The sequence below is a fragment of the Amblyraja radiata genome, chromosome 6 (genome assembly GCF_010909765.2).
Source record: "Amblyraja radiata isolate CabotCenter1 chromosome 6, sAmbRad1.1.pri, whole genome shotgun sequence".
NCBI lineage: Eukaryota > Metazoa > Chordata > Chondrichthyes > Rajiformes > Rajidae > Amblyraja > Amblyraja radiata.
In genome coordinates this window covers 97,183,098-97,327,276 of record NC_045961.1, presented here as the reverse complement: position 1 = coordinate 97,327,276, position 144,179 = coordinate 97,183,098, and the positions used below count along the sequence as shown (strand labels likewise).

Below are 144,179 nucleotides of genomic sequence, written 5' to 3'. Positions count from 1 at the left end.
TTTGCACTACCAGTTTATTTATTCATGTGTGTATATATTTATATTATGGTATATGGACACATTTATCTGTTTTGTAGTAAATGCCAACTATTTTCTGTGTGCTTAAGCAAAGCAAGAATTTCATTGTCCTATACAGGGACACATGACAATAAACTCACTTGAACTTGAACTATCTTGGTATCATCTGCATACTTACTAATCCAATTTACCACACCTTCATCCGGATCATTGACGTACATCACAAACAACAGTGGACCCAACACAGATCCCCGAGGCACCCCACTAGCTGGTCACCTGCCTCCAACCCGACAAACAGCCGTCCACCATTACCCTCTGGCTTCTCCCATTCAGCCACTGTTGAATCCATCTTGCTACTCCTGCATTTATACCCAACAGTTGAACCTTCTTAACCAACCTTCCACGAGGAACCTTGTCAAAGGCCTTACTAAAGTCCATATAGACAACATCCACTGCTTTACCCTCGTCAATTTCCCTAGTAACCTCTTCAAAAAATTCAAGAAGATTAGTCAAACATGACCTTCCAGGCTCAAATCCATGTTGACTGTTCCTAATCAGACCCTGTTTATCCAGATGCTTATATATACATATACATATATATATATATATATATATATATTATCTCTAAGTATCTTTTCCATCCATTAATTTGCCCACCACTGAAGTCAAACTAACAGGTCTGTAATCGCTAGGTTTACTCTTAGAACCCTTTTTAAACAATGGAACAACGTGCGCAGTACGCCAATCCACGGGGACTATTCCCGTTTCTAATGGCATTTGAAATATTTCTGTCATAGCCCCGGCTATTTCTACACTAACTTCCCTCAATGTCCTAGGGAATATCCTGTCAGGATATCCTGGAGACTTATCCACTTTTATATTTTATCAAAAGTGTCAGTACTTCTTTTACTTTGAAACTCACAGTATCCATTAGCTACTCTACTCGTTTCCCTGACCTCACATAATTCAATATCCTTCTCCTTGGTGAATACCGAAGAAAAGAAACGGTTCAATATCTCCCCCATCTCTTTTGGCTCCGCAGACAGCCGTCCGCTCCGTCTCTCCAATGGACCAATTTTATCCCTCGTTATCCTTTCGCTATTAATATAGCTGTGGGAACCCTTTGGATTTACTTTCACCTTACTTGCCAAAGCAACCTCGTATCTTCTTTTAGCTTTCCTAATGTCTTTCTTAAGATTCTTTTTACATTCCTTACACTCCTTGAGCACCTCGTTTGCTTCATGCCGCCTATAATTATTGGAGATCTCCCTCTTTTTCCCAACAAGATGTCCAATTTCCCTCGAAAACCAGGGCTCTTTCCAATTTTTACTGTTTCCCTTCAACTGAACAGGAACATAAAGATTCTGTACTCTTAAAATTTCCCCTTTAAATGTCCTCCATTTCTCTTCTACATCCTTCCCATAAAACACAACGTCCCAGTTCACTCCTTTTAAATCATCTCGCATCTCATCAAAGTTAGCCTTTCTCCAATCAAAAATCTCAACCCTAGGTCCAGTTCTGACCCTCTCCATAATTATATTGAAACTAATGGTATTGCGATCACTGGACACGAAGTGCTCCCCAACGCACACCTCCGCCACCTGTCCCGTCTCGTTTCCTAACAGGAGGTCCAGCACTGCCCCTCCTCTAGTAGGTACCTCTATGTATTGCTGCAAAAAACTATCCTGCACACATTTTACAAACTCCAAGCCATCCAGCCCATTTACAGAATGTGTTTCCCAGTCTATGTGTGGAAAGTTGAAATCTCCCGCAATCACTACCTTGTGCTTACCTACTAATATCTGCTATCTCCTTGCATATTTGCTCTTCCAATTCTCGATCCCCATTTGGCGGTCTATAATACACCCCTATAAGTGTTGCTACACCTTTCCCACTTCTCAGTTCCACCCAAATAGCCTCCCTAGACGAGCCCTCCAATCTATCCTGCCAAAGCACTGCTGGAATATCTTCCCTGACTAGCAATGCAACACCTCCACCTCTTGCCCCTCCAATTCTATCACACCTGAAGCGACGAAATCCTGGAATATTTAGTTTCCAATCAAAGCCCTCCCGCAACCACGTTTCACTGATCGCCACAACATCATACTTCCAGGTGTCAATCCAGACTCTAAGCTCATCCACCTTTCTTACGGTGCTCCTAGCATTAAAATATGCGCATTTAAGAAACCCCCCCCCCCCCCCGCCTCTTATTCTCTGTTTATTTCCTTTTTTTTCTTTCTCCTCTTGTGTCCCAGTGCTTCCCTTTTCTGCTTCCTGCCTCCCATTCCGTCTACTAGCTTTCTCTATTTGAGTCCCTCGCCCCAACCGTTCTAGTTTAAAGTCTCCCCAGTACAATGTGGATAAACGTGAGGTTATCCACTTTGGTGGCAAAAACAGGAAAGTAGATTATTATCTGAATGGTGGCCGATTAGGAAAGGGGGAGATGCAACGAGACCTGGGGGTCATGGTAAACCAGTCACTAAAAGTAGGCATGCAGGTGCAGCAGGCAGTGAAGAAGGCGAATGGTATGTTAGCATTCATAGCAAAAGGATTTGAGTATAGGAGCAGGGAGGTTCTACTGCAGTTGCACAGGGTCTTGGTGAGGCCACACCTGGAGTATTGCGTACAGTTTTGGTCTCCTAATCTGAGGAAAAGACATTCTTGCCATAGAGGGAGTACGGAGAAGGTTCACCAGACTGATTCCTGGGATGTCAGGACTTTCATACGAAGAACGACTGGATAGACTCGGTTTGTACTCGCTAGAATTTAGAAGATTGAAGGGGGATCTTATAGAAACCTACAAAATTCTTAAGGGGTTGGACAGGCTAGATGCAGGAAGATTGTTCCCGATGTTGGGGAAGTCCAGAACAAGGGGTCACAGTTTAAGGATAAGGGGGAAATCTTTTAGGACCGAGATGAGGAAAACATTTTTCACACAGAGAGTGGTGAATCCGTGGAATTCTCTGCCACAGAAGGTAGTTGGGGCCACAGTTCATTGGCTATATTTAAGAGGGAGTTAGATGTGGCCCTTGTGGCTAAAGGGATCAGGGGGTATGGAGAAAGCAGGTGGGACGTTGGATTCCGAGTGGATGATCTACCATGATCACCCCCCTTCCCCTCCCTACCCCCCCGTCTCTCTCGCCCCCCCTCTCTCTCTCTCTCGCGCCCCCCTTCGCTCTCTCTCCCCCCCTCTCTCTCTCTCTCTCTCTCTCACCCTCTATCTCTCTCCTCTCTCTCTTCTCCTCTCTCTCCCCCATCCCCCCCCCTCATCTCCCTTCCCTCTCCTCCTCATCCCCCTCCTCAAGATCACTCTAGAACTCACTCTCCCCCCCCCCCCCCCTCACTCTGTCCCTCCCCCCCTCTCTACTCTCGCTCTCTCGTCGCCCCCCCCTCTCTCCTCTCTCCCCCCCTCTATCTCTCTCCCCCCTCCCTCTCCCCCTCTCTCTCTCCCCCCTCTCGTCTCTCCTCCGCCCCTCTCTCTCCTCCCCTCTCTCGCTCCCCCCCCTCTCTCTCTCTCCCCCCCTCTCTCTCTCCCCCCCTCTCTCTCTCCCCACCTCTCTCTCAGCACCACCTCTCTCTCCCCCTCACTCACCCTCTCTCTCTCTCTCTGGCAGCATCTCTGGATGGAAGGAATGGGTGACGTTTCGGGCTGAGACCCTTCTGTTTTCAAGATAGATTAAATCGACACCCTTCTTCAGACTGAGAGTCGGGGGGGGAGGGGGAGGGGTGGAGATAAGGAAGTTCGGGGTGTGAGAAGGAGACATCAAAGGTGACGGAGATCAAGGACAATGTAGAATAGATTTATAGTCAGCGAGGAGACGGCAACAACAAAGCCGACAGGAATAAAATGTCATCAGGAGCAGTCAGAATGGTCGGAGAACTGGGAAGGGGAGAGAGGGATGGAGAGAGAGAGAGAGAAAGCGAGGGTTACTTAAAGTTAGAGAAGTCAATGTTTATACAGCTGGGGTGTGAGCTACCCAAGCGAAATATGAGGTGCCCGGTTCCTCCAATTTGCACTGGGCTTCACTCTGACAATGGAGGAGGCCCAGGACAGAAAGATCAGCGTGAGAATGGGAGGGGGAGTTAAAGTGTTTAGCAACCGGGAGATCGGGTGGGTTCAGGCGGTCTGAGCGGAGGAGGTGTTCGACGAAACGATCGCCGAGCCTGCGCTCGGTCTCGCTGATATAAAGGAGTCCACATCTGGAACAGGGGATACAGTAGATGAGGTTGGAGGAGGTGGAAGTGACAGACACTGCCTGCCGTTGCCTGCCAAGTCAAGTCAAGTCAAGTCAAGTCACATTTATTTATATAGCACATTTAAAAAACAACTCTCGTTGGCCAAAGTGCCTTACATTTGTTATAAGAACAGTATAAACAAACAAACTACATACATATATACATGTAGCCCTCGCTCAGTGGACACCAGGAAAGGCTTGGGAGTATAGATAAGATTTTAGTCTTGACTTAAAGGAGTGGATGGAGGGGGCAGTTCTGATGGGAAGGGGGATGCTGTTCCACAGTCTAGGAGCTGCAACCGCAATATTCAGCAGCCCCAAGTCGGCCGATCTGAGGGACCTGGAGGTCATTGAGGGCTTTGTAGACATAGAGGAGGGTCTTGAAATGTAGACGGAACCGCACAGGGAGCCAGTGGAGAGAGGCCAGGGTCGGGGTGATGCGGTCCCTTTTTCGGGTGCCCGTCAGGAGTCTCGCTGCGGCGTTTTGGACCAGTTGCAGGCGGGACAGGGAAGATTGGCTGTTGCCAGTGTAAAGAGAGTTGCAGTAATCTAGGCGGGAGGAGCCTGGGGACTGACCTGGATCGGGAGCGCTCCAGCACTTCCAACACGTGGACTTTGGACTTTGTACTTTTTCTTTGCAAACGGCGCCACAATACGGCGACCGTGCGTTTGTGGATTGTGCCAAAGAATTTCATTGTTCTGTGCGTAGGTGACAATAAAGAGTAGGCCCCTCCCGGTCGTGACTGACCACGGGTGATGCGTCCTGGTCGGATGGATGCGAGCCTGGGCGATGTCATATGGAGGACAGGCTGCGGCCCGTGCAGCACGTCCCCCCCCCCCCCCCCCTCTCCACGTCGCCGATCGATCCAAAGGAACAGCGGGGCCGTTACAGTTTGGCACCAGCGCCGTCGCAGGAGCTGCCGGAGCGAGGTTGTAGACAACGACCAACTGCCTTAGGGGGCTCCGGATTGTCTTGAGGTTCGCTCCTGGAGCCTTTTCCACGACTGGATACGGCCACGAGGCAGCGGAGGTTTTAAATCAGAGTCTTCCCCCTCCTAGACGGACTGCCTTCCCAGGCTGACGAGCCCCATCTGCCCGAGACTCGTGGGGAGGCGGGAACGTCTACCTTCCCGCGCGGGTCTGTAGCGCCCCAGCCCACTGAACTATTGAACAAAGCTGAATTGTTCTATAAAATAATGAATCGGGTCGCCTTTAAGACGAAACCAAAAGCTGCAGACAGTGGAAATCTAAAACCAAAACAGAAGGTGCTGGGGAAAGACTCAGGTGATCGGGCAGCAACCGTGACTGGGGAAACAGATGATATTTACCCACTGGGGCCTAGCAGGAAACTTAGGGAGTCTTTACCCTAGTCAGCTGCGTAACGCTGCATCAGTAGTGAAACTGAATCATCATTTTCACATATTACACAATTACACAATCGAGAGTCAGAGCACTTGGGTTTAAGGAGGTGGGGGAGGAACGATTTAATAGGAACCCGAGGAGTAACGTTTTAACACAAAGGGTGGAATGCTCTGCCACAGAGGAGGCGGCGGTTGAGGCAGGTAATGTCAACAATGATCAAGACGCATTTGGACAGCTGCATGGATAGGAAAGGTTCGGAGGGCCATGTCAAGGAAGGTGGGACGAGTGTAGGTCAGGGTGGGCGAGTTGGGCCGAAGGGCCAGTTTCCGTGCTGTACGACCGTGTTCATTGAGACGGTGGCTTTATCGCGTCCTCGATCAAAATGATGCATAAAATTCCCCAGAAGATGAAAACTAGGCTTTAGAGAGAGTTTGTGTTTCATTTGTTTCCACTAGTGAGAGCGCCCGGGACTAAAGACCCGAGAATTAAAGAACATTCATTTAGGAAGGAGATGAGGACAAATATAGATTTGATACGTTAAAAGAAGAATATTTAATTTTAAGGCACAAAGAGTCCGCACGACCAGAAAAACGTTTTGTATTTCGGTCTGTGGAGTAGGATTGTGGAACAGTTTGAATGTGGAGTTAAAGCAACGTCCAAACACGAACCAGTTCAAAATGACATACAAACAACTTTTTTTCACAAGGTACAGGAATGAAGGGGATGGTTGACAAACAGGGGTTAATGTTTATTTATTTATTTATTATTTTATTTATTATTTATTGATGTTTTTTGGTTACTTCATACATATTACTTGTATGTGTATATCAGTTGTATGTATATATATATATATATATGTGTGTGTGTCTGTATGCATCTCTAAACATTGTCTGGGGTATTATTATGATTAATTAATTAATTATTAAATATGGAAGAAGGGTTTAGGGAGAAGGGGTGAGATTAAATAAGTTATTCTTCTTCTCACTCCTTTTCGAGCTTGTAAAGAAAAAGTGTTGGACATTTAAATGTTGCTTTATGCAGGAACATAACAGGAAAAGTTAGCTCAAATCTTTTCTCTTCTGAAGTTGTCTGAACACAGACACCCCCCTCCTCCCTACCCCCATTCCCGACATCGATCCTCCCAAAGTCCAATGGAGAAGACCTCTCGTGCGTTAGGAGTAACACACCCAGGCAGACAGAGGGTCTCCGGGTGGGAGAGTTATATCTTAAGGTACAAAAGCAGCGAATGTTGAGTTTCATCTTCTGGGAGGTTTCATTGTTTTTCTTCCAGCCGGCAGAGTTGCACATTTCTGCCGACACAGGGAAATGAGAGATCGACCAAGATAGCAAAAGGTCAACACAGGGACACACACACACCGGCCCCTCCACAACACTGTCTGTCACCTCTGCTGGGCTTGGAAGAGTATATATAACATCCAACTAAACATATTCAACGTTAAAAGATATTTTAACATGTCAATTCTATATGTCACCGCATCCACATCCCTCCTAAGATGACTCGCAGGGTGGCGAGTCTATGGAACAAGCTGCCGAAGGAGGTAATGGGCAGGAAAGAACCGAAACGTCACCCATTCCTTAAACGTCACCCATTCCTTCTCTCCAGAGATGCTGCCCGTCCCGCTGAGTTACTCCAGCATTCTGTGTCTACCTGCCCATGGAGGTAGTTTGGGCAAGTGCTATAACAGTACGTTAGAGACACTCGAACAGGGACGCGGACAGGTTTAGGGGGACGTGGGCCGAATGCAGGTACACGGGACAAGCTTAGACAGGACATCTTGGCAGGCAAAGTCGCCGGTTCTGTGTTGTTTGTACATGTAGACGGTTGGGTAAAAGCCAGAGATGGAAGGACAAAAGTGTGATCCCACAAAAGATGTTGTTAAGCCGGAGAGAGCGCTGAGAAGATTTACAAGACGTTGCCAGGACCTGCGGGCCTGAGCTTCAGGGAGAGGCTGTGCAGACTGAAAATGTATTATTTGGAGCATAGGAGGATGAGAGGTGATCTTGTAGAGGTGGATAAGATCATGAGGGAAAGATAGGGTCGAAGCACAGATTCTTTTTCTCAGAGTAGGGGACTCAAGGACCAGAGGACACGGGTTTAAGGTGAGAGGGGAAAGATTTAATGGGAATCTGAGAGGTAACTTTTTTACACATACGGTGGTGGTCATATGGAATGAGCTGCCAGGTGGGGGTAGTTGAGGCAGAAACTACAACAACATTTAAAAGACACTTGGACAGGTACATGGATAGAAAAGGCTTCGAGGGATACGGGCCAAACATGGGCAGATGCGACCAGTGTAGATGGGGCCACCTTGGTCGGCATGAGCAAGCTGGGCCGAAGGGCCTGTTTCTGTGCGATATCACTCCATGATTGTATGACTCTCAGGAACAGTATCTGCCTTTGGAAGTGGCTCGAGGGAGAAAATATATATATATATATATATTTTTTTTTTTTTTTCTTTCTTTTTTATAGAATAGAGAAGAGAAAAATAAGAAAAGTTAAAAGGGATATACTGTACCTGCTTCGTATCTTTACACACCCCTCACCCGGCTCTGAAATAGTTAATTTCTAAGGTTGTGTTGGTCCACATGCTTGTAATAAGTCGATAAAGGGAGGCCAAATCTTTAAGAATTGGTCTGATTTGCCTGATAGGACGAATCTCATATCTTCGAGATGTGACATTTCAGACATGAGAGAAAATAATTGTACGTACATATATTCTAAGAGCAGAATTAGGGCGTTTGGCCCATCAAGTCTGTACAATTATGGCCGATCTACATTTCCCCCTCACAACCACATTCTCCTGCCTTCTCCCCATATCCCCAGACACCCTTACTAATCAAGAATTAGTAGTTGCGCAGGGTCTCGGTGAGACCACACCTGGAGTATTGCGTACAGTTTTGGTCTCCTAATCAGAGGAAAGACATTCTTGCCATAGAGGGAGTACAGAGAAGGTTCACCAGACTGATTCCTGGGATGGCAGGACTTTCATACGAGGAAAGACTGGATAGACTCGGCTTGTACTCGCTAGAATTTAGAAGATTGAGGGGGGATCTTATAGAAACGTACACAATTCTTAAGGGGTTGGACAGGTTAGATGCAGGAAGATTGTTCCCGATGTTGGGGAAGTCCAGAACAAGGGGTCACAGTTTAAGAATAAGGGGAAAATCTTTTAGGACCGAGATGAGGAAAACATTTTTCACACAGAGAGTGGTGAATCTCTGGAATTCTCTGCCGCAGAAGGTAGTTGAGGCCAGTTCATTGGCTATATTTAAGAGGGAGTTAGATGTGGCCCTTGTGGCTAAAGTGATCGGGGGGTATGGAGAGAAGGCAGGTACGGGATACCGAGTTGGATGATCAGCCACGATCATATCGAATGGCGGTGCAGGCTCGAAGGGCCGAATGGCCTACTCCTGCACCTATTTTCTATGTTTCTATGTCCATGTTTCTATGAATGAAAGCTCACATGGACTCTCCTTAGGCAGAAATAACTTTGTTGGGAGCATTTTCACACAGTGAACCGGCACGACTGTTACAGTTTACATTCGCACACATTGCAGAGAAAATGGTTAGATGTGTCTCCAGGCAGGTGGGTCTGATTGTGGTTCTGTTTATTCATACAGCTATGTTATTGAGTCTCTTCTCCATTGGCAGCGAAGCGGTTAGAAAAGATTCTATCCCATGAATGAATGTGGCGGCAGCCCCTTCACACCCCAGTCCTGTAACCTAGGAGACAAAAATAAAATGGTGCTCATTCACTTTGTAACTTCCTGTTTACATCCACAAAATATCTGCCAGTAAAACCGTTAACCTTCTGCTCGCAAATCTTCCAAATCCACGCGGACTTTAGTCAGCTCGAGCTCACGTCACAATGGTGGAAATAGAACATAGAAACATAGAAACATAGAAAATAGGTGCAGGAGTAGGCCATTCGGCCCTTCGAGCCTGCACCGCCATTCAATATGATCGTGGCCGATCCTATTACCACCCCTGCCAGCGCATTCCGGGCACCCGCCGGTCTCTTCACCCGATAGAGATGCGTTTCCAGTGGTAACGAGAGGGCATGGGTTTAAGGTGAAGGAGTTTTAAAGGAGATCTGAAAGGAAAGGGTTTTTTTTTTTAAATCTTGGAGGTTAGATCGTCAGATGATTTAAAGAGGAACGATACCTTTTTTGAAAGATGGAGGACACTCCGCAGAGAAAACAAGGAGGTGCCCGGCGTCTGGGGGGGGGGGGGGGGGGGGGGGGGGTAGCGCCAAGAGAACAAAGAGGGACTATTGGGGCCCACTCTGTAACTTAGTTGGCGCCCTCTACGTGGCGACTCTTTGCATACTTTGTGTATAGTGTGCGGTGGGCGGCGCGGCTCACCGACTTCTCCCGCCCGAGTTGCGGGGTTGAAGAGCTCCTGGAGCGGGGCCTTACAGCACCGCCCCGCGCGGCTTGGAATGGCCGCGGGACTCTGCGAGCGCACGCCGGGGGCTCTAACATCAAGAACCCGGTGTGCGACCTTGCATCACCCGGCGTGGCTTTAATGGCCGCGGGACAATCGCCATCGCCCGCCGGGGGCTTTGACTTTGACTCTGACATCGGGGGGGAGAGGGCAGTGGAGAGATAAGTTTTTTTGGCCTTCCATCACAGCAATGTGATGGATGTTTATGTAAATTATGTTGTGTCTTGGGTCTATTTGTTTGTAATGTATGGCTGCAGAAACGACATTTCGTTTGGACCTCAAGGGGTCCAAATGACAATAAATTGAATTGTAATTGAATTGTAATTGTAATTGTAGTGTGCAAAACAAAGAGTGTCCCTGTGGCATGTCACATGTGATAACGAAGCATCAATTCATCAATCAGTTGAATCGAGGGCCCCTGCCTGGGGAACGGGCACAGGGGGGGGGGAGGGGTTGACCGGTCATGACCACACTGAAAGACGGTGCAGGATTCAGGGGGGCACGCAGCTTAGTCCTGCCCCTGTTCCCTTGTGTTCTTGAGCTATTGACTGTGCCATTTGTGCAGCCAAATGGACTGTTGAATGTTCTGCCCCAGCCCAGGTTTGTGGTTACAATCCGGTTATTGCTGCTGTAAGTAAGAATTTCATTGTTCCCATTTCCTTGCATATGATATGTCACTCACTCTCTTTTGACTCCATATGTAACAGGCACCCTCTGCATTTATCCCAGGATACGTTAGAGATTAGTAGAAGGAGCGAGAACGTGGGGAGACACCTGATTAAAACACAACCCCATTGCTAACGGGAGACAGAAAGACAATTCAACGCACCTTAAAAATCCCACCCGCCAGTGGCTCCCTCTGAAGCGACTCTCGGTCCATTCGTTTGCTGGCCGAGGTCACATAAAGGTCAGAGTAATCCTTTCCTCCGAAACAGCAAGATGTTGTTTTACTGACGGGCAGCTTCACCGTCTGGAGTCTTTTTCCTGAAATAAACACCTTCCTCGGTTACAGGTACGAGTCGTGCAGTGGACGAAACTGGAAATTGATTAATAATGTGGTCCGAACAGAATGAAAGACTGGCAGAAGCAGTGAAAAATAAACCTCGACAATGAAAGGGAGAAATGACCAACGGTGAAAGGAAAATAAATATCTGGCAGTGTAAGTTAGCGATACAAATCTCAGTGGTGAAGTGAAGGGGAAAAGCAACGGGAAGGGAAGAGTTTAGTTTAGTGATACACCGTGGGCACAGGCTCTTTGTCCCACTGAGTCCACACACCGACCAGCAATGACCCCAGTGACCGGTTCTACCTTACACACTGGGGATAATTTCCAGAACCCAATTGACCTACAAACCTGTTTAGCATCTTCAGTCATAGCCCTGCCCCACGGTACGAGTTCATTCCAAGAGCTCTCACGAGTTTAAAAAAACTCAAACTCGTGGTAAGCACGGAGAATGAACGTAGCGGGTACGTCGGAGCTCGGGGACGTCTCTTAGCGGCTCGTAACGCTAACGGCAGGTGCTCGGGAAGACTCGCTAACGGCAGGTAAGCACGGGAAGACTCGTGAAGATTTTTCAACACGTTGAAAAATGTCCACGAGAGCCCCGAGTACCGACGAGTGGCCATCACCGAGTTCGAATCGGGGCAAACTCGGGAGAACTCTTGGAATGAACTCGTACCGTGGGACAGGGGTTTTAGAATGTGGGAGGAAACCGGAGCACCCGGAGGAAACCCACGTGGTCACAGGGAGAAGGTACAAACTCTGCACCGACAGCACCCTTCGTCAGGTTGGAAGGTCCGGGTCCCTGGCGCTGGAAGGTGGCAACTCTACCGCTGCGCCACTGTGCCGCGGTCGAGGATGAACGGGTCATTGTGGGAATGGGAAGGGGAATTGAAATGACACGCAATTGGCAACTTGCTGATAGAGTGGCCATTGGTGATCTGCAAATCAGTCGGCAGGTCTGTGTTTGGTGTCACCAACATAGGGAGCACGCACGACATTGCTCAAAAGAGAACTGATGCCCGCAACAAGGAAGTTAGGTTTAATTCATCATCTGTATGATATTAGCAGATTAGTGTTGGATATACCTGGTAAAAGGATGAAGGATACATTGGACAGGTTCTTCCAGTGCGATAGGCACTTGGCAATCTCTGTTGAAAACCCATCCTGGTGAATCATGAATGTCTGGTGGAGTTGACTGGAGAGGCAGAGTGTCGGGATGAGCCGGGATGTGGGAGAAATAACGGGATTGAATGGGCTGAGCGGTGGCAGGAAGAACTGAAGGAACAAGGGAAGTAGACTCAAAATGCTGGAATAACTCAGCAGGTCTCCTTCTCCTTCTCCTCCTTCTCCTTCTCCTTCTGCTTCTTCTTCTTTTTCTTTTTCTTCTTCTTCTTCTTCTGCTTCTGCTTTGGAGTTTTACGGCAGCCGGCATCCACAATGTTGCATTGCTGCCACCTTCTGGCTTCACTCCACAGTCCTCATGTCTTTACATTATATCCTTTTTATAAGGCCAGAGGCCCTCAAGAAATTAAACAACACCTTTACTCCTTTTCCTTCCCCTCCATACTCTAGAATGTTCTTTTCTGATATATCTGTCATTCCAATTTTCTTCATTTCACTGATCAAAACTCTTCTTTCTGTTTCATATCTTCTACATGCAACTAGAGCATGCTGAACTGTTTCCGGCTGATGGCATTCCTCACACAGCCCAGTAGGGTGTTTTCCCAACATTTGTAATGTGCTGTTCAGGTGAGTGTGTCCTATCCTCAATCTTGCTAATACTACCTGTTCTCTCCTGTTCCCCCCCCCCCCCCCCCCCCCCCTTCTTGCTGTAATGCCCACTCTATTTTGTAGCGAATAGAGGTGTCTCCCCTTTGTCTCCTGTTCCCAGTATTGTTGCCATTCCTGATTTATTTTCTTCCACACCATGTGTTTTCCTTCAGATTTGGATAATTGTAGGTTTACCTCTCTGTTCTCTTTTTTAACGGCCTCTTTTGCTAATTTATCCACTTTTTCATTTCCTAGCACACCAATGTGTGCTGGGACCCACAACAAAGTCACGTCACTGCCCTTCCTTGTTACTTGGCTTAATAGTAGTAGAATGTCATACACTAGGTCAGGCCGCCTATGGGATGCACCAGACCCAATACTCTGGATTGCAGACAATGAGTCGCTACATATTAATACTTTGCATGGTTGCACCTGTTCTATCCACCGAACTGCCATCAAAATAGCGTACAGTTCCACTGTATACACTGCCAAATAGTTATTTGTTCTTTTGCAAATCTCAACATTCATCCCTTGCGCTACCGCAGCTGCCCCTGTTGTTTCAGCTTCTGGGGCCTTTGATCCATCTGTGAAAATTAAGAGGTGTTCCCTGTATCTATTATATATATGGTTATGGTGTTCTGTTTTTAGGTCCGAATTTTTTTCCCCTCCTTTTTGCCTCCCATATCTCCAGATCAACTTTTGGGATGTTCAGTAACCATATTGGGACAGATGGCCACAATACTGCAGGGCAGAACTCTTTGTCCTCTACTTCCATGTCCCTTGCCACACCTCCTCCAACCCAGCCGAAGCTTCCAGACTGAGCCACCCCTCTCTCCCAGCACTCCTGTACTACCTGTTTTGTTGGGTGGTTCTCTCCATGACCCTTAAAGATTAGCCAGTAATTAGCCATTAGTTGTCTGCGGCGCAGTCTCAACGGCATCTCCCCAGTTTCCACCTGTAGTGCACATACAGGTGACGTCCGCACACCTCCTATACAGATTCTTAGAGCTTCCGCTTGGACTTTGTCCAACTCGGACAACACTGACTTAGATGCTGATCCATAAGCTATACTGCCATACTCTAGTCTGGCTCCGATCAGTGATACATAGATATGTTTAAGAGATAATATATCTGCTCCCCACTCTAAACCTGCTAAGCATCTCATTACATTGATGGCCTTTTTGCATTTTCCAATTATTTTTGTAATGTGGACCCTCCATGTTAATCTGGAGTCAAAATGGACTCCCAGGAAACGGAAATATTTTACTCTTTCCAAATTGTTGCCGTATAGTTTTAACTGGACATCCTCTTTAATTTCCTTCCTTGTGAAAACCATTGTCGTTGTCTTCTCTATAGAGAATTTAAAACCCCATTTCACTCCCCACTCTTCCACCTGGGCTATCCCTTGCTGCATTTTACCCACGATAAAATCTATATTCTTCCCCTTTCTCCATAGGCTGCCATCATCCATCTGCAAAGAGCGATCGCCCCATCTCTGGTTGAATGTTTGCAAATATATCATTGATCATGATTGAGAATAGGATCGGGCTTATCGCACTTCCTTGGGGAGTTCCATTTTCGACTACACATTTACTAGAGATGTCTGACCCTATTTTAACTTGGATACTTCTACCGTTAAGAAAATCCATTACCCAGTTAAAAATATTTCCTCCTACTCCCATTAAATGCAGCTTTATTAGAAGACCTTCTCTCTCCACAACATATCGTAAGCCTTCTCTACATCAAAAAATACGGTAACTACAGATTCTTTTTTAACTTGTGCTTTCCTTATATCATCTTCCAAGCACAGAACTGGATCATTAGTACCTCTCCCTTTTCTAAAGCCACTCTGATAATTAGCCACTATACCGTTTTTCTTCCATTAGATGCATTAATCTTTCATTTACCATTCTTTCCATCAGTTTACACATGTGTGCTGTTAAAGCTATAGGTCTACAATTTACTGGATGACTTGCATCTTTCCCTGGTTTCCTAATAGGCACAATGATTGCTTCCTTCCACCTCTCCGGTATTCGCCCTTCTTCCCACACCTTGTTATATAGTGCAAGTATCTTTTGGAGTCCCTCCTCACTTAGATGCTTTATCATTATGTAGCAAATATCATCCTTCCCTGGGGCTGAGTTCTTACACTTGGCCAGAGCTCTCTTTAGCTCCCCCAAATTAAATGGAATATTGTACTTGTCCTCTGTGATACCTACCTTTCCTTTGTAAGGCCTCAACATTTTCCTCTCTTGTTCTTTCCCTACCTCTTCTTCCTTCATCTGATAAGTTGCGAGAGCTGTGAACCCTACTAAAAGTGTTAACCATTAGTTCTGCTTTGTCTTTATTTGAGACTACAGTTTGATCTCCATTTGTTAGGATAGGATAACTCCACTCCCTTTTATCACCTTCCATTTTTTTAAATCATCCCCCATATCTCCCCTACCTGTGTCGTGTTTCCAATTGAATCACAATACTTCCTCCAATATGCTCTTTTTGTTTGTCTTATAGTCCTCCTTACAATTGCCTGAGCCTGTTTGTAATTAATCATGTGTTGGTAGTTATGAGTTCTTTTTAATAATCTGAATGCTCTGTTTCTATTCACCACCGCCGCCTCTTTACATTTATTGTCCCACCATGGCACAGCTTTCCTTTTTGACCTTCCTTTACTTTTAGGTATGGAAACTAATGCTGCTCTTTTGATACCTTCTGACAATTTATTCTCAAAGTTTTCTATATCTGTCTCTTCTTGTATCGGTTTTACATATCTATCACTTTCCTCCTTAAATTTCTCCCAATTAGCCTTTCCAAACACCCATCGTCCACTTCTGTTTTCTTTACTCATAGTTAAAGTAATATTTATTTTGCATAGCACAGGATGATGATCACTTCCTATGGTACCCTTTTCGTATACTTCCCAGTTACATTTAGCAGCAATCCTATTAGAAACAAGTGTAAGGTCCAACACAGACTCCTTCCCTGTCCTAACATCTACCCTGGTCTTCTTTCCATCATTTCGACATACTAGATTACCATCATTTAATAATTCCTCAATTACCTGTCCATTATTATCTGACTTTCCACTGCCCCATAATGTATTATGTGCGTTAAAGTCCCCACACCAAATAACATTAGATTTGCTCTGGCCTTCTACTTCCTGTAACTTATTGACCTCTAATCACTTACATGGATTATAGTAATTTATCACCACTATTTTCCTCCTCTCAGACCACACTTCTATTACCACATATTCCTGTTCCTGCCCAATTCCTAATACCTTGTATGGTATCCCCTTTTTAACGAAAGTGGCGCAACCCCCTCCTCCCCCATTTCCCCCCCATCACATCTCACTGCAACCTAATCATATAGAACAAAATCTAAACTTGGTTTCGACCAGGTTTCCTGGATACATACGACATCTGGTTTTTCCTTCCTACTGTCTATGAATTGCTTAAAGTCTTGCCCATTGGCTAACAAGCTTCGTGCATTCCATTGTAGGATTCACATGAATATTATTAACCCACACATGTTGACTCTTGGCTCGCCTGGATACCGAGACCATCATGTATTTCCTCCCACTTCAATCCTGCCATGCCCAAGTGGCGGACTGCAGCCTTTACAATGATTTGGATCCTTTCTGTTTTGGATTTTACTTCTGCTGTCGCATTTATTACTCCTGCTATAAATATAACCAGGTTTTTCTTTTCTTTCCGTATACTCTTTTCTTTTTCTTTTATTGTTTCCATTATGCCCATATCTTGCTCCCTCCTGATCCTTCTTTCATTCATCTGTTTTGTAGGGTCAGCCTTTTTTGCTGCCTCTCTCTGCATCGGAGACCTTTTCCTTCACTCTTATGTTTTGTACTTCAGCTTCGCGTTTCATCACCTCACAGCCCCAGTAAGCCACACTATGCTCTCCTCCACAATTACACTTTGCACTTTGGTCTGACCCCCTCTCCACACTGACCATATTCATGGTCCCCACTACACCTTGCGCATGCATTCCCTCGCCCCCTTGCACATTTTAGCTATATGCCCAAATTTCTGACATTTGAAGCACCTCATTGGTTTGGGTAGGTACTCTCTTACACTATATCGCATGAATCCAAAATGGACCACTTTTGGAAGGGATTCTGTCTTGAATTCAAGCAGGACTGACTCCGTTTCCTCTTTCTTTGCTCCTTTGGTCATTCTTTTGGCATTCATAATTAATTCACATTTCTTTCTGAGTTCCTGAACCAGTTCACTCATATTGACTTTGAGAGGGATTCCATAGATAACCCCTTTACACCCTGCCCTCCTCCGTTCTCCCACTCTCACTACTTTGATTCTTTTGATTTTGTCAATCTTGTTCATTTTCATTGCCTTTTCAACTTGAGCCTCACTGTTGCACCCTATTAGCATGTTTCCATCTTCCAGCACTCTTGCATACTTTACTTCCCCAACCTGGGCTCTGATTATTTTTGTCAGCTTCATTGGCTCTATCTTCTTTACTCCTCCTTCTCCTTCAAACCTCACCACTACATTTAACGAAATTTCATTTTCTGGTTCCTTGTCTTCACTCTCCGATCCACCAATATTGCTTTTCCTTCTTTTACGGCTGCTTTTTCTTCCTGGGACTACCCCGTGTTCCCACGGTTTCCCATTCCTTCTCAACATTTCCTTCATTATCCTCTCCTCCACTGGCCTCCATACCACTAGACCCACTCTCTCCTGTCATTTTGTAACAGCAGGGAATATTGCAGAGCACCGTTTACCGGACCTATACAAGCCGTCGGCCGATCAACTCAGCAGGTCAGGCAGCATCTCTGAAAGAGACTAGGAAAAGGTCTGTCGGTTAATTAGCATCTGTAAATTGCACCGAATGTGCAGGGAGTGGATACGAAGTGAAAAGAGTTGGAAAAGTAGAGGCCAAGCACAGGCAGACTTTACTCAGAACTGCTGTAGGTTTGGGAGCAACAGCAGCAGGAGATAAGCAAGAGATAAGACTGATTGGCTCTAACCCTAGTGGGAGGAGAGAAGTGAGTCAGTGCTGGGAAAACAGTTGAAAACTGAGGAATTTGGTTTGTAAATTGGTGAATCAGGCAATTTATCAGTCAATTTAAGCAAGACGGGACTTAGCGAGCGGCAGTGAGGGAGCGGCCTTGTGAGGGAAGTGCCCTGTGAGTAAAGTGTGAGTCTTTGGCTCGAGAGTCAAGTGCCCTGTGAGTAAAGTGTGAGTCTTTGGCTCGAGAGTCTTCGGCGAGGAGGCTGAGGGGAGGAGACTACGCAATACGCCGCCGGAGAGGGAGAGACGAAAGAAGGAGATGTCAGGCAAGCTGATTCAGTGCCATGCTTGCAGGTATGTGGGAGGTCAAGGACACCGCTGGTGCCTCTGGCTGCTACAAATGCGAAAAGTGCATCCAGGTAGAGCTCCTGAAGGGCCGTGTTGGGGAACTGGAGAAGCAAGTGGACGACCTCCGGTACTGGAAGAGAGAAGGTGGGAGACAGTGAGAAAGGGAGGGAAGCATGGAATGCCAACGTCCCCGGGTGTTGTGCCTCTTGTGAGCAGGTTCACCCACTTAGAAGCTGTCGGGACAGAAGAGGTGTTTACACTGGGCGGCGGACTGGCTTGCGATGCCAATAGGGCTGTTGAGCCAAAACCAAAAAGGCCTGGCAGGCAGGCAACGCCATTGTAGTGGGAGACTCCATTGTGAGAGGTACGGACAGGGGTTTCTGCGGCAACAGACGGGATGCGAGGATGGTGTGCTGCCTTCCTGGTGCCAGGATCCAGGATGTCACGGACAGAGTGCAGAAAATCCTCAAGGGCGAAGGTGAACATCCGGAAGTGGTAGTGCATGTCGGAGAGCGTAGAGACAGAGGGGTGTAAAATGAGGGTAGAAGCAATAGGTAGTAAAGTGAAAAGTAAAAGTGGCAGGCCGGCAAATCCAGGGCAAAAATCAAAAAGGGCCACTTTTCAGCGTAATAGCATAAGGGGTAAGTAAGAGTGTTGCTTGTACAAACAAGCCTGAAGGCTTTGTGTCTCAATGCAAGGAGCATTCGTAATAAGGTGGATGAGTTGAATGTGCAGATAGCTATTAACGACTATGATCTAGTTGGGATCGCGGAGACATGGCTCCAGGGTGACCAAGGCTGGGAGCTGCTGAACATCCAGGGATATTCAATCTTCAGGAGGGATAGACAGAAAGGGAAAGGAGGCGGGGTAGCGTTGCTGGTTAGAGAGCAGATTAACGCAATAGAAAGGAAGGACATTAGCTTGGAGGATGCGGAATCGATATGGGTAGAGCTGCGAAACACTAAGGGGCAGGAAACGCTAGTGGGAGTTGTGTACAGGCCACCTAACAGTAGTAGTGGAGTTGGGGATGGCATCAAACGGGAAATTAGAAATGCGTGCGACAAAGGTAAAACTGTTATAATGGGTGACTTCAATCTACCTATAGATTGGGTGAATTGTAAATTGGCAAGGGTGCTGAGGAAGAGGATTTCTTGGAATGTATGCGGGATAGTTTTCTAAACCAACGAGAGAGCAGGCTATTCTAGACTGGGTATTGAGTAATGAGGAAGGAGTCTTGTAGTAGTTAGCAGTCTTGTTGTGCGTGGCCCCTTGGGCAAGAGTGACCATAATACGGTTGAGTTCTTCATTAGGATGGAGAGTGACATCGTTAATTCAGAAACAAGGGGAAAGGTAACTTTGAGGGTATGAGACGTGAATTGGCCAAGATAGACTGGCGATTGATTCTTAATGGGTTGACGGTGGATATGCGATGGAAGGCATTTAAAGACTGCATGGATGAACTACAACAATTGTTCATCCCAGTTTGGCAAAAAAATAAATCAGGGAAGGTAGTGCATCCGTGGATAACAAGGGAAATCAGGGATAGTATCAAAACAAAAGGTGAAGCGTACAAATTAGCCAGAAAAAGCAGCCTACCAGAGGACAGCAGAGGAGGACAAAGGGCTTAATTAGGAAAGGGAAAATAGATTATGAAAGAAAACTGGCAGGGAACATAAAAACTGACTGCAAAAGCTTTTGTAGATATGTGAAGAGAAAAAGATTAGTTCAAACAAATGTAGGTCCCTTGCAGTCAGAAACGGGCGAATTGATCATGGGGAACAAGGACATGGCAGACCAATTGAATAGCTACGTTGGTTCTGTCTTCACTAAGGAAGACATAAATAATCTGCCGGAAATAGCAGGGGTCCGGGGGTCAAATGAGACGGAGGAACTGAGTGAAATCCAGGTTAGCCGGGAAGTGGTGTTAGGTGAGTTGAACGGATTAAAGGCCGATAAATCCCCAGGGCCAGATAGGCTGCATCCCAGAGTACTTGAGGAAGTAGCCCCAGAAATAGTGGATGCATTAGTGATCATTTTTCAAAACTCTTTAGACTCTGGAGTAGTTCCTGAGGATTGGAGGGTAGCTAATGTAACCCCACTTTTTAAAAAGTCAGGGGGAGAGAGAAAACGGGGAATTACAGACCAGTTAGTCTAACGTCGGTAGTGGGGAAACTGCTAGAATCAGTTGTTAAAGATGGGATAGCAGCACATTTGGAAAGTGGTGAAATCATTGGACAAAGTCAGCATGGATTTACGAAAGGTAAATCATGTCTGACGAATCTTATAGAATTTTTCGAGGATGTAACTAGTAGAGTGGATAAGGGAGAACCAGTTATATCTGGACCTTCAGAAGGCTTTTGACAAGGTCCCACATAAGAGATTAGTATACAAACTTAAAGCACACGGTATTGGGGGTTCAGTATTGATGTGGATAGAGAACTGGCTGGCAGACAGGAAGCAAAGAGTAGGAGTAAACGGGTCCTTTTCACAATGGCAGGCAGTGACTAGTGGGGTACCGCAAGGCTCAGCGCTGGGACCCCAGCTATTTACGATTTGGACGAGGGAATCGAATGCAACATCTCCAAGTTTGCGGATGACACGAAGCTGGGGGGCAGTGATAGCTGTGAGGAGGATGCTAGGAGGCTGCAAGGTGACTTGGATAGGCTGGGTGAGTGGGCAAACGCATGGCAGATGCAGTATAACCATATAACCATATAACAATTACGGCACGGAAACAGGCCATCTCGGCCCTACAAGTCCGTGCCGAACATCTTTTTTCCCTTTGTCCCACCTGCCTGCACTCAGGCCGTAACCCTCCATTCCCTTCTCACCCATATGCCTATCCAATTTATTTTTAAATGATACCAACGAACCTGCCTCCACCACTTCCACTGGAAGCTCATTCCACACCGCTACCACTCTCTGAGTAAAGAAGTTCCCCCTCGTGTTACCCCTAAACTTCTGTCCCTTCATTCTGAAGTTGTGTCCTCTTGTGTGAATCTTCCCTATTCTCAAAGGGAAAAGCTTGTCCACATCAACTCTGTCTATCCCTCTCATCATTTTAAAGGCCTCTATCAAGTCCCCCCTTAACCTTCTGCGCTCCAGAGAATAAAGACCTAACTTATTCAACCTTTCTCTGTAACTTAGTTGTTGAAACCCAGGCAACATTCTAGTAAATCTCCTCTGTACTCTCTCTATTTTGTTCACATCCTCCCTATAATTGGGCGACCAAAATTGTACACCATGCTCCAGATTTGGTCTCACCAATGCCTTGTACAATTTTAACATTACATCCCAGCTTCTATACTCAATGCTCTGGTTTATAAAGGCTAGCGTGCCAAAAGCTTTCTTTGCCACCCTATCTATACGAGATTCCACCTTCAAGGAACTTTGCACGGTTATTCCCAGATCCCTCTGTTCAACTGTATTCTTCAATTCCCTACCATTTGCCGTGTACGTCCTATTTTGATTTGTCCTGCCAAGGTGTAGCACCTCCCATTTATCACCATTAAACTCCATCTGCCATCTTTCAGCCCATTCTTCCAAATGGCCTAAATCACTCTGTAGACTTTGGAAATCCTCGTCGTTATCCACAACACCCCCAGGTAGAAGGTACAGGATCCTGAAGACTGCAACTACCAGGTTCAGGAATAGCTACTTCCCCTCAGCCATCAGGCTATTAAACCTGGCTCGGACAAAACTCTGATTATTAGCAACCACTTTCTGTTATTTGCACTACCAGTTTATTTATTCATGTGTGTGTATATATTTATATCATGGTATATGGACACATTTATCTGTTTTGTAGTAAATGCCTACTATTTTCTGTGTGCTTAAGCAAAGCAAGAATTTCATTGTCCTATACAGGGACACATGACAATAAACTCACTTGAACTTGAACTATCTTGGTATCATCTGCATACTTACTAATCCAATTTACCACCCCTTCATCCAGATCATTGATGTACATGACAAACAACAAAGGACCCAACACAGATCCCCGAGGCACCCCACGAGCTGGTCACCTGCCTCCAACCCGACAAACAGCCGTCCACCATTACCCTCTGGCTTCTCCCATTCAGCCACTGTTGAATCCATCTTGCTACTCCTGCATTTATACCCAACAGTTGAACCTTCTTAACCAACCTTCCACGAGGAACCTTGTCAAAGGCCTTACTAAAGTCCATATAGACAACATCCACTGCTTTACCCTCGTCAATTTCCCTAGTAACCTCTTCAAAAAATTCAAGCAGATTAGTCAAACATGACCTTCCAGGCACAAATCCATGTTGACTGTTCCTAATCAGACCCTGTTTATCCAGATGCTTATATATATATATATATATATATTATCTCTAAGTATCTTTTCCATCCATTAATTTGCCCACCACTGAAGTCAAACTAACAGGTCTATAATCGCTAGGTTTACTCTTAGAACCCTTTTTAAACAATGGAACAACGTGCGCAGTACGCCAATCCACGGGGACTATTCCCGTTTCTAATGACATTTGAAATATTTCTGTCATAGCCCCGGCTATTTCTACACTAACTTCCCTCAATGTCCTAGGGAATATCCTGTCAGGACCTGGAGACTTATCCACTTTTATATTTTTCAAAGTGTCAGTACTTCTTTTACTTTGAAACTCACAGTATCCATTAGCTACTCTACTCGTTTCCCTGACCTCACATAATTCAATATCCTTCTCCTTGGTGAATACCGAAGAAAATAAACGGTTCAATATCTCCCCCCCCCATCTCTTTTGGCCCCGCAGGCAGCCGTCCGCTCCGTCTCTCCAATGGACCAATTTTATCCCTCGTTATCCTTTTGCTATTAATATAGCTGTGGGAACCCTTTGGATTTACTTTCACCTTGCTTGCCAAAGCAACCTCGTGTCTTCTTTTAGCTTTCCTAATGTCTTTCTTAAGATTCTTTTTACATTCCTTACACTCCTCGAGCACCTCGTTTGCTTCATGCCGCCTATAATTATTGTAGATCTCCCTCTTTTTCCCAACAAGATGTCCAATTTCCCTCGAAAACCAGGGCTCTTTCCAATTTTTACTGTTTCCCTTCAACCGAACAGGAACATAAAGATTCTGTACTCTTAAAATTTCCCCTTTAAATGTCCTCCATTTCTCTTCTACATCCTTCCCATAAAACACAACGTCCCAGTTCACTCCTTTTAAATCATTTCGCATCTCATCAAAGTTAGCCTTTCTCCAATCAAAAATCTCAACCCTAGGTCCAGTTCTGACCCTCTCCATAATTATATTGAAACTAATGGTATTGCGATCACTGGACACGAAGTGCTCCCCAACGCACACCTCCGCCACCTGTCCCGTCTCCTTTCCTAACAGGAGGTCCAGCACTGCCCCTCCTCTAGTAGGTACCTCTATGTATTGCTGCAAAAAACTATCCTGCACACATTTTACAAACTCCAAACCATCCAGCCCATTTACAGAATGTGTTTCCCAGTCTATGTGTGGAAAGTTGAAATCTCCCGCAATCACTACCTTGTGCTTACTACTAATATCTGCTATCTCCTTGCATATTTGCTCTTCCAATTCCCGATCCCCATTTGGCGGTCTATAATACACCCCTATAAGTGTTGCTACACCTTTCCCACTTCTCAGTTCCACCCAAATAGCCTCCCTAGGCGAGCCCTCCAATCTATCCTGCCAAAGCACTGCTGGAATATCTTCCCTGACTAGCAATGCAACACCTCCACCTCTTGCCCCTCCAATTCTATCACACCTGAAGCGACGAAATCCTGGAATATTTAGTTTCCAATCAAAGCCCTCCCGCAACCACGTTTCACTGATCGCCACAACATCATACTTCCAGGTGTCAATCCAGGCTCTAAGCTCATCCACCTTTCTTACGGTGCTCCTAGCATTAAAATATGCGCATTTAAGAAACCCCCCCCCCGCCTCTTATTCTCTGTTTATTTCCTTTTTTTTCTTTCTCCTCTTGTGTCCCAGTGCTTCCCTTTTCTGCTTCCTGCCTCCCATTCCGTCTACTAGCTTTCTCTATTTGAGTCCCTCGCCCCAACCGTTCTAGTTTAAAGTCTCCCCAGTACAATGTGGATAAACGTGAGGTTATCCACTTTGGTGGCAAAAACAGGAAAGTAGACTATTATCTGAATGGTGGCCGATTAGGAAAGGGGGAGATGCAACGAGACCTGGGGGTCATGGTAAACCAGTCACTAAAAGTAGGCATGCTGGTGCGGCAGGCAGTGAAGAAGGCGAATGGTACGTTAGCATTCATAGCAAAAGGATTTGAGTGTAGGAGCAGGGAGGTTCTACTGCAGTTGCACAGGGTCTCGGTGAGACCACACCTGGAGTATTGCGTACAGTTTTGGTCTCCTGATCTGAGGAAAAGACATTCTTGCCATAGAGGGAGTACAGAGAAGGTTCACCAGACTGATTCCTGGGATGTCAGGACTTTCATACGAAGAAAGACTGGATAGACTCGGCTTGTACTCGCTAGAATTTAGAAGATTGAGGGGGGATCTTATAGAAACGCACAAAATTCTTAAGGGGTTGGACAGGCTAGATGCAGGAAGATTGTTCCCGATGTTGGGGAAGTCCAGAACAAGGGGTCACAGTTTAAGGGTAAAGGGGAAATCTTTTAGGACCGAGATGAGGAAAACCTTTGTCACCCAGAGAGTGGTGAATCTGTGGAATTCTCTGCCGCAGAAGGTAGTTGAGGCCAGTTCATTTTCTATATTTAAGAGGGAGTTAGATGCGGCCCTTGTGGCTAAAGGGATCGGGGGGTATGGAGAGAAGGCAGGTACGGGATACCGAGTTGGATGATCAGCCATGATCACCCCCCCCCCCCCCCCCCCGTCTCTCTCTCCCCCCGTCTCTCTCTCCCCCCACTCTCTCTCCCCCCCACTCTCTCTCTCTCTCTCTCTCTCCCTCTATCTCTCTCCTCTCTCTCTCTCTCCCCCTCTCCCCCCACCCTCTCTCCCCCCCCTCTCACTCTCAGCTCCCCCCCCCCCCTCACTCTGCTCTTCCTCTTTCCCCCCCCCCCCTCTATCCCCTCTCTCTCTCTCCCCCCCCCTCTCTCTTCCCCGTCTCCCTCTCCTCTCTCTCTCTCCCCTCTCTCCCCCCTCTGTCTCTCCTCCCTCTCTCTCTCTCTCCGCTCTCTCTCTCCCCCTCTCTCTATCCCCTCTCTATCCCCTCTCTCTCTCCCCCCTCTCTCTCTCTCCCCTCTATCCCCTCTCTCTCTCTCTCCCCTCTATCCCCTCTCTCTCTCTCTCCCCCCTCTCTCTCCCCTCTCTCTCTTCCCCAGCCTCTCTCCTCTTCCCCACCTCTCTCTCCCCCTCACTCACCCTCTCTCTCTCTCTCTGGCAGCATCTCTGGATGGAAGGAATGGGTGACGTTTCGGGCTGAGACCCTTCTGTTTTCAAGATAGATTAAATCGACACCCTTCTTCAGACTGAGAGTCGGGGGGGGAGGGGGAGGGGTGGAGATAAGGAAGTTCGGGGTGTGAGAAGGAGACATCAAAGGTGACGGAGATCAAGGACAATGTAGAATAGATTTATAGTCAGCGAGGAGACGGCAACAACAAAGCCGACAGGAATAAAATGTCATCAGGAGCAGTCAGAATGGTCGGAGAACTGGGAAGGGGAGAGAGGGATGGAGAGAGAGAGAGAGAAAGCGAGGGTTACTTAAAGTTAGAGAAGTCAATGTTTATACAGCTGGGGTGTGAGCTACCCAAGCGAAATATGAGGTGCCCGGTTCCTCCAATTTGCACTGGGCTTCACTCTGACAATGGAGGAGGCCCAGGACAGAAAGATCAGCGTGAGAATGGGAGGGGGAGTTAAAGTGTTTAGCAACCGGGAGATCGGGTGGGTTCAGGCGGTCTGAGCGGAGGAGGTGTTCGACGAAACGATCGCCGAGCCTGCGCTCGGTCTCGCTGATATAAAGGAGTCCACATCTGGAACAGGGGATACAGTAGATGAGGTTGGAGGAGGTGGAAGTGACAGACACTGCCTGCCGTTGCCTGCCAAGTCAAGTCAAGTCAAGTCAAGTCACATTTATTTATATAGCACATTTAAAAAACAACTCTCGTTGGCCAAAGTGCCTTACATTTGTTATAAGAACAGTATAAACAAACAAACTACATACATATATACATGTAGCCCTCGCTCAGTGGACGTCAGGAAAGGCTTGGGAGTATAGATAAGATTTTAGTCTTGACTTAAAGGAGTGGATGGAGGGGGCAGTTCTGATGGGAAGGGGGATGCTGTTCCACAGTCTAGGAGCTGCAACCGCAATATTCAGCAGCCCCAAGTCGGCCGATCTGAGGGACCTGGAGGTCATTGAGGGCTTTGTAGACATAGAGGAGGGTCTTGAAATGTAGACGGAACCGCACAGGGAGCCAGTGGAGAGAGGCCAGGGTCGGGGTGATGCGGTCCCTTTTCCGGGTGCCCGTCAGGAGTCTCGCTGCGGCGTTTTGGACCAGTTGCAGGCGGGACAGGGAAGATTGGCTGTTGCCAGTGTAAAGAGAGTTGCAGTAATCTAGGCGGGAGCAGCCTGGGGACTGACCTGGATCGGGAGCGCTCCAGCACTTCCAACACGTGGACTTTGGGCTTTGTACTTTTTCTTTGCAAACGGCGCCACAATACGGCGACCGTGCGTTTGTGGGTTGTGCCAAAGAATTTAATTGTTCTGTGCGTGGGTGACAATAAAGAGAAGGCCCCTCCCGGTCGTGACTGACCACGGGTGATGCGTCCTGGTCGGATGGATGCGAGCCTGGGCGATGTCATATGGAGGACAGGCTGCGGCCCGTGCAGCACGTCCCCCCCCCTCTCCACGTCGCCGATCGATCCAAAGGAACAGCGGGGCCGTTACAGTTTGGCACCAGCGCCGTCGCAGGAGCTGCCGGAGCGAGGTTGTAGACAACGACCAACTGCCTTAGGGGCTCCGGATTTTCTTGAGGTTCGCTCCTGGAGCCTTTTCCACGACTGGATACGGCCACGAGGCAGCGGAGGTTTTAAATCAGAGTCTTCCCCCTCCTAGACGGACTGCCTTCCCAGGCTGACGAGCCCCATCTGCCCGAGACTCGTGGGGAGGCGGGAACGTCTACCTTCCCGCGCGGGTCTGTAGCGCCCCAGCCCACTGAACTATTGAACAAAGCTGAATTGTTCTATAAAATAATGAATCGGGTCGCCTTTAAGACGAAACCAAAAGCTGCAGACAGTGGAAATCTAAAACCAAAACAGAAGGTGCTGGGGAAAGACTCAGGTGATCGGGCAGCAACCGTGACTGGGGAAACAGATGATATTTACCCACTGGGGCCTAGCAGGAAACTTAGGGAGACTTTACCCTAGTCAGCTGCGTAACGCTGCATCAGTGGTGAAACTGAATCATCATTTTCACATACTACACAATTACACAATCAAGAGTCAGAGCACTTGGGTTTAAGGAGGTGGGGGAGGAACGATTTAATAGGAACCCGAGGAGTAACGTTTTAACACAAAGGGTGGAATGCTCTGCCACAGAGGAGGCGGTTGAGGCAGGTAATGTCACAATGATCAAGACGCATTTGGACAGCTGCATGGATAGGAAAGGTTCGGAGGGCCATGTCAAGGAAGGTGGGACGAGTGTAGGTCAGGGTGGGCAAGTTGGGCCGAAGGGCCAGTTTCCGTGCTGTACGACCGTGTTCATTGAGACGGTGGCTTTATCGCGTCCTCGATCAAAATGATGCATAAAATTCCCCAGAAGATGAAAACTAGGCTTTAGAGAGAGTTTGTGTTTCATTTGTTTCCACTAGTGAGAGCGCCCGGGACTAAAGACCCGAGAATTAAAGAACGTTCATTTAGGAAGGAGATGAGGACAAATATAGATTTGATACGTTAAAAGAAGAATATTTAATTTTAAGGCACAAAGAGTCCGCACGACCAGAAAAACGTTTTGTATTTCGGTCTGTGGAGTAGGATTGTGGAACAGTTTGAATGTGGAGTTAAAGCAACGTCCAAACACGAACCAGTTCAAAATGACATACAAACAACTTTTTTTCACAAGGTACAGGAATGAAGGGGATGGTTGACAAACGGGGGTTAATGTTTATTTATTTATTTATTATTTTATTTATTATTTATTGATGTTTTTTGGTTACTTCATACATATTACTTGTATGTGTATATCAGTTGTATGTATATATATATATGTCTGTATGCTTCTCTAAACATTGTCTGGGGTATTATTATGATTAATTAATTAATTATTAAATATGGAAGAAGGGTTTAGGGAGAAGGGGTGAGATTAAATAAGTTATTCTTCTTCTCACTCCTTTTCGAGCTTGTAAAGAAAAAGTGTTGGACATTTAAATGTTGCTTTATGCAGGAACATAACAGGAAAAGTTAGCTCAAATCTTTTCTCTTCTGAAGTTGTCTGAACACAGACACCCCCCTCCTCCCTACCCCCATTCCCGACATCGATCCTCCCAAAGTCCAATGGAGAAGACCTCTCGTGCGTTAGGAGTAACACACCCAGGCAGACAGAGGGTCTCCGGGTGGGAGAGTTATATCTTAAGGTACAAAAGCAGCGAATGTTGAGTTTCATCTTCTGGGAGGTTTCATTGTTTTTCTTCCAGCCGGCAGAGTGCACATTTCTGCCGACACAGGGAAATGAGAGATCGACCAAGATAGCAAAAGGTCAACACAGGGACACACACACACCGGCCCCTCCACAACACTGTCTGTCACCTCTGCTGGGCTTGGAAGAGTATATATAACATCCAACTAAACATATTCAACGTTAAAAGATATTTTAACATATCAATTCTATATGTCACCGCATCCACATCCCTCCTAAGATGACTCGCAGGGTGGCGAGTCTATGGAACAAGCTGCCGAAGGAGGTAATGGGCAGGAAAGAACCGAAACGTCACCCATTCCTTAAACGTCACCCATTCCTTCTCTCCAGAGATGCTGCCCGTCCCGCTGAGTTACTCCAGCATTCTGTGTCTACCTGCCCATGGAGGTAGTTTGGGCAAGTGCTATAACAGTACGTTAGAGACACTCGAACAGGGACGCGGACAGGTTTAGGGGGACGTGGGCCGAATGCAGGTACACGGGACAAGCTTAGACAGGACATCTTGGCAGGCAAAGTCGCCGGTTCTGTGTTGTTTGTACATGTAGACGGTTGGGTAAAAGCCAGAGATGGAAGGACAAAAGTGTGATCCCACAAAAGATGTTGTTAAGCCGGAGAGAGCGCTGAGAAGATTTACAAGACGTTGCCAGGACCTGCGGGCCTGAGCTTCAGGGAGAGGCTGTGCAGACTGAAAATGTATTATTTGGAGCATAGGAGGATGAGAGGTGATCTTGTAGAGGTGGATAAGATCATGAGGGAAAGATAGGGTCGAAGCACAGATTCTTTTTCTCAGAGTAGGGGACTCAAGGACCAGAGGACACGGGTTTAAGGTGAGAGGGGAAAGATTTAATGGGAATCTGAGAGGTAACTTTTTTACACATACGGTGGTGGTCATATGGAATGAGCTGCCAGGTGGGGGTAGTTGAGGCAGAAACTACAACAACATTTAAAAGACACTTGGACAGGTACATGGATAGAAAAGGCTTCGAGGGATACGGGCCAAACATGGGCAGATGCGACCAGTGTAGATGGGGCCACCTTGGTCGGCATGAGCAAGCTGGGCCGAAGGGCCTGTTTCTGTGCGATATCACTCCATGATTGTATGACTCTCAGGAACAGTATCTGCCTTTGGAAGTGGCTCGAGGGAGAAAATATATATATATATATATATATATATATATGGTTTTTTTTTTCTTTCTTTTTTAAAGAATAGAGAAGAGAAAAATAAGAAAAGTTAAAAGGGATATACTGTACCTGCTTCGTATCTTTACACACCCCTCACCCGGCTCTGAAATAGTTAATTTCTAAGGTTGTGTTGGTCCACATGCTTGTAATAAGTCGATAAAGGGAGGCCAAATCTTTAAGAATTGGTCTGATTTGCCTGATAGGACGAATCTCATATCTTCGAGATGTGACATTTCAGACATGAGAGAAAATAATTGTACGTACATATATTCTAAGAGCAGAATTAGGGCGTTTGGCCCATCAAGTCTGTACAATTATGGCCGATCTACATTTCCCCCTCACAACCACATTCTCCTGCCTTCTCCCCATATCCCCAGACACCCTTACTAATCAAGAATTAGTAGTTGCGCAGGGTCTCGGTGAGACCACACCTGGAGTATTGCGTACAGTTTTGGTCTCCTAATCAGAGGAAAGACATTCTTGCCATAGAGGGAGTACAGAGAAGGTTCACCAGACTGATTCCTGGGATGGCAGGACTTTCATATGAGGAAAGACTGGATAGACTCGGCTTGTACTCGCTAGAATTTAGAAGATTGAGGGGGGATCTTATAGAAACGTACACAATTCTTAAGGGGTTGGACAGGTTAGATGCAGGAAGATTGTTCCCGATGTTGGGGAAGTCCAGAACAAGGGGTCACAGTTTAAGAATAAGGGGAAAATCTTTTAGGACCGAGATGAGGAAAACATTTTTCACACAGAGAGTGGTGAATCTCTGGAATTCTCTGCCGCAGAAGGTAGTTGAGGCCAATTCATTGGCTATATTTAAGAGGGAGTTAGATGTGGCCCTTGTGGCTAAAGGGTTCAGGGGGTATGGAGAGAAGGCAGGTACAGGATACTGAGTTGGATGATCAGCCATGATCATATTGAATGGCGGTGCAGGCTCGAAGGGCCGAACGGCCTACTCCTGCACCTATTTTCTATGTTTCTATGTAACATCAGTTGGTGCGCAAATCAGAAGATGCTCAAAATCCACATTTCTAGTTTGAGCTTACTTGCCCCTGATTATTTCTCCCATCAATGTACAATAGACAATAGGTGCAGGAGTAGGCCATTTGACCCATCGAGCCAGCACCGCCACTCACTGTGATCATGGCTGATCATCCACATTCAGTACCCCGTTCCTGCCTTCTCACCTTATCACCTGACTCTGCTATCTTTAAGAGCTCTATCCAACTCTCTCTTGAAAGCATCCAGAGAATTCCAGAGAATTGGCCTCCTGAGGCAATGAATTCCACAGATTCACAACTCTCTGGGTATAAAAGCCCTTCCTCATCTCTGTTCTAAATGCCCCCCCCCCCCCCCCCCTTATTCTTAAACTGTGGCCCCCGGTTCTGGACTCCCCAACGTCGGGAACATGTTTCCTGACTCTAGCGTGTCCAATCCCTTAATAATCCCATACGCTTCAATAAGATTCCCCCTCATCCTTCCAAATTCCAGAGTATACAGACCCAGCCGCTCCACTCTATCGACATATGACAGTCCCGCCATCCCGGGAATTAACCTGGTGAACCCACGCTGTAATCCATCCCAGGCACTTGTTCAGGATGAACTAAATGCAAATACACCATCGTGACTTCCTCTGACCTGTCTCCGGGTCAATACGAAGGACTCTGCCACCGTTGTAACAGGCAACCCAGAGCTTCCCTTCACTGTCGATGCACTGCCCATCCGGTATAGACTCATCTTGTTCGAGCCGGTAGACGACCCTTCGATTTGCTGTTCAAAATACACCGATACTTTACAAATGATTCCGTCGCCTGCCACATGGAAGAGCGAGCTTAGATAGAGTGCAAGCTCCGTTGCGGGAACGTTCGTGCTGTTTCATTACCAATTGATTTACGGATGATGAAGGAATGAAATGATCAACAAGCCAACCCGCTCTGTTCTCACGGTGGGGGGACGATCATTGAAGCTCTTGAAGCTGATTGGGCTCCAGATGTAATCCTGGTGAACTCCTGAAACCTCCGACTTCAGACAAAACTTAATTCAACCACTTTGTGTAGGAAGGAACTGCAGATGCCGGTTTACACCAAGGATAGACACAAAATGCTGGAGTAACTCAGTGGGACAGGCTGCATCTCTGGATAGAAGGAATGGGTGACATTTCGGGTTGAGACCCTTCTGTTTTCAAGAAAGAATTAGATTTCGCTCTTAGGGCTAAAGGAATCGAGGATATGGGGGGAAAAAACAGGAATGGGGTACTGATTTGGGATGATCAGCCATGTCATATTGAATATGATCATGGCTAATCGAAGGACAGAATGGCCTACTCCTGCACCTATTTTCTATGTTTCTGTTTCGGTCTGAGAATCGGGGGAGAGGGAAACGAGACATAATGAAGGGTGTGAAAACGAGAGATCAAATCCGCTAGTTTGAGCGTCCTGCTTATTCAATTTTATTTTGTATGCTCGATGTCACCTTCCCCTAGCTAACAATGATCTATTCTCCATTGGTCTTCATCCCCTTTGATCTCTCTCATTTTCACACACTAACCCTTCCATATCTCTCGTTTCCCTCACCCCTGACTCTCATTCCGAAGAAGGGTCTCGACCCGAAACGTCACCCATTCCTTCTCTCCAGAGATGCTGCCTGCCCGCTGAGTTTACAATAGACAATAATGGTAGGAATAGGCCATTCTGCCCTTCGAGCTAGCACCGCCATTCATGTGATCATGGCTGACCACTCCACAATCAGTAACCCGTTCCTGCCTTCTCTCCGCTATCCCTAGGCGCTCTATCCAACTCCTCTCTTGAAAGCATCCAGAGAACCAGCCTCCACCGCTCTCTGAGGCAGAGAATTCCACAGATTCACACTCTCTATGCTATTGGATGCACTACCGAATGCATCTGCATTACTCAGCATTTTGTGTCTATCTACTGGAAAATGTTTATTTTGCTCCCAACCATCCTCAGTTTTTGTGTGGACACAAGGAACTGCAGACGCTTGGTTTACAAAAAGAGACACAGAGTGTTGGAGTAATAGGGCGTCAGGCAGCATCTCTGGGATCGTGGAGGTGGACATTTCCAGAGAGAGCTAGATCAGGGGATATGGGGAGAAGGCAAGAACGGGGGTACCGATTGGGGTGATCAGCCAATGATCACATTGAATGGTGTGCTGGGCTCGAAGGGCCAATGGCCTACTCCTGCGTCTATTGTCTATTGTCTATTGAATTTCGGGTGGGAACCCGTCCAAGAGCTACCGCCGGCCCGTTGAGTTACTCCAACACTTTGTGTCTTTCTCAGTTTTCTGGATCCTCTTGGTGATAAATTGGTTGACTTCAAGCCATCGCCCAATGCTTTCTGTAACTCTTCAAAGCCACTAAGGCTTGGTGAAAATCTATCTTTGCCTGCTCACCTCCTGTTCTATGTTTGTTGCTATCCGTCCTGCAAGATGGAATTTAAAAAAATGAGATAGATTTTGCACTTGTCACACCAGTTCATAACCTAATTCCAAACCAGGGGAATCCCAGCTCCACCCGGATCTCAGGGCAACTAATGGCAGCCAACATTTGTGACTCTGATGCATCCTAAACAAATTAAATTGATTAAGCACGGGAATGAAGTAAACTTGCGATACTTACAGATCTCTCCTGACTGCAGATTGTAGTCCAATGCATCAACAGTAAACGACAAGCTGTCTATATAATAGAAGATGCTGTGATCCAACGACCATGGCTAAACCATTGGAAACATCCACCTGGTCAAAGTGTTTTCACCACAGATGATCCGCCCGTAGGGCATAAAGTGATCCCTGGTGCCTTTCAAATGTCCCGGAGAACCTCCATTGCATTGTCCCTGAAATAAGAGGGTCGTGTTAAACTAGTTTCAACAACCTAATGTCAGCGCAGAGGCGCCACGAGAGTTGTCAAAGGCCTTACTAAGTCCATATAGACAACATCCACTGCTTTACCCTCGTCAATTTCCCTAGTAACCTCTTCAAAAAATTCAAGCGATTAGTCAAACATGACCTTCCAGGCACAAATCCATGTTGACTGTTCCTAATCAGACCCGTTTTATCCAGATGCTTATGATATTATATATATATATATATTATCTCCTAAGTAGTCTTTCCATCCTTAATTTGCCCACCACTGAAGTCAACACTAACAGGTCTATAATCGCTAGGTTTACTCGTAGAACCCTTTTTAAACAATGGAACAACGTGCGCAGCTACGCCATCCACGGGGACTATTCCCGTTTCTAATGACATTTGAAATATTTCTGTCATAGCCCCGGCTATTTCTACACTAACTTCCCTCAATGTCCTAGGGAATATCCTGTCAGGACCTGGAGACTTATCCACTTTTATATTTTTCAAAGTGTCGTACTTTCTTTTAACTTTGAAACTCACAGTATCCATTAGCTACTCTACCCTGTTTCCCTACCTCACATAATTCAATATCCTCTCCTTGGGTGAAGTACCGAGAAAATAAACGGTTCATATCTCCCCCCCCCATCTCGTTTGGCCCCGCAGGCAGCCGTCCGCTCCGTCTCTCCAATGACCAAGTTTATCCCTCGTTATCCTTTTGCTATTAATATAGCTGTGGGAACCCTTTGGATTACTTTCACACCTTGCTTGCCAAGCAACCTCGTGTCTTCTTTTAGCTTTCCTAATGTCCTTAAATTCTTTTTACATTCCTTACACTCCTCGAGCACCTCGTTTGCTTCATGCCGCCTAGAATTATTGTAGATCTCCCTCTTTTTTTCCCAACAAGATGTCCAATTTCCCTCGAAAACCAGGGCTCTTTCCAATTTTACTGTTTCCCTTCAACCGAACAGGAACATAACGATTCTGTACTCTTAAATTTCCCCTTTAAATGTCCTCCATTTCTCTTCTACATCCTTCCCATAAAACACAACGTCCCAGTTCAACTCCGTTTAAATCATTTCGCATCTCATCAAGTTAGCCTTTCTCCATCAAAAATCTCAACCCTAGGTCCAGTTCTGACCCTCTCCATAATTATATTGAAACTAATGTATTGCGATCACTGGACACAAGTGCTCCCAACGCACACCTCCGCCACCTGTCCCGTCTCCTTTCCTAACAGGAGGTCCAGCACTGGCCCCTCCTCTAGTAGGTACCTCTATGTATTGCTGCAAAAAACTATCCTGCACACATTTAACAAACTCCAAACCATCCAGCCCATTTACAGAATGTGTTTCCCAGTCGATGTGTGGAAAGTTGAAATCTCCCGCAATCACTACCTTGTGCTTACTACTAATATCTGCTATCATCCTTGCATATTTGCTCTTCCAATTCCCGATCCCCATTTGGCGGTCTATAATACACCCCTATAAGTGTTGCTACACCTTTCCCACTTCTCAGTTCCACCCAATAGCCTCCCTAGGCGAGCCCTCCAATCTATCCTGCCAAAGCACTGCTGGAATATCTTCCCTGACTAGCAATGCAAACACCTCCACCTCTTGCCCCTCCAATTCTATCACACCTGAAAGCGACTAAATCCTGGAAATATTTAGTTCCAATCAAAGCCCTCCCGCAACCCCACGTTTCACTGATCGCCACAACATCATACTTCCAGGTGTCAATCCAGGCTCTAAGCTCATCCACCTTTCTTACGGTGCTCCTAGCATTAAAATAGCGCATTTAAGACCACCCCCCCCCCCCTCTTATTCTCTGTTATTTCCTTTTTTTTCTTTCTCCTCTTGTGTCCCAGTGCTTCCCTTTTCTGCTTCCTGCCTCCCATTCCGTCTACTAGCTTTCTCTATTTGAGTCCCTCGCCCCAACCGTTCTAGTTTAAAGTCTCCCCAGTACAATGTGGATAAACGTGAGGTTATCCACTTTGGTGGCAAAAACAGGAAAGTAGACTATTATCTGAATGGTGGCCGATTAGGAAAGGGGGAGATGCAAACGAGACCTGGGGGTCATGGTAAACCAGTCACTAAAAGTAGGCATGCAGGGTGCGGCAGGCAGTGAAGAAGGCGAATGGTACGTTAGCATTCATAGCAAAAAGGATTTGAGTGTAGGAGCAGGGAGGTTCTACTGCAGTTGCACAGGGTCTCGGTGAGACCACACCTGGAGTATTGCGTACAGTTTTGGTCTCCTGATCTGAGGAAAAGACATTCTTGCCATAGAGGGAGTACAGAGAAGGTTCACCAGACTGATTACTGGGATGTCAGGACTTTCATACGAAGAAAGACTGGATAGACTCGGCTTGTACTCGCTAGAATTTAGAAGATTGAGGGGGGATCTTATAGAAACGCACAAAATTCTTAAGGGGTTGGACAGGCTAGATGCAGGAAGATTGTTCCCGATGTTGGGGAAGTCCAGAACAAGGGGTCAGTTTAAGGGTAAAGGGGAAATCTTTTAGGACCGAGATGAGGAAAACCTTTGTCACCCAGAGAGTGGTGAATCTGTGGAATTCTCTGCCGCAGAAGGTAGTTGAGGCCAGTTCATTTTCTATATTTAAGAGGGAGTTAGATGCGGCCCTTGTGGCTAAAGGGATCGGGGGGTATGGAGAGAAGGCAGGTACGGGATACCGAGTTGGATGATCAGCCATGATCACCCCCCCCCCCCCCCCCCCTCTCTCTCTCCCCCCCCTCTCTCTCCCTCTCTCTCTCCCCCCCTCTCTCTCTCTGTCACCCTCCCTCTCCCCGTCCCTCTCTCTCTCTCTCTCTCCCTCTCTCTCTCTCCTCTCTCTCTCTCTCCCCTCTCTCTCCCCTCTCTCTCTCTCCCCCCCCCCCTCTCCCCCCCCTCTCTCTCCCCCCCATCCCTCCCCCCTCTCGTCCCCCCCTCTTCTCCCCCCCCGCGCTCTCGTCTCTCTCTCTCCCCTCCTCTCTCTCTCTCTCTCTCCCTCTCCCCTCCTCTCTCTCTCCCTCTCTCCCTCTCCCCTCCCTCTCTCTCTCTCCCCTCGTCTCTCTCTCTCCCTCCTCGTCTCTCTCTCTCCTCTCTCTCCTCTCTCCCTCTCTCTCTCTCCTCCCCCTCTCTCGCTCCCCCCTCTCTCTCTCTCTACCCCCTCTCTCTCTCTCCCCTCTCTCTCTCGCCGCTCTCTCTCTCTCTCTCTTCCTCCCCCCCTCTCTCTCTCCCCCTCTCTCTCTCTCCCAGCCCCTCCCCTCTCTCTCTCCCCCCCCCCCCCTCTCTCCCCCTCACCCCCCTCTCTCTCAGCACCACCTCTCTCTCCCCCTCACTCGCCCTCTCTCTCTCTCTCTCTGGCAGCATCTCTGGATGGAAGGAATGGGTGACGTTTCGGGCTGAGACCCTTCTGTTTTCAAGATAGATTAAATCGACACCCTTCTTCAGACTGAGAGTCGGGGGGGGGGAGGGGGAGGGGTGGAGATAAGGAAGTTCGGGGTGTGAGAAGGAGACATCAAAGGTGACGGAGATCAAGGACAATGTAGAATAGATTTATAGTCAGCGAGGAGACGGCAACAACAAAGCCGACAGGAATAAAATGTCATCAGGAGCAGTCAGAATGGTCGGAGAACTGGGAAGGGGAGAGAGGGATGGAGAGAGAGAGAGAGAAAGCGAGGGTTACTTAAAGTTAGAGAAGTCAATGTTTATACAGCTGGGGTGTGAGCCACCCAAGCGAAATATGAGGTGCCCGGTTCCTCCAATTTGCACTGGGCTTCACTCTGACAATGGAGGAGGCCCAGGACAGAAAGATCAGCGTGAGAATGGGAGGGGGAGTTAAAGTGTTTAGCAACCGGGAGATCGGGTGGGTTCAGGCGGTCTGAGCGGAGGAGGTGTTCGACGAAACGATCGCCGAGCCTGCGCTCGGTCTCGCTGATATAAAGGAGTCCACATCTGGAACAGGGGATACAGTAGATGAGGTTGGAGGAGGTGGAAGTGACAGACACTGCCTGCCGTTGCCTGCCAAGTCAAGTCAAGTCAAGTCAAGTCACATTTATTTATATAGCACATTTAAAAAACAACTCTCGTTGGCCAAAGTGCCTTACATTTGTTATAAGAACAGTATAAACAAACAAACTACATACATATATACATGTAGCCCTCGCTCAGTGGACACCAGGAAAGGCTTGGGAGTATAGATAAGATTTTAGTCTTGACTTAAAGGAGTGGATGGAGGGGGCAGTTCTGATGGGAAGAGGGATGCTGTTCCACAGTCTAGGAGCTGCAACCGCAATATTCAGCAGCCCCAAGTCGGCCGATCTGAGGGACCTGGAGGTCATTGAGGGCTTTGTAGACATAGAGGAGGGTCTTGAAATGTAGACGGAACCGCACAGGGAGCCAGTGGAGAGAGGCCAGGGTCGGGGTGATGCGGTCCCTTTTCCGGGTGCCCGTCAGGAGTCTCGCTGTGGCGTTTTGGACCAGTTGCAGGCGGGACAGGGAAGATTGGCTGTTGCCAGTGTAAAGAGAGTTGCAGTAATCTAGGCGGGAGGAGCCTGGGGACTGACCTGGATCGGGAGCGCTCCAGCACTTCCAACACGTGGACTTTGGACTTTGTACTTTTTCTTTGCAAACGGCGCCACAATACGGCGACCGTGCGTTTGTGGATTGTGCCAAAGAATTTCATTGTTCTGTGCGTGGGTGACAATAAAGAGTAGGCCCCTCCCGGTCGTGACTGACCACGGGTGATGCGTCCTGGTCGGATGGATGCGAGCCTGGGCGATGTCATATGGAGGACAGGCTGCGGCCCGTGCAGCACGTCCCCCCCCCCCCCCCTCTCCACGTCGCCGATCGATCCAAAGGAACAGCGGGGCCGTTACAGTTTGGCACCAGCGCCGTCGCAGGAGCTGCCGGAGCGAGGTTGTAGACAACGACCAACTGCCTTAGGGGGCTCCGGATTGTCTTGAGGTTCGCTCCTGGAGCCTTTTCCATGACTGGATACGGCCACGAGGCAGCGGAGGTTTTAAATCAGAATCTTCCCCCTCCTAGACGGACTGCCTTCCCAGGCTGACGAGCCCCATCTGCCCGAGACTCGTGGGAGGCGGGAACGTCCACCTTCCCGTGCAGGTCTATAGCGCCCCAGCCCACTGAACTGTTGAACAGAGCTGAATTATTCTATAAAATAATGAATCGGGTCGCCTTTAAGACGAAACCAAAAGCTGCAGACAGTGGAAATCTAAAACCAAAACAGAAGGTGCTGGGGAAAGACTCCGGTGATCGGGCAGCAACCGTGACTGGGGAAACAGATGATATTTACCCACGGGCCTAGCAGGAAACTTAGGGAGTCTTTACCCTAGTCAGCTGCGTAACGCTGCATCAGTAGTGAAACTGAATCATCATTTTCACATACTACCTAATTACACAATCAAGAGTCAGAGCACTTGGGTTTAAGGAGGTGGGGGAGGAACGATTTAATAGGAACCTGAGGAGTAACGTTTTAACACAAAGGGTGGAATGCTCTGCCACAGAGGAGGCGGCGGTTGAGGCAGGTAATGTCAACAATGATCAAGACGCATTTGGACAGCTGCATGGATAGGAAAGGTTTGGAGGGCCATGTCAAGGAAGGTGGGACGAGTGTAGGTCAGGGTGGGCGAGTTGGGCCGAAGGGCCAGTTTCCGTGCTGTACGACCGTGTTCATTGAGACGGTGGCTTTATCGCGTCCTCGATCAAAATGATGCATAAAATTCCCCAGAAGATGAAAACTAGGCTTTAGAGAGAGTTTGTGTTTCATTTGTTTCCACTAGTGAGAGCGCCCGGGCCTAAAGACCCGAGAATTAAAGAACGTTCATTTAGGAAGGAGATGAGGACAAATATAGATTTGATACGTTAAAAGAAGAATATTTAATTTTAAGGCACAAAGAGTCCGCACGACCAGAAAAACGTTTTGTATTTCGGTCTGTGGAGTAGGATTGTGGAACAGTTTGAATGTGGAGTTAAAGCAACGTCCAAACACGAACCAGTTCAAAATGACATACAAACAACTTTTTTTCACAAGGTACAGGAATGAAGGGGATGGTTGACAAACAGGGGTTAATGTTTATTTATTTATTTATTATTTTATTTATTATTTATTGATGTTTTTTGGTTACTTCATACATATTACTTGTATGTGTATATCAGTTGTATGTATATATATATGTGTGTCTGTATGCTTCTCTAAACATTGTCTGGGGTATTATTATGATTAATTAATTAATTATTAAATATGGAAGAAGGGTTTAGGGAGAAGGGGTGAGATTAAATAAGTTATTCTTCTTCTCACTCCTTTTCGAGCTTGTAAAGAAAAAGTGTTGGACATTTAAATGTTGCTTTATGCAGGAACATAACAGGAAAAGTTAGCTCAAATCTTTTCTCTTCTGAAGTTGTCTGAACACAGACACCCCCCTCCTCCCTACCCCCATTCCCGACATCGATCCTCCCAAAGTCCAATGGAGAAGACCTCTCGTGCGTTAGGAGTAACACACCCAGGCAGACAGAGGGTCTCCGGGTGGGAGAGTTATATCTTAAGGTACAAAAGCAGCGAATGTTGAGTTTCATCTTCTGGGAGGTTTCATTGTTTTTCTTCCAGCCGGCAGAGTGCACATTTCTGCCGACACAGGGAAATGAGAGATCGACCAAGATAGCAAAAGGTCAACACAGGGACACACACACACCGGCCCCTCCACAACACTGTCTGTCACCTCTGCTGGGCTTGGAAGAGTATATATAACATCCAACTAAACATATTCAACGTTAAAAGATATTTTAACATGTCAAATCTATATGTCACCGCATCCACATCCCTCCTAAGATGACTCGCAGGGTGGCGAGTCTATGGAACAAGCTGCCGAAGGAGGTAATGGGCAGGAAAGAACCGAAACGTCACCCATTCCTTAAACGTCACCCATTCCTTCTCTCCAGAGATGCTGCCCGTCCCGCTGAGTTACTCCAGCATTCTGTGTCTACCTGCCCATGGAGGTAGTTTGGGCAAGTGCTATAACAGTACGTTAGAGACACTCGAACAGGGACGCGGACAGGTTTAGGGGGACGTGGGCCGAATGCAGGTACACGGGACAAGCTTAGACAGGACATCTTGGCAGGCAAAGTCGCCGGTTCTGTGTTGTTTGTACATGTAGACGGTTGGGTAAAAGCCAGAGATGGAAGGACAAAAGTGTGATCCCACAAAAGATGTTGTTAAGCCGGAGAGAGCGCTGAGAAGATTTACAAGACGTTGCCAGGACCTGCGGGCCTGAGCTTCAGGGAGAGGCTGTGCAGACTGAAAATGTATTATTTGGAGCATAGGAGGATGGGAGGTGATCTTGTAGAGGTGGATAAGATCATGAGGGAAAGATAGGGTCGAAGCACAGATTCTTTTTCTCAGAGTAGGGGAATCAAGGACCAGAGGACACGGGTTTAAGGTGAGAGGGGAAAGATTTAATGGGAATCTGAGAGGTAACTTTTTTACACATACGGTGGTGGTCATATGGAATGAGCTGCCAGGTGGGGGTAGTTGAGGCAGAAACTACAACAACATTTAAAAGACACTTGGACAGGTACATGGATAGAAAAGGCTTCGAGGGATACGGGCCAAACATGGGCAGATGCGACCAGTGTAGATGGGGCCACCTTGGTCGGCATGAGCAAGCTGGGCCGAAGGGCCTGTTTCTGTGCGATATCACTCCATGATTGTATGACTCTCAGGAACAGTATCTGCCTTTGGAAGTGGCTCGAGGGAGAAAATATATATATATATATATATATTTATTTTTTTCTTTCTTTTTTATAGAATAGAGAAGAGAAAAATAAGAAAAGTTAAAAGGGATATACTGTACCTGCTTCGTATCTTTACACACCCCTCACCCGGCTCTGAAATAGTTAATTTCTAAGGTTGTGTTGGTCCACATGCTTGTAATAAGTCGATAAAGGGAGGCCAAATCTTTAAGAATTGGTCTGATTTGCCTGATAGGACGAATCTCATATCTTCGAGATGTGACATTTCAGACATGAGAGAAAATAATTGTACGTACATATATTCTAAGAGCAGAATTAGGGCGTTTGGCCCATCAAGTCTGTACAATTATGGCCGATCTACATTTCCCCCTCACAACCACATTCTCCTGCCTTCTCCCCATATCCCCAGACACCCTTACTAATCAAGAATTAGTAGTTGCGCAGGGTCTCGGTGAGACCACACCTGGAGTATTGCGTACAGTTTTGGTCTCCTAATCTGAGGAAAGACATTCTTGCCATAGAGGGAGTACAGAGAAGGTTCACCAGACTGATTCCTGGGATGTCAGGACTTTCATACGAAGAAAGACTGGATAGACTCGGCTTGTACTCGCTAGAATTTAGAAGATTGAGGGGGGTTCTTATAGAAACTTACAAAATTCTTAAGGGGTTGGACAGGCTAGATGCAGGAAGATTGTTCCCGATGTTGGGGAAGTCCAGAACAAGGGGTCACAGTTTAACGATAAGGGGGAAATCTTTTAGGACCGAGATGAGGAAAACATTTTTCACACAGAGAGTGGTGAATCTCTGGAATTCTCTGCCACAGAAGGTAGTTGAGGCCAATTCATTGGCTATATTTAAGAGGGAGTTAGATGTGGCCCTTGTGGCTAAAGGGTTCAGGGGGTATGGAGAGAAGGCAGGTACAGGATACTGAGTTGGATGATCAGCCATGATCATATTGAATGGCGGTGCAGGCTCGAAGGGCCGAACGGCCTACTCCTGCACCTATTTTCTATGTTTCTATGTAACATCAGTTGGTGCGCAAATCAGAAGATGCTCAAAATCCAAATTTCTAGTTTGAGCTTACTTGCCCCTGATTATTTCTCCCATCAATGTACAATAGACAATAGGTGCAGGAGTAGGCCATTTGACCCATCGAGCCAGCACCGCCATTCACTGTGATCATGGCTGATCATCCACATTCAGTACCCCGTTCCTGCCTTCTCACCTTATCACCTGACTCTGCTATCTTTAAGAGCTCTATCCAACTCTCTCTTGAAAGCATCCAGAGAATTCCAGAGAATTGGCCTCCTGAGGCAATGAATTCCACAGATTCACAACTCTCTGGGTATAAAAGCCCTTCCTCATCTCTGTTCTAAATGCCCCCCCCCCCCCCTTATTCTTAAACTGTGGCCCCCGGTTCTGGACTCCCCAACGTCGGGAACATGTTTCCTGCCTCTAGCGTGTCCAATCCCTTAATAATCCCATACGCTTCAATAAGATTCCCCCTCATCCTTCCAAATTCCAGAGTATACAGACCCAGCCGCTCCACTCTATCGACATATGACAGTCCCGCCATCCCGGGAATTAACCTGGTGAACCCACGCTGTAATCCATCCCAGGCACTTGTTCAGGATGAACTAAATGCAAATACACCATCGTGACTTCCTCACCTGTCTCCGGGTCAATACGAAGGACTCTGCCACCGTTGTAACAGGCAACCCAGAGCTTCCCTTCACTGTCGATGCACTGCCCATCCGGTATAGACTCATCTTGTTCGAGCCGGTAGACGACCCTTCGATTTGCTGTTCAAAATACACCGATACTTTACAAATGATTCCGTCGCCTGCCTGCCACATGGAAGAGCCAGCTTAGATTGTGTGCAAGCTCCGTTGCGGGAACGTTCGTGCTGTTTCATTACCAATTGATTTACGGATGATGAAGGAATGAAATGATCAACAAGCCAACCCGCTCTGTTCTCACGGTGGGGGGACGATCATTGAAGCTCTTGAAGCTGATTGGGCTCCAGATGTAATCCTGTTGAACTCCTGAAACCTCCGACTTCAGACAAAACTTAATTCAACCACTTTGTGTAGGAAGGAACTGCAGATGCCGGTTTACACCAAGGATAGACACAAAATGCTGGAGTAACTCAGTGGGACAGGCTGCATCTCTGGATAGAAGGAATGGGTGACATTTCGGGTTGAGACCCTTCTGTTTTCAAGAAAGAATTAGATTTCGCTCTTAGGGCTAAAGGAATCGAGGGGTATGGGGGAAAAAAACAGGAATGGGGTACTGATTTTGGATGATCAGCCATGTCATATTGAATATGATCATGGCTAATCGAAGGACAGAATGGCCTACTCCTGCACCTATTTTCTATGTTTCTGTTTCGGTCTGGGAATCGGGGGAGAGGGAAACGAGACATAATGAAGGGTGTGAAAACGAGAGATCAAATCCGACTAGTTTGAGTGTCCTGCTTATTCAATTTTATTTTGTATGCCTCGATGTCACCTTCCCCTAGCTAACAATGATCTATTCTCCATTGGTCTTCATCCCCTTTGATCTCTCATTTTCACACCTAACCCTTCCATATCTCTCGTTTCCCTCACCGCTGACTCTCAGTCCGAAGAAGGGTCTCGACCCGAAACGTCACCCATTCCTTCTCTCCAGAGATGCTGCCTGGCCCGCTGAGTTACAATAGACAATAAGTGTAGGAATAGGCCATTCGGCCCTTCGAGCTAGCACCGCCATTCAATGTGATCATGGCTGATCATCCACAATCAGTAACCCGTTCCTGCCTTCTCTCCGCTATCCCTAAGAGCTCTATCCAACTCTCTCTTGAAAGCATCCAGAGAACCAGCCTCCACCGCTCTCTGAGGCAGAGAATTCCACAGATTCACAACTCTCTATGCATATTGGATGCACTACCGAATGCATCTGCATTACTCCAGCATTTTGTGTCTATCTACTGGAAAATGTTTATTTTGCTCCCAACCATCCTCAGTTTTTTGTGTGGACACAAGGAACTGCAGACGCTGGTTTACAAAAAGAGACACAGAGTGTTGGAGTAATAGTGCGTCAGGCAGCATCTCTGGAGATCGTGGATGTGACATTTCCAGAGAGAGCTAGATAGGGCTCTTAAAAATAGCGGAGTCAGGGGATATGGGGAGAAGGCAGGAACGGGGTACCGATTGGGGATGATCAGCCATGATCACATTGAATGGCGGTGCTGGCTCGAAGGGCCAAATGGCCTACTCCTGCGTCTATTGTCTATTGAATTTCGGGTGGGAACCCGTCCAAGAGCTACCGCCGGACCCGTTGAGTTACTCCAACACTTTGTGTCTTTCTCAGTTTTTCTGGATCCTCTTGGTGATAAATTGGTTGACTTTAAGCCATCGCCCAATGCTTTCTGTAACTCTTCAAAGCCACTAAGCGTGGTGAAAATCTATCTTAGCCTGCTCACCTCCTGTTCTATGTGTTTGCTATCCGTCTGCAAGATGGAATTTAAAAAAAAATTGATAGATTTTTGCACTTGTCACACCAGTTCATAACCTAATTCCAAACCAGGGGAATCCCAGCTCCACCCTGATCTCAGGGCAACTAATGGCAGCCAACATTTGTGACTCTGATGCATCCTAAACAAATTAAATTGATTAAGCACGGGAATGAATAAACTTGCGATACTTACAGATCTCTCCTGACTGCAGATTGTAGTCAAACGCATCAACAGTAAACGACAAGCTGTCTATATAATAGAAGATGCTGTGATCCAACGACCATGCTAAACCATTGGAAACATCCACCTGGTCAAAGTGTTTCACCACAGAATGATCCGTCCGTAGGGCATAAAGTGATCCCTGGTGCCTTTCAAATTGTCCCGGGAGAACCTCCATTGCCATTGTCCCTGAAATAAGAGGGTCGTGTTAAACTAGTTTCAACAACCTAATGTCAGCGCAGAGGCGCCACGGTAGAGTTGCTGCCTTACAGCACCAGGAACCCAGATTCAATCCTGATTATGTTCTGTCTGTACGGAGTTTGCACGTTCTCCCTGCGACGGCGTGGGTTGGCTCCGGGTGCACCAGTTTCCTCCCACATTCTAAAGATGTGCCGGTTTGTAGATTACAAAATTCTTAAGGGGTTGGACAGGCTAGATGCAGGAAGATTGTTCCCGATGTTGGGGAAGTCCAGAACAAGGGGTCACGGTTTAAGGATAAGGGGGCGATCTTTTAGGACCGAGATGAGGAAAACATTTTTCACACAGAGAGTGGTGAATCTCTGGAATTCTCTGCCACAGAAGGTTGTTGAGGCCAGTTCATTGGCTATATTTAAGAGGGAGTTGGATGTGGCTAAAGGGATCAGGGGGTATGGAGAGAAGGCAGGTACGGGATACCGAGTTGGATGATCAGCCATGATCATATCGAATGGCGGTGCAGGCTCGAAGGGCCGAATGGCCTACTCCTGTACCTATTTTCTATGTTTCTATTAATTAGCTTCTGTAAACATGGAAAATAGGTGCAGGAGTAGGCCATTTGGCCCTTCGAGCCAGCACCACAATTCAACATGATCATCCAAAATCAGTACCCCGTTCCTACTTTTTCCACATATCCCTTGATTTTGTTAGCCCTAAGAGCAGCTAAATCTAATTGTCTCTTGAAAACATCCAGTGAATTGGCCTCCACTGTCTTCTGTGGCAGAGAATTCCACAGATTCACAACTCTCAGGGTGAAAAGGGTTTTCCTCATCTCAGTCCAAAATGGTCTACCCCTTATTCTTAAACTGTGACCCCTGGTTCTGGACTCCCCAAACATCGGGAACATTTTTCCTGCATCTAGCCTGTCCAATCCCTTAAGAATTTGACATGTAAATTGCCTCAGGTGTGCAGGTACGAAAGTGGGATAACATAGAACTAGTATACGGGTGATCGATGGTCGGCATGGACTCGGTCGGCTAAAGAACCTGTTTCCATGTTGTATCTCTAAACTAAACTAAATTTTAAGACGGTCGCAAGTGAGAACCCACTTATGAGAGAATTGGAATAATCTAGTCCAGAGGTAACAGAGACATAGATGAAAGTTACAGGAGCTGATCAGCTGAGCATAGCAGAGTAAGTCGGAGTTACCGTGATATTTCTGAGACTCAAACCTGCAAAGAACCGCCCGGCTGGGTCAACCTTGCCATCATTGAATCTGTTGTTGGATTTTTCGCAGTCGATCTTGGAGATGTCAGTAACCACCTCATCTTCCCAGTCCAAAAAGGCAAACCTTTTTCCAAGGGCAAGGACGTAGCCCCCGGAACTTCGAGGGACCACCGAACCAACAGGTGCATCTGGAGTAATCCACCGTGAACAAGGAACAAACAGATTTCAGGCAAACAAGGTTTGAGGTTCACAGGCTACAGTTTTCACTCGAGTCCAGTGGGAGGGAAAGCAACACCAATCATCACAAGCCAACATGGGTTAGATAAGCAAGGAGGAGTAATATATGTGAAACGTATGGTCATTTGGTGTGACTGTAGAAGTTGGGAGATCGTGTTGCAGTTGTACAAGACGATGGTGAGGCTGCATTTAGAGTATTGTGTTCCATTCTGAGCACCATGTTATAGGACAGATGTTGTCAAGCTGGAAAGAGTACAGAGAAGATTTCCGAGGATGTTGCCAGGACTAGAGGGTCTGAGCTGTAGGGAGAGGTTGAGTAGGTTGGGACTCTATTCCTTGGAGCGCAGGAGGATGAGGGATGATCTAATAGAGGTGTATAAAATCATGAGAGGAAAAGATCGGGTAGATGCACAGAGTCTCTTGCCCAGAGTAGGTGAATCGAGGACCAGAGGACATAGGTTTAAGATGGAGGGGAAAAGATTTAATAGAATCTGAGATAAACAAAAATGCTGGAGAAACTCAGCGGGTGAGGCAGCATATATGGAACGAAGGAATAGGTGACGTTTCGGGTCGAGACCCTTCTTCAGACTGATGTGGGATAAAGAAAGGAAGAGGCGCAGTCTGATGAAGGGTCTCGGCCCGAAACGTTGCCTATTCCTTATCTCCATAGATGCTGCCTGACCAGCTGAGTTTCTCCAGCTTTTTTGTCTAACTTTTGATTTTTCCAGAATCTGCAGTTCTTTCTTAAACATGAATAGGATCTGAGGGGTAACTTTTACACACTAAAGGTGGTGGGTGTATGGAACAAGCAGCCACAGGAGGTAATTGAGGCAGGGACTATCCCAACGTTTAAGAGACAGTTAGACAGGTACATGGATAGGACAGGTTTGGAGGGATATGGGCCAAACGCAGATGGGTGGGACTAGTGCAGCCAGGACATGTTGGCCGCTGTGGGTCCTGTTTCCATGATGTATCACTCTATGACTCGATGAAAAGTATGGCCTTTGGTGTGGGGGTCAAGATAAGGTCCTTTCTTAGGTCAGGTAGCACAGGCAGTGTGATAGCTGGCAACTCTTCAATTCAGAAGTAGACTGAGATATAGTTTTCTTACCAAGATGGGCCTTTTTCACTTGGTTAGTATCAGGATTCCACCTGTACACATTCTGTTCACTGACATCGGCGTAGAGAAGCGTGCCTTCTTTCTCTTCCCAAACAGGGCTTTCCGAAACCGAATATTTCTCTTTCACCACACATTCAATTTTGACAGATGCCATGATCTGAAAAATAAAGTTTGCCATGTGACAGAACATGCATTGGCTTGATCTTTGTGCCACACTAAAACTAACTGCGAGGGGCAAATGAACTTGGCATCATGTTCGGCACAGACATCGTGGGCCAAAGGGCAGGTTCCTGTCCTGCCATGTTCCAAGTTTCATACAGTTTAGAATCTTTATTATCTTTGCCCCTTTCAGCAAAAATCTTTTTTTTTAAATGTAAATGCTTTAATCAATGTTTTTCTTGTTTTCAGACCTGAATGTTCACACCCGGAGGAAACCCACGTGGTCACAGGGAGAAGGTACAAACTCTGCACCGACAGCACCCTTCGTCAGGTTGGAAGGTCCGGGTCCCTGGCGCTGGAAGGTGGCAACTCTACCGCTGCGCCACTGTGCCGCGGTCGAGGGTGAACGGGTCATTGTGGGAATGGGAAGGGGAATTGAAATGACACGCAATTGGCAACTTGCTGATAGAGTGGCCATTGGTGATCTGCAAATCAGTCGGCAGGTCTGTGTTTGGTGTCACCAACATAGGGAGCACGCACGACATTGCTCAAAAGAGAACTGATGCCCGCAACAAGGAAGTTAGGTTTAATTCATCATCTGTATGATATTAGCAGATTAGTGTTGGATATACCTGGTAAAAGGATGAAGGATACATTGGACAGGTTCTTCCAGTGCGATAGGCACTTGGCAATCTCTGTTGAAAACCCATCCTGGTGAATCATGAATGTCTGGTGGAGTTGACTGGAGAGGCAGAGTGTCGGGATGAGCCGGGATGTGGGAGAAATAACGGGATTGAATGGGCTGAGCGGTGGCAGGAAGAACTGAAGGAACAAGGGAAGTAGACTCAAAATGCTGGAATAACTCAGCAGGTCAGGCAGCATCTCTGAAAGAGACTAGGAAAAGGTCTGTCGGTTAATTAGCATCTGTAAATTGCACCGAATGTGCAGGGAGTGGATACGAAGTGAAAAGAGTTGGAAAAGTAGAGGCCAAGCACAGGCAGACTTTACTCAGAACTGCTGTAGGTTTGGGAGCAACAGCAGCAGGAGATAAGCAAGAGATAAGACTGATTGGCTCTAGCCCTAGTGGGAGGAGAGAAGTGAGTCGGTGCTGGGAAAACAGTTGAAAACTGAGGAATTTGGTTTGTAAATTGGTGAATCAGGCAATTTATCAGTCAATTTAAGCAAGACGGGACTTAGCGAGCGGCAGTGAGGGAGCGGCCTTGTGAGGGAAGTGCCATGTGAGTAAAGTGTGAGTCTTTGGCTCGAGAGTCTTCGGCGAGGAGGCTGAGGGGAGGAGACTACGCAATACGCCGCCGGAGAGGGAGAGACGAAAGAAGGAGATGTCAGGCAAGCTGATTCAGTGCCATGCTTGCAGGTATGTGGGAGGTCAAGGACACCGCTGGTGCCTCTGGCTGCTACAAATGCGAAAAGTGCATCCAGGTAGAGCTCCTGAAGGGCCGTGTTGGGGAACCGGAGAAGCAAGTGGACGACCTCCGGTACTGGAAGAGAGAAGGTGGGAGACAGTGAGAAAGGGAGGGAAGCATGGAATGCCAACGTCCCCGGGTGTTGTGCCTCTTGTGAGCAGGTTCACCCACTTAGAAGCTGTCGGGACAGAAGAGGCGTTTACACTGGGTGGCGGACTGGCTTGCGATGCCAATAGGGCTGTTGAGCCAAAACCAAAAAGGCCTGGCAGGCAGGCAGGCAACGCCATTGTAGTGGGAGATTCCATTGTGAGAGGTACGGACAGGGGTTTCTGCGGCAACAGACGGGATTCGAGGATGGTGTGCTGCCTTCCTGGTGCCAGGATCCAGGATGTCACGGACAGAGTGCAGAAAATCCTCAAGGGCGAAGGTGAACATCCGGAAGTGGTAGTGCATGTCGGAGAGCGTAGAGACAGAGGGGTGTAAAATGAGGGTAGAAGCAATAGGTAGTAAAGTGAAAAGTAAAAGTGGCAGGCCGGCAAATCCAGGGCAAAAATCAAAAAGGGCCACTTTTCAGCATAATAGCATAAGGGGTAAGTAAGAGTGTTGCTTGTACAAACAAGCCTGAAGGCTTTGTGTCTCAATGCAAGGAGCATTCGTAATAAGGTGGATGAGTTGAATGTGCAGATAGCTATTAACGACTATGATCTAGTTGGGATCGCGGAGACATGGCTCCAGGGTGACCAAGGCTGGGAGCTGCTGAACATCCAGGGATATTCAATCTTCAGCAGGGATAGACAGAAAGGGAAAGGAGGTGGGGTAGCGTTGCTGGTTAGAGAGCAGATTAACGCAATAGAAAGGAAGGACATTAGCTTGGAGGATGCGGAATCGATATGGGTAGAGCTGCGAAACACTAAGGGGCAGAAAACGCTAGTGGGAGTTGTGTACAGGCCACCTAACAGTAGTAGTGGAGTTGGGGATGGCATCAAACGGGAAATTAGAAATGCGTGCGACAAAGGTAAAACTGTTATAATGGGTGACTTCAGTCTACCTATAGATTGGGTGAATTGTAAATTGGCAAGGGTGCTGAGGAAGAGGATTTCTTGGAATGTATGCGGGATAGTTTTCTAAACCAACGAGAGAGCAGGCTATTCTAGACTGGGTGTTGAGTAATGAGGAAGGAGTCTTGTAGTAGTTAGCAGTCTTGTTGTGCGTGGCCCCTTGGGCAAGAGTGACCACAATACGGTTGAGTTCTTCATTAGGATGGAGAGTGACATCGTTAATTCAGAAACAAGGGTGCTGAACTTAAAGAAAGGTAACGTGAATTGGCCAAGATAGACTGGCGATTGATTCTTAATGGGTTGACGGTGGATATATGCCATGGAAGGCATTTAAAGACTGCATGGATGAACTACAACAATTGTTCATCCCAGCTTGGCAAAAAAATAAATCAGGGAAGGTAGTGCATCCGTGGATAACAAGGGAAATCAGGGATAGTATCAAAACAAAAGGTGAAGCGTACAAATTAGCCAGAGGACAGCAGAGGAGGACAAAGGGCTTAATTAGGAAAGGGAAAATAGATTATGAAAGAAAACTGGCAGGGAACATAAAAACTGACTGCAAAAGCTTTTGTAGATATGCGAAGAGAAAAAGATTAGTTCAAACAAATGTAGGTCCCTTGCAGTCAGAAACGGGCGAATTGATCATGGGGAACAAGGACATGGCAGACCACTTGAATAACCCCCAATACCATGTACACATGTACCCACTTGAATAACTACTTTGGTTCTGTCTTCACTAAGGAAGACATCAATAATCTGCCGGAAATAGCAGGGGTCCGGGGGTCAAATGAGACGGAGGAACTGAGTGAAATCCAGGTTAGCCGGGAAGTGGTGTTAGGTGAGTTGAACGGATTAAAGGCCGATAAATCCCCAGGGCCAGATAGGCTGCATCCCTTGAGGGAGTACTTGAGGAAGTAGCCCCAGAAATAGTGGATGCATTAGTGATCATTTTTCAAAACTCTTTACACTCTGGAGTAGTTCCTGAGGATTGGAGGGTAGCTAATGTAACCCCACTTTTTAAAAAGGGAGGGAGAGAGAAAACGGCGAATTACAGACCAGTTAGTCTAACGTCGGTAGTGGGGAAACTGCTGGAATCAGTTATTAAAGATGGGATAGCAGCACATTTGGAAAGTGGTGAAATCATTGGACAAAGTCAGCATGGATTTATGAAAGGTAAATCATGTCTGACGAATCTTATAGCATTTTTCGAGGATGTAACTAGTAGAGTGGATAAGGGAGAACCAGTGGATGTGTTATATCTGGACTTTCAGAAGGCTTTCGACAAGGTCCCACATAAGAGATTAGTATACAAACTTAAAGCACACGGTATTGGGGGTTCAGTATTGATGTGGATAGAGAACTGGCTGGCAGACAGGAAGCAAAGAGTAGGAGTAAACGGGTCCTTTTCACAATGGCAGGCAGTGACTAGTGGGGTACCGCAAGGCTCAGCGCTGGGACCCCAGCTATTTACGATATATATTAATGATTTGGACGAGGGAATCGAATGCAACATCTCCAAGTTTGCGGATGACACGAAGCTGGGGGGCAGTGTTAGCTGTGAGGAGGATGCTAGGAGGCTGCAAGGTGACTTGGATAGGCTGGGTGAGTGGGCAAACGCATGGCAGATGCAGTATAACCATATAACCATATAACAATTACGGCACGGAAACAGGCCATCTCGGCCCTACAAGTCCGTGCCGAACATCTTTTTTCCCTTTGTCCCACCTGCCTGCACTCAGGCCGTAACCCTCCATTCCCTTCTCACCCGTATGCCTATCCAATTTATTTTTAAATGATACCAACGAACCTGCCTCCACCACTTCCACTGGAAGCTCATTCCACACCGCTACCACTCTCTGAGTAAAGAAGTTCCCCCTCGTGTTACCCCTAAACTTCTGTCCCTTAATTCTGAAGTCGTGTCCTCTTGTGTGAATCTTCCCTATTCTCAAAGGGAAAAGCTTGTCCACATCAACTCTGTCTATCCCTCTCATCATTTTAAAGACTCTATCAAGTCCCGTCCCCCCCCCTTTAACCTTCTGCGCTCCAGAGAATAAAGACCTAACTTATTCAACCTTTCTCTGTAACTTAGTTGTTGAAACCCAGGCAGCATTCTAGTAAATCTCCTCTGTACTCTCTCTATTTTGTTGACATCCTTCCTATAATCGGGCGACCAAAATTGTACACCATGCTCCAGATTTGGTCTCACCAATGCCTTGTACAATTTTAACATTACATCCCAGCTTCTATACTCAATGCTCTGGTTTATAAAGGCTAGCGTGCCAAAAGCTTTCTTTGCCACCCTATCTATACGAGATTCCACCTTCAAGGAACTTTGCACGGTTATTCCCAGATCCCTCTGTTCAACTGTATTCTTCAATTCCCTACCATTTGCCGTGTACGTCCTATTTTGATTTGTCCTGCCAAGGTGTAGCACCTCCCATTTATCACCATTAAACTCCATCTGCCATCTTTCAGCCCATTCTTCCAAATGGCCTAAATCACTCTGTAGACTTTGGAAATCCTCGTCGTTATCCACAACACCCCCAGGTAGAAGGTACAGGATCCTGAAGACTGCAACAACCAGGTTCAGGAATAGCTACTTCCCCTCAGCCATCAGGCTATTAAACCTGGCTCGGACAAAACTCTGATTATTAGCAACCGCTTTCTGTTATTTGCACTACCAGTTTATTTATTCATGTGTGTATATATTTATATCATGGTATATGGACACATTTATCTGTTTTGTAGTAAATGCCTACTATTTTCTGTGTGCTTAAGCAAAGCAAGAATTTCATTGTCCTATACAGGGACACATGACAATAAACTCACTTGAACTTGAACTATCTTGGTATCATCTGCATACTTACTAATCCAATTTACCACACCTTCATCCGGATCATTGACGTACATGACAAACAACAGTGGACCCAACACAGATCCCCGAGGCACCCCACTAGCTGGTCACCTGCCTCCAACCCGACAAACAGCCATCCACCATTACCCTCTGGCTTCTCCCATTCAGCCACTGTTGAATCCATCTCGCTACTCCTGCATTTATACCCAACAGTTGAACCTTCTTAACCAACCTTCCACGAGGAACCTTGTCAAAGGCCTTACTAAAGTCCATATAGACAACATCCACTGCTTTACCCTCGTCAATTTCCCTAGTAACCTCTTCAAAAAATTCAAGAAGATTAGTCAAACATGACCTTCCAGGCACAAATCCATGTTGACTGTTCCTAATCAGACCCTGTTTATCCAGATGCTTATATATATATATATATATTATCTCTAAGTATCTTTTCCATCCATTAATTTGCCCACCACTGAAGTCAAACTAACAGGTCTATAATCGCTAGGTTTACTCTTAGAACCCTTTTTAAACAATGGAACAACGTGCGCAGTACGCCAATCCACGGGGACTATTCCCGTTTCTAATGGCATTTGAAATATTTCTGTCATAGCCCCGGCTATTTCTACACTAACTTCCCTCAATGTCCTAGGGAATATCCTGTCAGGATATCCTGGAGACTTATCCACTTTTATATTTTTCAAAAGTGTCAGTACTTCTTTTACTTTGAAACTCACAGTATCCATTAGCTACTCTACTCGTTTCCCTGACCTCACATAATTCAATATCCTTCTCCTTGGTGAATACCGAAGAAAAGAAACGGTTCAATATCTCCCCCATCTCTTTTGGCTCCGCAGACAGCCGTCCGCTCCGTCTCTCCAATGGACCAATTTTATCCCTCGTTATCCTTTCGCTATTAATATAGCTGTGGGAACCCTTTGGATTTACTTTCACCTTACTTGCCAAAGCAACCTCGTGTCTTCTTTTAGCTTTCCTAATGTCTTTCTTAAGATTCTTTTTACATTCCTTACACTCCTCGAGCACCTCGTTTGCTTCATGCCGCCTATAATTATTGTAGATCTCCCTCTTTTTCCCAACAAGATGTCCAATTTCCCTCGAAAACCAGGGCTCTTTCCAATTTTTACTGTTTCCCTTCAACCGAACAGGAACATAAAGATTCTGTACTCTTAAAATTTCCCCTTTAAATGTCCTCCATTTCTCTTCTACATCCTTCCCATAAAACACAACGTCCCAGTTCACTCCTTTTAAATCATTTCGCATCTCATCAAAGTTAGCCTTTCTCCAATCAAAAATCTCAACCCTAGGTCCAGTTCTGACCCTCTCCATAATTATATTGAAACTAATGGTATTGCGATCACTGGACCCGAAGTGCTCCCCAACGCACACCTCCGCCACCTGTCCCGTCTCGTTTCCTAACAGGAGGTCCAGCACTGCCCCTCCTCTAGTAGGTACCTCTATGTATTGCTGCAAAAAACTATCCTGCACACATTTTACAAACTCCAAACCATCCGGCCCATTTACAGAATGTGTTTCCCAGTCTATGTGTGGAAAGTTGAAATCTCCCGCAATCACTACCTTGTGCTTACTACTAATATCTGCTATCTCCTTGCATATTTGCTCTTCCAATTCTCGATCCCCATTTGGCGGTCTATAATACACCCCTATAAGTGTTGCTACACCTTTCCCACTTCTCAGTTCCACCCAAATAGCCTCCCTAGACGAGCCCTCCAATCTATCCTGCCAAAGCACTGCTGGAATATCTTCCCTGACTAGCAATGCAACACCTCCACCTCTTGCCCCTCCAATTCTATCACACCTGAAGCAACGAAATCCTGGAATATTTAGTTTCCAATCAAAGCCCTCCCGCAACCACGTTTCACTGATCGCCACAACATCATACTTCCAGGTGTCAATCCAGACTCTAAGCTCATCCACCTTTCTTACGGTGCTCCTAGCATTAAAATATGCGCATTTAAGAAACCCCCCCCCCCCCCCCCCCGCCTCTTATTCTCTGTTTATTTCCTTTTTTTTCTTTCTCCTCTTGTGTCCCAGTGCTTCCCTTTTCTGCTTCCTGCCTCCCATTCCGTCTACTAGCTTTCTCTATTTGAGTCCCTCGCCCCAACCGTTCTAGTTTAAAGTCTCCCCAGTACAATGTGGATAAACGTGAGGTTATCCACTTTGGTGGCAAAAACAGGAAAGTAGATTATTATCTGAATGGTGGCCGATTAGGAAAGGGGGAGATGCAACGAGACCTGGGGGTCATGGTAAACCAGTCACTAAAAGTAGGCATGCAGGTGCGGCAGGCAGTGAAGAAGGCGAATGGTACGTTAGCATTCATAGCAAAAGGATTTGAGTATAGGAGCAGGGAGGTTCTACTGCAGTTGCACAGGGTCTCGGTGAGGCCACACCTGGAGTATTGCGTACAGTTTTGGTCTCCTAATCTGAGGAAAAGACATTCTTGCCATAGAGGGAGTACGGAGAAGGTTCACCAGACTGATTCCTGGGATGTCAGGGCTTTCATACGAAGAAAGACTGGATAGACTCGGTTTGTACTCGCTAGAATTTAGAAGATTGAAGGGGGATCTTATAGAAACCTACAAAATTCTTAAGGGGTTGGACAGGCTAGATGCAGGAAGATTGTTCCCGATGTTGGGGAAGTCCAGAACAAGGGGTCACAGTTTAAGGATAAGGGGGAAATCTTTTAGGACCGAGATGAGGAAAACATTTTTCACACAGAGAGTGGTGAATCTGTGGAATTCTCTGCCACAGAAGGTAGTTGGGGCCACAGTTCATTGGCTATATTTAAGAGGGAGTTAGATGTGGCCCTTGTGGCTAAAGGGATCAGGGGGTATGGAGAGAAGGCAGGTACGGGACACTGAGTTGGATGATCAGCCACGATCATATTGAATGGCGGTGCAGGCTCGAAGGGCCGAATGGCCTACTCCTGCACCTATCTATATTACTAAAACTCTGTTCTTGACCGGTTTCGGCCTTCTGTGCTGCGGTTTCCGAGGGTGCCTACTGCCGTCATTTTTGGCCACCTCGCTCAGAGCCCCCCCCCCCCCCCCCCCCCTCCGCCGCATGTGTGCTGAGGATTCCTCTCCCCCCCCCGCTCTCTCTCTCTCCCCCCTCTCTCTCTCTCCCCCCCCTCTCTCCCCCCCCTCTCTCTCTCCCCCCCCTCTCTCTCCCCCCCTCTCTCCCCCCCTCCCCTCTCCCCCCCCCTCCCCCCCCCCCCCTCTCTCCCTCTCTCTCTCTCCCCCCCTCCCCCTCTCTCCCCCTCTCTCCCTCGCTCTCTCTCTCTCTCTCTCTCTCTCTCTCTCCCTCTCTCCCCCCCCCCCCCCCCCCCCCCCCTCCCCCCCTCCTCTCTCTCTCTCTCTCCCCTCCGCCTCTTCTCTCCCCTCTCTCCTCTCCCCCCTCTCCTTCTCCTCCCCCTCCTCTCCCCCTCTCTCTCCCCCCCTCTCTCCTCTCCCCCCCCCTCTCTCTCTCCCCCCCTTTCTTCTCTCTCTCCTCCTCTTCTCTCTCCCTCCCTCTCTTTCCCCCTCCTCTCTCTCTCCCCCCCCCTCTCCCCCCCCTCCTCTCCCCCCCCCTCTCTCTCTCTCCCCTCTCTCCCCTCTCCCTCTCTCCTCCTCCCCCTCTCTCTCTCTCACTCTCTCTCTCTCTCCTCTCTCTCTCTCCCCCCCCCCCTCTCTCCCCTCTCTCTCTCTCCCCCCCCCCTCTCTCCCCCTCACCCCCCTCTCTCTCAGCACCACCTCTCTCTCCCCCTCACTCGCCCTCTCTCTCTCTCTCTCTGGCAGCATCTCTGGATGGAAGGAATGGGTGACGTTTCGGGCTGAGACCCTTCTGTTTTCAAGATAGATTAAATCGACACCCTTCTTCAGACTGAGAGTCGGGGGGGGAGGGGGAGGGGTGGAGATAAGGAAGTTCGGGGTGTGAGAAGGAGACATCAAAGGTGACGGAGATCAAGGACAATGTAGAATAGATTTATAGTCAGCGAGGAGACGGCAACAACAAAGCCGACAGGAATAAAATGTCATCAGGAGCAGTCAGAATGGTCGGAGAACTGGGAAGGGGAGAGAGGGATGGAGAGAGAGAGAGAGAGAGAGAAAGCGAGGGTTACTTAAAGTTAGAGAAGTCAATGTTTATACAGCTGGGGTGTGAGCTACCCAAGCGAAATATGAGGTGCCCGGTTCCTCCAATTTGCACTGGGCTTCACTCTGACAATGGAGGAGGCCCAGGACAGAAAGATCAGCGTGAGAATGGGAGGGGGAGTTAAAGTGTTTAGCAACCGGGAGATCGGGTGGGTTCAGGCGGTCTGAGCGGAGGAGGTGTTCGACGAAACGATCGCCGAGCCTGCGCTCGGTCTCGCTGATATAAAGGAGTCCACATCTGGAACAGGGGATACAGTAGATGAGGTTGGAGGAGGTGGAAGTGACAGACACTGCCTGCCGTTGCCTGCCAAGTCAAGTCAAGTCAAGTCAAGTCACATTTATTTATATAGCACATTTAAAAAACAACTCTCGTTGGCCAAAGTGCCTTACATTTGTTATAAGAACAGTATAAACAAACAAACTACATACATATATACATGTAGCCCTCGCTCAGTGGACACCAGGAAAGGCTTGGGAGTATAGATAAGATTTTAGTCTTGACTTAAAGGAGTGGATGGAGGGGGCAGTTCTGATGGGAAGGGGGATGCTGTTCCACAGTCTAGGAGCTGCAACCGCAATATTCAGCAGCCCCAAGTCGGCCGATCTGAGGGACCTGGAGGTCATTGAGGGCTTTGTAGACATAGAGGAGGGTCTTGAAATGTAGACGGAACCGCACAGGGAGCCAGTGGAGAGAGGCCAGGGTCGGGGTGATGCGGTCCCTTTTTCGGGTGCCCGTCAGGAGTCTCGCTGCGGCGTTTTGGACCAGTTGCAGGCGGGACAGGGAAGATTGGCTGTTGCCAGTGTAAAGAGAGTTGCAGTAATCTAGGCGGGAGCAGCCTGGGGACTGACCTGGATCGGGAGCGCTCCAGCACTTCCAACACGTGGACTTTGGGCTTTGTACTTTTTCTTTGCAAACGGCGCCACAATACGGCGACCGTGCGTTTGTGGGTTGTGCCAAAGAATTTAATTGTTCTGTGCGTGGGTGACAATAAAGAGAAGGCCCCTCCCGGTCGTGACTGACCACGGGTGATGCGTCCTGGTCGGATGGATGCGAGCCTGGGCGATGTCATATGGAGGACAGGCTGCGGCCCGTGCAGCACGTCCCCCCCCCCCCCCCCCCCCCTCTCCACGTCGCCGATCGATCCAAAGGAACAGCGGGGCCGTTACAGTTTGGCACCAGCACCGTCGCAGGAGCTGCCGGAGCGAGGTTGTAGACAACGACCAACTGCCTTAGGGGGCTCCGGATTGTCTTGAGGTTCGCTCCTGGAGCCTTTTCCACGACTGGATACGGCCACGAGGCAGCGGAGGTTTTAAATCAGAGTCTTCCCCCTCCTAGACGGACTGCCTTCCCAGGCTGACGAGCCCCATCTGCCCGAGACTCGTGGGGAGGCGGGAACGTCCACCTTCCCGTGCAGGTCTATAGCGCCCCAGCCCACTGAACTATTGAACAAAGCTGAATTATTCTATAAAATAATGAATCGGGTCGCCTTTAAGACGAAACCAAAAGCTGCAGACAGTGGAAATCTAAAACCAAAACAGAAGGTGCTGGGGAAAGACTCAGGTGATCGGGCAGCAACCGTGACTGGGGAAACAGATGATATTTACCCACGGGCCTAGCAGGAAACTTAGGGAGTCTTTACCCTAGTCAGCTGCGTAACGCTGCATCAGTAGTGAAACTGAATCGTCATTTTCACATACTACACAATTACACAATCAAGAGTCAGAGCACTTGGGTTTAAGGAGGTGGGGGAGGAACGATTTAATAGGAACCCGAGGAGTAACGTTTTAACACAAAGGGTGGAATGCTCTGCCACAGAGGAGGCGGTTGAGGCAGGTAATGTCACAATGATCAAGACGCATTTGGACAGGTGCATGGATAGGAAAGGTTCGGAGGGCCATGTCAAGGAAGGTGGGACGAGTGTAGGTCAGGGTGGGCAAGTTGGGCCGAAGGGCCAGTTTCCGTGCTGTACGACCGTGTTCATTGAGACGGAGGCTTTATCGCGTCCTCGATCAAAATGATGCATAAAATTCCCCAGAAGATGAAAACTAGGCTTTAGAGAGGAGTTTGTGTTTCATTTGTTTCCACTAGTGAGAGCGCCCGGGCCTAAAGACCCGAGAATTAAAGAACGTTCATTTAGGAAGGAGACGAGAGGACAAATGTCTTTAGTCAGAGGGTTGGTGAATCTGTAGAATTCTCTGCCACAGAAGGCTGTGGAGGCAGAGTCAGTGGATATATTTAAGGCAGAGATAGGTAGATTCTTGATTAGTACGGGTGTCAGGGGTTATGGGGAGAAGGCAGGAGAATGGGGTTAGGAGGGAGAGATAGATCAGCCATGATTGAATGGCGGAGTAGACTGGATGGGCCGAATGGCCTAATTCTACTCCTATCACTTATGACCTTATGATATGATATCAACAGGAAATGTTGGCACAAATCTTTTCTCTTCCGAAGTTGTCTGAACACAGACCCCCCGTATGACATTCTTGCCATAGAGGGAGTACAGAGAAGGTTCACCAGACTGATTCCTGGGATGGCAGGACTTTCATACGAGGAAAGACTGGATAGACTCGGCTTGTACTCGCTAGAATTTAGAAGATTGAGGGGGGATCTTATAGAAACGTACACAATTCTTAAGGGGTTGGACAGGTTAGATGCAGGAAGATTGTTCCCGATGTTGGGGAAGTCCAGAACAAGGGGTCACAGTTTAAGAATAAGGGGAAAATCTTTTAGGACCGAGATGAGGAAAACATTTTTCACACAGAGAGTGGTGAATCTCTGGAATTCTCTGCCGCAGAAGGTAGTTGAGGCCAGTTCATTGGCTATATTTAAGAGGGAGTTAGATGTGGCCCTTGTGGCTAAAGTGATCGGGGGGTATGGAGAGAAGGCAGGTACGGGATACTGAGTTGGATGATCAGCCATGATCATATTGAATGGCGGTGCAGGCTCGAAGGGCCGAATGGCCTACTCCTGCACCTATTTTCTATGTTTCTATGTCCATGTTTCTATGAATGAAAGCTCACATGGACTCTCCTTAGGCAGAAATAACTTTGTTAGGAGCATTTTCACACAGTGAACCGGCACGACTGTTACAGTTTACATTCGCACACATTGCAGAGAAAATGGTTAGATGTGTCTCCAGGCAGGTGGGTCTGATTGTGGTTCTGTTTATTCATACAGCTATGTTATTGAGTCTCTTCTCCATTGGCAGCGAAGCGGTTAGAAAATATTCTATCCCATGAATGAATGTGGCGGCAGCCCCTTCACACCCAGTCCTGTAACCTAGGAGACAAAAATAAAATGGTGCTCATTCACTTTGTAACTTCCTGTTTACATCCACAAAATATCTGCCAGTAAAACCGTTAACCTTCTGCTCGTAAATCTTCCAAATCCACGCGGACTTTAGTCAGCTCGAACTCACGTCACAATGGTGGAAATAGAACATAGAAACATAGAAACATAGAAAATAGGTGCAGGAGTAGGCCATTCGGCCCTTCGAGCCTGCACCGCCATTCAATATGATCGTGGCCGATCCTATTACCACCCCTGCCAGCGCATTCCGGGCACCCGCCGGTCTCTTCACCCGATAGAGATGTGTTTCCAGTGGTAACGAGAGGGCATGGGTTTAAGGTGAAGGAGTTTTAAAGGAGATCTGAAAGGAAAGGGTTTTTTTTTTTTAAATCTTGGAGGTTAGATCGTCAGATGATTTAAAGAGGAACGATACCTTTTTTGAAAGATGGAGGACACTCCGCAGAGAAAACAAGGAGGTGCCCGGTGTCGGGGGGAGGGGGAGGGGGAGCGCCAAGAGAACAAAGAGGGACTATTGGGGCCCACTCTGTAACTTAGTTGGCGCCCTCTACGTGGCGACTCTTTGCATACTTTGTGTATAGTGTGCGGTGGGCGGCGCGGCTCACCGACTTCTCCCGCCCGAGTTGCGGGGTTGAAGAGCTCCTGGAGCGGGGCCTTACAGCACCGCCCCGCGCGGCTTGGAATGGCCGCGGGACTCTGCGAGCGCACGCCGGGGGCTCTAACATCAAGAACCCGGTGTGCGACCTTGCATCACCCGGCGTGGCTTTAATGGCCGCGGGACAATCGCCATCGCCCGCCGGGGGCTTTGACTTTGACCCTGACATCGGGGGGGGAGAGGGCAGTGGAGAGATAAGTTTTTTTGGCCTTCCATCACAGCAATGTGATGGATGTTTATGTAAATTATGTTGTGTCTTGGGTCTATTTGTTTGTAATGTATGGCTGCAGAAACGACATTTCGTTTGGACCTCAAGGGGTCCAAATGACAATAAATTGAATTGTAATTGAATTGTAATTGTAATTGTAGTGTGCAAAACAAAGAGTGTCCCTGTGGCATGTCACATGTGATAACGAAGCATCAATTCATCAATCAGTTGAATCGAGGGCCCCTGCCTGGGGAACGGGCACAGGGGGGGGAGGGGTTGACCGGTCATGACCACACTGAAAGACGATGCAGGATTCAGGGGGGCACGCAGCTTAGTCCTGCCCCTATTCCCTTGTGTTCTTGAGCTATTGACTGTGCCATTTGTGCAGCCAAATGGACTGTTGAATGTTCTGCCCCAGCCCAGGTTTGTGGTTACAAACCGGTTATTGCTGCTGTAAGTAAGAATTTCATTGTTCCCATTTCCTTGCATATGATATGTCACTCACTCTCTTTTGACTCCATATGTAACAGGCACCCTCTGCATTTATCCCAGGATACGTTAGAGATTAGTAGAAGGAGCGAGAACGTGGGGAGACACCTGATTAAAACACAACCCCATTGCTAACGGGAGACAGAAAGACAATTCAACGCACCTTAAAAATCCCACCCGCCAGTGGCTCCCTCTGAAGCGACTCTCGGTCCATTCGTTTGCTGGCCGAGGTCACATAAAGGTCAGAGTAATCCTTTCCTCCGAAACAGCAAGAAGTTGTTTTACTGACGGGCAGCTTCACCGTCTGGAGTCTTTTTCCTGAAATAAACACCTTCCTCGGTTACAGGTACGAGTTATGCAGTGGACGAAACTGGAAATTGATTAATAATGTGGTCCGAACAGAATGAAAGACTGGCAGAAGCGGTGAAAAATAAACCTTGACAATGAAAGGGAGAAATGATCAACGGTGAAAGGAAAATAAATATCTGGCAGTGTAAGTTAGCGATACAAATCTCAGTGGTGAAGTGAAGGGGAAAAGCAACGGGAAGGGAAGAGTTTAGTTTAGTGATACATCATGGGCAGAGGCTCTTTGTCCCACTGAGTCCACACACCGACCAGCAATGACCCAGTGACCGGTTCTACCTTACACACTAGGGATAATTTCCAGAACCCAATTGACCTACAAACCTGTCTAGCATCTTCAGTCATAGCCCTGCCCCACGGTACGAGTTCATTCCAAGAGCTCTCACGAGTTTAAAAAAAATCAAACTCATGGTAAGCATGGAGAATGAACGTAGCGGGTACGTCGGAGCTCGGGGACGTCTCTTAGCGGCTCGTATAACGCTAACGGCAGGTACTCGGGAAGACTCGCTAACGGCAGGTAAGCACGGGAAGACTCGTGAAGATTTTTCAACACGTTGAAAAATGTCCACGAGAGCCCCGAGTACCGACGAGTGGCCATCACCGAGTTCGAATCGGGGCAAACTCGGGAGAACTCTTGGAATGAACTCGTACCGTGGGACAGGGGTTTTAGAATGTGGGAGGAAACCGGAGCACCCGGAGGAAACCCACGTGGTCACAGGGAGAAGGTACAAACTCTGCACCGACAGCACCCTTCGTCAGGTTGGAACCGGGTCCCTGGCGCTGGAAGGTGGCAACTCTACCGCTGCGCCACTGTGCCACAGTCGAGGATGAACGGGTCATTGTGGGAATGGGAGGGGGAATTGAAATGACACGCAATTGGGAACTTGCTGATAGAGTGGCCATTGCTGATCTGCAAATCAGTCGGCAGGTCTGTGTTTGGTGTCACCAACATAGAGAAGGCCGCATCGGGAGCACGAAATTGATCAGGAGGGAACTGATGCCCGCAACAAGGAAGCTCGGTTTAATTAATCATCTGTATTATATTAGCAGATTAGTGTTGCATATACCTGGTAAAAGGAACTAGATTCAAATGAAGGATAAATTGGACAGGTTCTTCCATTGCGTTAGGTACTTAGCAATCTCTGTTGAAAACCCATCCTGGTGAATCATGACTGACTGGTGAATGTCTGGAGTTGACTGGAGAGGCAGAGTGTCGGGATGAGCCGGGATGTGGGAGAAATAACGGGATTGAATGGGCTGAGCAGTGGCAGGAAGAACTGAAGGAACAAGGGAAGTAGACTCAAAATGCTGGAATAACTCAGCAGGTCAGGCAGCATCTCTGGAGACTAGGAAAAGGTCTGTCGGTTAATTAGCATCTGTAAATTGTACCGAATGTGCAGGGAGTGGATACGAAAGTGGAATAACATAGAACGTGTGTGAATGGGTGATCGATGGTCGGCGCGGACTCGGTGGGCCGAAGGGCCAGTTTCCATGCTGTATCCCAAAACTAAACTCTGAACTAATCTGTCAACATCTGGACCACACCTGGAGTATTGCGTACAGTTTTGGTCTCATAATCTGAGGAAAGACATTCTTGCCATAGAGGGAGTGCGGAGAAGGTTCACCAGACTGATTCCTGGGATGTCAGGACTTTCATACGAAGAAAGACTGGATAGACTCGGCTTGTACTCGCTAGAATTTAGAAGATTGAGGGGGGATCTTATAGAAACGTACAAAATTCTTAAGGGGTTGGACAGGCTAGATGCAGGAAGATTGTTCCCGATGTTGGGGAAGTCCAGAACAAGGGGTCACAGTTTAAGGATAAGGGGGAAATCTTTTAGGACCGAGATGCGGAAAACATTTTTCACACAGAGAGTGATGAATCTGTGGAATTCTCTGCTACAGAAGGTAGTTGAGGCCAATTCATTGGCTATATTTAAGAGGGAGTTAGATGCGGCCCTTGTGGCTAAAGGGTTCAGGGGGTATGGAGAGAAGGCAGGTACAGGATACCGAGTTGGATGATCAGCCACGATCATATTGAATGGCGGTGCAGGCTCGAAGGGCCGAACGGCCTACTCCTGCACCTATTTTCTATGTTTCTATGTAACATCAGTTGGTGCGCAAATCAGAAGATGCTCAAAATCCAAATTTCTAGTTTGAGCTTACTTGCCCCTGATTATTTCTCCCGTCAATAGACAATAGACAATAGGTGCAGGAGTAGGCCATTTGACCCATCGAGCCAGCACCGCCATTCACTGTGATCATGGCTGATCATCCACATTCAGTACCCCGTTCCTGCCTTCTCACCTTATCACCTGACTCTGCTATCTTTAAGAGCTCTATCCAACTCTCTCTTGAAAGCATCCAGAGAATTCCAGAGAATTGGCCTCCTGAGGCAATGAATTCCACAGATTCACAACTCTCTGGGTATAAAAGCCCTTCCTCATCTCTGTTCTAAATGCCCCCCCCCCCCCTTATTCTTAAACTGTGGCCCCCGGTTCTGGACTCCCCAACGTCGGGAACATGTTTCCTGCCTCTAGCGTGTCCAATCCCTTAATAATCCCATACGCTTCAATAAGATTCCCCCTCATCCTTCCAAATTCCAGAGTATACAGACCCAGCCGCTCCACTCTAACAACATATGACAGTCCCGCCATCCCGGGAATTAACCTGGTGAACCCACGCTGTAATCCATCCCAGGCACTTGTTCAGGATGAACTAAATGCAAATACACCATCGTGACTTCCTCACCTGTCTCCGGGTCAATACGAAGGACTCTGCCACCGTTGTAACAGGCAACCCAGAGCTTCCCTTCACTGTCGATGCACTGCCCATCCGGTATAGACTCATCTTGTTCGAGCCGGTAGACGACCCTTCGATTTGCTGTTCAAAATACACCGATACTTTACAAATGATTCCGTCGCCTGCCACATGGAAGAGCGAGCTTAGATAGAGTGCAAGCTCCGTTGCGGGAACGTTCGTGCTGTTTCATTACCAATTGATTTGCGGATGATGAAGGAATGAAATGATCAACAAGCCAACCCGCTCTGTTCTCACGGTGGAGGGACGATCATTGAAGCTCTTGAAGCTGATTGGGCTCCAGATGTAATCCTGTTGAACTCCTGAAACCTCCGACTTCAGACAAAACTTAATTCAACCACTTTGTGTAGGAAGGAACTGCAGATGCCGGTTTACACCAAGGATAGACACAAAATGCTGGAGTAACTCAGTGGGACAGGCTGCATCTCTGGATAGAAGGAATGGGTGACATTTCGGGTTGAGACCCTTCTGTTTTCAAGAAGGAATTAGATTTCGCTCTTAGGGCTAAAGGAATCGAGGGATATGGGGGAAAAAAACAGGAATGGGGTACTGATTTTGGATGATCAGCCATGTCATATTGAATATGATCATGGCTAATCGAAGGACAGAATGGCCTACTCCTGCACCTATTTTCTATGTTTCTGTTTCGGTCTGGGAATCGGGGGAGAGGGAAACGAGACATAATGAAGGGTGTGAAAACGAGAGATCAAATCCGACTAGTTTGAGTGTCCTGCTTATTCAATTTTATTTTGTATGCCTCGATGTCACCTTCCCCTAGCTAACAATGATCTATTCTCCATTGGTCTTCATCCCCTTTGATCTCTCATTTTCACACCTAACCCTTCCATATCTCTCGTTTCCCTCACCGCTGACTCTCAGTCCGAAGAAAGGTCTCGACCCGAAACGTCACCCATTCCTTCTCTCCAGAGATGCTGCCTGGCCCGCTGAGTTACAATAGACAATAAGTGTAGGAATAGGCCATTCGGCCCTTCGAGCCTGCACCACCATTCAACGTGATCATGGCTGATCATCCACAATCAGTAACCCGTTCCTGCCTTCTCTCCATATCCCTTAACTCCACTATCCCTAATAGCACTATCCAACTCTCTCTTGAAAGCATCCAGAGAACCAGCCTCCACCGCTCTCTGAGGCAGAGAATTCCACAGATTCACAACTCTCTATGCATATTGGATGCACTACCGAATGCATCTGCATTACTCCAGCATTTTGTGTCTATCTACTGGAAAATGTTTATTTTGCTCCCAACCATCCTCAGTTTTTTGTGTGGACACAAGGAACTGCAGACGCTGGTTTACAAAAAGAGACACAGAGTGTTGGAGTAATAGTGCGTCAGGCAGCATCTCTGGAGATCGTGGATGTGACATTTCCAGAGAGAGCTGGATAGGGCTCTTAAAAATAGCGGAGTCAGGGGATATGGGGAGAAGGCAGGAACGGGGTACCGATTAGGGATGATCAGCCATGATCACATTGAATGGCGGTGCTGGTTCGAAGAGCCAAATGGCCTACTCCTGCGTCTATTGTCTATTGAATTTCGAGTGGGAACCCGTCCAAGAGCTACCGCCGGACCCGTTGAGTTACTCCAACACTTTGTGTCTTTCTCAGTTTTTCTGGATCCTCTTGGTGATAAATTGGTTGACTTTAAGCCATCGCCCAATGCTTTCTGTAACTCTTCAAAGCCACTAAGCATGGTGAAAATCTATCTATGGCTGCTCACCTGTCCGGTAGGCGGCGCGACTCTCGTCAGCAGCGGCCTCTGCAGTCCGTCTGCGTTTTTATTATTTTATGTCTATGTTTTTATGTAGTTTTTGTTATTTTTGTGGGGGTATGTGTGTGGGGGGGTGGGGGTGGTGTGGGGGGGTTGGGGGTAACTTTTAAATCTCTCCCTGCACGGGAGACCCGACCTTTTCTTTGTCGGGTCTCCGTTGTCGTTGGGGCTGCAACGAGGAGCGGCCTCCAACAGGAGGACCGGGGGCTGTGGTGCCGACTACTCACCTCACCGTCGCGGAGCTGGCCGAGTCCAGAGCGGGTGGAGCTGTGGTGGACGCTGCTGCGACCCGACCCCCGGAGATTCGGTGGCTGCAACTGCGGGTTTGGCGGACAGTAACACCGGGAGCCCGCGGGTCCCTGGAGGGAGTCCGCTTTTCGGGGCTTCCGCAACGGCGACTTCTCCCGCCCGAGTTGCGGGGTTGAAGAGCTCCTGGAGCGGGGCCTTACAGCACCGCCCCGCGCGGCTTGGAATGGCCGCGGGCCTCTGCGAGCGCACGCCGGGGGCTCTAACATCAAGACCCGGTGTGCGACCTTGCATCACCCGGCGTGGCTTAATGGCCGCGGGACAATCGCCATCGCCCGCCGGGGGCTTTGACTTTGACTCTGACATCGGGGGGGAGAGTGCAGTGGAGAGAGAAGTTTTTTTGGCCTTCCATCACAGCAATGTGATGGATGTTTATGTAAATTATGTTGTGTCTTGGGTCTATTTGTTTGTAATGTATGGCTGCAGAAACGGCATTTCGTTTGGACCTCAAGGGGTCCAAATGACAATAAATTGAATTGTATTGTATTGTATTGTATTGTATTGTATTGTATTGTATCACCTCCTGTTCTATGTGTTTGCTATCCGCCTGCAAGATGGAATTTAAAAAAGAATTGATAGATTTTTGCACTTGTCACACCAGTTCATAACCTAATTCCAAACCAGGGGAATCCCAGCTCCACCCTGATCTCAGGGCAACTAATGGCAGCCAACATTTGTGACTCTGATGCATCCTAAACAAATTAAATTGATTAAGCACGGGAATGAATAAACTTGCGATACTTACAGATCTCTCCTGACTGCAGATTGTAGTCAAACGCATCAACAGTAAACGACAAGCTGTCTATATAATAGAAGATGCTGTGATCCAACGACCATGCTAAACCATTGGAAACATCCACCTGGTCAAAGTGTTTCACCACAGAATGATCCGTCCGTAGGGCATAAAGTGATCCCTGGTGCCTTTCAAATTGTCCCGGGAGAACCTCCATTGCCATTGTCCCTGAAATAAGAAGGTCGTGTTAAAATAGTTTCAACAACCTAATGTCAGCGCAGAGGCGCCACGGGAGAGTTGCTGCCTGACGGCACCAGAAACCCAGATTCAATTCTGATTATGTTCTGTCTGTACGGAGTTTGCACGTTCTCCCTGCAACGGCGTGGGTTGGCTCCGGGTGCACCAGTTTCCTCCCACATTCTAAAGATGTGCCGGTTCATAGATTACAAAATTCTTAAGGGGTTGGACAGGCTAGATGCAGGAAGATTGTTCCCGATGTTGGGGAAGTCCAGAACAAGGGGTCACAGTTTAAGGATAAGGGGGGCGATCTTTTAGGACCGAGATGAGGAAAACATTTTTCACACAGAGAGTGGTGAATCTCTGGAACTCTCTGCCACAGAAGGTAGTTGAGGCCAATTCATTGGCTATATTTAAGAGGGAGTTGGATGTGGCTAAAGGGATCAGGGGGTATGGAGAGAAGGCAGGTACAGGATACCGAGTTGGATGATCAGCCATGATCATATTGAATGGTGGTGCAGGCTCGAAGGGCCGAATGGCCTACTCCTGCACCTATTTTCTATGTTTCTATTAATTAGCTTCTGTAAACATAGAAACATAGAAAATAGGTGCAGGAGTAGGCCATTTGGCCCTTCGAGCCAGCACCACAATTCAACATGATCATCCAAAATCAGTGCCCCGTTCCTACTTTTTCCACATATCCCTTGATTTTGGTAGCCCTAAGAGCAGCTAAATCTAATTCTCTCTTGAAAACATCCAGTGAATTGGCCTCCACTGTCTTCTGTGGCAGAGAATTCCACAGATTCACAACTCTCAGGGTGAAAAGGGTTTTCCTCATCTCAGTCCAAAATGGTCTACCCCTTATTCTTAAACTGTGACCCCTGGTTCTGGACTCCCCAAACATCGGGAACATTTTTCCTGCATCTAGCCTGTCCAATCCCTTAAGAATTTGACATGTAAATTGCCTCAGGTGTGCAGGTACGAAAGTGGGATAACATAGAACTAGTATGCGGGTGATCGATGGTCGGCATGGACTCGGTCGGCTAAAGAACCTGTTTCCATGTTGTATCTCTAAACTAAACTAAATTTTAAGACGGTCACAGGTGAGAACCCACTTATGAGAGAATTGGAATAATCTAGTCCAGAGGTAACAGAGACATAGATGAAAGTTACAGGAGCTGATCAGCTGAGCATAGCAGAGTAAGTCGGAGTTACCGTGATATTTCTGAGACTCAAACCTGCAAAGAACCGCCCGGCTGGGTCAACCTTGCCATCATTGAATCTGTTGTTGGATTTTTCGCAGTCGATCTTGGAGATGTCAGTAACCACCTCAGCTTCCCAGTCCAAAAAGGCAAACCTTTTTCCAAGGGCAAGGACGTAGCCCCCGGAACTTCGAGGGACCACCGAACCAACAGGTGCATCTGGAGTAATCCACCGTGAACAAGGAACAAACAGATTTCAGGCAAACAAGGTTTGAGGTTCACAGGCTACAGTTTTCACTCGAGTCCAGTGGGAGGGAAAGCAACACCAATCATCACAAGCCCACAGGGGTTAGATAAACAAGGAGGAGTAATATATGTGAAACGTATGGTCATTTGGTGTGACTAGAAGTTGGGAGATCGTGTTGCAGTTGTACAAGACGATGGTGAGGCTGCATTTAGAGTATTGTGTTCCATTCTGAGCACCATGTTATAGGACAGATGTTGTCAAGCTGGAAAGAGTACAGAGAAGATTTACGAGAATGTTGCCAGGACTAGAGGGTCTGAGCTGTAGGGAGAGGTTGAGTAGGCTGGGACTCTATTCCTTGGAGCGCAGGAGGATGAGGGATGATCTAATAGAGGTGTATAAAATCATGAGAGGAAAAGATCGGGTAGATGCACAGAGTCTCTTGCCCAGAGTAGGTGAATCGAGGACCAGAGGACATAGGTTTAAGATGGAGGGGAAAAGATTTAATAGAATCTGAGATAAACAAAAATGCTGGAGAAACTCAGCGGGTGAGGCAGCATATATGGAACGAAGGAATAGGTGACGTTTCGGGTCGAGATCATTCTTCAGACTGATGTGGGGGGGGGGGGGGGTGGCGGGATAAAGAAAGGAAGAGGCGCAGTCTGATGAAGGGTCTCGGCCCGAAACGTTGCCTATTCCTTATCTCCATAGATGCTGCCTGACCAGCTGAGTTTCTCCAGCTTTTTTGTCTAACTTTTGATTTTTCCAGAATCTGCAGTTCTTTCTTAAACATGAATAGGATCTGAGGGGTAACTTTTACACACTAAAGGTGGTGGGTGTATGGAACAAGCAGCCACAGGAGGTAATTGAGGCAGGGACTATCCCAACGTTTAAGACACAGTTAGACAGGTACATGGATAGGACAGGTTTGGAGGGATATGGGCCAAACGCAGGTGGGTGGGACTAGTGCAGCTAGGACATGTTGGCCGCTGTGGGTCCTGTTCCCATGATGTATCACTCTATGACTCGATGAAAAGTATGGCCTTTGGTGTGGGGGTCAAGATAAGGTCCTTTCTTAGGTCAGGTAGCACAGGCAGTGTGATAGCTGGCAACTCTTCAATTCAGAAGTAGACTGAGATATAGTTTTCTTACCAAGATGGACCTTTTTCACTTGGTTAGTATCAGGATTCCACCTGTACACATTCTGTTCACTGACATCGGCGTAGAGAAGCGTGCCTTCTTTCTCTTCCCAAACAGGGCTTTCCGAAACTGAATATTTCTCTTTCACCACACATTCAATTTTGACAGATGCCATGGTCTGAAAAATAAAGTTTGCCATGTGACAGAACATGCATTGGCTTGATCTTTGTGCCACACTAAAACTAACTGCGAGGGGCAAATGAACTTGCCATCATGTTCGGCACAGACATCGTGGGCCAAAGGGCAGGTTCCTGTCCTGCCATGTTCCAAGTTTCATACAGTTTAGAATCTTTATTGTCTTTGCCCCTTTCAGCAAAAATCTTTTTTAAAAATGTAAATGCTTTAATCAAGATAAGGTCCTTTCAGGTCTTGTTCTCAGACCTGAATGTTCACATTCTTTGCTTTGACATTTCCCATACTTTTCCTTTTCTCTCATCTTTGTTCTGCTTTTTTCTTAATATTTCTTAAAATATTCAAATAGTGAAATGGTGGAAATGATCGACTTTGTAAATGAGCTTAAAATATTCTAATTACTTGGTTTCATTCGTTTGCTGGAGATAAGCATCCCTAATACAAAGAAAAATAATTCAAATGTAACTATAATAGTATTTCTATAACTCTTTAATTAGGTCATAAGGAATAGGAATAGAATTAGGCCATTTGGCCCATCAAGTCTATCTGTCATTCAATCATGGCTGGTCTATCTCTCCCTCCTAATCCCATTCTCCTGCCTTCTTCCCATAACGTCTGACGCCTGTACTAATCAAGAATCTATGTCTGAAGAAGAAATGTCTGAAGAAGGGTTTCGGCCCGAAACGTTGCTTATTTCCTTCGCTCCATAGATGCTGCTGCACCCGCTGAATTTCTCCAGCATTTTTGTGTACCAAGAATCTATCTTGCTGTTTCATGTCAGACTTGTAGCTTTTTAGTTCGTCCATCACTGATACATCAGCATTATTCCCAAATTACAATTTCAGCCTATTTTTTCCAGTGAGTGAGTTAGTGTGGCACAGAGTTGCTGCTTAAAGTGCCAAAGATCCGGGTTCCAGAACCAGGGGCCACAGTTTAAGAATAAGGGGTAAGCCATTTATAACGGAGACGAGGAAACACTTTTTCTCACAGAGAGTGGTGAGTCTGTGGAATTCTCTGCCTCAGAGGGGGTGGAGGCAGGTTCTCTGGATGCTTTCAAGAGTGAGCTAGATAGGGCTCTTAAAAACAGCAGAGTCAGGGGATATGGGGAGTAGGCAGGAACGGGGTACTGATTGGGGATGATCAGCCATGATCACATTGAATGGCGGTGCTGGCTCGATGGGACGAATGGCCTACTCCTGCACCTATTGACTATTGTCAATGCTGATTACAAGTGCTGTCTGTACGTAGTTTGCATGTTCTCCCTGTGACTGTGTGGGTTTTATCCAGGTCTTCCGGTTTTCTAAAGGTTTGTAGGTCATTTGGCTTCTGTAAATGGCCCCTAGTGTGTACAATAGAATTAGTGTACGCATGGACTCGATGGGCTGGTATATATGGAAACTATATCTGGGTTGCTTCATGGAATGGTGCTGTGGTTATCTTTTCTGGTGGGCTCACCTGTGGGGAAGCAGTGGTCAGTGAACCCACACTGGGAATCTGTGGACGTTGCGGGAAGTGTACTCACAATGGGAACTTTCAGCATTGAAAGAGTGAAGGCAAACCAGACCATTTCCAAAAGATTTGGTCTCCATTTATCGACTTATTACAAGTATAGGGTGCAACATAACTTTGAAAATAAATGGTTTCAGGACCTGGTGAGGGGTGAGTAAAAATACGAAGTAGGTATATCCCTTTTATCTTTTTTTACTTTTATATATCTTCTGTTCTCGTTTTCTCTCTTTCTTTTTCATTGGCTTTCTTCTTAATTCTTTTTCGAGTTTTACGTTTCTACGGGTCACTCTTTCACGCACTTACTATCCTATCTAACTCTCTTTACTTTTCTTCTTTTTAAAGTTTAAAATATGGTACAGGAAATGAATTATGTTATTTTTGGCTTATATCACTGTAATGTACACGACTTCTAATAAATAAAAACAAAAAAAACAAACAAAAAAAGCAAAAAAAAAGCTTTGAAAGAGTGAGTGGCTATCGTGCCATATAATAGGTATGTTGCAAAGCCTACCTGAAGCGTCGCTGAAAATCTGTCGCTGCGGGTGTGCGCGATTCTGGCGCCGTTTAGAGGGGGGCGGGTTTAAAACGCAATTTTCTCTAGGCTGTTCAAATCGAAGATGTTCAGCCTAGTTAATTATTAACGAAAAATCGCTGGAAGACCCCGTCGCAAAAGCTATTATTAGTTTTAAAGGCCTCGTATAATAGTTATAGTAGTTTAAAAATCAATCTCTAAACCCGCGACCACCGGCAGCTGTCAGGGTCGCATAGAGCAAATAATAGAAGGTAGGCTGCATATTTTTACATTAAAAAGGGCTTCTTAAGATCCCTTTATACAAAGTTTAATATTGCGAGTAGCTCATTTTGGGCCCATTATATCCCGCAGTATTTTTCTGGGCATTTGAGGCACAAATCTACCGCAATGTGAACGTTCTAAACCAGCGCGTTCACAGGATCCCACTAGAAAGCTGATTTAAAATGGACTTTAATTTACAGCAATTGAACACTAAATTCCTTCCATTTGGTCTATAAATTAATGTAAATGAGATTTAAAAATCATGTTTTATTGTGAATTATTTATGAATATTATTTGGACACTTAGGCTATTTAAAAATGTTAATCATTTATTAAGAAATGGATAGATGTTTAGATCTAGTAATTGAAGTTTGAAGTTAGCTACACTTGGGTAACTAACTAATTATATGCTTTAATTTCAGGTCATCCAAGTAAGATTATTTTATATTTGTTTCAGAATGGTTCAAGCTACGATAGCTGAAAATTTCATTCAGTTCTCTTAATTTTTAAGAAGGTTATGGGCTTTTGACTGTCCACGATCACAGCTTTTTTGTTATGTCCATAGAAAATCAATAGGGAACAAGATGCTAATTTCCGAGTATGAAAATGGCCATAACTTTTTAAATACTTGAGATATGAAAGTGAATTATGTGTCAAATTAAACTTCTTTTTATGCTTTATCTGATGGGATAAATTGCAGACTTGATTTTTTAAATCTCAAAATTTTGTAACATTGCTACATATAACAGGGAGATGTGAACATTGCGGCCTCATTGGGAATTACATGGAACTCATAGCGTTAGATTCAGTCCGACTGGTCTCTGCGGCTCTTCCTGCTCCGAGTGGGGTTCCAACCGTCTTATTTCATCACCCCCCCCCCCCCCCCATCTGCGTGCCCTTCTTTCTCATTGACTTCTCCCACTCGCTTGTCAACCGGTATCGGCGTTTGTCATTGTGCATCATCTTGAAGAAAACTAAACAACAATGGGAAGTGAAAAATTCCCCATGAAACATTGTGAAACTGGAAGTATTGACTTCACTTGAAATGATCTATGTTTGGTCTTGAACCTTGGCCCTTCTTTTGCAGTTGTGGAAATTCTTTGCTGATTGTGCAGCATTCTTTTTAATTGAGACTGCGCTGAAAGTAATGACTCACAATTGCCCCCTTCACAAGGACGGGAATACCAAAGTCACAGGAACAGTTTCCTAAGGAGATACTAGACCATAAATGTTGGTTGTGCCTAGAACATCCACTTCTTCCAATTAATAAATACAATTTCCCAGGGCCTAGAGATCAAAATGTCGGCAGATATCTCCTGATATTTGGGGGCAAGAAAGAGTTTTCATAGAATATAGTACATCGGCAGGCACGGTGGCGCAGCGGTAGAGTTGCTGCCGTACAGCGCCAGAGATCCTGACCACTGGTGCTGTTTGTAGAGAGTTTGTACCTTCTCCCTGTGACCTGTGTGGGTTTTCTCCGGGATCTCCACACTCCAAAGACGTACAGGTTTGTAGGTTAATAGAAACATAGAAATTAGGTGCAGGAGTAGGCCATTCGGCCGTTCGAGCCTGCACCGCCATTCAATATGATCATGGCTGATCATCCAACTCAGTATCCCGTACCTGCCTTCTCTCCATACCCTCTGATCCCCTTAGCCACAAGGGCCACATCTAACTCCCTCTTAAAAATAACCAATGAACTGGCCTCGACTACCCTCTGTGGCAGGGAGTTCCAGAGATTCACCACTCTCTGTGTGAAAAAAGTTCTTCTCATCTCGGTTTTAAAGGATTTCCCCCTTATCCTTAAGCTGTGACCCCTTGTCCTGGACTTCCCCAACATCGGGAGCAATCTTCCTGCATCTAGCCTGTCCAACCCCTTAAGAATTTTGTAAGTTTCTATAAGATCCCCTCTCAATCTCCTAAATTCTAGAGAGTATAAACCAAGTCTATCCAGTCTTTCTTCATAAGACAGTCCTGACATCCCAGGAATCAGTCTGGTGAACCTTCTCTGCACTCCCTCTATGGCAATAATGTCCTTCCTCAGATTTGGAGACCAAAACTGTACGCAATACTCCAGGTGTGGTCTCACCAAGACCCTGTACAACTGCAGTAGAACCTCCCTGCTCCTATACTCAAATCCTTTTGCTATGAAAGCTAACATACCATTCGCTTTCTTCACTGCCTGCTGCACCTGCATGCCCACTTTCAATGACTGGTGTACCATGACACCCAGGTCTCGCTGCATCTCCCCTTTTCCTAGTCGGCCACCATTTAGATAATAGTCTGTTTTCCTGTTTTTGCCACCAAAATGGATAACCTCACATTTATCCACATTATACTGCATCTGCCAAACATTTGCCCACTCACCCAGCCTATCCAAGTCACCTTGCAGTCTCCTAGCATCCTCCTCACAGCTAACACTGCCCCCCAGCTTAGTGTCATCCGCAAACTTGGAGATATTGCCTTCAATTCCCTCATCCAGATCATTAATATATATTGTAAATAGCTGGGGTCCCAGCACTGAGCCTTGCGGCACCCCACTAGTCACTGCCTGCCATTGTGAAAAGGACCCGTTTACTCCTACTCTTTGCTTCCTGTTTGCCAGCCAGTTCTCTATCCACATCAATACTGAACCCCCAATGCCGTGTGCTTTAAGTTTGTAAACTAATCTCTTATGTGGGACCTTGTCGAAAGCCTTCTGGAAGTCCAGATACACCACATCCACTGGTTCTCCCCTATCCACGCTACTAGTTACATCCTCGAAAAATTCTATAAGATTCGTCAGACATGATTTACCTTTTGTAAATCCATGCTGACTTTGTCCAATGATTTCACCACTTTCCAAATGTGCTGCTATCCCATCTTTAATAACTGACTCTAGCAGTTTCCCCACTACCGATGTTAGACTAACTGGTCTGTAATTCCCCGTTTTCTCTCTCCCTCCCTTCTTAAAAAGTGGGGTTACGTTTGCTACCCGCCAATCCTCAGGAACTACTCCAGAATCTAAAGAGTTTTGAAAGATTATTACTAATGCATCCACTATTTCTGGAGCTACTTCCTTAAGTACTCTGGGATGCAGCCTATCTGGCCCTGGGGATTTATCGGCCTTTATCCATTTAATTTACCCAACACCACTTCCCGGCTAACCTGGATTTCACTCAATTCCTCCAACTCCTTTGACCCGCGGTCCCCTGCTATTTCCGGCAGATTATTTATGTCTTCCTTAGTGAAGACGGAACCAAAGTAGTTATTCAATTGGTCCGCCATATCCTTGTTCCCCATGATCAACTCACCCGTTTCTGACTGCAAGGGACCTACATTTGTTTTAACTAATCTCTTTCTTTTCACATATCTATAAAAACTTTTGCAGTCAGTTTTTATGTTCCCTGCCAGTTTTCTTTCATAATCTATTTTTCTTTCCTAATTAAGCCCTTTGTCCTCCTCTGCTGGTCTCTGAATTTCTCCCAGTCCTCCGGTATGCTGCTTTTTCTGGCTAATTTGTACGCATCATCCTTCGCTTTGATACTATCCCTGATTTCCCTTGTTATCCACGGATGCACTACCTTCCCTGATTTATTCTTTTGCCAAACTGGGATGAACAATTTTTGTAGTTCATCCATGCAGTCTTTAAATGTCTTCCATTGCATATCCACCGTCAACCCTTTTAGAATTAATTGCCAGTCAATCTTGGCCAATTCACGTCTCATACCCTCAAAGTTACCTTTCTTTAAGTTCAGAACCATTGTTTCTGAACTAACAATGTCACTCTCCATCCTAATGAAGAACTCAACCATATTATGGTCACTCTTGCCCAAGGGGGCACGTACAACAAGACTGCTAACTAAACCTTCCTCATTACTCAATACCCAGTCTAAAATAGCCTGCTCTCTCGTTGGTTCCTCTACATGTTGATTTAGATAACTATCCCGCATACATTCCAAAAAATCCTCTTCCTCAGCACCCCTGCCAATTTGATTCACCCAATCTATATGTAGATTGAAGTCACCCATTATAACGGTTTTGCCTTTGTCGCACGCATTTCTAATTTCCTGTTTGATACCATCTCCAACTTCACTACTACTGTTAGGTGGCCTGTACACAACACCCACCAGCGTTTTCTGCCCCTTAGTGTTTCACAGCTCTACCCATACCGATTCCACATCCTGCAAACTAATGTCCTTCCTTTCCATTGCGTTAATCTCCTCTCTAATCAGCAACGCTACCCCACCTCCTTTTCCTTTCTCTCTATCCCTCCTGAATATTGAATATCCCTGGATGTTCAGCTCCCAGCCTTGGTCACCCTGGAGCCATGTCTCCGTGATCCCAACTATATCATAGTCATTAATAGCTATCTGCACATTCAACTCATCCACCTTATTACGAATGCTCCTTGCATTGAGACACAAAGCCTTCAGGCTTGTTTTTACAACACTCTTACCCCTTATACAATTTTGTTGAAAAGTGGCCCTTTTTGATTTTTGCCCTGGATTTTCCGGCCTGCCACTTTTACTTTTCACCTTGCTACCTATTGCTTCTACCCTCATTTTACACCCCTCTGTCTCTACGCTCACACCTTTAAGAAACCCTTTCCCTTTAACTCCATCCCCCACTAGCCCATTCGACACCCCACCCCCCTTATTCAGTTTAAAACCACCCGTGTAGCAGTGGCAAACCTGCCTGCCAGAATGCTGGTCCCACACCTGTTAAGATGCAATCCGTCCCTTTTGTACAGTTCCCCCTTACCCCAAAACAGATCCCAGTGATCTAAGAATCTAAATCCCTGCCCCGTGCACCAGTTCCTCAGCCACACGTTCAGGTCCCGTATCTCCCTGTTCCTGCTCTCGCCAGCACGAGGAACTGGAAGCAAACCGGAGATAACAACCCTGGAGGTCCTGCTTTTCAGCATTTTTCCGAGCTCTCTAAAGTCACGCTGCAGAATATTCATCCCCTTCTTTCCGACATCGTTTGTGCCGACATGCACTACCACTTCCGGATGTTCACCTTCGCCCTTGAGGATTTTCTGCACTCTGTCCGTGACATCCTGGATCCTGGCACCAGGAAGGCAGCACACCATCCTCACATCCCGTCTGTTGCCGCAGAAACCCCTGTCCGTACCTCTCACAATGGAGTCTCCTACTACAATGGCGTTGCCTGCCTTAGGCCTTTTTGGTTTTGGCTCAACAGCCCTATTCGCATCACAAGCCAGTCCGCCGCCCAGTGTAAACACCTCTTCTGTCCCGACAGCTTCTAAGTGGGTGAACCTGTTCACAAGAGGTACAACCCCCGGGGACGTTGGCATTCCATGCTTCCCTCCCGTTCTCACTGTCTCCCACCTTCTCTCTTCCAGTACCTTAGGTGTAACAATCGTACTGTAGGAGTTGTCGAGGAACGACTCCGTTTCTCGGACGAACCGGAGGTCATCCACTTGCTTCTCCAGTTCCCCAACACGGCCCTTCAGGAGCTCTACCTGGATGCACTTTTCGCATTTGTAGCAGCCAGAGGCACCAGCGGTGTCCTTGACCTCCCACATACTGCAAGCATCACACTGAATCAGCTTGCCTGACATCTCCTTCTTTCGTCTCTCCCTCTGCAGTGTTTTGCGTAGTCTCCTCGCCAAAGACTCTCGAGCCAAAGACTCACAGGGCACTTCACTCACAAGGCCGCTCATTCACTGCCGCTCCCTAAGCCCCGTCTTACTTAAATTGACTGATAAATTGCCTGATTTACCAATTTACAAACCAAATTCCTCAGTTTTCAACTGTTTTCCCAGCACTGACTCACTTCTCTCCTCCCACTTGGGCTAGAGCCAATCAGTCGTATCTCTTGCTAATCTCCTCCTGCTGCTGCTGTTGTTGTTGCTCCCAAAGCTACAGCAGTTCTGAGCTCATAATTGGCTTGGTATAATTGTAAATTGTCCCAGGTGTGTGTAGGATAGTTAGTGTGCGGGGATCGCTGGTCGGTGCGGACTCTGTGTGCCGAAGGGCCTGTTTCCGCACTGCATCTCGAAACTAAACTAAAAGGTGCCGTGCAAGAACAGGCTCTTTAGCCACCAATGTCTGTGCTTGATATGATACCAAGATCATCTCTTATCTACCAATATATAATCCTTATCCCTCGATTCCCAGCATTTGCATATGCTTATCCAAAAATCTCTTATAATAATAATAATGCATTTTATTTGCTGGCGCCTTTCTGGACACCCAAGGACACCTTACAGGACATAAAATCACAATACATTTATCAATATTAAAATCAAGTTGATTAAAAACAAAAAAAAACAACAAAAAAAATACACAAAACATTTTAAGTCATTAAATTCAGGGTGAACATGGTGGAAGTTATGTCGGGTATGCTAATCTAAACAGGTGTGTTTTGAGTTGTGATTTGAATTGATCGATAGTGTCCAGGTGACGGATGGGAGGTGGGAGAGTGTTCCAGAGACGAGGGGCAGAGCAGCTGAAGGCTCTGGCACCCATGGTGCTGAGTCTAAATGTGGGGACAGTTAAAATTGCAGCTGAGGAGGAACGAAGTGACCGGGAAGGAGTGTATGGTAGCAGCAGGTCAGAGAGGTATTGGGGAGCAAGGTGGTGTAGGGCTTTGAAGGTCAGCAGTAAAATCTTGTAGTTAATCCGGTGGTGCACAGGGAGCCAGTGGAGCTGAGTGAGGATGGGTGTGATGTGGTCCGATGATCTGGTGCGGGTGATGATCCGGGCTGCAGAGTTCTGAATGCATTGGAGGTGATGAAGAAGTTTATTGGAGGTGCAAGTGAGGAGGGCGTTGCAGTAATCGATGCGGCATGTGACCAGAGCGTGGATGAGGACTTTTGTATTGTCTTTGGAGAGGGAGGGGCGGAGTCTGGAGATGTTGCGGAGATGAAAGTATGCAGAGCGTGTGATATTGCTGATGTGGGGGCCAAAGGAAAGTGTACTGTCCAGAATGACGCCGAGACTTTTGACATGGGAGGAGGTGGGTATGGGTGAGCCATCAACTGAAATTATATACCACTATTGTATCTGCCACAACCACTCCTCCCCAGCGATGCCTTCACGACCCTCAACAAACTCTGTGTAAATAAAAAAGTTGCCCTGCACATCTTCCTTAAACTTTGTCCCTCTCTCCTCAAAGCTCTGCCCTCCTAGTATTTGATTTCTCCCACATGGGAAAGAAGGTTCTGACTGTCTACCCTATCTATGCCTCTCATCATTGTATATACTTCAATCAGGTCTCCCCCTCAACCTCCGGCATTCCAGAGAAAATAATTCAATTCTGTCCAACCTCGCCCTGTAATATCTACTTAAGAAAAAATGACACAATCATATCTATTTAACAAATAATCACCATGCAACCCTTACCCAGACGGTCTCCCAGTATTGCCACAGAGGTCAATCACCACAAGCACAAGAGATATTCTTGTTAGTCATTAACGTAATCGTTACGCTGAACACCCCCACTCAGTCTGCCTGGGCCAACGTGCTCTCCCGGTTGCAAAACACTTTACCTCCCCCTCCCCCTCCCCTTCCCACACTGACCTTCCTGTCCTGGGCCTCCTCCACTGCCAGAGTGAGGCCAAACACATATTGGAGTAACAGCACCTCGTATTTCGATTGGGCAGCTTCCAACCCAGTGGCATGATTTCTCTAACTTCAAGTAAGCCTTGCTTTCCCTCTCTCTCCGTCCCTCCCCGACCTTAGTTCTCCAACTAGTTACACTGTCTTCCTGATTAATTTTACTGTTTGTGTGCCTCGTGGTCACCTTCCCCTCAGCCAACAAAGAACCATTCCTTGACCATTGTCTGCTTTGATCTGGTGTTTTCACACCTTATACTTCTATGTCTCTAGTCGACCTCTCCCCTGACTCTCAGTCTGAAGAAGGGTCTCGACCCGAAACATCACGCATTCCTTGTCTCCAGAGATGCTGCCTGTCCCGCTGAGTTACTCCAGCATTTTGTGTCCATCTTCCATGAACATTTGACCTTCTCTCGATTGTCTGAACTCTTTATTGTTGTAGGACACGGAGTGGTTGTATCCAGTGTCCCATTTTCATCATAGAATCAGTCCAAGATCTGTCGTTGGATTTTACACTTGTAGTTGGTTAAAATATTTTTTCTTGATCTCATATTTCAAATTACAGAATGATGACTGGCAGATGTGACAAGGTGTTGGTTTTAGTGGAGGACGGCACAGTGGCAGAAATAGGCAGCAAATTAGGTGATATCGTGAGGTGCAGCTGAAATGTGTGATGTTCGCACAGAAGCCTGTGTTTCTCGATTGATGGTGACTTCTAGTGTAGCAGCCCCTCCATTTTCAAGTGAGACCATAAGACACAGGAGTAGAATTAGGCCATTCAGCCCATCGCGTCTACTCTGCCATTCAACCATGGCTGAGCTATTTTCTCTCTCAGCCCCATTCTCCTGCCTTCTCCCCGTAACCTTTAACACCCTAAATAATGCCCCTGTCCCACTGCGGTTCCTAGAGGTTTTTGTCAGTCTCCCTACCTGCTTCCACTACCTGCAACCTCCGGCAACCACCTGCAACCTCCGGGAACCGCACGGAAACCTTGGGTGGGGCACAAAGTCTCCAGAGGTTTCCGTTCAGGTTTCCTAAGTGGGACAGGGGCATTACTATTCAAGAATGTATCCATCTCTGCTTTAAAAAATACCCTTTGAAAAAGACTTGGCCTCTACCAGCGTCTGAGGCAATGAATTCCATAGGTTTACCACACTCTGGCTAAAGATATTCCTCCTCACCTCCATTCTTGAAATCTTCTCAGATATATTTAAGGTGGCGATAGATAATTATTTGAAAGATCAAGGAATTGAGGGTTATGTTGGGGAACTGGCATAGAGGTGGAGTTAGTAGCTTAGATCAGCCATGGCCAGGTTGTTTTCAAGAGAGAGTTAGATTAAGCTCTTAGGGTTAAAGGAATCAAGGGATCTGGGGAAAAAGCAGGAACGGGGTACTGATTGGGGATGATCAGCCATGATCATATTGAATGGGCCAAAGGGCCAAAAGACCTATTCCTGCACCTATTTTTTATGTTTCTATGTTTGCAGGACAGGCTTGAGAGTTCTGCTGGTTAGTCTTGTTCTTATTTTTTTGTGGTCTTGAGGTATTGGGCCTTGAGAATGGAAAACATAGAAACATAGAAAATAGGTGCAGGAGGAGGCCATTCGGCCCTTCGAGCCAGCACCGCCATTCATGGCTGATCGTCCCCTATCAATAACCCATGCCTGCCTTCTCCCCATATCCCTTGACGCCACTAGCCCATAGAGCTCTATCTAACTCTCTCTTAAATCCATCCAGTGACTTGGCCTCCACTGCCCTCTGTGGCAGGATATTCCATAAATTCATAACTCTCTGGGTGAAAAAAAATTTTCTCACCTCAGTCTTAAATGACCTCCCCTTTATTCTAAGACTGTGGCCCCTGGTTCTGGAAACTGCTACTGCACAAATTGTTCCGAGACGAGGCGGACAATGCTCACCGGATTGCATGTGGAATTGGCGGAGCTAGATCTTGGTGCGATGGCATGAAGGTCCAAAACGAACGGAGACCAGGCTGCGCTGCACAAAGACAGAGCATACACATCAATGACCACGGACACACGTGTCCATTCACACACTAACCACACCCAGACCACACATGCTCAGACACATACTCTCACCCACATTCCCTTCCAATATCTCCCTCATCCAACCCATCATTCTAATGCCCACCTCCTTCTGGGTCCTGCTTACCTTCCCTAGGCGTGTAGGAAGGAACTACAGATGCTGGTTTAAACTGAAGATAAACACAAAAAGCTGGAGTAACTCAGCGGGCCAGGCAGCATCTCCGGAGACAAGGAATAGGTGATGTTTCGGGGGTAGAGAACCCAAAACATCACCTATTCCTGTCTGCAGAGAGTTACGTGCTGAGTTACTCCTGCTTTTAGTGTCTCTTCCCTTCCCTGGGTGATCCCAGACCCCAGTAGACTGCTTCAGAGATAGAATAAAGGCGTTAGGGTTGTTGATGCATTGCCATCTCCAACGTAGGTTAAACAGCACCAAGGTCACACTACAGCATCATGGTTGTGTTTCAATATCTTCATCAAAAAGGGAGCAAAGATAAATGCAATCACACACACACACACACGACAACCCTGCCTGCCTTGCCCACACAAACACCCTCACAACAACCCAGCCTTGCACACACATACACACTCACAACAACCCAGCCTTGCACACACATACACACTCACAACAACCCAGCCTTGCCCACACAAACACCCTCACAACAACCCAGCCTTGCACACACATACACACTCACAACAACCCAGCCTTGCACACACATACACACTCACAACAACCCAGCCTTGCACACACAAACACCCTCACAACAACCCAGCCTTGCACACACAAACACCCTCACTTACAGAGATGCACCTGGCTTGCACACACATACACACTCACTCGTGATAACCAAACTGACTTGCACACACACACACACTTACTGATTAACAGCAGCACACCTGACTTACACACTCACACCACCTGAATTGCACATGCACACTCACTCATTCACAGCAATCCTGTCTGACTTGCACGCACATACACACTCGCTCACCATAACCCCACCTGCCGAGCGCACACAAACACCCTCACTCACAGGAACACACCTGACTTGCACACACAGACACACTCACTCACAGGGACACACCTGACTTGCACACACAGACACACTCACTCACAGGGACACACCTGACTTGCACACACAGACACGCTCACTCACAGGGACACATCTGACGCACGCACACTCACAGTGGCCCTGTCTAACTTACACACACTTATTATAACCCCATCTAACTTGTGCACACACCATATATAACCATATAACAATTACAGCACGGAAACAGGCCATCTCGACCCTTCTAGTCCGTGCCGAACACATAATCTCCCCTAGTCCCATCTACCTGCGCTCAGACCATAACCCTCCATTCCTTTCCCATCCATATAACTATCCAATTTATTTTTAAATGATAAGAACGAACCTGCCTCCACCACCTTCACTGGAAGCTCATTCCACACAGCTACCACTCTCTGAGTGAAGAAGTTCCCCCTCATGTTACCCCTAAACTTCAGTCCCTTAATTCTCAAGTCATGTCCCCTTGTTTGAACCTTCCCTACTCTCAGTGGGAAAAGCTTATCCACGTCAACTCTGTCTATCCCTCTCATCATTTTAAAAACCTCTATCAAGTCCCTCCTTAACCTTCTGCGCTCCAAAGAATAAAGCCCACACATACACACAATACCCCTGCCCTGCCTGACTTGCACACGCACTCACTTAGTTTCGAGATACAGCACGGAAACAGGCCTACATTAGCACTAGGGACATTTATTTTTACATTTACCGAGCCAACTAACCTGCAAACCTTTGAAAGGTGGGAGGAAACCGAAGATCTCGGAGAAAACCGATGGGGGTCGGGATCGTGACTTACACGCACAAACACGGTCACAACATCCCCACAATACACCAACAAATAACCACAACAAATATCTGTCGGGCAAACTCATTCATGAATGCACGCTCACCCATCCACACACACACACACACGGACAGAGACACATAACCCCATAGCTCACACTCAGGCACAGACACATTCGCGCTCAGATATCTTCACACACACTCACGAACACACAGCCACGTTAACCAGCGCTCACAAACTCCCTCCTCTCCAGCTCTCCTCCCATTCACTCAGCCAGGAGCATTCACCATCGGCGTTCTGCACACAGAGAGACAAAGACAGAGAGATCTCCCGTCCCCACTCCCCTCCCCCAGCGCCGCAGGAGAGAGAAGCTCGTACACTTATCCCGACCGCTTCCCCCCTGATATGTTAACCTTACCTCGCCCACGGGGAGAAGGAAGGAAGGAAGGAAGGGATGGATGGATGGATGGATGGATGCGCCTTCTCTCCGCTGGCCCAGGTGGATGACAACTCGTGTCATTTCAAGAGGTGAACCCAAGCAACAAGCAAGGGTCGTTCAATCATTAACGCGACTACCTCGGTGTCTGTGACCCCCATGGACGAGATTCTGTTGAAAGGAATACTCGCCTCGACGTGTAGGAAGGAACTGCAGATGCTGGTTTAAACGGAAGATAGACACAAAAAGCTGGGCTAACTCAGCGGGACAGGCAGCATCTCTGGAGAGAAGGAACGAGATGCTGCCTGTCCCGCTGAGTTATTCCAACTTTTTGAGTCTACACTCGAGTTTATGTAGACAAAAGTGCTGGAGAAACTCAGCGGGTGCAGCAGCATCTATGAAACCCAAGGGTTTCAGCCCGAAACGTTGCCTATTTCCTTCGCTCCATAGATGCTGCTGCACCCGCTGAGTTTCTCCAGCACTTTTGTCTACCTTTGATTTTCCAGCATCTGCAGTTCCTTCTTAAACTCATACTGGATGTACTCTTGCTCTCCACCCTAGCTGCTCAAATTCTGCTGCCAAATCCACACATCTAAGCTTTTTCCTTTCATAACCCTGATCCACTTTATCGGGATGTTTCACAGCTTGGTTTGGGAACTGCTCCATCCAAGACCGCAAGAAATTGTGGAGAATAGTGGATGCAGCCCAGACCATCGCACAAACCAATCTCCCTTCTATAGACTCCATTTATACCTCGTGCTGCCTCGGCAAGGCCAGCACCACAATCAAGGACAAGTTGCACCCTGGCCACTCCCTCTTCTATACCTTTTGCCTGATGGGGGAGGGGAGGTGAAAATGCACACGTCCAAATTCAGGGACCGTGTGAAAACGCACACCTCCAGATTCAGGGTCAGTTTCTTCCCAACTGTTATCAGGCAACTGAATCATCCTACCACAACCAGAGAGCAGTACTATCTACCTCTTTGGTGACCCTTGGACTATCCTTGATCAAATTTTTCTGGTTTAACTTGCACTAAACATTATTTCCTTATCATGTATGTATACACTGTAAATGGCTCGATTGTAATCATGCATTGTTTTTCTACTGACTGGATAGCACGCAACAAAAGCTTTTCACTGTACCTCGATACACGTGACAATAAACTAAACTGAACTGACAATGCAAAAACAGGAATGTAATGCTGAGGCTCTACAAGGCCAGCGCTGGTCAGGTCGCATTTGGAATATTGTGAGCAACTCTGGGCCCCATATGTGCTGGCTCTGGAGAGGGTCCAGAGTTGTCTTACGAGAATGATCCCAGGAATGAGTGGGTTAACATATGATGAGTGTTTGACAGCACTGGGCCTGTATTGAATCCTTTATTTGTCATTCAGACCTTTCGGTCTGAACGAAATGTCGTTGCCTACAGCCATACTGTCAGGGTTTATGGGGAGAAGGCAGGAGAACGGAGTTAGGTGGGAGAGAAAGATCAACTATAGTAGAGTTGATGGGCCAAATGGCTTCTGTTCCTAGCACTTATGAACATGAATCCTATCACAACTAGAGAGCAGTCCTGAACTATTATGTCCCTCATTGGAGATTTTTGGCCAACTTTGATTGGACTTTACTGGATTTATCTTGCACTAAATGTTATTCATGTAATTCTCTTTATCATGTATCTGTACACTGTGAATGGCTCGATTGTAATCATGGATTGTCATTCCGCTGACTGGTTAGCATGCACCAAAATCTTTTTTTACTGTACCACAGTACTGTAGTGACACTAAACTCAAACTCAAACTCATTTAGCTTGTCCTCTATCAGTTGTTGGCCAAAACTGGACAAAAACAATCAATTCTTGAAATTATTTATTCGATAAATAACTAAGTGTAAAACTTTGTAGAAACAAGAAGCTGCAGATACTGGTTTACAAAGAACGATACAAATTGCTGGAGTAACTCAGCAGAGAGTGGTGAATCTCTGGAACTCTCTGCCACAGAAGGTAGTTGAGGCCAGTTCATTGGCTATATTTAAGAGGGAGTTAGATGTGGCCCTTGTGGCTAAAGGGATCAGGGGGTATGGAGAGAAGGCAGGTACAGGATACTGAGTTGGATGATCAGCCATGATCATATTGAATGGCTCGAAGGGCCGAATGGCCTACTACTGCACCTATTTTCTATGTTTCTATTATTATTAATGTTTAGTGTTTTCTGAGTCATTCGTAACTGTCACTGTATGTCATGTTATTACTTGTGGGCGGAGCGCCAAGACAAATTCCTCGTATGTGAATACTTGGCCAATAAACTTACTTACTCCACAATATAACACCTGTTTACCATCCTCTATCTTGAGGGCTGCAAGCTCTCGGAGAGATTCCCATTCCAAACTAAATTCCAACATACCAGCCACATACTCAGCTGTTTAAAAAAAATGAAACTGCATAGAATTGAAGAAATCATTTTATTGCTTGACAGTAACATATTGATCCGACTATCATCAACATTTAAGAACAATTAAAATTAGTATTAAACATTGATTGCAATCTGAGTAAAATGAAAAATACGGCAGTTCAAAAATCTAACAATATATCCGCCCATCCATTGTGTAAAACACCATTTTCCAATTTTCATAGAGCTTACTGATATTATTTCTAACATAGCGTATGAAGTGGACATCTTAACCATCTCCAGCAGGGTTGTAATGGGTGATATGGTGTCTTATCCTGCATATGAATTTGATGGAATACCCTTCACTCCAAGCCCAGTAACCTGGAAAAGAAAAGGACACAGACTCAGTTTAGATTCTTCTCCAGCTCCATGACAGTGACACAGCTGGTAGAGTTCCTGCTCACAGTACCAGAGACACGGGTTCGATCCCGGCCACGGGTGTTGGCAGTGTGGAGATTGCACGTTCTTCCTGTGACCACGCCGGGTGCTCCCATATTCCAAAGACGTGCGTGTTTGTAGGTTAATTGGCCTCTGTGAATGGCCGCAAGCGTGTAGGGAGTGGATGCAAAGCAGCAGAATATAGATGGTCTGCATGGAGTCGGTGGGCTGACAAGCCTATTTCGTCAGCCCACCTGAGGGGTAACTTTTTTATACAAAGGATGGTGGGTGTATGGAATGAGCTGCCGGAGCAGGCAGTTGAGGCAGGTTTTATCTCAAAGTTTAAGATGTTTCTTTCAATCAAAACTGGGTCTAACTTTTGAGCGATGCAGTTGTTGGTCATCACTGCCCTCCATTACATGACTGTCATTTATGTCCCTTAGGCAATGACCTTCCCACCACTGCTGCTGCTCCAGGCCGACACATGCAAGTAAAACATCAACTGCTGAGCAGTTGGAATGAAGAAGGATCTAGACCCGAAACGTCACCCATTCCTTCTCTCCAGAGATGCTGCCTGGCCCGCTGAGTTACTCCAGCTTTTTGCGTCTATCTTCTGTTTTAACCAGCATCTGCAGTTCCTTCCTACACTTTACTTTCATTGAGCAGCGCTGAACACAGCAATAGTTTTATGGCCAGGATATTAACTATGCTTGCATTTACTTGCATTAGGATCATTTCCTTCTGTGCCTTTCCTATCCAAGAATCTGCCCAGGCATCCTTGAAGCATTGTAATTGCATCACCACCACCACCACCTCTTTTGGCAGCTCATTCAAGATAGTCACCATCTTTAATAGGATTAAATATTTTAAATTAATTAATTTTTAATAATTTTGAATGTTTATATCAAAATTTGGTAGGCCTTTGAATCCCACTGTGGCAACTGGAGCAGTGATAAAAGTAAGTTAAATCTGGGGGGGAAAAAATAAATCCAGTATCAATATTGGTGATGGCCTAATGTGAGATGGTCAGAAAACGCATCTGGTTCACTGATGCCCTCAGCCAGTTTGGCCTATCTAGGGCACCATACCCATCAATATGGTTGTCCCTCAATGGTCCTCTGGAATGGTCTGGCAAGCCTCTCTGTTCAGGGAGTTGTTGAAAATGATCAGAAACAGTTTTGATTTTTCGACAGCCAACTAAAGCTGGGAACAGACAAGCCAGGTGTGAAAACGGTTTCCTCAGTCTTTGAGTGGCCGGGAATTATTCTGGTACTTCCAAAATGGTGGGATTTATATATGTAAAACCAGGCCGTCATGGAGAGGAACTCGTTAAACGTTGGGTTGGCACGAATGACTTCTCCAGATGGATTGGGCCAAATGGACAAGTCATTCATTTGTTCACCAAGCAGTTATAGAGTCTAAGAGTCATACAACGCAGAAACAGGCCCTTCAGCCCAACTTGCACGTGATGACCGAGATGCCCCATCTAGGCCAGTCCCACCAGCTCACGTTTGATCCATAACTCTCTAAACCTTTCCTATCCATGTACCAGTCCAATTGTGGGTTGGCAGATATAACATTGAGGTGGGGAAGAGATAACGTGTTATTAGGGAGGACTACAGGCAAGGAAGTCTGCTGTTCATGTCTCGAGGAGAATTCATTCCTTTAAAAAAAAGATTAAATAATTTGACTTTGGAGAGTCAAAATAACCATTAGTCTGGAGGGTGTCTCCCACATTATTCAGGGAATTCTACCCAGTAGATCCTCAATGAGGCTTCTGCAGAATTAATATCAGAGTGACTTGGTTGTAACCTGCCACTGAGAGAGCGTGGAGATATTCCGGTTCGGACTATCCTACCCTCCTACCTTGAAAATTCTGCCTCCATCTGGTTGTCTCTGATGCCAAGCCTCGTCCATCCCCTCCGCAGCAGAAGTCACATAGAGATCAGAGTAATCCTTCCCTCCAAAGCAGCACGAGGTTGTCTTGTCCACAGGCATTTTGACTGTCTGGATCCTTTTACCTGAGAGAGAGATGATCTGTGATTTGTTCTACTTGTTCTCGTGTAAAATATAAAGTGTTTCTTTAGTAAAGTTGCCCTTTGTTGGGTTTTCAAAATAATGCTTAGAGTTCATTTGTTCATATCTTCTATATTACTAAATCTCTGTTCTTGACCGCTTTTGGCCTTCTGTGCTGCGATTTCCGAGAGAACGCCGCCGCCTACGGCCGTTATTTTTGGCCACCTCGCTCAGAGCCCCCCTCCGCCGCATGTGTGCCGAGGATTTTTCCCGTCGATGAAAAATGACAGAGGTATTAATGTTTTTACAAAATTCCCCATTCTCTCTGCTGCCCCTGCTGGAGGGAGGGGGAGGGACTTTAAAACCAGGCAGTGGTGTGCCTCAATCAGTCTCTGCAAGTGGTGTGCCTCAATCAGTCTCTGCAAGTGGTGTGCCTCAATCAGAGCTCTGAATAACACTGAACAAATGTCTCCACAGCTGTGAGTACCCATAATGTGGTTTGAAAATGAAAATATGGTTAGTTTGAGGGAAAAAAAGCACTGCCTGCAAATGGTTGTTTGGGTTGAAGTAAAAAGGCACCCTCTCTCTCCACCCCCCCCCCCTCCTCTCTCCCCCTCTCCTCTTCCCCCCCCCTCCCTCTCCTCTCTTCCCCCCCTCCCCCCATCCCCCCCCTCCCTCTCCTCTATCCCCCCTCCCCCCTCCCCCCTCTCTCTCTCCCCTCTTTTTCTCCCTTTTCTCCCCTCCATCCCCTCCCCCACCATCCCTCCCCTAAACCCCCCTCCCCTCCACACACCCCTACCCCCTTCTCTCCGCCCTCCCTCCCCCTCCCTGCTCCCCCCCTCCTCCCCCCCCTCCCCTCCATCCCCTCCCTCCCCTAAACCCCTCCCCTCCACACCCCCTACCCTCCACCTCCCTGCTCCCCACCTCTCTCCCTCTCAGCACCCCCTCTCTCTCCCCCTCACTCACCCTCTCTCTCTCTCCTCCCCTCCTCCCCCACCTTTCCCCCCTCACCCACCCTCCCTTTTCTCCTCCTCTCCACCCCCCCTATCCCACTTGCCCCTCTCTCTCTGTCTCTGCCCTCACTCTCTACCCCCCCCCTCCCCCCTCTCTCTAGATGTGACTGCGAGTTGGGGGCTATGCGTCAGTAGATAGGGTGGTTATGGGGTAAAAGGAGCAAATTAGTAATATTAATATAATATCAAGGGGGGTAATTAGCGTGAGTGCGGGGGGGGGGGGGGGGGGGGGATAGTTAGTGTGTGTGACGCTGCATGCCGCCTCCCCCCCACAACCGGACGTTGGGGGAACAGACCCAACGGGTCTGCACTTGGTCTAGTATTTCACTAAATTTAAAGCGATGAAATTTTTAAACATTCAAAAATAAGTCACTAAGTGCTGGGCTAACTCAGTGGGCCAGGCAGCATCGCATCCCATCTACCTCATTGGAGACTGAACTATCTTCAATCGGACTTTATCAGGCACTAAATATTGCACCTTTTATCCTTTATCTGTCATAAGGACATAGGAGTAGAATGAGGCCATTCGGCCCATCAAGTCTACTCCCCCGTTCAATCATGGCTGATCTATCTCTCCCACCTAACCCCATACTCCTGCCTTGTCCACATAAACTCTGACACCCGAACTAATCAAGAATCTATCTATCTCTGCCTTAAAAATATCCACTGACTTGGCCTCCACAGTATCAGTATCAGTATATCTTTATTGTCATTTTCCTGAGTACTCACATACCCAGAGGAAACAAAAAAACGTTGCTCAACCAGTGTCCATTCAGTGTGCAGTACACCTAACAACAAATAACTAGAAATAAAAAACATATATCATGAACAAATTAAATTAAACACTCTACTCTCTACTAAACATCAACAGGCGTTCCGATCGACAGCTGCTGCAGTGTGTCCAGGTTGATGGTTGGTGCGCGATACTTTGGCAAAGAATTCCACAGATTCACCACCCTCTGACTTAAGAATTTTCTCCTCATCTCCTTCCTAAAAGAACGCCCTTTAATTCTGAGGCTATGACCTCTAGTGGAAACATCCTCTCCACATCCACTCTATCCAAGCCTTTCGCTTTTCTGTATGTGCACTGTGGACGGCTTGATTGTAATCATGTCATGGAGATAGAGGCAGACAACATGCAAACAGGCCCTTCAACCCAACATGCCTATGCCGACCAACATGCCCTATCTAAACTAGTCCCACCTGCCTGCTTTTGGCCCAGATCCCTCTAAACCTACCTTATCCATGTACCTATCTAAATGTTTCTTAAACTTTGAGATAAGACCTGTCTCAACTACCTGCTCCGGCAACTCATTCCATACACCCACCATCCTTTGTATAAAAAAGTAACTCCTCAGGTTCCCATTAAGTCTTTCCTCCCTCACCTTAAACCTATATTCTCTGTTTCTCAATTCTCCTATTCTGGGCACAAGACGCTGTGCGTCTACCTGATCTATTCCTCTCATGATTTTGGACACTCTATAGGATCGTGTACTTTCATTATGTAGAGAATCTTCTTTGACTGTACCTCAGTACGCATGAAAATAATACATACATAGAAATAGGTGCAGTAGTAGGCCATTCGGCCCTTCGAGCCTGCACTGCCATTCAATATGATCATGGCTGATCATCCAACTCAGTATCCTGTACCTGCCTTCTCTCCAAACCCCCTGATCCCTTTAGCCACAAGGGCCACATCTAACTCCCTCTTAAATATAGCCAATGAACTGGCCTCAACTACCTTCTGTGGCAGAGAGTTCCAGAGATTCACCACTCTCTGCTGAGTTACTCCAGCAATTTGTATCGTTCTTTGTAAACCAGTATCTGCAGTTTCTTGTTTCTACAAAGTTTTACACTTAGTTATTTATCGAATAAATAATTTCAAGAATTGATTGTTTTTGTCCAGTTTTGGCCAACAACTGATAGAGGACAAGCTAAATGAGTTGGAGTTTGAGTTTAGTGTCACTACAGTACTGTGGTACAGTAAAAAAAGATTTTGGTGCATGCTAACCAGTCAGCGGAATGACAATCCATGATTACAATCGAGCCATTCACAGTGTACAGATACATGATAAAGAGAATTACATGAATAACATTTAGTGCAAGATAAATCCAGTAAAGTCCAATCAAAGATAGTCCAAAAATCTCCAATGAGGGACATAATAGTTCAGGACTGCTCTCTAGTTGTGATAGGATTCATGTTCATAAGTGCTAGGAACAGAAGCCATTTGGCCCATCAACTCTACTATAGTTGATCTTTCTCTCCCACCTAACCCCATTCTCCTGCCTTCTCCCCATAAACCCTGACACCCATACTAATCAAGAATCTATCTATGTGTTTAAGAAGGAACTGCAGATGCTTGAAAATCAAAGGTACACAAAAATGCTGGAGAAACTCAGCGGGTGCAGCAGCATCTATGGAGCAAAGGAAATAGGCAATGTTGCCTATTTCCTTCGCTCCATAGATGCTGCTGCACCTGCTGAGTTTCTCCAGCATTTGTGTACCTAAGAATCTATCTATCTCTATCTAAAAAATATTCATTGACTTGGCCTCCACAGCCTTCTGTGGCAATGAATTCCACAGATTCCCCACATTCTGACAAAATAAATTCCTCCTCATCTCCTTCCTAAAGGAGAGTCCTTTACTTCTGAGGCTATGACTTCTGATCCTGGACTCTCCCGCCAGTGGAAATATTCACTACACATCCACTCTATCCAGGCCTTTCATTATTCGACAAGTTTCAATGAAGTCCCCCCTCAACCGTCTAAACGCCAGTGAATACCGGTGCGGGGCGGAGATGGTGCTCTGGTGGCTGAGGCGGCGTTCTGGCGGCGGCGACCTGAATCCGGGGCTCGGTGGATGACATCGTCGGGAGCTTGCGGGTCACAGGTTGAAGCCTGTTTTCCGGAGCTCCCGTGGCAACAACTGCGTCCGCTGGACTGGAGGGCGGCAGCTTCGACAGAGCTTGAACCGCGGGACTGACTTACCATCGCCCGGTGGGGTATCGTCTCAGCGCAGAGGGAGAAGAGGAGGGAAGAGACAGCAACCCTAAGACTTTTGCCTCCATCACAGCGAGGAGGTGCTTGGTGAACTCACTGTGGTGGATGTTAATATGTGTTTATTGTGTGTTTTGTTGTTTATTATTACATGTATGGCTGCAGGCAACAACATTTCGTTCAGACCGAAAGGTCTGAATGACAAATAAAGGATTCAATACAGGCCCAGTGCTGTCAAACACTCATCATATGTTAACCCACTCATTCCTGGGATCATTCTCGTAAGACAACTCTGGACCCTCTCCAGAGCCAGCACATATGGGGCCCAGAGTTGCTCACAATATTCCAAATGCGACCTGACCAGCGCCTTGTAGAGCCTCAGTATTACATTCCTGTTTTTGCATTGTCAGTTCAGTTTAGTTTATTGTCACGTGTATCGAGGTACAGTGAAAAGCTTTTGTTGCGTGCTATCCAGTCAGTAGAAAAACAATGCATGATTACAATCGAGCCATTTACAGTGTATACATACATGATAAGGAAATAATGTTTAGTGCAAGTTAAACCAGAAAAATTTGATCAAGGATAGTCCAAGGGTCACCAAAGAGGTAGATAGTACTGCTCTCTGGTTGTGGTAGGATGATTCAGTTGCCTGATAACAGTTGGGAAGAAACTGACCCTGAATCTGGAGGTGTGCGTTTTCACACAGTCCCTGAATTTGGACGTGTGCATTTTCACTTCTCCCCTCCCCCATCAGGCAAAAGGATAGAAGGGGGAGTGGCCAGGGTGCAACTTGTCCTTGATTGTGGTGCTGGCCTTGCCGAGGCAGCGCCAGGTATAAATGGAGTCAATAGAAGGGAGATTGGTTTGTGCGATGGTCTGGGCTGCGTCCACTATTCTCCACAATTTCTTGCGGTCTTGGATGGAGCAGTCCCCAAACCAAGCTGTGAAACATCCCGATAAAGTGGATCAGGGTTATGAAAGGAAAAAGCTTAGATGTGTGGATTTGGCAGCAGAATTTGAGCAGCTAGGATGGAGAGCAAGAGTACATCCAGTATGTGTTTAAGAAGGAACTGCAGATGCTGGAAAATCAAAGGTAGACTTCAGTCTGAAGAAGGGTTTCGGCCCGTAACGTTGCCTATTTCCTCCGCTCCATAGATGCTGCTGCACCCGCTGAGTTTCTCCAGCACTTTTATCTACATCCAGTAGGGATGGGTTGTAGACGTTTCATAGTGCGATCGACCATGTCGCTGTTTGGAGAGCTACGAATTTGCGGACAGTGTTTGCGTCAGGCCGTCAAGGAGATGCCAGAGGCAGCAGAGCAAGGCAGTAGATGGATTTGGTGGAGAAGAAATGGTGTCAGTTGAGGGCAGAAAGCAAACATATAACATGCAGTATGTGTATTTCTTTGTAAGTGTAACCTGCGTAACTTTCCTTTATTTAGTAGATACTGGTAGCATAGGTGGTGAGGGCAGGTATTGAGTGGGGTGGATCTGGGGCGGCAGAACTGACTGTCGAGCCTTCCCGAGGTGCCATGGGCCTAACTCAATGAAACACCAGTGAAGGGAGGTGCCCACTTGATAACCCCAATGATATACTTGCTTCTACACCATCAGTTGTTATGTGCTTAACATGTAGATGGCTTATTATTGCACATGGGGTTAGTTAATGTCATTAGCATTAGTGTGTATAAGCAGTTTAGATACTACTTTGACATTTGGGCTTGGTTTTCTTGCGTTTATTCAGTGGCACAAGTGCTTTGTGTTTTAATTGTATTCTAACATAACATTTCATACATTATCCCAGGTGTTAAACATCAAATTGGAACCAAAGCCTCTAATCGCTCTTTATGGGGTCACTGGTGAGGAGGTTAGATTAACTGCAGATAAATGCCGCACTATATCATTTGATTCTCTTCTGGCTCGGCGAACAATCCTGCTCAGGTGGACGGAACCTACCCCGCCCACTCATACTCAATGGCTGACAGATATTATGTCCTGCCTAAAGCTTGAGAAAATCAGGTACTCACTTCAACACTCAAATGGAAGGTTTCAGAAAGCCTGGGGACCTTTTTTTAAATGCATTCCAGACTTTGTAAATGCTTGATCATCAAGCACAGTTTAACAGCTTAACAGTCTACCCATTCATTTATCGTGGATTATTGCTGTGACAGACTGATATTTGCATATGCTCATAGCAGTGACTGGGGAGGGATTATTTTTGGTATCTCATTTTTATTTTATTGTTGTTGTTTTGTTATATGTTAGCATAAGTTGTTTTTAATTTATTCTTTTCGTACACTCTGTCTGTAACAAATAGACAACTTTGCACTTTGTTATGTCCTGAAAAGTCAATAATTTTTTTTTTTGATTTAACATAAGCCAGCGATTATGGATGAATGCAATACAGTATATTTACCTGTTTCAGGATCGATGCGTAAGACTCTACCACCATTGTAGCAGGCAACCCAAAGTTTCCCCTCCGCATCAATGCACATTCCATCCGGAATAACCTCTTCTTGTTCAAGTTTGTACACAAGTCGGCGATTTGCTGAACAAGTATTTAAAACGGGCTTATTGGTAAGAAATGGAATCGGAAACATATCATCCGTGAACAATGAAGTTGTCATTGTTTAATTTACTTCAGAGATACAGCGCGGAAATATTCCCTTCGGCCCACTGAGTCCATAGCGAGCTGCAATCCCCGTGCACTAGCCCTATCCAACACACCAGGGACAATTTACCATTTTTACCAAAGCCAATGAACCTACAAACCTGTAAGCTTTTGGAGTGTGGGAGGAATCTGGAGCACCCGGAGAAAACCCACGCGGTCACGGGGAGAACGTACAAACTCTGAACAGATAGCACCCGTAGTCAGGATCGAACCTGGGCCTCTGGTGCTGTAAGGTGGCAACTCTACTGCTGCGCCACTGTGCCGCCCATTTTGATCCCGACCTCAGGTGCTGTCTGTGTGGAGTTTTCGCGTTCTCCCTTTGACTGCGTGGGTTTTCTCCGGGTGCTCTGGTTTCCTCCCACTTTCTAAAAATGTGTGGGTTAATAGGTTAATTGGTCACTTTAAATTGCCCTTTAATGTATAAGTAGTGGACAGAAAAGTGGGATTACATAGAACTACTGTGAATGGGTGATTGAGTGGACTCCGTGGATCAAGGGGCCTGTGTTTTCAAGAGAGGGTTAAGGCCCTGCCCCACGATGCGAGTTTACCCAAGAGCTCTCCCGAGTTAAAAAAAAAAATCAAACTCGTGGTAAGTACGTAGATTGTACGTAGCGGGTACGTCGGAGCTCGTGGATGTCTCGTAGCGGCTCGTAATGGTAACGGCAGGTACTCGGGAAACGCGGAAACTCGTGAAGTTTTTTCAACAGTGTGAAAACTTTCCAAGACTAAAAAAATACTCGTAATGAAGTACCACGAGTTTGATTTTTTTTAAACTCGGGAGAGCTCTTGGGTGAACTCGCATCGTGCGACAGGGGCTTTAGATTTAGCTCTTGGGGCTAACGGAATCAAGGGAAAAGGGAAAAAAAGCAGGAATGGAGTACTATGATCATATTGAATGGCAGAACTGGCTCGAAGTGCTGAATGGTCTACTGCACCTAGCTTTCTATGTTTCTATCCTTAAATCAGTTCAACCAAAAGGTTATGGGGGTCATTACCCAAAGATTGATCAATATTGATTTCTCAGCATCACAAAACAATATTTCTGGTGATTATCATATCCCCATTATTGTGAGCTTACTGTGGTCAGTGTGAAGACATTTCACAGGCAATGGAAGCTCCAGGAACCACCTGAGTTTATGAATGGCAGGAGAGTAATGATTCAACACAGAATGCTTCATCGCAACACGTGTAAAGAATGCACGGCATACTCACAGATCTTTCCTGACTGCAGGTCATAGTCAAGTGCATCCACTTTATAAGATAGGCTGTCTATGTAATACATGACCTTGTGATCCAACGACCAGTCCAAACCATTGGAAATGTCCACCCGGTCAAAGTGCTTGACCACAGAATGATCCGCCAACAGGGAGTACATTGATCCCTGGCCTTTTTCCACCACGGCTGGACGAAGCTGCCTTGCCATGGTCCCTGGAGCAAAACACACTGTTAGTTCCTGAAGTACTAACCCCTTCAATCTGCCACACACACTGATAGCTTCCATTATGGTGCATCTCGTCATGTTCTGCAATATTGATCATCTGTTTCCAAAAAGATGATCCTACATTTATAGAATCAGAGATTAATACAGCATGAAAACAGGCCCTTTGGCCCAACTTGTCCATGTTGACCATGTTGCTTTTCTGGGTAAGTCCCATTTGCTCCAGATCCCTCTATTTGACTTGACTTGACTCTATTCCCTTCCTATCCATATACCTTTGTCCAAATGTCTTTTGAAAGTCATAATTGTTTCCGCTTTTATAGCTTCCTCTAGCAGCTCATTCCAGGTACATATCATACTCAGTGAAAACGTTTGCCCCCGAGATCTCTCTTAAATCTCTTCCCTCTCACCTTCAGCCTGTGCCCTCTACTTTTAGAATCCTCAACCCAGGGAGAAAGACTGAGTGTTTAGTTGGTCCAAGCTCCTCGTGATTTTGTAGACTGCAATAAGGTCACGCCTCAGCATTCTACGTTCCAAAGAAGAAATATTCCCAGACTATCCCTCAAACTCGCAAGTCCACTTAACATTCTGGTGAATCTCTTCTGCACCCTTTCTAACTTAATGACATTCTTCCAAAAGCTGGACAACCAGAACTGCACGTGTGGTCTCACCCAACGACTACTACAGCTGTATCGTGATGTCCCATAGAAACATAGAAAATAGGTGCAGGAGGTGGCCATTTGGCCCTTCGAGCCAGCACCGCCATTCATTGTGATCATGGCTGATCATCCCCTATCAATAACCCGTGCCTGTCTTCCCCCCATATCCCTTGACTCCACTAGCCCCTAGAGCTCTATCTAACTCTCTCTTAAATCCATCCAGTGATTTGGCCTCCACTGCCCTCTGTGGCAGGGAATTCCATAAATTCACAACTCTCTGGGTGAAAAAGTTTTTTTCTCACCTCAGTCTTAAATGACCTCCCCTTTATTCTAAGACTGTGGCCCCTGGTTCTGGACTCACCCAGCATTGGGAACATTTTTCCTGCATCTAGCTTGTCCAGTGAATACAAGCCTAGTCTTTTCAATCTTTCCTCATATGACAGTCCCGCCATCCCAGGGATCAATCTCGTGAACCAACGCTGCACTGCCCCAGTCACAAGGATGTCCTTCCTCAAATTAGGAGACCAAAACTGTACACAGTACTCCCAACTTATGTAAATATTATTCCTAATGAGGGCAAGTATTCCAAAAGCCTTATTATTTTAGACAAGGTGAGATAAGAAATTCCTCTGTAATCACTAGCGTTAAATGCATGCAGGAGGCCAGTCGGCTTTCATTGTCACCATTGACTTCAATAGCACATCCTGAGATCATAAATGTAAAACCTTGCTTAAAGAAATAAATCCTAAAATTCCTTCACTCGGCTCAAATTTCTCTTGATCTTCCACAGCAACATTAACTTTCACTCCTGATCTGCGGAGGTCCATGAATGAAGCCTATCTTCGGCTTTCTAACGCTAAACTCCAATCTTTGCCAGCCATGCCTAATTCCACGCTCACATTAAACCAGCAGCACAAGGATAGATTGGTAGCCAGGTTTCAGCTATGTTCTATGGGAATGAAAGTAGCTGAAGGTTTATTATAGTCACATGTACCGACGTGCAGCGAAGGGCTTTGTTTTGCCTCAACTTTGACCACTTTTAAAACAAGGCTGAAAACTTTTATGTTTACTTTAGCTTTCAGCTAAATCTTAACTACATTGCACTTTTAACTTTTGCACTTTTTATAATGTATTTTTAATTTTGCTTTTCTTTTCTTTTAATTCTTCTATTTTATTTCATTTTATTATTTCATTTTATTGTATGACATGTTTTTATGTGAAGCACTTTGAGTCTGCCTCGTGTATGAAATGTGCTATATAAATAAAGTTGCCTTGCCTTGCCTTGCTATCTAAACAGAACAGATATACCATACATAGACACAATCAGTTCAAGCTCAAATACAATAAGACCATAAGACATAAGAGCAGAATTAGGCCATTCAGCCCATCGTGTTTGCTCCACCATTCCATCATGGATGATCGAGTTTTCTGATGTCTGCCGCAGAATGTAGTTGAGGCCAGTTCATTGGCTATGTTTAAGAGGGAGTTAGATGTGGCCCTTGTGGCTAAAGGGATCGGGGGTATGGAGAGAAGGGAGGTACAGGATACTGAGTTGGATGATCAGCCATGATCATATTGAATGGCAGTGCATGCTCGATGGGCCGAATGGCCTACTCCTGCACCTATTTTCTATGTTTCTATGTATCCCTCCTCAATCTCATTGTCCTGCCTTCTCTCTGTAACCTTTGACTTCCTTGATAATCAAGAACTTATGGATCTCCTCTCTAAAAATACCCAGTTGCCTCCACAGCTCTCTGTGGCAAAGTATTCCACAGAGTTGCAACCCTCAGGCTAAAGAATTCCTCTTCATCACCATTGTAAAGGTCAATAGATAGAGCAAAGGGGAAGCTGAGGAGTGCAGAACATATTTATGGAGTCATAGAGCTTGGACTCAAACTCTTCAGCCCGTCCCAGCTACACTAGACCTTCCTGCCTGCGGTGGGTCCATATCCCTCCAAGCCTGTCCTATCCATGTACCTGTCAATGTTACCCCTCAGATTCCTATTTTTTTCCTCTTCACCTTAAACCCTCTGGTCCTCGATTCACCAACTCTGGGCAAGGGGCTCCATGCATCTACCCGATCTATTCCTCTCATGATTTTATACACCTCTAATAAGATCACCCCTCATCCTCCTGCGCTCCAAGGAATAGAGCCCCAGCCTACTCAACCTCTCGCTACCCTCGAGTCCTGGCAACATCCTCGTAGTTTTCCCGCATTGTAGCGCAGAACACAAAGGGAAGCCGTTGTAATAAACCTGCAAAGAATCGTCCAGCTGGATCCACTTTTCCATCGTTAAATCTGTTGTTAGTTTTATCTTGGTCAATGGTGGCGATGTCCGTGACTGCTTCCTTTTCCCAGTCCAGAAAGGCAAATCTTGTGCCTATCGCCAGAACGTATCCCCCCGATTTCCGCGGGACCACCGATCCAATCGGAGCATCTGTGGAAGGACAAACGCGGACAATTCAGTAGCGCGGCCAACCTCCGAAAACCTTCGGCCACCTCGGGCCGGACGAGAAAGACAATGACAGAGCAGGTACACAAAAATGCTGGAGAAACTCAGCGGGTGCAACAGCATCTATGGAGGGAAGGAAATAGGCAACGTTTCGGGCCGAAACCCTTCTTCAGACAGAGCAGCCCAGTTTCAGTTTAGTTTTGATTGATTGATTGATTATTGATTATACCTTTAATAATCCTTTACAGGAAATTACAGTGCCACGACAGCTTCAAGACAGACATAACACCACACATTTCCTCAAATAGCTTCCATACTTAACAAGTTAAAATACAAGTTAAAATACAAGTTAAAATACAATTAATTTAAAAAAGTGGAGTTATTTATGCGCATTATATAACCTTATAGCAGCTGGTAAACAGGACTTCCTATGTCTCTCAGTTTTGCACATTGGTGCAATCAGTCTCTGACTGAAGATGCTGCTCTTGATCACCTTCAGGGCATGGAGTGGGTGAGTGGGGTTGGTCATTATTGAACCCAGTTTGTTCAGAGTTCTGGCCTCTGCCACCTGCTGGACCGTTCGTTGCTCAGCCCCGACCACTGAGCCGGCCTTCCTGATCAGCTTGTCCAGTCTGTTTTTGTCCGCTATGCGGGCACCATCTCCCTAACAGGCCACAGCAAAAAACAGAGCACTGGCCACCACTGAATGGTAGACACTGCACAGTAGGGGTTGGCAGATGTTAAATGACCTCAGCCTCCTTAAAAAATACAGTCGGCTTTGTCCCTTCCTGTACACCGCCTCCATATGACACTTCCAGTTCAGCTCACTGTCAAGCTGCACCCCAAGGTACCTGTGGTTAGCGACCACCTCCACCTCAGTGCCCTTAATGGTGATTGGTGTTGCTTGAGTCCTCCTCCTCCCCCTCCTGAAGTCCACAACTATCTCCTTGTTTTTTTTGGTGTTAAGATGGAGGTTATTGTGTGCACTCCACTCCACAAAGTTACTTATTATGTCTCTATACTCCTCCTCATTGCCCCCTTTAATGAGGCCGACAACAGCTGTGTCATCCGAAAACTTCTGCAAAAAGCAGCTGTTGGTGTTATATTGGAGATCCGCTGTGTAGATGGTAAACAGGAACGGAGCCAGCACAGTTCCTTGTGGAGCCCCTGTGCTGCTCAAGATGGTGCCCGAGACACTGTTCTGTAGGCGCACATACTGTGGTCTGAGGGAAAGGTAATCCAAACACCACAGTACCAGTGATGGATCCACTTTCATCTTCTCCATCTTCTCCCCTAGCAGTCGGGGCTGAATTGTGTTGAAGGCGCTTGAGAAGTCAAAAAATGTGATCCTTACAGATGCATCAGTAGTGTCCAAATGTGTGTACACCCTCTGCAGCATGTAAATGAGGGCATCGTCGACACTGATGTTAGGCTGATATGCAAACTGTAAAGGATCCATTTGATTTGACACACTAGTCCTGATGTAGGAAAGGACAAGTCTCTCAAATGTCTTCATAATATGTGAAGTGAGCGCTACTGGTCTGTAGTCATTGTGGAGAGTGGGATGGGTCTTCTTTGGGACAGGTACCAGGCAAGATGTTTTCCACAGCCTTGGAACCTTCTGTAGACGCAAGCTCAGGTTGAACAGGTGTGTTAGAATACCACACAGCTCTGAAGAGCAGGTCTTCAGTAGCCTTGGGCTGGTGTCATCAGGCCCCACTGCTTTCCCTGGCTTCAGTCTGTCCAGCATCACCTTGACCTGAGCAGTATGAAGAGTCATGGGTGGGGCTGCCGGTGGAGTGGGAGGTGGAAAGAGGGGACTCCGTACAGGTGACATCTCAGGAGTGATGGAGATGATGGAGAGAGGGAGGGGAGGTGGAGAGGAAGCAGCAATGGTCAGCAGACCAGGTGGGGGAGGCTGTGGTGGTGTTGGGCAGTCAAATCTGTTGAAAAATCTGTTCAGATCATCAGACAGACTCTGTTCACCATCAGGCAGTGTACCACCTTTCTGCTTCATGCCCGTGATCTTTCGCATTCCAGCCCATACCTGCTTCACACCATCTTGCTGCAGCTGTCGTTCTAATTTGAACCTATAGGCTTCTTTCCCCTCCTTAATCCTCACCTTCAGTTCCTTTTGAAGTTCTTTGATTTTATTCCTGTCGCCCTCCCTGAAAGCCTTTAGTTTATTCTCACATGTAACGAGGAACAGTGAAAAGCTTCTGTTGCGTGCTAACCAGTCAGCAGAAAGACAATGCATGACCCACGACCACAACCAACAGAAGATGGGTTGATAGGGGTTGAAGGTGGTGCAGCGTGAAAGTTGCTGCCACACAGCACCGGAGACCCAGGTTCGATCCTGACTACAGGTGCTGTCTCTGCATTCTCCTTGCGACCATGTGGGTTTTCTCCGGGTGCTCCGGTTTCCTCCCACACTCCGAAGACAATAGACAATAGACAATAGGGGCAGGAGTAGGCCATTCGGCCCATTGAGCCAGCACCGCCATTCAATGTGATCATGGCTGATCATCACCAATTAGTACCCCGTTCCTGCCTTCTCCCAATATCCCCTGACTCCGCTATCTTTAAGAGCCCTATCTAGCTCTCTCTTGAAAGCATCCAGAGAACCCGCCTCCACCGCCCTCTGAGGCAGAGAATTCCACAGACTCACCACTCTCTGTGAGAAAAAGTGTTTCCTCGTCTCCGTTCTAAATGGCTTGCTCCTTATTCTTAAACTGTGGCCCCTGGTTCTGGAAGACATGCGGCTTTGTAGGTTAATTGGCTTCTGTAAATTGGCCCGAGTGTATAGGATAGAACTAATGTGCTGGTGATCGCTGGACTACGCAGACTGGTTGGGCTGAAGGGCCTGTTTCCACTGATGTATCTCTAAACTAAAAGACTAAATTAAACTATTGTAAAGGCAAATTGTTAACAATAAGATAGCGAGAGTCAATTCAATATCATAGACAATAGACAACAGGTGCAGGAGTAGGCCACTCGGCCCTTCGAGCCAGCACCGCCATTCCTACTCATGGCTGATCATCTACAATCAGTACCCCGTTCCTGCCTTATCCCCATATCCCCTGACTCCGCTATCCATAAGAGCTCTATCTAACTCTCTCTTGAAAGCATCCAGAGAACCAGCCTCCACCGCCCTCTGAGGCAGAGAATTCCACACACTCACCACTCTGTGTGAAAAAGGTTTTGCTCATCTCCGTTCAAAAATCTTATTCTAAAAAATAGGAGTAAACGGGTCCTTTTCAGAATGGCAGGCAGTGACTAGTGGGGTACTGCAAGGCTCAGTGCTGGGACCCCAGCTATTTACAATATATATTAATGATTTGGACATGGGAATTGAATGCTACATCTCCAAGTTTGCAGATGACACAACGCTGAGGGGCAGTACAATACAATACAATACAATACAATTCAATTTATTGTCATTTGGACCCCGTGAGGTCCAAACGAAATGTCGTTTCTGCAACCATACATTACAACAAATAGACCCAAGACACAACATAATTTACATAAACATCCATCACATTGCTGTGATGGAAGGCCAAAAAAACTTCTCTCTCCACTGCACTCTCCCCCCCCATGTCAGAATCAAAGTCAAAGCCCCCAGTGTTAGCTGTGAGGAGGATGCTAGGAGGCTGCAAGATGACTTGGATAGGCTGGGTGAGTGGGCAAATGCACGGCAGAAGCAGTATAATGTGGATAAATGTGAGGTTATCCACTTTTGTGGCAAAAACAGGAAAGTAAACTATTATCTGAATGGTGGCCGATTAGGAAAAGGGGAGATGCAACGAGACCTGGGTGTCATGGTAAACCAGTCATTGAAAGTAGGCATGCAGGTGCAACAGGCAGTGAAGAAAGCCAATGGTATGTTAGCATTCATAGCAAAAGGATTTGAGTATTGGAGCAGGGAGGTTCTACTGCAGTTGTACAGGGTCTTGGTGAGACCACACCTGGAGTATTGCGTACAGTTTTGGTCTCCTAATCTGAGGAAGGACATTCTTGCCATAGAGGGAGTACAGAGAAGGTTCACCAGACTGATTCCTGGGATGTCAGGACTTTCATATGAAGAAAGACTGGATAGACCCGGCTTGTACTCGCTAGAATTTAGAAGATTGAGGGGGGATTTTATAAAAACTTACAAAATTCTTAAGGGGTTGGACAGGCTAGATGCAGGAAGATTGTTCCCAATGTTGGGGAAGTTCAGAACAAGGGGTCACTGTTTAAGGATAAGGGGGAAGTCTTTTGCGCGATAAGGGGGAAGTCGTAGCGCGATGACGTAACCGCCCGACGCCGTGCGACGTCCAAATTCAGTCGGCCCGCCTCCTGCCCAGCTGATTGGTGAATATGATGTCGGGACCAGCCCCGCACAACTCTATACGCCTCCGCGGTTGGAAGTGGGACCGGCCCCGCGAGGCCGTACGCCTCAAGCCACCACGTTTGGTCGCGCTAGACGCATGCATTCGCATGCTGGTGGGACAGGCCCATTGGTGGACGCTCCCTCTGCTGCCTCATGTGTACATAAAGAATCCTACAGCAACATTTTGAAACACTGAAAGATCTCTCAGTGTCCCAATCAACATTCCTCACTCCGCCAACAGGCTAATCAATTACACATCTCACTGTTGTCTGTACAACCTTGCTTGGTAGCAATTGTAACTGCTGCTCCATCTAACCTACATGCACATTCCTGGAACATATTTGAGATACACGAGAGGTCATTATGCAGATAACAGAATGTCTGAAGCAAGGTGATTTTTGTTTTGAGCTTCAGGATTTTTGTCGAGTTCTGAGCAAGAAATCAGCCTTCATTTTAAAGTGCTGGAGTAATTCAGTGGGTCAGTGGATCAAAAATGAAGGGACAAGGAACTGCAGACGCTGGGTGACAAAAAAAGACACAAAATGCTGGAGTAACTTAGTCGGTCATGCAACATCTCTGGAGAACATCGAGGTGATGTTTTGTGTCGGCACCCTCTTTCAGAATTCAAGTCCCAACGAAGAGTCCTGACCCAAAACATCTCCTATCCATGTTCTCCAGAGATGCTTCCTGATCTGGCAAAATTCTTACAAAATTCTTAAGGGGTTGGACAGGCTAGTTGCAGGAAGATTGTTCCCGATGTTGGGGAAGTCCAGAACAAGGGGTCACAGTTTAAGGATAAGGGAGAAGTCTTTTAGGACCGAGATGAGAAAAACATTTTTCACACAGAGAGTGGTGAATCTCTGGAATTCTCTGCCACAGAAGGTAGTTGGGGCCACAGTTCATTGGCTATATTTAAAAGGGAGTTAGATGTGGCCCTTGTGGCTAAAGGGATCAGGGGGTATGGAGAGAAGGCAGGTACAGGATACTGAGTTGGATGATCGGCCATGATCATATTGAATGGCGGTGCAGGCTCGAAGGGCCGAATGGCCTACTCCTGCACCTATTTTCTATGTTTCTATGTTTCTATCTGCTGAGTTACTCCAGCACTTTGTGTCTTATTTTGTAAACCCACATCTGCAGTTCCTTGTTCCTTCATTTTGGATTATGTGGATCAATCACCATTACGCGATGATTTCACACGGATATCAAGAGGGTACACGAGGTATAGATATTTTATTAAAGAGGGAAAGAAAACTGGCATTGCAAGGGAGGGATTGGAAGGGGCTCAGTTGAGGAGAGCTTAATACTTACCAACATACACCGTTTTCAATTGTTTTGTGGCTGCATTCCACCTGCACACCTTCTCTCCTGTTATGTCCACATAGAGAAGGGAACCATGTTTTTCTTCCCAAACCGGGCTCTCTCCAATGTGGTACTTTTCCTTCACGACGCACTCGATTTTAATGGAACCCATTGCCTATGAACAACATTAACAAAGTGACAAGGAACTGCAGATGCTGGCTTACAAAAAAGACATAAAGTGCTGGAGTAACTCAGCGGGTCAGGCAGCACCCCAGGTGAACACATAGAAACATAGAAAAATAGGTGCAGTAGTAGGCCATTCGGCCCTTCGAGCCTGCACCGCCATTCAATATGATCATGGCTGATCATCCAACTCAGTATCCTGTACCTGCCTTCTCTCCATACCCCCTGATCCCTTTAGCCACAAGGGCCACATCTAACTCCCTCTTAAATATAGCCAATGAACTGGCCTCAACTACCTTCTGTGGCAGAGAATTCCAGAGATTCACCACTCTCTGTGTGAAAAATGTTTTTCTCATCGCGGTCCTAAAAGATTTCCCCTCTATCCTCAAACTGTGACCCCTTGTCCTGGCCTTCCCCAACATCGGGAACAATCTTCCTGCATCAAGCCTGTCCCACCCCTTAAGAATTTTGTAAGTTTCCATAAGATCCCCCCTCAATCTCCTAAATTCTAGCGAGTACAAGCCGAGTCTATCCAGTCTTTCTTCATATGAAAGTCCTGACATCCCAGGAATCAGTCTGGTGAACCTTCTCTGCACTCCCTCTACGGCAAGAATGTCTTTCCTCAGATTAGGAGACCAAAACTGTGCGCAATACTCCAGGTGTGGCCTCACCAAGACCCTGTACAACTGCAGTAGAACCTCCCTGCTCCTATACTCAAATCCTTTTGCTATGAATGCTAACATAGAGGTGGCATTTCGGGTTAATAGACCATAGACAATAGGTGCAGGCAGGAGTAGGCCATTCGACCCTTACACAACACTAAATCCAGAATTGCCTTCCCCCTGGTAGACTCCAGTACAAGCTGCTCTAAGAATCCATCTCGGAGACATTCCACAAACTCCCTTTCTTGGTGTCCAGTACCAACCTGATTTTCCCAGTCTACCTGCATGTTGAAATCTCCCTTAACCACGGTAACATTACCTTTGCTACATGCCAATTTTAACTCTTGATTCAACTTGCACCCTATATCCAGGCTACTGTTTGGGGGCCTGTAGATAACTCCCATTAGGGTCTTTTTACCCTGCCTATTCCTCAGTTCTATCCATACTGACGCAACATCTCCCGATTCTATGTCACCCCTCGCAAGGGACTGGATTTTATTCCTCACCAACAGCTACCCCACCCCCACCTGTCTGTCTTTTCGATAGGACATTTACCCCTCCCTGAATATTCAGTTCCCATCCCTGGCCCTCTTGCAGCCATGTCTCTGTAATTCCCACAACATCATACTTGTCCATTTCTAACTGAGCCTCAAGCTCGTCCACTTTATTTCTAACACTTCGCGCATTCATATACAACACTTCAACTTTGGTAATTCACCTCCCCTCTCGCACCGCTCGCAATTGGCTCTGACCTTACTCTCGTATCCCTTCTCGAAATTTCCTTTCCATTAATTCGGGATTCTTTTGTAACTTTTCCTGTACTCACTTCCCCTTTAACTCCATCTCTATAGTCCCAGTTTGTCAACCCCCCCCCCTATTCAGCACTAGCAAACCTGCCCGCTAATTTGCTATTTATTCAGTAGGCAAAAATCACAAATCACAAATTTCGATCAAGTGTAACCTCCTTGCCTCAGCCTCCTCGCCAAAGACTCTCGAGCCAAAGACTCCCACTTTACTCACCAAAGGCACTTCACCTCAACAAGGCCGCTTCACGACAGCTGTACTTCTTTATCTGTTACCTAATCAACTGCTTCAGGGCTACTTTGTAAATAACTCGACCCTTTGGCACTCTTTTTAAATCTTCTTTCTCTCTGAGGGCAGTCACGGTGCCGCTGTGAACGCAGCGCCGGAGTCCCAGGTTCGATCGCGATTACGGGTGCGGTCTATACGGAGTCTGTACGTTCTCCCTGTGATCTGCATGGGGTTTTCTCCGAGACCTTCGCTTTCCTCCCACATTCCAAAGACGTACAAGTCTGAAGGTTGCTTGGCTTTGCCCAGTTGAAGGAATGCAGCAGCAGTTCAGGAAAGCTGCAGCACCCACAGCCTGTAAAGCACTCCGATGTAGAAGACATCATAAACAAATGTGGAGAAAAGCTGGGGAGATTCAGTCAGCAACTAATATTTATTCCCCAGCCAGCAGTTTACAAAGATTATCTGCTTGGCGCTTGCAAGACCTTGATAGGCACAAAAGCACTTCATGTTTCACACATTAAAACAAATATACTTCATTGTAAATTAAAATGCTAAGTTGCAGCCTCGCCCTAAGCCTGTCTCATCCCTTTCTTCTTTTGTTGTTTTAGGTTGTTTTCACTTGTATGTTGTAGTGAACTTTTAGTTTTGTATTGTGGGGGGGGTTTGAGGGAAACTTTTTTAAAATCTCTTCCCTCGACGGAGATGCGACATTTTCCATATCGTATCTCCGTCCACACTGTGACCTTAACATCGTAGTGCCGGTGTGGCGGTCCCTTTGTCAAGTCAAGTCAAGTTTATTCGTCACATACACATACGAGATGAGCAATGAAATGAAAAGTGGCAATGCTCGCGGACTTTGTGCAAAAAGACAAACAAACAAACAACCAAACAAACTATAAACACAATCACATGTTCTTTTACATATTAAATATTGTGGGCGGAAGGAAAAACGTTCAGTAAAGTTAGTCCCTGGTGAGATAGGAGTTTACAGTCCGAATGGCCTCTGGGAAGAAACTCCTTCTCAACCTCTCCGTTCTCACAGCATGGCAACGGAGGCGTTTGCCTGACTGTAGCAGCTGGAACAGTCCGTTGCAGAGGTGGAAGGGGTCTCCCATGATTTTATTAGCTCTGGAGTTGCACCTCCTGATGTATAGTTCCTGCAGGGGGGCGAGTGAAGTTCCCATAGTGCGTTCGGCCGAACGCACTACTCTCTGCAGAGCTGTTTGGGGTCGACTTCGGGAGCCCCAACCCCAGGAGCTTTGACCGGCCCGATCGTGGGAGCCTAGATCAACCCGATGCGGAGGCTTCGATCACTAACTGCGGGAACTTCGATGTTTCGATTGCCCCGACCGCAGGAAAAAAGGAGGAAAGAAGATTATTTGCCTTCCATCACAATGGGGAATGAGAGGTTGCCATAAAACAAGATGGACGTGCTGCCTGCACTGGTGAGGACTTGGAGGGAGTGCCGTAGGTGTAGTGGTCTTGGGTGTTTGTGGGAACATGGCTCCATGAGTGTGGACCGTGTGCGGACGTGGCGCCGAAGGACGAGAAGCCAAAGCAAACAAGTCGAAGCAAAATAGCCGAATGGAAACAAATCCGAATCGCCAACAATCCAATAGGGCGGGTCGGCGAAAAGCCAACTAACCGAAATGGTGCATCGCCTAAAAGCAAACTCACCGAATGGCCACTCTGCCGAAACACCACTTAACCAAAAGGCTGCGTTGCCTACAAGCCAATTAAACGAATGCCGCTCTGCTGAAAAGTCAAATAATGGCTTGTGTGGGAAAATGACCCCCACCCTCCCGTCTCCACCGACCAGTGATGTGATGGACACGGGCGTCTGGCACAATCGCTGACAAGTCCCGCCCCCCCCCCCGGCAACGTCATGTCCGTTATTTGACTTTTCGGCACAGCAGCCTTTCGGTTAGGTTGCGTTTCGGCAGAGTGGCCATTTGGTGAGTTTGCTTTTAGGCGACGCAGTCGTTCGGTCAGTTGGCTTTTACGCGTCCTGCCCTTTCGGTTCATTGGCGATTCGGCTTCGTATGCTTTCGGTTATTGGGCGTTTCGGATGCGTTTCCATTCGGCTATTTGGCTTCGACTTCTTTGCTTCGGTTTCTCGTCTTTCGACGCCACGTCCGGGTACCAGTGTGGACGGCTTTCTGACTGTTCGGTCGAACGGAGACTGCAGAGAGAGCGACAGCGGTCGGTACAGCTCTGGTCACATCACGGTGAAGGAGCGTGTGTGTGTGGCCCGGACATTTAACCGACGGCTGTGGGTCTCCGCTTGTGTTGTGTGCCCTGGGGGTTTTCACACACCACTGTGGTGGCTATTTATGTAGTTATGTATCTTGTTGCTTTTTTTTGTATGACTGTGGGGCAAATCATATTTCATTGTACCTTGATACATGTGACAATAAAGGACCATTGAACCATTAATGTTCTCCAAATCTGGTCAACCTATTTCATCTACAGTATTTACAGCAATTATTAAGCTGGACCCTGGAACCAACTGTTAGGCAATGGGTATGTAACCAAGTCAAATTGGACACTATTCAAGCATAGCTTGTTGACATCGAAAAATAGGCACAGGATTAGCCATTCGGCCCTTCGAGCCAGCAACATCATTCAATATAATCATGGCTGATCATCTAAAATCAGTACCCCGTTCCTGCTTTTTCCCCATATCCCTTGATTCCTTTAGCCCTAACAGCTAAATCTAATTCCCGCTTGAAAATATCCAGTGACTTGGCCTCCACTGGTCTTCTGTGGCAGATAATTCCACAGATTCACAGCTCTCCAGGTGAAGATATTTTTCCTCATCTCAGTCCTAAATGGACTCCCCCAACATCAGGAACATTTTTCCTGCATCTCGCCTGCGGATAAGGTCAGTATATAAAACGCATGCAAGTTCCCCCACGCATTGAGTGGCTCGTTAGACCAACACAGTTTGAGTTTAGTTTATTGTCACGTGTACTGAGGTACAGTGAAAAGCTTTTGTTGCGTGCTAACCAGTCAGCGGAAAGACAATACATGATTACAATCGAGCCATCCACAGTGTACAGACACATGATAAAGGGAATAACGTGAATAATGTTTAAAGCCAGTAAAGTCCGATCAAAGATAGTTTTGTTTTTCTGCTTAGAGATACAGAGCAGAAACAGGCCCTTCGGCCCACCGAGTCCACACCAACCTGCGACCCCCACACACTATCTTACACACACTGGGGACAATTTACATTTATACCAAGCCAATTAATCTACAAACCTGTATGTCTTTGGAGTGTGGGACGAAACCGAAGATCTCAAAGAAAACTCACACAGGTCACGGGGAGAACGTACAAATTCCATACAGACAAGCGCCCGTGGCCAGGATCAACCCGGGTCGCCAGTGCTGTAAGGCAGCAACTGTAGTGCCGTGCCACCATGCCACCCCGAGGGTCTCCAATGAGGTAGATAGCAGTACAAAGGGCAGTCACTCTTTCACTCTTTAATAAAATACCTCATGTACCCTGTTGATACCTGTGTGAAATCATCGTGTAATGGTGATTGATCCACATAATCCAAAATGAAACATAGAAACATAGAAAATAGGTGCAGGAGTAGGTCATTCGGCCCTTCGAGCCTGCACCGCCATTCAATATGATCATGGCTAATCATCCAACTCAGTATCCTGTACCTGCCTTCTCTCCATACCCCCTGATCCCTTTAGCCACAAGGGCCACATCTAACTCCCTCTTAAATATATCCAATGAACAGGCCTCAACTACCTTCTGTGGCAGAGAGTTCCAGAGATTCACCACTCTCTGTGTGAAAAATGTTTTTCTCATCTCGGTCCTAAAAGATTTCCCCCTTATCCTTAAACTGTGACCCCTTGTTCTGGATTTCCCCAACATCGGGAACAATCTTCCTGCATCTAGCCTGTCCAACCCCTTAAGAATTTTGTAAGTTTCTATATGATCCCCCCTCAACCTTCTAAATTCTAACGAGTACAAGCCGAGTCTATCCAGTCTTTCTTCATATGAAAGTCCTGACATCCCAGGAATCAGTCTGGTGAACCTTCTCTGTACTCCCTCTATGGCAAATACATCGCTGTATAAATCTTGAGTCGCCCATAGGAATACGAATGGCAAATTTCCTCACTAACAGGAAAATGTCGCACCAAACGTAAGAGAAATAAAAGTTCCTTGCTTACCAATACTGTTGCAAATTTTTGATTCAACGTCTGTGATTCCGTCAAGTGCTCTGTAACAATGTCCCTTGTGAGAAAATATCCTCAATCACTAGTTTCCACCCTCAGCAATGAAAGCATAAGTTTATTCAAGGCTGTTTAATATGTCGAAAGGTTCAACATTCAGATTAGTTTGACATTCTTAAGAAATTGGCTTTTTGCCTTGAAATGTAGTTAATAGTTTCAAGGATGACAGATTGGGTAAAGTTGAACAAGAAGGACCTTTGCTCCAGTAGAAATGCCCTCACACTGTTCTTTCTCCTGCACACAAACAAGCTTCTCCACATCGACTCCATCTGTACTTCATGCCTTGGGAAAGCAGCCAACATAATCAAGGACAACAGGTTCAAGGTGAAGGGGGAAAGATTCAGTAGGAATCCGAGGGGTCATTGTTTTCACACAGAGAGTGGTGGGTGTATGGAACGAGTTGCCAGAGGAGGTAGCTGAGGCTGGGACTATCCCATCGTTTAAGCACTTGGACAGGTACATGGATAGGACAGGTTTGGAGAGATACCTATTTCTATGTTTTCTTTGTTTTCTATGTGGACCATGTGCAGGTAGGTGGGACTAGTGTAACTGGGACATGTTGGCCGGTGTGAGCAAGTTGGGCCGAAGGACCTGTTTCCACACTATATCACTATGACTATTTTCACCCCGTCATTCCTTCTTTTCATTTCTTCCCCTTTGGACAGAAGATACAAAAGCTAGAAAACGCATACCACCAGATTCAGGAACAGCTTCTTCCCCACTTGGTCCATACCCCTCCAAACTTTTCCTATCCATGTACCTGTCTAACTGTTTCTTAAATGTTGGGATAGTCCCAGCCTCAACTACCTCATCTAGCAGCTTGTTCCATACACCCACCACCCTTTGCGTGAAAAAGTTACCTCTTAGATTTCTATTAAATCTTTTCCCTTTCACCTTAAACCTATGTCCTCTGGGTTCACCAACTCTGGGCAAGAGACTCTATGCATCTACCCCGTCTATTCCTCTCATGATTTTATACACCTCTATAAGATCACCCCTCATCCTCCTGCGCTCCAATGAATAGAGTCCCAGCCTACTCAACCACTCCCTATAGCTCACACCCTCTAGTCCTGGCAACATCCTCGTAAATCTTCTCTGAACCCTTTCCAGCTTGACAACATCTTTCCTATAGCACGGTGCCCAGAAGTGAACACAATACTCTAAATGCGGCCTCACCAACATCTTATACAACTGCAACATGACCTCCCAACTTCTATACTCAATACTCTGACTGATGAAGGCCAATGTGCCAAACACCTTTTTGACCACCCGATTTACATGCAACACGACTTTCAAGGAACCATGCACCTGTACTCCTCGATCCCTCTACAAAATGCAACACCTCACATTTCACATTTGACATTCCATCAACTCACCGATTCGATCAAGATCCTGCTGCAGACGATGAAGCCGTTATCAGATGATAGCTCAGTACTCCCATAAACTAGGATGTAGACCCAATCTAGACCTCAACTGTTTACCATATATATTAATGATTTGGAAGAGGGAATTAGGAGCAACACTTGCAAGTTTGCGGATGATACAGAGCTGTGAAGAGGATGTTAGGAGGTTGCAGGGTGACCTGGACAGGTTGAGTGAGTGGGCAGATGCGTGGCAGATGCAATGTGATATAGATAAATGTGAGGTTAACCACTTTGGCGGTTAAAAACAAGGATTGCAGATTATTATCTCAATGGGGTTAGGTTAGGTAAGGGGGAGGTGCAGCAAGACCTGGGTGTCCTTGTACACCGGCCACTGAATGTTGGCGTGCAGGTACAGCAGGCAGTGAAGAAAGCTAATGGAATGTTGGCCTTCATAACAAGAGGATTTCAGTATAGGAGTAAAAAGGTTCTTCTGCAGTTGTATAGGGCTCTGGTGAGACCACATCTGGAGTATTGTGTACAGTTTTGGTCTCCTAATTTGAGGAAGGACATCCTTGTGATTGAGGCAGTGTCGCGTAGGTTCACGAGATTGATCCCTGGGATGGCGGGACTGTCATATGAGGAAAGATTGAAAAGACTAGGCTTGTATTCACTGGAGTTTACAAGGATGAGGAGGGATCTTATAGAAACATATAAAATTATAAAAGGACTGGACAAGCTAGATGCAGGAAAAATGTTCCCAATGTTGGGCGAGTCCAGAACCAGGGGCCACAGTCTTAGAATAAAGGGGAGGCCATTTAAGACTGAGTTGAGAAAACACTTTTTCACCCAGAGAGTTGTGAATTCTTGGAATTCCCCGCCACAGAGGCCAAATCACTGGATGGATTTAAGAGAGAGTTAGATTGAGCTCTAGGGGCTAGTGGAGTCAAGGGATATGGGGAGAAGGCAGGCACGGGTTATTGATAGGGGACGATCAGCCATGATCACAATGAATGGCGGTGCTGGCTCGAAGGGGCCGAATGGCCTACTCCTGCGCCTGTCTATAATATTGCTGGAAGATTGATAATCAACTTTAAAAGCTTTTCATCTTTTATACAAAAATTAAATTAAAATCTTCTGAACACACTGCAAATAAAGTAAATCATTGTTCCTTTTCCCCATGTAGTGCATATTGTAGATTCCTGGCAATTCCCACAAAGTGGTCCCAATCTCCCACCAGTACTTTGGACATAACTTTAGCAAATCCCCACATCTCTGGAGAAATTACATACATTAGTTTTAAACAACATGGAGTACCCCATCTCTTCAGTGGTTCCAGGAAATGCTGTAATGGAAACCAAGACATATCCCAACGTATCCCCCCCCAAAACATTCAAACGTTAGTTGGAGGAACAGCACCTCGTATTTCGCTTGGGCAGCTTACAAACCAGCGGTACAAATTTGATTTCACAAACTTCAAGTAAACCCTTGCGTCCCCTCTTGTGTGCTCCACATTTCATTGCTTTCCGCATATCCCATTCATTTGTCTTAACATAGAAACATAGAAAATAGGTGCAGGAGGAGGCCATTCGGCCCTTCGAGCCAGCACCGCCATTCATTGTGATCCTGGCTGAACGTCCCCTATCAATAACCCGTGCCTGCCTTCTCCCCATATCCCTTGATTCCACTAGCCCCTAGAGTTCTATCTAACTCTCTCTTAAATCCATCCAGTGATTTGGCCTCCACTGCCCACTGTGGCAGGGAATTAACTATGTCCCTCATTCCCTTTCCACCGGACACTCAGTCTGAAGAAGTGTCTCGACCCGAAACGTCTCCTATTCCTTTTCTCCAGAGATGCTGCCTGACCCGCTGAGTTACTCCAGCTTTTTCTGTTTGTCTCCCTTGAACGTTACATTGGAGAAATGATACATTAGTAAAATACACTACCTGCGAGATGAAGCACTGACACAAGGAGAGTTGCAATGCAGTCGATACTCTGAGTGGATGTCACACAATTACAGCTCAGCAGCTTTAAACGCGATTATTGAATTAATATTTAACTCACCTAAATGCAGGACTTCAAGTTTTATCAATGCAAAACTTGCACTATTGGCTGATTTCTGTTCAACTAAGTCAACCAAAAATAAGTTGGTTATTAATTAAAGGGTGCATGCGATCCTCACAATGTGATCATTAATTTCAAGTGGAGCATTTTGGGAGGAACGTTATAGTTCACAGATCTCTTCACCATCTCATCTTATCTATAAAAAAGAACAAATACTTGGGATCTGATTAGGTTCATATCGAAACGCCATTACTAATTATTGAGCATTAATTTAAAAATTTGATTTGAATTTGAATTTGATTCCTTTATTGTCATTCAGACCTTTCGGTCTGAACGAAATTATGTTGCCTGCAGTCATACACAGTAACAATAAATAACAAAACATACAATAAACACAAATTAACATCCACCACAGTGAGTTCTCCAGGCACCTCCTCACTGTGATGGAGACAAAAGTCTTAGTCTCTGTCTCTTCCCTCCTTGTTCTCCCTCTACGCTGAGGCGATCGATCCAGGCCGAAGATGCCGCTCTCCAGTCCAGCGGACCTCCGTGGTGATGTCGCCGCTGCCGAAAGCCGGAACGCCGTCTCCGCTCCGAGTCGGCCCGCCACAGCCACAGCTCCGAGTCCCGCAGCCCCAGCTCCGAGTCCCGCTGCCACAGCTCCGAGTCCCGCTGCCACAGCTCCGAGTCCCGCAGCCTCAGCTCCGAGTCCCGCTGCCACAGCCCCGGGCCCCGCAGCCCCAGCTCCGAGTCCCAGCAGCCTCAGCCCAGAGCCCCGCAGCCTCAGCTCCTAGCCCCGCAGCCCCAGCTCCGAGTCCCGCAGGCCTCAGCCCAGCAGAGCCCCGCAGCCTCAGCCTCCGAGCCCCGCAGCCCCAGCATCCGAGTCCCCGTCCCACAGCTCCGAGTCCCGCAGGCCATCAGCCCAGAGCCCCGTCAGCCTCAGCTTCCGGTCCCGCAGCCTCAGCCCAGAGCCCCGCAGCCGTCAGCTCCGAAGTCCCGCAGTCCTCAGCCCAGAGCCCGCCGCCTCAGCCCAGAGCCCCCCCTGCAATCTAGCCCCAGAGCCCCGCAGTCCGCCTCAGCGCCGAGTCCCGCAGCCTCAGCCCAGGCCACCGCAGCCTCAGCCCAGAGCCTCTGCAGCCTCAGCCCAGAGCCCCGCTGCCCCAGCTCCGAGTCCCGCTGCCCCAGCTCCGAGTCCCGCAGCCACAGCTCCGAGTCCCGCTGCCCCAGCTCCGAGTCCCGCTGCCACAGCTCCGAGTCCCGCTGCCCCAGCTCCGAGTCCCGCTGCCACAGCCCCGAGTCCCGCATCCTCAGCTTCAAGTCCCGCTGCAACAGCTCCAACAAGCAGCATTTGTAATTTAGCACCAGAATATATAATGCATCATCTGATATTCCTTTATTAAAAACATTAGTATGCAACTTCTTTTCTTTTAAATAGACCACACCACTGTCAAACCGCAAGGGGAACATTGCCACATACATGTTTAAGTGGTTGATTAGTTTAGAGAGACAGCATGGAAACAAGCCATGTAGTGCATCGAGTCCACGCAGACCATCGATCAGCCATTCACAGTAGCTCTATCCCAGGGCCGGCGTTAAGCCGATTTGACCGATTGCTCCCAATTGGGCCCCGCGCCTAATGGGGGCCCCGCACTAATGTTCAGTATTTCGTACGGAAATGCGAATTCTCTTTGTTAAATAAAGATTTTTTTAAATTCGCCATCCGGATTTTTTTTAAACGAACATGCATAACAACCGCTGCACGGCCATCATACACAAACGATTTGTTAACTAGTGCTGTTAGCACTTCTTAACGGTAAGTAGTTAACACCTTGTTATGCAACGTCATGAATCTGCATCTATCCACATTCCTCAGTAAATGTTATAGTGTTTTGAACAAGTATTAATGACGCCGTGTTCCTTTGAATAAAATTCACGCGGCGTCATTAATACTTGTTTAAAACACAATTACATTACTGAGGAATGTAGATCGATGACACGTTGAGAATTTCATTTAACTCACCATCATGAGTGAGGGCCCCGGACCGCGAGAAGGGGCTTCTTCCTGGTGTGCAGGTTAGTCATTCACCTGCCGACCCACGTTGTGTCTCTCTGTCTTTTGCTCACTCCCTCCCTCCCTCTTTCTCTCGCGCTCTCTCTCCCGCTCCCCGCCTCGTCTCTCTCTAGCTCTCCCACTCCCTCTCTATCACCCTGTCCCCTCAGCATTCCCGGAATCATTGATGTTTAGCGATAGACAAAAATGCTGGAGAAACTCAGCTGGTGAGGCATTCGCCTGGCCCGCTGAGTTCCTCCAGCACTCTGTGTTTTTTGTTTGGCTCTGAAGTTGAAGGTGGCTCAGCGGGACGGGCAGCGGCTCTGGGGAGAGGGTTGTGTTTCTGGTCGAGACCCTTCTTCAGACAATCACAAGTACTCTCACCGACGCGAGTTCAGTTCGGTCTGAAGAAGGGTCTTCTCTCCAGAGTCGCTGCGCTGCCTGTCTGCTGAGTTACTCCAGCTTTATGTCTATAACTGGTGCGCCAATAACAACTTGGCACTAAACACCTCCAAGACCAAGGAGCTGATCATTGACTTCAGGAGGTCCCATTCTGGAGAATACGACCCAATCTCCATTTATGGGGAAAGTGTGGAGAGAGTGTCCAGCTTTAAGTTTCTGGGCACTCACATTTCAGAAGACCTCACATGGTCCACAAACACCGCCGCGCTGGTCAAGAAGGCACAGCAACGACTGTTCTTCCTGAGGACATTAAAAAAGACTGGTCTGCCCCAACAGCTGCTGACAACGTTCTACCGCTGCACCACAGAGAGCATACTAACGTATGGCATCTCTGTGTGGTATCTCAGCTGCACGGAGGCGGAGAGGACAGCTCTTCAGCGCGTCGTCAACAGAGCGCAGAGGATCATCGGGACAGAGCTACCAGCCTTGGAGGGCATCTACCACATGCGGTGCCTCAGGAAGGCCCTCAGCATCCATAAGGACTCATCACACCCCTGCCACGGTCTGTTTCAACTTCTTCCCTCCGGCAGACGTTACAAGGCCTTCTACGCCCGAACCTCCAGACTCAGGAACAGTTTCATCCCAAGAGCTATAGCGGCTCTGAACCGGCCCTAATGAGTGCCCCCCCACCCACCCCCTTTGGACAGTCTCCCTCAGATGGTCACGTCAATCAATTCAGCTTGCTTATTTATGTATTGTATTTATTTACCTTTCTTGGACATCAGTGGAGCTGCACACTAAATCTCGTTGCACTGACGTGCAATGACAATAAAAGATATATTATTATTATTATTATTATTATTATTATTATCTTCAATTTCAGAGAATTACAATTTCTCACGGGGGGCTTATAACGTCTCTAAACCCCTCTGAACACCTCTAAACCCCCTCTAGCCCCCCTATTTCCCTCTAAACAATTGTAAACACACCTGAACCCATCTGAAGCCCTCTAAACATCTCTAAACCGTTTAAACCCCCTAAGGCCGGCCATGCACGCACACACACAGACGCATACACACAAACACACACACTCAGTCACACAGACACAGAGACACAATCGCATACACTCATAAACACACACACACACACACACATTCAATCTTTCAAAGTGCCGCTCATTTTATTAGATGTGTGACACTTTCATATAGTTTTTCAAAATTTTAGTATATCAAGCATTTAATGTTTTTTTTGGTTAAAGACGAGCATACTACACGAAATATAAACATACATAAATTTTTACTTTTCTAGAGTAGGGGCCCCGCCATCAATTTTCTAATTGGGCCCCGCAATTCCTAGCACCGGCCCTGCTCTATCCCACTTTCATATCTACACACTGGGGGCAATTTTACATTTATCCTACAAACCTGCATGTCTTTGAGATATGGGAGAAATCCTGAGCACCAGAAGAAAGTCCCAAGCCGTCAGAGTGAGAACGTATAAACTCCACACAGACAGCATCCGAGGTCAGATTCGAACCCGGGTCTCTGGCACCGTACTCCACTAGCTGCCCCGCCGTGCTGCTCCAAATGTAGGAAGCATTTCTCCAACTTCATCAGAAATTAACATAGAACCAGATCCTTCAGCTATTCCACTGTGCATTAGATTATGAACGATTCATGGCTCAGTTCCATCACACATCCTGGTTCCGGATTCTTTACAAAGATTTATTGGCACTAAAGAAAAGTTTGTTTTGTGAAGTTTATTCTAGCAAATCACCGTCAAAGTTCTGGTTGCCTATTAGCTCATCACTGACCTCTGAGTCTGCACTTTATAGTGTGGAACTTCGAGGCAAGACCTTTCTATCTGATGGATGCAGCACAGTGTACAGTGGTGCAGTGGCACTCTGATCTGAGGTGGGGAGGTGGGGCAGTTGCACTTCGCATCCGACCCCTCAGCTTCCACAGCAGAGATGGATGGCAGATGTATTTTCATCTCTGGGATCACCAACCTTGAGTGAAAAGGGAAGTGCACACATTTAGACTTTAGAGATACAACACAGAAACAGACTCTTCGGCCCACTGTGTCCGTGTCCTCCAGCGACCAGCCCATACACTAACACTATCCTACATGCACTAGGGACCATTTACAATTCACCCAATCTCTATGTAGATTGAAGTCACCCATTATAACTGTTTTACCTTTGTTGCACGCATTTCTAATTTCCTGTTTGATGCCATCCCCACCTCCACTACTACTGTTAGGTGGCCTGTACACAACTCCCACTAGCGTTTTCTGCCCCTTAGTGTTTCGCAGCTCTACCCATATCGATTCCACATCCTCCAAGCTAATGTCCTTCCTTTCTATTGTGTTAATCTCCTCTCTAACCAGCAACGCTACCCCACCTCCTTTTCCTTTGTATTGTATTGTATTTTTAATGACCACACAGCCAGGCTGGTGGAATTTGTTATCAGTACAGCTCGATACAGGTTCCAACATTTCATCAAACATTAAACTTATAACATAGATATACATACAGACAGACACATTACATAATACATAAGGGCCATGCTTATTCGTATTCCTCACCGTACAGAGTTTAAAAAGTTAATTGTAGTGGGAATGAAACTGTTTTTGAAGCGGTTTGTTTTGGAGGCAATTGACCTGTAACGCCTCCCAGAGGGCAGGAGCTGAATGGCATAGTGTGCAGGGTGAGTGGGGTCAGAGATGATCTTGCGGGCTTTGTGTAGTGTCCGTTTGTGGTAAAGTGATTCAAGGGATGGAAGGGGTAAGCCAATAATTTTGGATGCTCTGTTGATGATGCGCTGTAATTTCTTCCGGTAGAGTGAGTCGAGACTGCCGAACCAGACTGTGATGGATGAAGTGAGGATGCTTTCGATGATGGCTGTATAGAAGCGGAGCATGAGATGAGACCTTACTCTGAACTTCCTGAGCTGTCGGAGATGGAAAAGTCTTTGCTGGGCTTTTCCATAGATGTGGTCTGCGTTTGTCCCCCATTTGAGGTTGTTGCTGATGTGGGTTCCAAGGAGTTTGAAAATGTCAGTGATGGAGATGGATTCACCTTTAATGAGCACAGGAGTTCTGGGGGGGTGGCTGGCGTCTTGGGTCGATGATGAGTTCTTTCTGTCTATCCCTCCTGAATATTGAATATCCCTGGATGTTCAGCTCCCAGCCTTGGTCACCCTGGAGCCATGTCTCCGTGATCCCAACTATATCATAGTCATTAATAGCTATCTGCACATTCAACTCATCCACCTTATTACGAATGCTCCTTGCATTGAGACACAAAGCCTTCAGGCTTGTTTTTACAACACTCTTACCCCTTATACAATTATGTTGAAAAGTGGCCCTTTTTGATTTTTGCCCTGGATTTGTCTGCCTGCCACATTTCACCTTGCTACCTATTGCTTCTACCCTCATTTTACACCCCTCTGTCTCTACGCTCACACATTTAAGAAACCCTTTCTCTTTAACTCCATCCTCGACTATCCCATTCGACACCCCACCCCCCTTATTCAGTTTAAAACCACCCGTGTAGCAGTGGCAAACCTGCCTGCCAGAATGCTGGTCCCACACCTGTTAAGATGCAATCCGTCCCTTTTGTACAGTTCCCCCTTACTCCAAAACAGATCCCAGTGATCTAAGAATCTAAATCCCTGCCCCGTGCACCAGTTCCTCAGCCACACATTCAGGTCCCGTATCTCCCTGTTCCTGCTCTCGCCAGCACGAGGAACTGGAAGCAAACCGGAGATAACAATCCTGGAGGTCCTGCTTTTCAGCATTTTTCCAAGCTCTCTAAAGTCACGCTGCAGAATATTCATCCCCTTCTTTCTGACATCGTTTGTGCCGACATGCACTACCACTTCCGGATGTTCACCTTCGCCCTTGAGGATTTTCTGCACTCTGTCCATGACATCCTGGATCCTGGCACCAGGAAGGCAGCACACCATCCTCGCATCCCGTCTGTTGCCGCAGAAACACCTGTCCATACCCCTCACAATGGAGTCCCCCACTACAATGGCAGTGTCACGGTGAAATCCTGCTGGAATCCTGAGAAAGAAACAACATGCTGGAGGAACTCAGTGGATCAGGTGGCATCTGTAGAGGTAAATGGACAAACGTAGTTTAGTTTGGAGATACAAGATGGAAACATGCCCTTCAGCCCACTGGGTCCGCACCGACAGCGATCCCCACACATTAACACTCCCCTACACACACTAGGGACAATTTACTGAACTTGCAGAAAGGATAATAGATAAAATACCCCACAATAGATTTGTCATCAGGATTTAAATAAAAGGGACTGTAACTTCCCTTGCATTCCCTCTCACCATCCCTCCTCCACCCTGGTCGGCAAACTAGTTTCACTGTTGTCCTGCTTAGTTTCACTGTTTTTATCCACTCGTTATCATCTTCTCCACAACCAACAATGGATCATTGTGGGCTCCACCTTTCCTTGCTGGCTGGCTTTGATTTCTTCTTTGCATACCTTTATTCCTTTGCACCCTTTCATACCTCTAGTTTCCTTCTCCCCTGACTCTCAGTCCGAAGAAGGGTCTCGACCTGAAATATCACCTATTCCTTTTCTCCTGAGATGTTGCCTGACCCGTTGAGGTTCTCCAGCACTATCTTCACTGTAACAATATGGATAGAATATTGGCAAAATAACGTGAATCTGAGTAGCTCCACAAGCTTGATGGGTGAACTGGACACTGTCTATGTTGCTGTAAATATAAGATAAATATAAGACTTCCTTCGGGGCTTCATGCTAATATTTCTCCCCCTTAAATCAGAGTATGAGTTATAAATGTGCTTTAAGTGTGTGTATCTGTAGATAAAGTTTGCAGATGTTAGTTTGTGGGTGGGATGGGCATGATGCTGGTGAAGTTCATACATCACTTCGGAACCTTATAATGGATAGAGTCAGAGTTATGGCCCTGTCCCACGGTACGAGTTCATTCCAAGAGCTCTCCCGAGTTAAAAAAGAAATTAATCTTGTGGTAAGCACGGAGAATGAACGTAGCGGGTACGTCGGAGTTCGGGGACGTCTCTTAGCGGCTCGTAACGCTAACGGCAGGTACTCGGGAAGACTTGCTAACGGCAGGTAAGCTCGGGAAGACTCGTGAAGATTTTTCAACATGTTGAAAAATGTCCACGAGAGCCCAGAGCACCGACGAGCGGCCATTACCGTAAATCTCCGAGTTCGAATTAGGGCAAACTCGGGAGAACTCTTGGAATTAACTTGTACCGTGGGACAGGGCCATTATTCAGCCTGGAAAGAGGTTATTCAAGTCAAGTCAAGTCAAGTCATGTTTATTTGTCACATACACATACGAGATGTGCAGTGAAATGAAAGTGGCAATGCTCGCGGACTTTTGTGCAAAAAGACAAACAACCAAACAACCAAACAAACTATAAACACAATCATAACACACATATACCTTTACTTAATAAATAATGGAAGGAAAAACGTTCAGTAGAGTTAGTCCCTGGTGAGATAGGCGTTTACAGTCCGAATGGCCTCTGGGAAGAAACTCCTTCTCAACCTCTCCGTTCTCACCGCATGGCAATGGAGGCGTTTGCCTGACCGTAGCAGCTGGAACAGTCCGTTGCAGGGGTGGAAGGGGTCTCTCATGATATTGTTGGCTCTGGAGTTGCACCTCCTGATGTATAGTTCCTGCAGGGGGCAAGTGAAGTTCCCATAGTGCGTTCGGCCGAATGCATTACTCTCTGCAGAGCCTTCTTGTCCTTGGCAGAGCAATTCCCAAACCAGATGGTAATGTTCCCGGACAAGATGCTTTCCACCGCCACTGCGTAGAAGCACTGGAGGATCCTCGGAGACACTCTGAATTTCCTCAATTGCCTGAGGTGGTAAAGGCGCTGCCTTGCCTTACTCACGAGTGCTGAGGTGTGTGATGCCCATGTCATATCCTCGGAGATGTGGACTCCCAGATATTTAAAACAGTTCACCCTATCCACAGGATCCCCATTTATCCTCAATGGAGCGTACGTCCTCGGATGATGTGCCCTCCTAAAGTCCATGATCAGTTCCTTCGTTTTTTTGATGTTCAAGAGGAGGCTGTTGTCCTGGCACCAGAGTGCTAGATCAGCCACCTCCTCCCGGTAGGCCTTCTCGTCGTTGTCTGAGATCAGGCCCACCACCACAATGTCATCAGCAAACTTAATTAATGAGTTGGAGCTGAACCTAGCCACACAGTCATGTGTGTACAGGGAGTACAATAGGGGGCTGAGGACGCAACCCTGGGGCGATCCTGTGCTCAGGGTGAGGGACTTCGATGTATTCCCTCCCATCTTGACTACCTGGGGCCTGGCGGTGAGAAAGTCCAGGGCCCAGGCACACAGGGAGGTGTTGAGTCCCAATTCCATTAGCTTCCCCACGCTGACCCAGATGCCCCATCTAAGCTGGTCCCATTTCATAAGGACATAGGAATAGGAGTAGAATTAGGCCATTTGACCCATCACATCTACTCTGCCAATCTATCTCTACCCCCAAACCCCATTCTCCTGCCTTCTCCCCATAATCTCCGACACCCGTACTAATCATTTGCTCGTGTTTGGCCCATATCTTTCTAAAACATTGTACCTGTCTTTTGAAAACTTTTGGATGGATTGGGAAGCCCCAGATTCGTGTCGGAATAGCAGGTATTGGCTGAGGCCGAGGAAGAGATGGGATTTGCAGGAACACCTGAGAGGAGGCGAACATTCCTGAACCAGAATGGCAGCAAGATCTCCATAGTGCAGACAAACACTTTGTTAGAAGTAGCTCGTCAGAAGTGCATTGTTATTTTAAGAACTAAAATATTTAATAAACGTAAACATTAAGGATTTCACAAATTGAGCTGTGGATATGAGCTGTAGACAATACAGTCGCCCCTTTCATGACATACGAGTCAACCGGAGGGGTACCTTCCGTAACAGAATGGTTCCACCAAGATGCAGTACAGAACGCCACAGGAGACCCTTCTTCCCAGTGGCTATCAAACTGTACAACTCCTCCCCCTTCTGTCGTGAGGTAGACTGACTCCCCCTACCCCCCCTCCCCCCCAATCTTTGCACATCCCCAATCCTTTCCACTCGTCCCTTTAATTTCATGTCTCATGGATCTTACGTTTTTTATGACTGTTGGCAGACCAGTTGCCCTCCTGGGATGAATAAAGTTCTATCCTATGCTAGAAAATTTTTTTTGTCTCAATGTTAAACAAACATATCAGACAAGAAAAAATACTCTGGAACCTAGGGAACTATCTCAACATTAGAAATAAAGAGACAGAAAGCTGTGGAGGCCAAGCCAATAGATATTTTTAAGGCAGAGATAGAGAGATTCCTGATTGTTACAGTCGGAGGTTCTGGGGAGATAGGGAGGTTATGGGGAGATAGGGAGGTTATGGGGAGATTGGGAGGTTATGGGGAGATAGGGAGGTTATGGGGAGATTGGGAGGTTCTGGGGAGATAGGGAGGTTATGGGGAGATTGGGGTTGAGCAGGGAAGATAGAGCAGACATTATTGAATGGCAGAGTAGACTTGATGGGCCGAATGGCCTAATTCTGCACCTATGACATATGAACATGGCATTTTCTTCATAAAGTTCAGGAGCTTTGAACTAAATTGTAATTCCCTTCTGCCAAAGCAAGGGTTATTCAGTTTGATTCCTTTAATTATGTTCTGGAGGTTTTGCTCAACTCTCTATCTATCTATAAAGGTCAGGCTGGTTGTGTAATGTTGAAACGTCTATCCCAGTGATCTGCAGACAAAATGTTATCTAACACCGCGATAAGAGTGAAGAAATCTCTAACATGTCACAGAAACATAGAAAATAGGTGTAGGAGTAGGCCATTTGGCCCTTTACTGCCATTCAATATGATCATGGCTGATCAACCAAAATTAATACCCCGTTCCGGCTTTTTCTTCATATCCCTTGATTCCGTTAGCCCAGAGAGCTAAATCTAACTGTCGCTTGAAAACTGTCCTATTTATATTACTGAGCAAACTGATACCTCAAGAACTAACTCAAATCATAATTAAAGGAAATTAACTGCAGTTCAAGTTCAAGTGAGTTTATTGCCATGTGTCCCTGTATAGGACAATGAAATTCTTGCTTTGCTTAAGCACACAGAAAAATAGTAAGGCATTTACTACAGTACAGATAAATGTGTCCATATACCATGATATAAATATACACACATGAAAAAATAAACTGCAAATAAAGTGCAAATAACAGAAAGTGGTTGTTAATAATCAGAGTTTTGTCCGAGCCAGGTTTAATAGCCTGATGGCTGAGGGGAAGTAACTATTCCTGAACCTGGTTGTTGCAGTCTTCAGGCTCCTGTACCTTCTACCTGAAGGTAGCAGGGAGATGAGTGTGTGGCCAGGATGGTGAGGGTCTTTGATGATACTGCCAGCCTTTTTGAGGCAGCGACTGCGATAAATCCCCTCGATGGAAGGAAGGTCAGAGCCGATGATGGACTGGGCAGCGTTTACTGCTTTTTGTAGTCTTTTCCTCTCCAGGGCGCTCAAATTGCCAAACCAAGCCACGATGCAACCGGTCAGCATGCTCTCTACTGTGCACCTGTAGAAGTTAGAGAGAGTCTTCCTTGACAATCCGACTCTCCGTAATCTTCTCAGGAAGTAGAGGCGCTGATGTGCTTTTTTGATGATTGCGTTAGTGTTCTCGGACCAGGAAAGATCTTCAGAGATGTGCACGCCCAGGAATTTGAAGCTCTTGACCCTTTCAACCATCGACCCGTTGATATAAATGGGGCTGTGGGTCACCCTCCTACTCCTTCCAAAGTCCACAATCAGTTCCTTGGTTTTGCTGGTGTTGAGGGCCAGGTTATTGCGCTGGCACCATATGGACAGTTGCTCGATCTCTCTTCTATATTCTGACATCCCCATCAGTGATACGCCCCACAATAGTGGTGTCGTCAGCGAACTTGATGATGGAGTTCGCACTGTGGTTCGCTACGCAGTCATGGGTATAGAGTGAGTACAGCAGGGGGCTGAACACGCAGCCTTGAGGTGCTCCCGTGCTGATTGTTATCGAGGCTGACACATTTCCACCAATACGAACAGACTGTGGTCTGTGGACGAGGAATCCAGTTGCAGAGGGATGCGCAGAGACCCAGTTCTGCGAGTTTGGTAACCAGCTTGGAGGGGATGATTGTGTTAAATGCCGAGCTGTAATCGATGAATAACAGCCTGACATGAGTTTTTGTTGTCCAAGTGGTCCAGTGCGGAGTGGAGGGCCAGCGAGATCGCATCCACCGTTGATCTGTTGTGGCGGTACGCGAACTGCAGTGGGTCCAGGTTTTTGTCGAGGTAGGAGTTGATTTGCTCCATAATCAACCTCTCAAAGCACTTCATCACCACCGGCATTAGTGCCACTGGTCGATAGTCATTGAGGCACGTCACCTTACTCTTCTTGGGCACCGGTATAATTGATGCCCTTTTAAAGCAGGTCGGGACCTCAGACCTCAGAAGTGAGAGGTTGAAAATGTCCGTAAAACTCCTGCCATTTGGTCCGCACAGGTTTTTAGAACACGACCGGGTATACCATCAGGACCAGGTGCTTTTCGGGCCGAATTGTCTCCTCCTGCACCTATTTTCTATGTTTCTAACTTTGGAGCTCTACCTGTTTATGGTATAGGCAAATGGACTGAAAAAGAATAAATAGTAAGCTTCTATTTAAGAAGGAACTGCAGATGCTGGAAAAATCGAAGGTAGACAAAAATGCTGGAGAAACTCAGCGGGTGAAGCAGCATCTATGGAGCGATGGAATAGGTGACGTTTCGGGTCGAGACTGAAGAAGGGTCTCGACCCGAAACGTCACCTATTCCATCGCTCCATAGATGCTGCTTCACCCGCTGAGTTTCTCCAGCATTTTTGTCTACCTTCAAGTAGTAGACTATTATCTGAATGGTGGCCGATTAGGAAAGGGGGAGATGCAACGAGACCTGGGTGTCATGGTACACCAGTCATTGAAAGTAGGCATGCAGGTGCAGCAGGCAGTGAAGAAAGCGAATGGTATGTTAGCATTCATAGCAAAAGGATTTGAGTATAGGAGCAAGGAGGTTCTACTGCAGTTGTACAGGGTCTTGGTGAGATCACACCTGGAGTATTGCGCACAGTTTTGGTCTCCTAATCTGAGGAAAGACATTCTTGCCATAGAGGGAGTACAGAGAAGCTTCACCAGACTGATTCCTGGGATGTCAGGACTTTCATATGAAGAAAGACTGGATAGACTCGGCTTGTACTCGCTAGAATTTAGAAGATTGAGGGGGGATCTTATAGAAACTCACAAAATTCTTAAGGGGTTGGACAGGCTAGATGCAGGAAGATTGTTCCAGATGTTGGGGAAGTCCAGAACAAGGGGTCACAGTTTAAGGATAAGGAGGAAATCTTTTATGACCGAGATGAGAAAAACATTTTTCACACAGAGAGTGGTGAATCTGTGGAATTCTCTGCCACAGAAGGTAGTTGAGGCCAGTTCATTGGCTATATTTAAGAGGGAGTTAGATGTGGCCCTTGTGGCTAAAGGGATCAGGGGGTATGGAGAGAAGGCAGGTACAGGATACTGAGTTGGATGATCAGCCATGATCATATTGAATGGTGGTGCAGGCTCGAAGGGCCGAATGGCCTACTCCTGCACCTATTTTCTATGTTTCTATGTTTCTGGGCAGTTTCACATTTCTACATTGTTTGTTGTATGTTTATAGATCCAGAAAAATGCAAATGGTATTTAATATAGGGAATTTGTTCACCATCAGTTAATGCCAGTGGGATGTCTATGCAGAATAATATTCTGATACCATAAATACATTCAAACTACATTGTATATCCTAGACGTAAGTGAAATGGAAAAAGGACCTTTGGCCCACTGAGTCCGTACAAACCAGAGTTCACCGATGGCAGGACTGATATATGATGAAAGAATGGATCGACTGGGCTTATATTCACTGGAATCTAGAAGGATGAGAGGATATCTTATAGAAACATATAACATTCTTAAGGGATTGGACAGGCTAGATGCAATAATAATGTTCCCATTGTTGGGGGAGTCCAGAAACACAGGGGCCACAGTTTAAGAATAAGGGGAGGTCATTTAGGACTGAGATGAGGAAAAAACTTTTTCAGCCAGAGTTGTGAATCTGTGGAATTCTCCGCCACAGAAGGCAGTTGAGGCCAATTCACTGGATGTTTTCAAGAGAGTTAGATATAGTTCTTAGGGCTAAAGGAAATAAGGGATATGGGGAAAAAGCAGGAATGGGGTACTGATTTTAGATGACCAGCCATGAACGGAGACAAGGAAACACTTTTTCTCACAGAGAGTGGTGAGTCTGTGGAATTCTCTGCCTCAGAGGGCAGTGGAGGCAGGTTCTCTGATGCTTTCAAGAGATAGCTAGATCGGGCTCTTAAAATAGCAGTCAGGGGATATGGGGAGAAGGCAGGAACAGGGTACTGATTGTGGATGATCAGCCATGATCATATTGAATGGCAGTGCTGGCTTGAAGGGCCGAATGACCTACTCCTGCACCTATTGTCTATTGTCATATTGAATCTCCATACAGACAGCGCCCATGGTCAGGATCGAACCCGGGACTCTGGCGCTGTAAGGCAGCAAATCTACCGCTGCACCAAAGTACCGCCTGATTCTACCACTTGCCTACACACCAGGGTGTGTCTAATTAACCTGTCCCTCTTTGGGATGTGGGAGGAAACCAGTGCACCCAGAGGAAACCCACACAGCAGCACTCTAGATCAGAAATAATCCAGGCTGCCAGAACTGTGAGGCAGCAACTCTACGAACTGTACCCCTGTGCTGCACCAAAACGATAACATTTTACAAATAACTTACAGAAGACTTACAGTTAGTTGCTTTCATAATCTTTCGGTGTATCCAGAACTACGTATCCAACAAATCACTTTCAAAACCTTGTCTCTGGGAAATGTGGCAGCCAATTTAGAAGAGCAACTTCCCGCACATTTCATTATAATAATAATAATAAATTTTATTTATGGGCGCCTTTCAAGAGTCCGCGGACACCTTACAAAAATATAGCAGGAAAAAGAGGAAAATAGAGGAAAAACATGTAAGGGGAATGAAATAAATAGTAGAGACATGACTAGTACACAAAGTAAAGACAGAATTCAATTCAAAACACAATATGAGGCAATTAATGCACAGATGAAAAGGGAGGGGGACGTGGGGCTAAGGATAGGCAGAGGTGAAGAGATGGGTCTTGAGGCGGGACTGGAAGATGGTGAGGGACACGGAATTGCGGATCAGTTGGGGGAGGGAGTTCCAGAGCCTGGCAGCTGCACTGGAGACGGCTCTGTCCCCAAAACTGCGGAGGTTGGACTTGTGGATGGAGAGGAGACCGGCTGATGTGGATCTGAGGGACCGTGAGGGTTGGTAGGGGGAGAGGAGGTCAGTGAGATATGGGGGGGCCAGATGGTGGAGGGCTTTGTAGGCGAGGATCAGGATTTTGTAGGTAATCCGGTGGGAGATGGGAAGCCAGTGAAGTCGTTTGAGGACTGGAGTGATGTGATGCCAGGATTTGGTGTGGGTGATGAGTCGGGCGGCTGCGTTCTGGACCAGTTGGAGTCGGTTGATGTAGGTGGAGCTGATGCCATGGAGAAGTGAGTTGCAATAGTCCAGTCGGGAGGAGATGAAGACATATCCTGCTTTAGTTGAGATATCTTGAGGAACGAAATGCAGCCTGGACTATAAATGAGAACTGATAACTTCTTCCCAAGGTTATATTTTACATCCATCTGACATAACCGAGGTAGTATAAAAAAAACAAGTCATTGGCTCATACACATTTGCTCCAGTTCTATTGCTGTTAAATTCTGCAATATATCCCGATCCACGAAAGTGTTTCAAAACTATATTCTAAATGTTAACAATCTCCATTTATGAGGCGGCACAGTGGTAGCGTTACTGCCTTACAGAGCTAGAGACCCCGGTTCAATCCTGACTATGGGTGCTGTCTGCACGGAGTTTGCACCTTCTCCCTGTGATGGCGTGGTTTTTCCTCTGGGTGCTCCGGTTTCCCCACACTCCAAAGACGTACAGGTTTGTAGGTTAATCGGCTTCTGTAAAATAGTAAATTCGTCCCTAGAGTGTAGGATAGTGCCAGTGTACGGGGTGATCGCTGGTCGGCGCGGACTTGGTGGCCTGAAGGCCGTGTTTCCATGTCGTACCTCTAAATCTCCATTGAAATCAACAATAATTCAAGAATCTAGTGGTGCCATGACTTAACGTCACATCTGAAAAGCAGCACCTCTGCGCATCACCCTCAGTAACTCAGTTGTAAAACCACCAATGTTTCATATTCAACTCTCCAAATCCAAAGCCTTTAGTCTTAAAGACAAGAATATCATCAAGCCAGCTTCAGCGGTCCGTGATAATAGTTCACCTTCATCTTTATAATTCTCTCCCATTTTCCCTTAGTTTTAGAACATAAAATAATACAAGCTCAGGGACAAATCCTTTGGCACACAATGTTAGTGCCGAACATGATGCCAATATATACTCGTCTCATCTGCCTGCACATGGTCCATATTCCCTCCATTCTCAGCACATTCATGTGCCGATCTAAATGCCTCTTAAATGGTTTGTTCCAAATTTTGTATTTCTTAATGCATTTCCCCTGATTAGATGTGGGGTTGACATGGTGCCCAGAACTGAACACAATGCTCTAAATGCGATCTCACCAATGTCTTATACAACTGCACCATGACCTCCCAACTTCTATACTCAATGTGCCAAAAACCTTATCTACCTGCGACTTGACCTTCAAGGAACCATGCACCTGCACTCCTAGATCCCTCTGCTCTACAACACTCCCCAGAGCCCTACCATTCACAGTGTAGGTCCTGCCTATGTTAGACTTCTCCAAATGCAACACCTCACATTTCTCTGTATTCCATCAAACAATTCTCAGCCCACCTGGCCAATCGATCAAGATCCTCCCGCAATTTTTCACAACCATGTTCACTGTCTGCAAAAACCACCCACATGGCATGAAATCAAGGGAAAGGCCAAACCATATCAGTGTCTCTCCCACCAATTGCAGAATTGGATCAATACTGCAAATTGCAGCCAATTAATGAGTTAGAGCTTTCTTATAATGCCCTGAATAACCTCCAGGAAATGTTTGAGTGGCCAGACCAAGGATTTTAAATATGTCTTTCAGACAGGAGTATGAACAACTATTGTGAAATGTCTTGGTGTACTTCCTCGCTGGAAAGATCACCTGGGACCATTCATGCATTGACTTCAACATCTGCCTCATAGCAGAAGCATCCACGTCATGGGGCTGGAACCTGGATGTATGCCAAGCTCATTCTGCTACCACAATCAATTATTGCAACAAGTGATGGCTCCCACTGATTGTCGCCGTAAGCTTGCGTTCTTTTCAGGACGGACAATGACAACGATGTCAACATTTGTAACATGGAAGAAGGACACGAAAGAAGAAGGATACTTCAACATTTTGGTTCTCATTGACATAGACATAGACATAGAAAATAGGTGCAGGAGTAGGCCATTCGGCCCTTCGAGCCTGCACCGCCATTCAATATGATCATGGCTGATCATCCAACTCAGTATCCTGTACCTGCCTTCTCTCCATACCCCCTGATCCCTTTAGCCACAAGGGCCACATCTAACTCCCTCTTAAATATAGCCAATGAACTGGCCTCAACTACCTTCTGTGGCAGAGAATTCCACAGATTCACCACTCTCTGTGTGAAAAATGTTTTCCTCATCTCGGTCCTAAAAGATTTCCCCCTTATCCTTAAACTGTGACCCCTTGTTCTGGACTTCCCCAACATCGGGGACAATCTTCCTGCATCTAGCCTGTCGAACCCCTTAAGATTGTTGTAAGTTTCTATAAGATCCCCCCTCAATCTTCTAAATTCTAGCGAGTACAAGCCGAGTCTATCCATTGATCTTTACTCGTTCGAAAAAGAGACCTTAAGGAATTGGAAATAAAATTTCCTTGCAGAGCGGAGGGTTTCTTTAAACTCTGGTGAATGTCTCTGTTCAATTTAAAAGCAACAGAGCATAAAGGACTCTTCTCTGATTACTAATCTACCGAAGAAAATACTTAAATATTTACAAACCTAGAACCATTCACTCGTATTTACATATTAACTGATTTCTCAGATTGTTGCAATATCTAATCTATATAATTGTTGATAGAGCAGCTTTCCAATTATCAAAAGTCTTCATTTAATTGCCTTTCAATAACATTTGGAAAATGAGATGCCAACTCTTCAAAATTGTTTTAAGGTACGTACTTATTTCCGATTTTAGTTTGGGTCCATAAATTCAACTTGTTACATGGCCATTTGTGCTTTGTAGATGTGCTCTATTTAGTCGACCCAACTCCTCCTGCTGATGTAGGTTTGTTTCTATAGCCAATAGTTTCTTAACATAGAAACATAGAAAATAGGTGCAGGAGGCCATTCGGCCCTTCCAGCCAGCACCGCCATTCACTGTGATCATGGCTGATCGTCCCCAATCAATAACCCGTGCCTGCCTTCTCCCCATATCCCTTGACTCCATTAGCCCTTAGAGCTCTATCTAACTCTCTCTTAAATCCACCCAGTGACTTGGCCTCCACTGCCCTCTGTGGCAGGGAATTCCATAAATTCACAACTCTCTAGGTGAAAACGTTTTTTCTCACCTCAGTCTTAAATGACCTCCCCTTTATTCTAAGACTGTGGCCCCTGGTTCTGGACTCGCCCAACATTGGGAACATTTTTCCTGCATCTAGCTTGTCCAGTCCTTTTATAATTTTATATGTTTCTATAAGATTCCCCCTCATCCTTCTAAACTCCAGTGAATACAAGCCTAGTCTTTTCAATCTTTCCTCATTTGACAGTCCCGCCATCCCAGGGATCAATCTCGTGAACCTACGCGACACTGCCTCAATCACAAGGATGTCATTACTCAAATTAGGAGACCAAAACTGTACACAATACTCCAGATATTTCACTTAGGTATTTCACACAGCGTCATGGACTGTTTGGTATGTTTTATCGGATGACAGTGAGAATCAAAAGTATAACAGTATAGGTTTGTGAACAACTCCATCCAAGATTGTAAGAAATTGTAGAAAATTGCAGACGCAGCCCAGACCATCACACAGAAGTGTGTGTGTGTCACATCACATCAATCTGAAGGAGGGTCTCAACCCGAAACGTCACCCATACCTTCTCTCTGGAGATGCTGCCTGCCCGCTGAGTTACTGCAGCATTTTTGTGTCTGCACAGAACCAACCTCCCTTCCATTGACACCTCATGCTGCCTCAGCAAGGCCACCAGCATAATCAAGGACGAGTCACACCAAGGACACGCCCTCTTCTCCCATCAGGTAAAAGGCATAGAAGTGTGAAAATGAACACATTCAGATTCAGGGACAGTTTCTTCCTGGCTGTTGTCAAACAACTGAACCATCCTACCAACAACTAGAGAGCAGTGCTGAGCTACTATCAACCTCATTGGAGAGCCTCCGACGATCTTCGATCGGACTTTACTGGCTTTATCTTGCACTAAACTTTATTCCCTTTATCATGTGTCTGTACACTGTGGATGGCTCAATTGTAATCATGTGTTGTCTTTCTGCCGACTGGTTAGCACGCAACAAAAGCTTTTCACTGTACCTTGGTACACGTGACAATAAACTAAACTCAAACTGTCCACACTTTTTATCCTCAACCATAGCCGTTCCAATATAATTTGCAGAGCTGCCAGATTCTCTTTACTTATATTAACTAGTTCCCTGCTGTTAAAGAAAGATAAAACACAACACAAAATCAGGAGAGATATTCAAGAGCGCCAAATACAGTGATCACTGGGAGCAATCTGGGACATTGGTCAACGAACACAAATTCATCTGCTCCTTATATAAAGACTTTCCTTTTGATGTTTCAGTTTTCCGTAGCAAGCACCTTAGGAATTTTCCTTCTACCCAGATGGTTTTACAACCCTCACAGACCAGTCACCTCCAGGAAACACAGAACAGTAAGCACAGCCAAATGTCAGTCCATTACAGATAAGTAAATGTCCTGTTACCCTTTCAACCTTATTTTATTTTTAAGATTGCCATTTGCCCTTTCACAACAGAGAGCAGGATCTGACGGAAGTAGACTGTAGGTGTCATTTACACCTGCTCAGTTTCACCCTTCTTTAAGACGGAATTATTATAAAATATCAAGAGGTCTTTAAGTATTTCTAGGAATACCATCCCTGTCACTTGCTGTCTTCTTGAAGCCTTAAGGGCCTGTCCCACTTGGGAAGCGTCATTTGCACGTCACGCAGATGGCGCGCGATGATTTTGTGAATCCCAAAATCCTGGGGCACCGCGTGCCACCACGAGTCACCGCCTATGTCACCACGCACGTGGCGCGTAAATGATGTTGCGTAAATGACGTGCAAATAACGCCCAAGCGAGACAGGCCCGTTACAATTTATCTTCGTCAATTTCCCCTTTTGTATTCTAACCACAAAGTACAAATGTTAATTACAATATATTAAAATGTTTCTGAAGCCTTTACAATTAATTAATGCTATCCAATACACGTGATCACAAGGCACTATTTGCAGGGGAACCAAAGCCCTTCCAAAAATATGTACCTAAAAACCTTCTTGATGGTTGACAATAGACAATACTTGCAGGAGGAGGCCATTCGGCCCTTCGAGCCAGCACCGCCATTCAATGTGATCATTGCTGATCAACCCCTATCAGTACCCCGTTCTTGCCTTCTCCCCATATCCCCTGACTCCGTTATCTTTAAGAGCCCCATCTAGCTCTCTCTTGAATGTATCCAGAGAACCGGCCTCCACCGCCCTCTGAGGCAGAGAATTCCACAGACTCACAACTCTCTGTGAGGAAAAAGTGTTTCCTCGTCTCCGTTCTAAATGGCTTACTCCTTATTCTTAAACTGTGGCCCCTGGTTCTGGACTCCCCCAACATCGGGAACATGTTTCCTGCCTCTAGCGTGTCCAAGCCCTTAATAATCTTATATGTTTCAATAAGATCCAGATATATGGACTAAACGCAGGCAGGTGGGATTAGTGTAGCTGGGACATGTTGGCTGGTGTGGGCAAGTTGGGCCGAAGGGCCTGTTTCCACGCAGTCTCAACTCAGTCTCTTTGTAAGCTAAACCCATCTGTACGTAGGAAGGAACTGCAGGTGCTGGTTTACACTGAAGATAGACACAAAACGCTGGAGTAAACGCTGCGGTGCGACAGGCAGCATCTCTGGAGAGAAGGAAAGGGCGACGTTTCGGGTCGAGACCCTTCTTCGGACTTGAGAAGGGACCTGACCCAAAACGTCGCCCATACCTTCTCACCAGAGATGTTGCCGGTCCCGCTGAGTTAAACCTATCTCCACGTTCTCCGCGGGTTCCACCTGAGCTGCCGAGTTACCCCAGCGCTTCGTGTCCGCGTTCAACACGCCTCTCTGATCTTCCACTTGAGGCCCCATTCTTTCAGAAAAAGGAACACTTTGTTCCATCATCCTCACGCCACAACATTTAAGAAGCGCAAAAGTGACGTCCAATACTAGGATGATGATAACAAAACAATTAACACTTGCACCAAGGAGGTTCCTATCAATCCCAGCCTACCCATAGCCCATCCCCACAGATACCATGTACCCCCACTATTACCATCACGTACTGTGGCTGCTTCTTTGCGGATACGACCAGCCAGGTTGGTGATGTTTTCACTTGTATCAGGGATATATGTGCAACATTCAGATCCTATTACAACACATGTTCACCCTCTTTCTGCTAGGAGGAAATCCAAAACAATTCGATTCTGCAGGGCAACTCTCCGGATGACCACTATCTATGGATTTATTTATTTAAAGGTTATGGAGGTATCATTAGCAACCTTTTCTAACACAGAGGCTAGATTGATGCTGCCTCTCTCCACCGTTCCCACCCCCACACCATGGGAATGCCACAGCAAAGAAACTTTCAGTCTCAGTGAAATCCCGTTTTACCCCTGTTGACTGAGTGTGCATTTCTGACAAGGAGATGGGAGTGGTGAATGAAAAGCACCGCATAGGCAAAAATGACAGGAACCTTACCAATCCTGGGGCATCCAGGCATAAACTTTCTGGTCACAAACAAAGGTACCATTGTAGGCGGTAAGGGATTCTACCGAGAGGGGAAACCAGGTGTCCTGAAAAAGGTTTCCAGTTGAACGGTTGAGGGCCATAATGTGTCTGAATGCCATAGTGTGCCCCGTATGTATGCCATCATAGGGACTATCAGAGATATTGAAATATTGTTGGCACAAACTGTCCCCACGTTGTGGCCTCCCCTCTGTCGCCTGTTTACGATGCAAAGCAAGAACCCCCCCCCCCACCACTGACTTGTATTATGACATGGCTCCAGGGCGACTTGCCCTTGTGCCTCCTGTTTTGCTTTTGGGCCTACAATTCTTCTACAATATTCTACCATTTGTCTCACTCCTCGTAGAGTAACTTCCTCTCGACCCTCCCATCCAAGTGCCGTTGTGTTCTTCTGTTCCAGTAGGGACAGAGTAGTTGCCGCTGGCTGTTACTCGATTCAGCTCAACTTGATTCAGTAAAGGTGGGGCCCACAATTTGTTCTAGCTTAATTTCTCTTTGATGCTTTCAGGCTGATGAATATCCTTTGGCAAGACAATTTCCTCCCTGTTCTATGGTATGTGTGTTCTGCAGAGAATGTTCCTTGTGTGGTAATTTAGTGCCAGAGATTTTGCTACTGCACCAATGCTTGCTAGGATTAAGCTACAGATCCTTTTGGTTCAGTCCCAGTGTTTACATAATATTTTTTTGCAGACTAGACAACGGTATTAGAAACATAGAAACATAGAAAGTAGGTGCGAGAGTAGACCACCAGGTCCGTCGAGCCCGCACCGCCATTCGCTCATGGCTGAACACTAAACAGACACACTTACCCACAAACAGTAGACACAAGACACAGAACACAAGACACTACCCTCCCCTTTATACCGCTATCACCCCTGATTCAATTAGTCGTGGTTCATCCAAAGTCAATCTCTTGGTTTTAATTTGTTGCAATGCATCCATAGACTGTAGGCAGGAAAACAACCAGTCGTTCCACTGATGGTTTTATAATAAAAGTACAGTTTCTATTGCCACACTAAACCATTTCTTTTACATAGAAAATAGGTGCAGGAGTAGGCCATTCGGCCCCGCACCGCCATTCAATATGATCATGGCTGATCATCCAACTCAGTATCGTGTACCTGCCTTCTCTCCATACCCCCTGATCCCTTTAGCCACAAGGGCCACATCTAACTCCCTGTTAAATACAGCCAATGAACTGGCCTCAACTACCTTCTGTGGCAGAGTATTCCACAGATTCATCACCACTCTGTGTGAAAAATGTTTTTCTCATCTCGGTCCTAAAAGATTTCCCCTTTATCCTTAAACTGTGACCCCTTGTTCTGGACTTCCCCAACATCGGGAACAATCTTCCTGCATCTAGCCTGTCCAACCCCTTAAGAATTTTGTAAGTTTCTACAAGATCCCCCCTCAATCTTCTAAATTCTAGCGAGTACAAGCCAAGTCTATCCAGTCTTTCTTCATATGAAAGTCCTGACATCCCAGGAATCAGTCTGGTGAACCTTCTCTGCACTCCCTCTATGGCAAGAATGTCTTTCCTCAGATTAGGAGACCAAAACTGTACGCAATACTCCAGGTGTGGTCTCACCAAGACCATGTACAACTGCAGTAGAACCTCCCTTCTCCTATACTCAAATCCTTTTGCTATGAATGCTAACATACCATTCGCTTTCTTCACTGCCTGCTGCACCTGCATGCCTACTTTCAATGACTGGTGTACCATGACACCCAGGTCTCGTTGCATCTCCCCTTTTCCTAATCGGCCACCATTCAGATAATAGTTTACTTTCCTGTTTTTGCCACAAAAGCAAGTCATCTTGCAGCCTCCTAGCATCTTCCTCACAGCTAACACTGCCCCTCAGCGTTGTGTCATCTGCAAACTTGGAGATGTAGCATTCAATTCCCATGTCCAAATCATTAATATATATTGTAAATAGCTGGGGTCCCAGCACTGAGCCTTGCGGTACCCCACTAGTCACTGCCTGCCATTCTGAAAAGGACCCGTTTACTCCTATTTTTTAGAATAAGATTTTTGAACGGAGATGAGCAAAACCTTTTTCACACACAGTTGTGAGTGTGTGGAATTCTCTGCCTCAGAGGGCGGTGGAGGCTGGTTCTCTGGATGCTTTCAAGAGAGAGTTAGATAGAGCTCTTATGGATAGCGGAGTCAGGGGATATGGGGATAAGGCAGGAACGGGGTACTGATTGTAGATGATCAGTCATGAGTAGGAATGGCGGTGCTGGCTCGAAGGGCCGAATGGCCTCCTCCTGCACCTGTTGTCTATTGTCTATGATATTGAATTGACTCTCGCTATCTTATTGTTAACAATTTGGCTTTACAATAGTTTAATTGGCCACCATTCAGATAATAGTCTACTTCCCTGTTTTTGCCACCAAAGTGGATAACCTCACATTTATCCACATTATACTGCATCTGCCATGCGTTTGCCCACTCACCCAGCCTATCCAAGTCACCTTGCAGCCTCCTAGCATCCTCCTCACAGCTAACACTGCCCCCCAGCTTAGTGTCATCCGCAAACTTGGAGATGTTTCATTCAATTCCCTCATCCAAATCATTAATATATATTGTAAATAGCTGGGGTCCCAGCACTGAGCCTTGCGGTACCCCACTAGTCACTGCCTGCCATTCTGAAAATAACCCGTTTACTCCTACTCTTTGCTTCCTGTCTGCCAGCCAGTTCTCTATCCACATCAATACAGAACCCCCAATACCGTGTGCTTTAAGTTTGTATACTAATCTCTTATGTGGGACCTTGTCGAAAGCCTTCTGAAAGTCTAGATATAACACATCCACTGGTTCTCCCTTATCCACTCTACTACAGGTACACAACCTTTTATCCGAAAGCCTTGGGACCAGACACTTCTCGGATTTCGGAATTTTTCGGATTTCGGAATGGAAGATTTTTAGCGTAGATCAGGTAGGTAGCGCGGGCGGCTTGAAAAGTCTGGAGCGGCTGCCTCCTCCCCGGACACCGGGGAATCATTGTAAATCATTGCTTAAATGTTAGTCAGTTAGTTTGGAGTGATTTTATGTGGTGGGGGGGGGTGAAGGGGGAAACTTTAATTCTTAGTCCCCTGGATTTGGAGCGCCGCGCAGCCAGGGGTAGGGTTGCCGGGGTCGGAGCTCCAACCTGCGCCGCCCGCGGCCGGACACCCGCAGCCCCAGCTCCACGATGTTGGGAGTCGGCGGCCACAGCGCTCCGGAGCTTACTGCACGGCAACCCGGTAAGGCATTGCCCGCTCCCCGCCTCTCCGACCAGGTAGGGGACTAAGAATTAAAGTTTCCCCTTTCCCCCTTCACCCCTCCCCCCCCCCCTTCACATAAAAGCCCTCCAAACTAACTGACTAACATTTAAGCAATGATTTACAGATGTTTAAGTGTCTCCCCGGTCTCCGGGGAGGAGGCAGCCGCTACAGTAGTACAGACCTGGGTTGACCGTGGGTCGTTTCGGGTCAAGTTTGGCGCCAAACGCGAACTTTGGTGTGCAGGCGACATCCTGGAAAAAATGTCCGGTTTTCGGAGCTTTTCGGTTTCCGGAACTCCGGATAAAAGGTTGTGCACCTGTAGTTACATCCTCGAAAAATTCTATAAGATTCATCAGACATGATTTACCCTTCATAAATCCATGCTGACTTTGTCCAATGATTTCACCACTTTCCAAATGTGCTGCTATCCCATCTTTAATAACTGACTAGCAGTTTCCCCACTACCGACGTTAGACTAACTGGTCTGTAATTCCCCGTTTTCGCTCTCCCTCCCTTTTTAAAAAGTGGTGTTACATTAGCTACCCTCCAATCCTCAGGATCTACTCCAGAATCTAAAGAGTTTTGAAAAATTATCACTAATGCATCCACTATTACTGTGGCTACTTCCTTAAGTACTCTGGGATGCAGCCTATATGCCCTGGGGATTTATCGGCCTTTAATCCATTCAATTTACCTAACACCACTTCCCGGCTAACTTGGATTTCACTCAGTTCCTCCATCTCATTTAACCCCCGGTCCCTTTCTATTTCCGGCAGATTATTTAAGTCTTCCTTAGTGAAGACAGAACCAAAATAGTCATTCAATTGGTCTGCCATGTCCTTGTTCCCCCATGATCAATTCACCTGTTTCTGACTGCAAGGGACCTACATTTGTTTTAACTAATCTTTTTCTCTTCACATATCTATAAAAACTTTTAGTCAGTTTTTATGTTCCCTGCCAGTTTTCTTTCATATCTATTTTCCCTTTCCTAATTAAGCCCTTTGTCCACCTCTTCTGTACTCTGATGCATTGTATGCTGCATTTCACTATAGACGGTATTATTGTCAGTGACATAGAATATAGAAGTTGGGTTGTTACGTTACAGTTGTACAAAATTTTGGGGCCAAATTTGGAGTATTGTCTCAGTCTAAAGAAAGGTCTCGACCCGAACGTCACCCATTCCTTCTGTCCATAGATGCTGCCTGTCCTGTAGAGTTACTCCAGCATTTGGTGTCTATAATCAGTGTAATCCAGCATCTGCAGTTCCTTCCTACACATTTTGGAGTGCAGTGCTCAGTTTTGGTCAACCATGTTAAAGGAAAGATGGAAGAAGGGTCTCGACCCGATGCTGCCTGTCCTGCTGCGTTTTCTCCAACTTTGTGTCCATCTAAGATGTTGTTAAACTGGAAAGGGTGCCCAGAAGCACTCCAGGACCTGAGCTATGGGGAGAGGTTGAGGTAGCAGCACTACCAGCTCAGGGACAGTTTCTTCCCAGCTGTTATCAGGAGGCTGAATCAACTTACCACAACTCGAGAGCAGTCCTGAACCTCACTGGTGACCCTCGGACTATCTTTGAACAGACTTTACTGGCTTTATCTTGCACTAAACGCTATTCCTTTGTAACATGTATCTATAAAAAGCTGCTAAGTAACAATGCTACAGATTTTTGGAAGGAAGTGAGAGCTCTTAGCAGTTGCAAAACATCTCTACCATGCACTGTAGTTGGAATCTCCGGAACAGCTAATATCGCGGAGTTATGGCGACAACATTATAGCACTTTATTCAAGTGTGTCCAAGGTGACTTGTATAGGGTGGACAATATTGAGAGTAATGACTCTATGGTGATTATGTCACATGAGGTGTATCATGCCATGAACAAGCTGTCCAACAACAAAGCAAGTGGCTTTGATCATATCTCTGCTGAACATCTTAAGTATGCGAGTATGAGGATAGCTCCTCTCCTTGCTATTTGTTTTACTGGCTTTATGATTCATGGCTTGTTACCAGACTCAATGTTGTCTGTCCTGTTAGTGCCGGTCATTAAGGACAAAGCTGGTAAAGTAGGCAGCCTAAATAATTACAGGTCCATAGCTTTAGCCAGCATATTGTCAAAAGTTTTAGAAAGAGTTCTGCTGGATAGAATAAATGAGTTAGTTAACTCCACAGATAGCCAGTTTGGCTTTAAAGCTAAACATGGCACTGACTTATGCATATATGCTCTAAAGGAGATTGTAAACAAATATAGAGGCAAAAATTCTTCAATCCTTATGTGCTTTATTGATGCTTCCAAAGCCTTTGACCGTGTTAATCACAGAAAGCT

General features: G+C 46.6%; 3 protein-coding genes and 1 pseudogene across 10 annotated transcripts; all 4 read right to left on the bottom strand.

Moving 5' to 3' along the window:
• Window positions 1–9,021: 9,021 nt before the first annotated feature.
• On the bottom strand, window positions 9,022–33,826 carry LOC116974740 (annotated as a pseudogene).
• Window positions 33,827–43,122: 9,296 nt separating this feature from the next.
• Window positions 43,123–85,775, bottom strand: LOC116974622 (regucalcin-like). 3 transcript variants are annotated; one of them, XM_033023292.1, is made up of 6 exons: window positions 85,626–85,775; window positions 83,231–83,309; window positions 48,097–48,262; window positions 46,754–46,936; window positions 45,300–45,515; window positions 43,123–43,413 (listed from the first exon to the last, which is right to left on the bottom strand). In XM_033023292.1, exons 3-6 carry the CDS (start codon window positions 48,257–48,259, stop codon window positions 43,196–43,198), a joined length of 780 nt encoding a protein of 259 aa, XP_032879183.1. In that variant the 5' UTR covers window positions 48,260–48,262; window positions 83,231–83,309; window positions 85,626–85,775; the 3' UTR covers window positions 43,123–43,195. The 3 variants fall into 3 exon arrangements, with proteins under 3 accessions (XP_032879183.1, XP_032879184.1, XP_032879185.1); XM_033023293.1 differs by lacking the exon at window positions 85,626–85,775 and adding an exon at window positions 85,443–85,559 and having other exon boundaries at window positions 83,231–83,304; XM_033023294.1 differs by lacking the exon at window positions 85,626–85,775 and adding an exon at window positions 85,443–85,455.
• Window positions 60,799–85,780, bottom strand: LOC116974621 (regucalcin-like). Of its 4 annotated transcripts, none has more exons than XM_033023289.1 (8): window positions 85,626–85,775; window positions 83,231–83,309; window positions 71,269–71,434; window positions 69,909–70,091; window positions 68,446–68,661; window positions 65,540–65,671; window positions 62,589–62,743; window positions 60,799–61,046 (listed from the first exon to the last, which is right to left on the bottom strand). In XM_033023289.1, the coding sequence occupies exons 3-8, from the start codon at window positions 71,429–71,431 to the stop codon at window positions 60,996–60,998; spliced, it is 900 nt and encodes a 299-aa protein (XP_032879180.1). In that variant the 5' UTR covers window positions 71,432–71,434; window positions 83,231–83,309; window positions 85,626–85,775; the 3' UTR covers window positions 60,799–60,995. The 4 variants fall into 4 exon arrangements, with proteins under 4 accessions (XP_032879180.1, XP_032879182.1, XP_032879181.1 ...); XM_033023291.1 differs by lacking the exon at window positions 85,626–85,775 and adding an exon at window positions 85,443–85,594; XM_033023290.1 differs by lacking the exon at window positions 85,626–85,775 and adding an exon at window positions 85,443–85,546 and having other exon boundaries at window positions 83,231–83,304.
• Window positions 85,781–88,084: 2,304 nt separating this feature from the next.
• On the bottom strand, window positions 88,085–116,919 carry LOC116974619 (regucalcin-like). 3 transcript variants are annotated; one of them, XM_033023285.1, is made up of 7 exons: window positions 116,828–116,919; window positions 107,398–107,563; window positions 101,517–101,699; window positions 98,377–98,592; window positions 96,910–97,041; window positions 90,335–90,489; window positions 88,085–88,411 (listed from the first exon to the last, which is right to left on the bottom strand). In XM_033023285.1, the coding sequence occupies exons 2-7, from the start codon at window positions 107,558–107,560 to the stop codon at window positions 88,361–88,363; spliced, it is 900 nt and encodes a 299-aa protein (XP_032879176.1). In that variant the 5' UTR covers window positions 107,561–107,563; window positions 116,828–116,919; the 3' UTR covers window positions 88,085–88,360. The 3 variants fall into 3 exon arrangements, with proteins under 3 accessions (XP_032879176.1, XP_032879178.1, XP_032879177.1); XM_033023287.1 differs by lacking the exon at window positions 116,828–116,919 and adding an exon at window positions 113,457–113,476; XM_033023286.1 differs by lacking the exon at window positions 116,828–116,919 and adding an exon at window positions 109,256–109,415 and having other exon boundaries at window positions 107,398–107,564.
• Between the last annotated feature and the right edge of the window lie 27,260 nt (window positions 116,920–144,179).

What these genes read in the sequence shown, in the direction of transcription:
- LOC116974619 (XM_033023285.1), bottom strand. Translation starts at nt 107,560, where the DNA reads ATGGGTTCCATTAAAATCGAGTGCGTCGTGAAGGAAAAGTACCACATT. An exon ending in ATTGAAAACGGTGTATGTTG is followed by an intron (nt 101,700 to 107,397) that starts GTAAGTATTAAG and finishes GTCCTTCCACAG; the next exon opens with ATGCTCCGATTGGATCGGTG. An exon ending in ATGGAGGCAGAATTTTCAAG is followed by an intron (nt 88,412 to 90,334) that starts GTAGGAGGGTAG and finishes TTTCTTTTCCAG; the next exon opens with GTTACTGGGCTTGGAGTGAA.
- LOC116974622 (XM_033023292.1), bottom strand. Translation starts at nt 48,259, where the DNA reads ATGGCATCTGTCAAAATTGAATGTGTGGTGAAAGAGAAATATTCGGTT. An exon ending in AGTGAAAAAGGCCCATCTTG is followed by an intron (nt 46,937 to 48,096) that starts GTAAGAAAACTA and finishes GGATTACTCCAG; the next exon opens with ATGCACCTGTTGGTTCGGTG. An exon ending in AGCCGGGCGGTTCTTTGCAG is followed by an intron (nt 45,516 to 46,753) that starts GTTTGAGTCTCA and finishes CTCTTATTTCAG; the next exon opens with GGACAATGGCAATGGAGGTT.
- LOC116974621 (XM_033023288.1), bottom strand. Translation starts at nt 85,727, where the DNA reads ATGACACGAGTTGTCATCCACCTGGGCCAGCGGAGAGAAGGCGCATCC. An exon ending in TCTGCAGTCAGGAGAGATCT is followed by an intron (nt 65,672 to 68,445) that starts GTAAGTATCGCA and finishes TATTTTGAACAG; the next exon opens with CAAATCGAAGGGTCGTCTAC. An exon ending in TCGTATTGACCCGGAGACAG is followed by an intron (nt 62,744 to 65,539) that starts GTGAGGAAGTCA and finishes TGTTTATTTCAG; the next exon opens with GAAAAAGACTCCAGACGGTG.